Genomic DNA, 144179 nt, shown 5'->3' with positions numbered 1-144179 from the left:
GTAAGCAGTTTAAAATAGACATTATTATTAGCTTCTAGACCAAACCTTGTTCAGCTTCATGCTTTAATGCCATGAATGGCATTTCAGACTGCCAGATCCTTCACAGCAGGGTGGAGTGCTCTGTAGGCGTGCAGAATGTAACTGTACATATAACTACCAATTATATCCAACAATTAACAGCTGCAAAACAACTCATTTCATGTTCAACAGATCCTAATATTATAATACATTTTATTTTCACAAACCAGGGAAATTTGATGGCTGCTAGTTAAGATGGCTCTGCTCTGCTTCCACAGTTGAAGGCAGTAATGCTTCTGAATATGACTTTCAAGGAACCATAGGAGAATGCTCTTCCACTTGGGTCCTGCTTGAGGTTTTCCCATAGACATCTGGGCAGCCAGTGGTAGAACAAGATGTTGGATGAGATGGGCCATTGGTCTGATTCACCAGGATCTTCTGATGTTCAGTCATCAAAACCTGCCAGCTTAAGATCAAAGTTAAGATAACTCTTTTTGGCTCACTCGCCACAAATCAGGGAAATTGTATGCTGTGAAAAGGTCATGGATTGTGCTTGCTAATAAATTATGAGCATAATTATGAGCCCAGACATTTCCTTGGTCTGTCAGATCCAAATCAAGATAGTAAAGCTGGAGTGCCTGGGAACTGTAAAGATGCTCCACCATGTCCTGGTTCTGCATGATAGGACAAGGATGGGGAACCTGAGACTCTCCAGATGTAGTTGGACTTTCATCAGCCCCAGGCAGAGTACTCAATGGTCAAGAATGCTCAGAACTGGAGCCCAACAACATCTAAAGGACCACAGGCTCTTAACTTCTGCAGTAGATTAAGATGCACTTCAAGTTCTCCAAAAAGGTTCTCTGAGGGTTAAAAATGGGGCCTGCAATAAAGGTAGAAGGTCAGAGAACAGAAATCACTGGGAGGTGGTTACCCCTAATGCAACTCTTTGGTCATGCTAGCACCTGGGGCATGCTAACAATGGCATTATGACAGCCATAATAAGAACATACAAGGTTATTGCTGGACCAGGCCAATAGGCTAGTCTGGAATCTTGTTCTCACAGTGGCCAACCAGATGCATGTGGGGAACCAGCAAGCAGGGCCCAAGCACAAGAGCCCTCTCCCCCCCCCCCCCTGTGGCTTCCAGCAGCTGGTATTCAGAAGCATTACTGCCTTCCATCATAGAGGTAGAACATAGCCTTCACTAGCTAGTAGCCATTGATAGCCTTTAAGCCCCAGGAATTTGTCCAATCCTTTCATAAGGGCATAAAAAGAGCCAATTCTCATTATGCATTTGAAACTACTCCAAAATGAAATGCAATTGTCAAGGGAGTTTAAATCAAAGCACATGGAAGAATCTGATGGAGAAAATAATTTCACAGAACTGTATCATTTTGACAATTACATTTTCTTTTGAGTCTATCACCCAGCTAAACTGAAAAGGCCAGTGTCTACCTTCTACAGTACAGAACTAGCTGTTTTGAGGTTATATAGCAAATGTTCATTCCGGAACACTGAAAAGAATAGACTGTTAAAATCTATGGTGGCCATTGTATGCTTGAAGAGAAAATTGAGTAGGCATGGCAATTGTGATTAACCCTGAGTTGTTTTGTAGATAGATGAAAGAAGATATTGGGAGACCTTTGGTGAATAAGAAAATTAGTCAAAGTCTTAAGAAAGAAAGATCACACAATATTATGGTGAGGAGCTGGTCTGAAGAGCTAAATGATTTTGATTGGTTCAAGATGGTGACATTGGGTTGCAACTGTTAAGAATGTTGTGATCCTTTGGTGAAATGAAATCACATGTGTAATCTGGAAGTGTATAGGAGACATTGCTTTGGAAGTGGTTCTTTGCAGCCTCTTCCTTATTTTGGAGGCTATTGCTGTGCACATTTGCCAGTGTGGTGTAGTGGTTAGGAGCGGTAGTCTCATAATCTGGGGAACCGGGTTCGCGTCTCCGCTCCTCCACATGCAGCTGCTGGGTGACCTTGGGCCAGTCACACTTCTCTGAAGTCTCTCAGCCTCACTCACCTCACAGAGTGTTTGTTGTGGGGAAGGAAGGGAAAGGAGAATGTTAGCCGCTTTGAGACTCCTTAAAGGGAGTGAAAGGCGGGATATCAAATCCAAACTCTTCTTTCAATAAAAGCCTATATTTTCACTTGGTGCATCTTCTACTTTTGGGTTTCTTGTAAGGACACATCCAGTCTAGGCAGCCCTTATATGTTTCAACAAATTAGCCTTCTGTAGCTCAGTTAATAATACAATATGTAGGCATAGCTTTTGTAAACCTCAGTAACCGTTACGAAAAGAAAAGAAAGTTCCCCAGTTCGCAGAGCCTTTGCAACAAGAAGCAGAGGTAACATTTTTATTCCAAAGAGAAGAAAAGGTCACAGAAAAAACAAGAGCTGTGGTACCTCACACCTCTAACCAGGGAGGGCAAAACATGAATGATGTATTAGCCAGTGCAGATAATTTCCAGCAGGGTATGGTCATCTGAGAAAAAGAAGGCAGAATTAATCATAGTCAAGCATCTATAGTCAACAACAGCAGAGTCCATGATCATCAAACATCAGCCATGAGCTGTTGGAATTAGCAACCCTGCCCCCATTTTACATAGTTCCATGAATGCAGGCTCTGTTTTTCCTCCTACTTCTACAGTGGCAGGAAGAATTTACTGGAGTTTTTCACAAGGGGAAAGAGTTTATTTATCTTGCTCTTATATTGAAAACACTGTTGCAAGGTTGCTCTTTACGGTGTCTTCCCACTGGCACTTTAGGAACTGAGGCTGGCTGAGGAGCTGCCGGATGCTGAAGAGGAGGATGGGTTTTTTAAAAAAACTAAAAGGTTTTATTTATTAATTTATAGAATCGTAGAATTGTAGAGTTGGAAGGAAACTTGAGGGTCATCTAGTTTAACCTCCTGCAGTGCAAGAATCTCAACTAAAGCATCTAACCTGTGCTTAAAAACGGCTCTTACTGCCAGAAAGTTCTTCCAGAGCAGAAGACCAGCTTGCTCCATATTCCATGTGACACCCCTCCAGATATTTGAAGATGGTGATTGTATCTCTTCTCAGTCTCCTCTATCCCAGGCTAAACATACACAACTCCACCAACAGTTCCTCATAAGACCCATCTTGGTTGCCCTCCTCTGCACACATTCCAGCTTATCAAGATCATTCTTAAACTGTGGTGCCCAGAACTGGACACAGGATTCCAGGTGTGGTCTGATCAAGGCAGAATATGACTTCCCTTAATCTGTTGATGAAACTTAGAATAGCATCAGCTTTTCTTTTTTTGCTGCTGCATCACACTATGGAATCATGTTAAGTTTGTGGTCTACTAAGATCCCTAGATCCTTTTCACATGTACTACCGGCAAGCCAAGTGTCCCCCATCTTAATTTGTGCAGCTGGTTCTTCCTACATAGGTGTAGAACCTGACATCTGTCCCTATTGAAATTATTTTTGTTAATTTGGGTGCAGTTCTTATTTTATTTATAAATACATTTTCTTGTTAAACCTTTAAGAAACCAACAAACAAGTTTAACAAAATACAACTTGATAGTTGTTCCATCACTATAGAAAACAGTCCCAGTGAGATCCAAAGGAGCCTTGAGATATATAGCATAACAAAACAACTATATCACACCTGAAGGAGCATCTCCACCCCCATCATTCAACCTGGACACTGAGGTCTAGCACTGAGGGCCTTCTGGCGGTTCCCTCACTGCAAAAAGTGTAGTTACAGGGAACCAGGCAGAGGGCCTTCTCGACAGTGGCGCCCGCCCTCCCATCAGATGTCAAAGAAATAAACAACTATATGACATTTAGAAGACATCTGAAGGCAGCCCTGTTTAGGGAAGCTTTTAACATTTGATGCATCATTGTATTTTAATATTCTGCTGGAAGCCGCCCAGAGTGGCTGGGGAAACCCAGTCAGATGGGCTGGGTAGAAATAAATTATTATTATTATTATTATTATTATTATTATTATTATTATTATTCTCTCCAAAGATCTCCATGTGATTGCAGTGGTCTTTGAGTTTGGTCATTCCTATGTACCGTATTTATGAAATGAAATGCTGCATTGAACAATAATGCAGTTCAAAAGGTAAAGGTAAAGGGACCCCTGACCATTAGGTCCAGTCGTGGCCGACTCTGGGGTTGCGGCGCTCATCTCCCTTTCTTGGCCAAGGGAGACGGTGTACAGCCATGTGGCCAGCATGACTAAGCTGCTTCTGGCGAACCAGAGCAGCACACGAAAACACCGTTTACCTTCCCACTGGAGTGGTACCTATTTATCTACTTGCACTTTGACGTGCTTTTGAACTGTTAGGTTGGCAGGAGCAGGGACTGAGCAACGGGAGCTCACCCCATCGCAGGGATTCAAACCGCCAACCTTCTGATTGGCAAGTCCTAGGCTCTGTGATTTAACCCAGAGTGCCACCCACGTTCCCCCAATGCAATTTACGTGTCCATTTTTCTATTAAGCTAAGAGTCCATTTATGTATATACCATGAGTCAAGTGTCAGATCCTCACATAATTCCCAACATTTAGCTATTTCCATTTGTGCTGCTACCGGTAGAAATGTCAGTAGTTCTTTGTAACACCCACATTGGTTAGCATCATCTACTATAACCGACAGTTAAAAACTTTCTTTCTGATGGTTTTCTTCAAAGGGAGGCGAGACATGTTTAATTTGCCACCTTGTAATTTACCAAACTCTGTTCCTGGAAAAGAAAAAAGAAAACTGACACACACACACACCCCTGACTGCTTTGACTGATGCTCATAGAGAAATGTCAGGCAATCTGGCCACTAAGGTTTTCTCTCACTGTCCTCTACTGATTATGAAGGTTGTAAACAAAATATAATTACCTACCTGGAATTTAGACATGGTTGTTAATAGATACACTTTAAAACTCCGCAATGTTAAGTTTGCTTACTGGCGAAGACCACACATATTTTCATATCAAATAACTAAATTCAGTGACAGTTGAAAAGTATTTTATTCATTATAGATTTATTATTATCCCCTGTCAGGATGCTGTCAGCAGCTCCTGGCTGGTTGCCCAGGAAAGTATAATGACAAGGAAAAGATTACTATAGTCCTTTTTTATTTCAGACTTTACAGAGAGAGGCTATAGAACCCAGCCTCTTGGATAATGGCATTGTCCTGAGTGACACCCCCCATCTCTCCCACTTCCTCATTCATCACCATCATCATCACCTCCTCTACAGGTGCTGCTAAGTGCCCCCTGTCTTGTAGGTCTTTGCTCTCCTACCTTTCAGATTCACCAGGTTCTGAGACATGGTGGGTCTGGAATGCTTTCTAATGATGTGTCAACCAGCTGTTGCTCTGGCTCTCCCATGATTTCCCATCTATTCCCCTCATGTACCTCTGATCTGTAACCTTCTGCAACCCCCTGTTGTAAATCTATGCTGTCTTCCTCTTCCTCCTCCCTGGAAGGGTCAGGATGGGGAGGCAGTCTCTGTTAGATTTCCTGCTCCATGATTGCAGTCATGGGATTTTTGTCTATCACATGATGGTGTATGTTTTGACTCCACAGAGTGGGAAGTGATGGAGACAGGATGTTTGTGTTACTGTGTTCCATGAAGTGGGACTATTTACCTTTGTTTTTCTCTTTGCTGTCTGATGCTAGAGAGAGAGGGAGCCATGTTGCAGTGCTCCATGGGTGTTTATATGTAAATAAAGTATATGTACTCTATTTACATATTTATATGTAAATAAAGTAGATTAGGCAAATGCTGAGTTACTGAGTTCGGTTACGCAAGCTGTGAAGACTCTGCAGATCCCTAAGCGTGCCAATGTCTGTTGGCATTGGTTGCTGTGATGTTTAACAGAAAGCTAATGAAACTCCTGAATGATCGACCAGGAGGGAGAGAACATGCCAGTCGGGCATGTGTCTCTGCCAAAGTCCTACTCGAGTGTAGGACGAGCTCCTGACAGTCTCCACCATTCCCCCCCTCCTCTGCCCAGTCCCTGACAAACTCACCCCTGCTTTTTAGGCTTTGTGTTCACTTTACCGTATTAAGAAACCAGACTTCTTTCTTTGCATTTCAGTTACATGCGGTGAGTTGTAAACCTTTGTATAAGATTTCTAAAATAAATGAAATTTGAGAAGTCTAACACCAACAACATGAGAGCAAGACAGATCTCACACATACAATGGGGGAGAAATCACTGTAGACTTTCCCCCTCAGGAAATATTTTTGCCCTTCCCCTCCATATATGGTTGATGTGGTGAGAGAAAGGGTTGAAAAGATCAGCACAGCTTGTCTGGAATCTATGTGTGACTGCCTCATGCAGTGAACCAGTTCTCAATGAAGAAACTGAATCTTCCCATCTAGACTAGTTGGTGTCAAGGAATGTGAAAAAAGGGTTAATTGACCATGAGCTGGCATAAATTATTCCATTCCAGTATAGCTGCAGGCATCTTGTGATTGACTTATCTTAGTCCCTGGCAAGTTTAGCATGTAGCACTGAGTAGATAAAGGCTCAAGTTACAACATTCAGTGTTGGGGAGTACAGAAGAATCTGTTGGAGACTGTTGGAATGATCCTGTGAAAATGTGGGAGACTTTGTGAAGCATTCATTTGAGGGAAGTTGGACAATTTGCAAGACTTCTGGACTCAGAGAGCTCTGGCAGTTGCAGGACTTCATTAGCAACTGGATGTTGCATGTGCTGTGTGGGCTCTGTCTCAGCAAGGACTCTGTAAGCAAAGAACCCTCTCTGGGTTCAGAGATTGAAGACTTTTTGTAGCAACTGTTAATAGTGTGTGTGTACATGTGTTTGTATTTGCCATCTCTGCTACACAGGTATTTCCTGTGGTGAGCTTAACAACTTGAACTTCCATGGACACTCAACAGTTGAATCCTCCTGTGCAGGAAGGATTATAAAGGGCTTCCTGCTTCAGTTTAGCCTAGGTCTTTCCTAAATCTGTTGAGTTTATGTATCCTTGATTAGGCTTTGGTGCTGACCTCTGACTTGCCCCTCAACCTTGCTCCCTGGTGTGTCCTTTGGTCCTTGAGGTGTTTGCGCAATAGAAACTCCTTTCCACCCTCTGGGTGTGGTTCGGCCCATGGCTGAGTGGGAGCCTGTTGTAACTAGTCTTGCTAAAGTACCAAGTCCTAGCTGCTGTTCATAAACAAAGAAAACTATTGATGTTCTCCTGACTCCTCCTTCCTGGTCTTTGTTGTTGTTGTTGTTTAGTCGTTTAGTCATGTCTGACTCTTGGTGACCCCATGGACCAGAGCACGCCAGGCACTCCTGTCTTCTACTGCCTCCCGCAGTTTGGTCAAACTCATGCTGGTAGCTTCAACAACACTGTCCAACCTTCTCGTCCTCTATTGTCCCCTTCTCCTTGTGCCCTCCATCTTTCCCAGCATCAGGGTCTTTTTCAGGGAGTCTTCTCTTCTCATGAGGTGGCCAAACTATTGGAGCCTCAGCTTCACGATTTGTCCTTCCAGTGAGCACTCAGGGCTGATTTTCTTGAGAATGGATAGGTTTGATCGTCTTGCAGTCCATGGGACTCTCAAGAGTCTCCTCCAGCACCATAATTCAAAAGCATCAATTCTTTGGCGATCAGCCTTCGTTATGGTCCAGCTCTCACTTCCATACATCACTACTGGGAAAACCATAGCTTTAACTATATGAACCTTTGTTTCATGGTTTCCTCACACAGTGAGGACCCTTCACAAACCCTATGGGCTTGTTCTTCAATTCCCTATCTCTGGCTCCTGGTTCACCTAGGGCTGCTGCCCAGGTTCCGAACCCTGCTGGTCTGAACTAAAAGTAGAACTCTATAGGGTGCAGGTGAATGCAAAGCCTAGTGCATGTAGCCCGTATTCCTATCCTTTTAAGACATTTTTTTGGATGGGAGGGGGAGTTGGAAATTTGGGTGACTACACCAAGAAGATTTTTGAGCTTGTGCACTTCTCAGACTGCTTGCATATAATCAATCAATCAATGCAGGAACAGAAGAGAGAAAGTTTGTGTCCTGGAGCATATTGACATGTTTTCTTTTGCTAATGTGTTTGAAGGTATGTGTTGAGTTCCAAAGGAATGCATCTAGACAGGATGTCCCTGGGGAGAGCTGTTATTTCATAAAACAAAATTATATGTGTTTCAGAGCTGAAATGCATCATTCTATTGATACCTACAAGCATTTGACTTTTATTGAAGAGAATTGTTTACAGCATAACAAAAAAAAAATTCCTTCCAGTAGCACCTTAAAGACCAACTATGTTAGTTCTTGGTATGAGCTTTTGTGCGCATGCACACGAAAGCTCATACCAAGAACTAACTTAGTTGGTCTTTAAGGTGCTACTGGAAGGAATTTTTTTTGTTTTGACTATGGCAGACCAACACGGCTACCTATCTGTAACTGTTTACAGCATGTTAAAGCTGTGTCTGGATGTTTCCTTTTATTGTGTCTAAAGGGATTCTGATGCATCAGTGCAACCATCAAAAGAACTGCACAGAAAGGATGAGTGAGTGATGCCTTACCAATGGGTTGCCATACTAAAGGATCAATTCCTGCATTGTACAGAATGGACCTCCTGATAAGATGACATCTGCAGGATGTCCTCTCCTGAAGGGTACAAAAACTGGTTGGGTATCTTTGGTGATCACTCATAGCCGAGTAGGATTATCTTCCACGAACACAGTCTTAACAGGGAGTCTGTAAGTGACTATGGAGGCCAATTCTGGATCCACACGTCCTTCCACAGAGGGGACATAGGTTTCCGGGTGGGAGTTGATCATGGTGAGGGTTTGCCAAATGTGCCTTCCTCTTAGCACATTTCTCCCTTTCATCCTGAGTTCAAGCGTCTTCAAAGTCCATGACACCTTTAGTAAAGGCTATTCTCTAATTGGAGTGCTTGCAGGCCAGTGTTTCCCAGTATTTGGTGTTTATACTACATTTTGTATAGATTTGCCTTGAGAGAGTATTTAAACCTCTTTTGTTGACCACCAGCATTACTCTTTCCATTTTTAAGTTGCTTTGGGAAAGAGTAGTTGCTTTGGAAGACAATAATCAGGCATCCGAAGAACAGGACCAGTCCAGTGAAGTTGATGTTGATGGTTGAGTATATAAGCGGCAAGGCAATATCAAACTGAGCCATATTGCTTAGGACTTTGCAATTCTGGTGACTGAAGCCATCACTATTTCTCTATCTGGTTGAGCTGGATCATGGTGGGACTTATGTAGCCAAGGTTTTGAAATGTTACACCCAATCACCACACCTCTTCTACATACAATGGGTTTCAACCCAAATCCCTTTGGGCTTCTCTCAAAGGGTGGTTTAGCTTACATAAGGCTGTGGGGATATTTTTACATTTCCTTGGTTGTCAAGACAAACCCTTTGCTTTTGTTATTTGCTAGATCATGGCTTTTGTGTTTTTAAAATGCAACCTTCCAGAAATCAAGGTATTTTCTCATATGGCATTTCTATATTGAAAATAACCCCACCCAGATGGATTGTTTCCTGTTTGTGAGAAGATTTGTCTCTGCATTGCTTCTGATGAAGTTAACAAGACAATTGCTTTTTTGAAATTTGACATATTATTCAGGACTGAATTAGATGAATTAAAAAATAAGCTCTGTTTCCTCCCCATTCACTACACAAGGGAATTTAAAAATGGATAGAACAACAAATGTTATTGTTTATAGCCAATGGCCATCACAGTACAGTATGGGCACAAATCACACACCAACAAAATGATTACAGGGATGCTGACTAAAAGTAACTTTCCTAAATTTTGGACATTGTAGATTTGGTCTGGGGCTGGAATAGCAGCTCCACCAGAGTGCATTAAGCCTCCCAAAGTCTAGGCAGATACATCCTGAAAGTTTCATGCAGGGCCCCTTTAAACTTCAATTTAAAAATGAATAATGGAAAAGTCTATAACTGTTTCATTTTCGACTCAAACTGGATTGAATTTGCAGGTATGCTCACCCCTTCTGTGAGGATGAAGTCTGCTAAATTTGAAAATGATAGCTAGAGTGGTTCTTCTTCAAGGGCAGACTTTTTCACTGTGAGGTGGGTACAATACAATGGAAATATTATATTATCACAGACTCCATAAACTGCAATAGGGAGGCAGGGTGGTAGTGAAGGAAACACAGATCATCTTCATAGTTTGCTAGATTCAACTCATCCATCCACGTTTTCTTCATTTCCCCTCTCCCCTATTTACTATTGAGAAACAATGATAATTATAACTTTTTTATTATTATTCCTTTGACAGAAGTGCAGTGAATGAAACTGGCAATCATGGTAGCCCACCCAGAGTGAATAAAGTGAATAAAGTCTGCCAGATTAAAAGCAGATAGTGGGTGTAACGTCTATGCTAAACAACTTAAACAATAATTTATTTTTAAAGCAGCATCCCTAATATGTTTATCTCTGCCAGATTCGGATGAAATTTGCAGGCACAGTTATCACTCCTAAGGTACTGAGCCTCTGCAAATTTCAGGTGGATAGGCACAGTGGTTTTCCTGTACATTATAGTTTTGAGGATCTGGGCAATTCCTCTCTTTGAGTTGTGTGTGTGTTTATATATATATATAATCTTTTTCACAGAAGTAGATGAAATTGACAGGTAGGGAAGTCCCTGCTGCAGGATTGGATAAATCCTGCTAAATAGGTCCAGGGACTTTGTGTTGAACAGCTTAAAATGTGAGTTTGCCCCCTGGAAAGGTTGGTTCAAGGCATTTTTCTGTCTTGAGTCATAACAACACACCCTCATCCAGGTCAAGGAGCATAGTGTCTGAGGAATCCCAATTATTATTATTATTTGGCACCTGGAGCAGGAAACCCCCTAAGTATCTCTCTTGCTCCCTGGCAGTAAAAATGCAGTTCTGAATTAAGCAACAATTTGCTGCTTTTCCATAATATCCAAAGCCATTCTATCTAACAGTAGGAATGGCTTGATCCCCATTTCATACTGAACCATAGAAATACACTCTCAGAGCTGGTATGTCAGCATTTACCAGAGGATGGAAGAATGCTGTCAAACTGTCCCCAGTGCTCTTAACACCTTACACCAGTGTTCACTCTCTTTAAAGTTATTTCAGGCTAGGGACAGTAATAAGAGTTAGCTTCATAGAATTTCATGAGAAACTCTGCTTATCAGCTGCTTTGGCCCATGCTGTGTGAAAATACAAAGGAACACAATGCACACTTCTAGTTATTTCCTGGTTCCCCTTTTCCCAAATAAAGCTAACCATTTATTGTAATAACAGACATTTGTTGTAATAATAATGGACTACCTCTTCCAGATAGCCCTCAGAAAACTGTATAATGAGACTCCCTGGTAGGATTGTCCTGAGATAATTTAAAGTTTGCCTTTAGCTGGCAGCTGTCTCCACACTTCCTAGTTCCCAATCCCTTCACTCAGCAAGTTAGAGAAAAGGATGTCCTTGAACACCAGTCATTATTGACGAAGATACCGCCCTATGCACTTAATCACCTGGACGGTTAAGTCCAGTCAAAGGTGACTATGGGGTGTGGCACTCATCTCGCTTTTCTGGCCAAGGGAGCTGGCATTTGTCCACAGACAGCTTTCCAGGTCATGTGGCCAGCATGTCAAGACTTCAGGGAATTGCAATCCCTCCCCTGGTGGCAGTCGAAAAGCAGATAACAAAAAAGAGTTATGACCACATAATTTATTCAGTTTTCACACATAGAGAGAAAGCAATGTTGTCTCTATTAAATAATGGCGTTGCTCCAAGTAAATCCCAAACCCCTCTGTCTCCTTTATTCTGCGTCATCCCTGCACCAGCTGAACTGAGCTTTCTGTCTCTGAGTTTTCTGTTCTATCACTCTCAGTGCCCGTCTACATCTAGGAGAGGGGGGCTCAGGAATGCTCTCCAAAGACACTGAGTCTGCCATCTTACTCTCCCCAGGTTCTTCTTCCTGCTGCTCCCCCACTATTTCCAGCTTTCCCGCTCTGCAGCCTTTGAACTATGCCCGTCTGCAAACCACTGTTCTAAATCTATACTGTCCTCCTCTTCTCTGGAAGGTGCAGAGAGAGCGAGGAGTGGCTCCCTCCATTCCTCCTCAGTCCAGCTCCAGACATAACATGACTAAACCGCTACTGGTGCACAAAGGACTGTGACAATTGCCAGAGCACTTAAGAATTACTTCTATTAACTGGAAATGTCTGAGCTGTTGAGCTTTTGTCTCTCACCTCTTTTTTCTCAGCAAAGGGAAGGTCTCATTTTCCTTTCCTGCAGTAATGAGGGTGATTCATACAAAAAAGATGTACACAATCGACAGTCTAATCAGCTGGTGATTTGCCTTTTAACACTTCTGTCCTCCAACTAGAGATAAGGCAGAAAGGCTGTTCAGTTTGCATTTTAATGTGAACCTAATTAGCACTTCCTGGGGGGGGGGGGGATGTGTGAGCTGAAACACAGCTGTGCTTTGAAATTTGTACTTTTGTCAATTTTTTGAAGTGGGTGTCCAAATAAATTATGCGTATGCAAATGTACATACTGTAGCATGAAACAACATATATTTGTGGAAGGAATGCAAAAATGCATTATATTGCGTGGCAAGTACCCTCCCCCAAGTGAAATGAAGACACTGAACACATTATTTAAGGTTAATGGGCATAAAAGGCCACAACTTTATTGATTACAGAATTGAAAGGTATTGGCTTTAGGCATTGGCTCCTATCGACTACCCGGCATGGGAACTGGGAAGGGTTGTCCACAAGCCGTGGGAGTCCTGTTGAAGTACGCCAACTAGGATCCCACGGGTGTCACCGCTCGGGGGCGTGCCGGAGGCCCTTACCTCCCTAGGTTTTGGACAAGGCAATGCCCCCCAGAGTCCTCTACCGGACTACCCCTTTCATTGGGGGGAAGGTGATGGCGCTTCCTCCCCCCCCATTCATTTGCATAACAATGAACCCCTGCCAAAGCCTAACCGCCAATACCGGGAAGTTGTGACATTTGCTACGAGGTAGGTGAAAAAACCAAAAGGCTCAAAATGCGCCAAGTTGGAAAAATTCCTACCAGGCCCCTTGCGGCGACCAATCGAAGTCCATAGCAAGGTCATACCTACCCTAAGCCTAAGGGTGGGTGGGATGGGAAAACCTCTCAGCTGGAAAGGGTGAAAGAGGGTGGTCCCCGGGCGTGCCTGGCCTTAAATAGGCTAGGCCCCGCCTCCCCGACCCGCTGATTGGCGGGCCGGGTTGAAGACACGCCCGGGGATTCCCTGTTCACACGGGCGCAAAGGCCGCGTGCGTGTGGGAGGGATTAGCCCGCAACCCCCTCTCCTCCCAGGTCGGAAATGGCTTTAGGGAAATTGCCTGCAAAAATGTGCATGTTATGCAAAACTGCATACAAAAATGTTTCCATTTGTATAAATGCACACTAAGATGCTAATTTGTGTGTGTTAGATTGATTGATTGATTGATTTTGTGTGTGTGTGTGAGAGAGAGAGAGAGAGAGAGAGAGAGAGATTTGTTGGCGGGGAGATCAGGGAAGGGAGGCCCTGCTGGCTTTTTTGACATTTTGACATTTCAGTGGTTTTTGATACCATTGACCATGGTATCTTTCTGAAGTGGTTCAAGGAGGTTGGGGTTGAGAGCACTATATACCCGTTCCCAGAAGATAGTTATGGGAGATAGTTATGGTTAGGCACCATAAGATCTTTCCTGTGGTGACCTGCAGGAATCCAACTTGTTCCCCATGCTGTTTAAGATCTATATGAAGCCACAGCAAGGTGTAATCAGGAGTTTTAGACTGAAGTGTCACCAATATGTGGATGACATCCAGCCCTATCTCTAAGTTCCATCTGAATCAGGAGAGGTTGCTGAGGTTCTAGACATGTGTTCGGAGAAAGTGATGAGCAGGACATGTAACTCAGAGCTCTGCTTTGAAATTTTGAACCGTGTGGCCTGTAATTTGCTTTGTGTTTAAACCACATGATGACTTGTGGAATAAAGCCTATGACAACAATCAAGACAAGAGGAAATGGAGGTACTTTTAATCTGTTTTAGTATTTTAACTTTTGCATGTATAAAGGTACAGTTGTGATACCCCTCCCTTGATTTTACTGTTTTAACTTTTTAAAAAACCACTTCGAGGTTCTTCACAATTCAGTCTTGTATAATTCTTATGAAATAAATAAAGAAAAGAGTCATAAGAACAGCCTGCTGAATAAGGCCAATGGTGTATCTAGCATCCTTTCCTCAAAGGGACCGCTCAGATTCCAGTGGAAAATCTGCAAGCATGATTCAAACACAGGAGTATTCTTCCCTCCTGTGGTTTCCAGCAACAGGTACCGTACAGTGGTGCTCCGCAAGACGAATGCCTCGCAAGACCGAAAACCCGCTAGATGAAAGGGTTTTCCGTTTTGGAGGTGCTTCGCAAAACGAATTTCCTATGGGCTTGCTTTGCAAGACGAAAATGTCTTGCGAGTTTCTGCGGGGGTTTTTTCCCTTCCCACCCCCTTTTTCCCAAGCCGCTAAGCCGCTTAACAGCTGATCCGCTGATCCGCTAAGCCGCTTAACAGCTGATCCACTAAGCCGCTTATCAGCTGATCCGCTAAGCCGCTTAACAGCTGATCCGCTAAGCCACCTATCAGCTGATCCGCTAAGCCGCTTATCAGCTGATCCGCTACGCCCGCTAAGCCGCTAATAGCGCTAAGCTGCTAAGCCGCTAATGGGCTTGCTTCGCAAGATGAAAAAACCGCAAGACGAAGAGACTCGCGGAACGGATTATTTTCGTCTTGCGAGGCACCACTGTATTTTTCTCTTTATAGGATGCACTTTTTCCCCTCCAAAAATTAAGGGGAAATGTGTGTGCGTCCTATGGAGCGAATGCAGGCTCCTTGGCTTCAGCGATAGCAACGCAAAGCCTCCAAAGCGCAGAGTGAGCGCTCCCTCCTCACTCCCTCGGCTCCGTGGTGCTTTCGCTGAAGCCTGGAGAGTGAGAGGGGTCGGTGCACCTGAAGCGTTTGGAGTGCAGTGGGAACTTGCGCTGCGCTTTGCAGGCTTCGGGTTCCTTTTGCTGAAGCCCGGAGAGCAAGACTCTCCTGGCTTCAGCAGAGAGGGAAAGCTGCGCAGCGCCCTTTCAGCGAAGCAGGAGGAGAAATGGAAGGGGCTCTGTTTCTCCTGCCGCTTCGCTGAAGGGGCACTGCGCAGAGAGGGGGAGATTTTTTTTCTTCTTGTTCTCCCCCTCTAAAACAAGGTGCGTCCTATGGTCGGGTGCGTCCTATAGAGCGAAAAATACGGTATTCAGAAGCATTACTGTCTCCGACCATGGAAGCAGAGCAGAACCATCATGGCTTGTAGCTGTGATGGCCTAGGACTCGGGCTCGGACTCGGAGCCGGAGGAGTCTCAGTCCACACCAGATCCTCTGCCTCAGGCAGCATGTGAATAGAGTCTGGAGGCTGATTCTGTAGAGCCCCAGTCTGCACAGGTTCCCCTGCAACAAGCACCAGCTGGGCCAAGCCAGGGGCCTGAGCCTGCCCTGGCTCCAGATGTGGGGATTACCTTGTTGCCTTCAGCTGGGCAATCACTTACAGCTGCTCCACTACCAGTTGAGTCAGGAGAGGCTGAGGTGGCCTCTGGGTCTAGTAACCCACCGACATCTCCCGAGCTGCAGAGACTGAGGTCTGAGAGGATAGACCTGAGTACTCACAGGAGGAGTGCTCGCCTTCAGGCGAGACAGGGAGGTGAGTCACCGGAGGATCAGGACTGGTCATTACCCCATCAGAGATAAAAGGCTGCCGGACCCCACCCCAGGTTGTGGGAGTAACATTGCTGCTTGCTGGAACCTGCTGAGACCTTGTGCCTGACCTAGCCCAGTTTCCTGCCTTGGCCCTGTTGGACTGACTCCTTGTCGAATCCTTGGATTCGGGACCAGACCTGGACCGCGTGGCTCGGGTTAAAACTGGGCCCAGCACAGTATCCATGAAGAAGAAGAAGAAGAAGAAGAAGAAGAAGAAGAAGAAGAAGAAGAAGAAGAAGAAGAAGAAGAATAGAATAGTAGTTTGGATTTGATATCCCGCTTTATCACTACCCAAAGGAGTCTCAAAGCGGCTAACATTCTCCTTTCCCTTCCTCCCCCACAACAAACACTCTGTGAGGTGAGTGGGGCTGAGAGACTTCAGAGAAGTGTGACTGGCCCAAGGTCACCCAGCAGCTGCATGTGGAGGAGTAGAGACGCGAACCCGGTTCCCCAGATTACGAGACTACCGCTCTTAACCACTACACCACACTGGCTCTCATAAAGCCTTGTTCTTTATGAATTGGTCCAATTCTCTTTTAATGTTATTCAAGTACTGTTTCTGAAGCTGGCAGCCAGGACAGAAGGACATTTTCAGCCCCTGGGGCTGAGGTTCTTCACTCTTGTTCTCAGCCATACATCTTTCACAGTGCTTCTGAGGGGAACTTTTTGTTCTTTCCCCTCCGTCAGCAGAAAATCAATCCCAGAAAGCCACATGCTAGCTTCCGTTGAGGAAGTTATGGGAGGTCATAATCGAAGAAAGTACACTTTGTCTTCTTTCACTATAATTGCTTTGATTCAGCTCCGAAAGTGGTTCCTGCAGTGATGTTCTTGTCAATGCTCTAGATCTTCTTCCCCTAGTACCTTTCAACGCAAGAATTCACTGCCCTGTTATCTGATTTTCCATACTCTTGCCGAAACAATAAATAAATAAATAAATAGGTTTTCACAGCAGTTTGAAAGAGGAGGGCAAAAGCTGGGGGGGGGGTGTCACCTCTTGCCTACTGCTGCTGAGTTTCCTTTTAGGACAGTTATACAAAATCAGAACTCTCTTTTCTTAAAAACAACAACAACAAAGCTTTTATATCACCAGAGAATAGCATTTTCACTGCCAATTATGTTATTCGCCTTCCCAAATTGATGTATTTTCTTGCTTGAGATTTTAAGTTTTTAGCCATCCCCCCCTCTTTTAGGTTCACGCCGGTGGTCCAGCAGTCAAACGCCACAGGCAAGATGGATACCTCTGCTCTAAGGAGACCCCATGGAGGGGCTGGTCAGATCAGGACAAGGGGAGTGTCAGGAATGAGCCAGTTCCCAGGGAAGGATTGCAGCCAACTGCAGAAAGCAGCCAGGAACAGAGAGGGTTAACTGTCATGCAGGACGAGCATTGGCTAGTGCCAACTCCCTTGCCCCTTGGAATGTCAGTTGATAAGGGAATGGCTGAGACTAGGCTAGAACACAGTCAAAGCTCACCGGAAGCACAAACAGGGGGGAAAGAGTAAAGAGACAGCCTCTCAGAGAATGGGGAAGAGGCAGGAGCTGACCCACTCAGTCTGAGGTCTCGGTGAATGAGAGGGCTGCAAGATAGGAAGCAAAACAAAAGACGCATGAAGCGAAAGTTCAGTTGCTTCTGGTCATGCCGGAAGCAGTCTTCAGAAGGGTCATCTTGACTGATGATGGTGGAGGCTGTGTTAAGCCATCCGGAGCTATCTGTTTGTTTTGACAATAAAGCATCCTTTTTAATTAACTACACTCACTGTGTTATCAAGCTGTGGGCTGGACTCCTGACAGGGTGAGAGTGAGAGGAGCTCAAGAAGTTTTCATCTGGTGATTCCAGAGAGGGACCCAGCAGGTTGGGTTCTGCTGCACCAGTGGTCTGAGAATCGTGAAAAGCACTCAGGCAATGAAACTGTGGATGAGGAGTCCAGGCATGCAGAGGGTCCCAGCTGGCTGCCATATCCACAGTCTTGATTCTGAACCTTCTTTACACACCATCTCTGCTGCCTCCTGGGCCACTAAAGCCTTCACCTTTACTCATCAAGGAGGTGTCTCATTCTCAGCCTGGCTCCAAGTCAGCACTCTTGCCTCCCCTAGAGACACCTAGAGACACCAGAGCTGGTGTGAACAGAAAGCTCATGTCCTGCCCATCTGAAGTACTTCCCATTTGCTTGTTCAGTTCCAAGATACATACTGCATACTGTGCTGAAGCAGTGCCTGGTTTTCTTTCCTGGACCCTAAGGCACATATCAACTGTTGGATCAACACCTTAGCCTGCTTAGTTCTTCTGCGGAATGGTTGCAGTCGTGATCCTTGCCTTGCTAATGTACTGTACTGATTTGAATAATAAAGTTTGTACCAGAAAACGAAGTTGGAATCCTTCATCCAGTGGGAGCCAGGAAAGGGTCTCCAAACTCCAAAAAGAAGTGGTATTAGAGTTTTCCTGCAGAACTTCGCCTCAGCCATGCATGAACATAAACTGTGATAGATTCTAAATTTCAGTGAACGTCACCAGAGTGATTTAGTCATTGCAATGTGTCATGAAATTGCAGAACTTTCCTGGAGTCAAAAACCTCCTTGGCAGATAACAAAGATGACCATCCTGTTTTTCAGCACCAATAAACATTGCCCTTTTAAAAGAACAAGCCACCCACATGCGTTCAGTCCTTTCTCTGACAATAAATAGATAAACGGTTGATGAATCTGATGCGCACACAAAGAGAACAAAAGGGCAAATGCAGCACATAATTGCTGAACATATGAACAGAGGTGGAGGGGTGGAGAAAAATCTGAATTATTATATATGAGGTATATCAGGGAGATTAAAAGCAAACAAAAACAAAGCAGTGTCTAGGAAATGTTAGGCACAGTCTCTTGAGTGCAAAACCAGCAGTCAGCTGGAATCAAGCCATGGTTTGGTCAGGTACCCATGTGGGGTACCACAAATAATGGGGGATAGCAATTCCATAGCTACCCTATGGCTTAGAATAAGGATAATGCCTGCTTCCTGTGTTACATGCATGAAGTAGGAAACACACAATTTAAGTGACAGCAGGACTGCACCACTGGCTCCATTCCTGATGAAGCACAATTCCCCCCTCGTCAGCTGTACCCTTGACGTCCAGGAATTAGGCATGGATAAAGGTTCACCCCATTCGTAAGGAAATCAGCCCTGAGTGCTCACTGGAAAGACAGATCCTGAAGCTGAGACTCCAATACTTTGGCCACCTCATGAGAAGAGAAGACTCCCTGGAAAAGACCAGGAAAGATTGAGGACACAAGGAGAAGGGGACGACAGAGGACGAGATGGTTGGACAGTGTTCTCGAAGCTACAAACATGAGTCTGACCAAACTGCGGGAGGCAGTGGAAGACAGTTGTGCCTGGCGTGCTGTGGTCCATGGGGTCATGAAGAGTCGGACACGACTAAACGACTGAACAACAACAACAACAAAGGTTCACCCCATTGCCCTCTCTAGCAAAAGGCACATGTTTTATCTATAGGCCCCTATTGTTAGACAGAGTGAGACAGATGCCCCAGGCAGCAAAGAATGGGCAACAGGGATCAGCAGTGAGAAGACAGAACGTGTTCTCCCTAAATGAGAGCATGTGTTGCGGTTGGGGAATACAGGCCACCCTGGTATGACTGGGCAGGTTGGATAACCCAGGCCTTTAAGGGGTTAATTGGGTTACTGGGGAGTTTTGTATGTTGCCAATTTCGGAGGTGGGGTTAGAGCCTTTAAATACAGGTCGCCATTGCTGGGCGTCCTCTTGGCTTTTGCACCGGATCAAGGAGCGGTTCACTTCTGGAAACGGTTGTATAGCCTTGCTGAATTAAGCCTTAATTTCGGGTGTTGGCCCTCTTCCCCTCATCCTTCGTTCCCTTCTTTTCCTCTAATTTCTCCTCTGCCCCTAATTCTTCTTCTAAATACCCATCCTTCATTTTCGTATTTTCCTTTTTCCACCCCTGCTTAATTTCTTGGCGGCAAAGGTGTGGGCTGAGGGTGGGGCCCCCACCCCTGCCCCGGGAGGCTTTGCCTCCCCGGCCTCCTGGCTCGGAGAGAGATCCGCTCAGCCGGAGATTCCCCGCAGGAGCGCCAGGTATTTAATTTGATTTGACTTCGCGGCTGCAGCCGCGAGACGCCGCCGCGTTCCCCCCTCCCCCCACCACTTACCTCGTGGGCGCTTCCCAGGCCGGGGATTCGGCGGAGGGGCCTTTTCTGCCTTCCCGCACCTTCCCGGTGCGCTGGGTTGATTGTTGGGCGCAGCGGGTGCTTCCCTTTTGCGGGCCTTAGCAAGCCCCAGAGGGAGTTGCCGCACGCCTCTCCAGTGGCGCGCAGCGTCGGCGGCTCCCAGGCCGCGGCTTCGGCGGAGGGGCCTTTTCCGCCTTCCCACCTCTTCCCGGTGCGTCGGGTTGACTTTGGGCGCAGCGGGCGCCTTCTTTTGGCGGACCCTCGCAGGCCCCAGAGGGAGTTGCCGCGTGCCTCTCCAGCGGCACGCAGCGGCCTCCGCGTACCTCCGGCGCGGCCTGCGCCTTCCCGCGGTGGGAAATTTTGCTGCGCAATAGGTGGAGGCGCTCCATTTTGTCTGCACTGGGGTGTGCCGGTACTTGCGTTGCCTTGCCCCCTCTTGTGGCTATTCCTGCTATCGCGCCTGGGCTGCGCTTGGGTTTCCCCTCTGTTTAAGTGGCTATTGGGCCTCCTCTCTCCTTCGTTGGCCTGACGCAGCCATTGGGGCCTGCTCGGTTGGGGGCCTTTTGCTGGCTGCCTAAGCAGGCACAAGATTGCTTGGCATAATTACTAGCTGGACATACAGTCGCATCAGACACGTGCTGCGCCTGTCCTTCCTGGTTCGTTTATTATTTTAGCTTATTTTATTTTATTTTGTAATTAATTGTATCTTCAGTTAATTTCTTACATTATTTTATTTTATTTTATTTTAATTATTTTAATCTTATTTGTTTTAATTTAATTTAATTTATTTTATGTAATTTAGTTTATTGTTTTAAACCCTATTATTCTGCCACTTTAGTAATTCATTTCACTATTCCTTATTGAACAAACAGGACAAGGGGCTGTCTGCTTTTGAGTTCCTTTAATTGGAGCGGGTGGTATTAATTTATTTGATTTCTCTCCACCTAGCAGGTATGGCTCCTAAGAAAGCCGCTGCCCGCCCGGGCCCAGCTACCGCCCCGAAGCGGCCTATTAGAGGCCCATCCCAGGCGCTCCGGTCACCCACTCCGGTTCAGCCGCTGGCACGGGTTCAATCCTTGGTGGAGAGCATGGCCGGTGACCCAGCTGCCTTATCCTGATTTGCAACTCAAATGGACGGTTTCCTTCGACATTGCTCCACCCAGTCGTCTGCGTCTGGAAGGCGCCCTTCAACCGCAATGGCGTCGTCGCCGGCCTCTCCGTCTTCTAGCGAAAATGGAAGAGAGGGGTCACCATCGGGGGGCTTGTTTCTGGACCACCAGTCAGCCCAGCCCCCCGACTTACCTGCAGTACGGGGCCGGTCTCGGAGGTCCGTTTGTGCCACCAGGAGGGCCTCAGGGAGACGCGGCCCCTCAGCAGCTTCGGTTCACCGACGCGCTACCCCTCAGCTTTCTCCTGAGGTACCATCGGGTTCAGACCCCTCACGTGTTGTCTCTTCGCAGTCTCTTTCAGTTACACCCCTGTTGAACCCTGATTCTGAGTCTTCTATTGAGGACAGTCTTCCAGTTCCTGCCAGGAAGTCCTCGGGGGGTAAGCGTTGCCGCAAGAGATCGTCACGGAGGCGTTCAAAGAGGAGGAAGGACGACTCATCTTCCTCTTATTCTGGTACGTCATCCTCTGATTCCGATGGTGAGGGCACCGCTTTGCGGCTTTACTGGGGTTTTGGTGAGTCGGCTTCGGGACTGCCCGGTGGGCTTGGGAGCGAAGGGCCAATACACATCGGGCGAAATATGGGGCGGTCCTGGAATGTAGGGATGGCGCTTTGGTTCCCGACGTTAAGGTCTCGACCAACTCTGCCAGGGATATTATACCAGGTTCACATTTGTCTGCTAAACTGCGGTCCAGAATTTTAGATGGACGCTACGTTGACATATTCAAGTTGCTCCCACCTTCGGAAGAGCAAGAGAAATCGGGTTCTTCATCTAAAAAACTCCCTGGGGCCTCCAGCGCGGATAGGACATTCGAACATTGGCTCGACTGTTTCCAGGTCTTCGCTGGCGTGGTTTCTGCTGCTTACCCAAGGAGATCTCTTCATCTGATAGTCTACTTATCTATTGTTCGCTCCGCTTTCACCAAAGCTGGTGGAAGAGCAGTGATCAAATATGATGAGAATTTCAGGCGCCGCGCCGCCAAGATTCCTACGGCTCGCTGGGATCGTAAGGATCTCGATGTGTGGACTACTCATGTGGCTCCACTCATAGACAAAAAAGCGTCGGAGCAGCAGAAGCCAAGGTTTCCTGCCTTTGGTGCGGGCCGACGTTTTGTATGCTGGGATTTTAACAGGGGCTCCTGCCAGCGTGCAACGTGCAGATTTGCCCACTTGTGTGAAAAATGCAACGGAACTCATACGGCTGCCGCATGTTTTGGTGGTAGACGGCCCTTTCGTGGGGCGAGAGGGGGTGCTCAGCAACCCCCCAAGGCAGTGCCCCTTCCCTCAACCTCAGGTACAGGAAAATAGCGTACTGTCATCCCTGGCTCACACTCCTGTGCATTTGTCGGCCCTCCAAGCTTGGCTGCAATCTTACCCTGATAAGGTTGCAGCACGTTATCTAGTTGATGGTTTTTCTGTTGGTTTTAGGATTCCGGTAGCCATGCCTCCCGTGGCACGGAATCCTGTTAATCAGAAGTCAGTTTTTAAGCTCCCTGAAGTAGCTCGGAAGAAGATTGCAAAAGAGGTAGCCATGCATCGTATGGCTGGTCCTTTTGATATTCCCCCATTTCCTAATTTGCACGTATCTCCGCTTGGTATAGTACCAAAGAAGGCCCCGGGTGAATATCGCTTGATACATAACTTGTCACATCCCGTGGGCACTTCAGTCAATGATGTTATTCCTCAGGAGCTGTGCTCCGTGAAGTACGCCTCCCTTGATCAAGCGATCAAGATGATTAGGAAATTTGGCCATGCCGCATTATTGGCGAAATGCGACATTGAATCGGCATTTCATTTGTTGCCAATCCATCCAGAGGATTTTTGGCTGCTTGGTTTTCAGTTTGAGGGAAAATACTATTTTGACAAAGCCATGCCTATGGGTTGTTCCATAGCGTGTGCTGCTTTTGAATCTTTTAGCACGTTTATGGAGTGGGCCCTCAAACGGAAGACTGGAATGGGTGGAGTCACGCATTATTTGGATGACTTTTTACTGGCCTCGGCTCACGATACCGGCAATTGCTCGGTGTTGCTGCATGCCTTTGCTGAGCTTACGCAGGAACTGGGCGTTCCGCTCGCAGCCGAAAAAACTGAGGGTCCTTTGACCCAACTCACTTACTTAGGCATCCTGTTGGATACTGTGGCTCAAACGTCCCGCTTGCCGAAGGATAAGCTGGTCGCGTTGAAAAAAGTTATAGAGGAATTGCTTCCTTTGAAAAAAGTGTCCCTTAGGCAACTCCAGTCGTTATTGGGCCACCTGAATTTTGCCTGCAGGGTGGTGGCACCTGGGCGCCCCTTTTGTTCACGCCTGGCTCGTCTCACCGCGGGGCTGAAGGCCCCGTATCATCGGGTTCGCCTCTCCAGTGAGGTCAAGGCTGATCTCCTGATTTGGCTTCAGTTCCTGGAAGATTTCAATGGTGTATCCCTGTGGCAAGACACCTTGAATCTGCATGATGATTTTCAGGTCCATTCGGACGCTGCAGGTTCCCTGGGCTTTGGTATATATTGGAAAGGCAGATGGTGCGCCGAGCGTTGGCCACCCGCCTGGCAAGGTGAAGCCATTATGCGGGATCTAACTTTTCTTGAGTTTTTTCCCATTGCAGTGGCTGTACACTTGTGGGTCGATGATTTCAGAGATCGTCGTGTTTGCTTCTGGACTGACAACCAGGCGGTGGTGAACGTGTTGGCTAAACTGTCGTCACGCTCTCCCAGGGTGTCGGCCCTTTTGCGGGCTTTCGTATTACACTGTTTGCGTTGTAATATAGTGTTTTCTGCACGTTTCATTCCTGGGGTATCTAACGAAATTGCTGATGCTCTGTCCCGTTTTCAGATGGAGCGGTTCAGACTTCTAGTTCCAGAGGCTCAGGAACGTCTGGAATATTTCCCGGATCATCTCTGGAACCTTGGCAGCAATTAGTTTTTCAGGGAGTAGCAGCATCTATTTCCCCTTCTACTCTCCGGTCATACTCTAAAGCTTGGGATGATTTTCGTATCTTTTCTCATCTGCCGGCCAATGATGAAAGGAGGGGCCCACCTTCCTCCTCTCAGGTGTTAAAATATTTGGCACACTTGTTTCAGTTGGGGCGTGCGGCCAAGACAATTAGAATGCAAGCGGCTGCCATTGCCTTTTTCTGTAAATCTTACTTTGATGAGGATCCTTGCGCAAAGTTTGTGGTTCGCAAGGCCCTGGAAGGTTGGAGTAGAATGTGTCCTCCCTGCCCAGCTTCTCGGTGCCCTATTTCATTCAACTTGTTGAGCAGGATGCGTAAAGCGCTACGGATTGTATGCTGGTCCAAATATGAGGCCCACCTGTTTTCGGCGGCTTTCTCTATCACCTTTTTTGGTGCCTTACGGGTGGGTGAGCTTGTGCTCGAAGTTCACAGGGACGGTAGTTCTAGGGGTCTGCTCTTACAGGATGTGCAGCTGTTACCTGAGGAGCTGAGAATTACAATCAGGAACTCAAAAACGGATCAGAGGGGTAGGGGAGCCCTCATTCGTCTCCCTGCTACGAAGGAAGCAGGCCCTTGCCCTGTGAAGGATGTTAGGAAGTTCCTGGCGGTTCGCTCCTCAGGGGATGGCCCGTTGCTGAAACATGATAATGGATTACCCTTATCTAGGCGCCAGTTTGTGATGGTGATGCGGAAAGCAATCATGGCCTGTGGGGAGTCGGCTACTGGTTTTGCCCCTCATTCCTTTAGGATTGGGGCAGCCACGACTGCAGCACATTGGGGTCTGTCAGCCGACAGAATCATGGACCTGGGTCGCTGGAAATCAAATGCGTTTAGAGGCTATGTCCGCTAGCATTGTAGTATGCTTTCATTTTGTTTGCTTGTTTATCTCAGGTTTAGCGGCTGTCCGCGTCTGGATGGTGGGACACAGTATCGTGTACTGGGCTGGCATTGGAGTTCGACGGTCTGGATTAGGAGCAGGTCTCGGCCTTCCTCCACATGTCCACTTGTCTTGGCTGTCCAGGCGAGGGATGCGCTGGTCTGAGTTCCTGCCGCTGATTCGGAGGCAGGTGCTTTTGGAAGGGCCGCCCGCGGCTATTGTGGTGCAACTGGGCGAGAACGACCTGGTTTCCATGGACTGTCTTTCGTTACGTGTGGCAATTTTGAGCGACCTGGAGGTGCTACGGGCAATGTTACCTACAGCAAAAAAATTTTGGTCAAGGCTGTTGCAACGACGTGTTTGGAGGGGCAGTCGTTGCCCAGCCGCCACCGAAAAGGCCAGAAAACGTATCAATGCTGCGGTGTCGAGAAAGATCTTGGAGCTGGGTGGTGAGGTGATTTCCCACCCCGAGATTCTTTTTCGGGTTGAATCCCTCTTTAGGGATGATGGAGTGCATCTTTCAGCCTCTGGGAATGAGGTTTGGCTGGGTGCGGTGGTGGCTAAGCTGAGGTCTTGGCTGGGTTTGTGAGTGGTTTGGCGGTGAGCTTGGGGCTCTATGGCGGTTAGGCATTGGTTAAAAATTGGTTGGTGGAGGGGTAAGTGCCTACCCCTCCAATGGTGGTGCGGAAAAGGGAATTCTGTTAAAGGAATCCAGGGGCTTGCCATTCTTTTGTCCTTGTCCCTGGAATCGGACCTGGGCCGTGCAAGCCCCACCAGAACATGAGGGTGAGAAATGATGGTTTGAAGCCCAGCCTCATTTTCTCACCCAATACTTGTTTCCCACGCTGGCTTCCGCTGGTATCCGGAAGTCAGCTCTGTCCCTGGGCATGGACAGATAGTCATAACCAATGCCTAAACAACCACTCACAATTCTGTATTTAAATAAAGTTGTGGCCAAAATTGATGCCAAAAACCTTAAACAAAAATCAATGTGTGAAGTGTGCATTCTTTTTGGTGGGGGTGGCATTGTGGGACTCAACACGCAGTAAGAGCTGCTCAACAGAGGAACGGTCTCCCTCGGGTGGTTATGGACTCTCCTTCTTTGGAGGTTTTTAAGCATCTGCCATGGATGCTTTAGCTGAGATTCCTGCATTGCAAGGGGGTTGGAATAGATCCCTTCCAGCTCTACAGTTCTATGATTCCATTGTGGTGCTTTGTGTACCACACAGCCTGCCCCGTGTCTGCTAAGCTCGGCTGCTGTCCTCAGGTTTGGCAGAGTTCCACGGCGAGTGCTGAAATAAGGTTTAGCACTCAGGCTGTTCACTTCCTGGACTTGGGGTGGGGTCATCTTGTCCTTCAAATAGCAGATTAGTTTGTGTTGCCTTTGCTAATAATAATAATAATAATAATAATAATAATAATAATAATAATAATAATTTTTTAATTGTATCCCACCCTCCCCAGCCAAAGCGGCTAACAATGGAGAAAAATAGCACAGTGTACATAAAAATCGCACAGTCAATTACAGTGGTACCTCGGGTTATAGACACTTCAGGTTACAGACTCTGCTAACCCGGAAGTAATACCTCAGGTTAAGAACTTTACTTCAGGATGAGTACAGAAATCGTGTGGCGGCGGCGGGAGGCCCCATTAGCTAAAGTGGTACCTTGGGTTAAGAACAGTTTCAGTTTAAGAACATACCTCCGGAATGAATTAAGTTCTTAACCAGAGGTACCACTGTAATTAACATACATTCTAGAATCAATTTAGAATCAAATTAATGGCAACCATTGGGTTAGAGTTCTGTGAAGATTACAGAAGGAGAGAGAGTGTCAGACTGTGCCTTGGCCAAAGGCATGGCGGAACAGCTGCATCTTGCTGGCCCTGCGGAAAGATGTCAAGTCCCGCAGGGCCCTAGTCTCTTGTGACAGAGCATTCCAACAGATTGGGGCCATGGCTGAAAAAGCCCTGGCTCTGGTTGAGGCCAGTCTATCCTCCCTGTGGCCCGGGATCTCCAAGATGTTTTTATTTGAAGACCGTAAGGTCCTCCGTGGGACATACCAGGAGAGGTGGTCTGTAGGCACAAGGATGGCTACTTGAGCAGGGAAAGGCTATCGTCACTCATGTGTGTGGTCTTGGCCTCTGACAAAGTCAGATGTGACTGCTGAGTATAAGAGAACAGCCTCTGAACATCTTGCCTCCTATCCCCAAGGGGGGAAGGGAGAAAAAGATGCTGATCTCTCATGGTTCCAGGCTTTGCAGCTTTCAAGGTGGTGGGTCTTGAAATGCCGACTGGGAAGTTTTTGTGGGGTAATGATCACGAGCAGCTTGCTGGTGAGAAAAAGTTGAGGGAGACCAGAAGTAGGAGGATGCAGCAGCACTGCTAGAAACTGCTATGGAGGAGGAAGATGCATGAGATGGGAAGAAGCGACAGAAGTTACATTAATGGTTGTGGTGGAAAAGAGACTCCTGGGAAGAGAAGAGAACCAGAGAGAAATCATTCATTTGCTGAATGTTTAAAATGTTTTAATCGTTGCAGCTTAGGACCACCTCTCATTCCAATGTGTTATTCAGCACAGCATCTGCTTCAACATAATGAGCCGTTTGCATGTGGAAGCTCATTGTGCAACTAGGGTGGTTTTCACAAGGCCAACACAAACATGTAAAAAGAAAGGTGCTTCAGGCAGTATGGAAATATTGCCTGAAATGCATAATGTGCTGCTGCAGACCGGTGTTTCTGGTAGCAATTTAAAGTGGCCTCAGTCTGGTAGCTGCAAAACATAAATAAATAGTGAAAACAACAAGAAGAAGCAGGAAGAAGATATTAGAGATATTCTTCAGAGGTCCAGACTATGGGGAGCCCGGAAAAGTTAATAATTAACAATTCGGACTGTAATTTGGTCAGTTTTTTATTTTAGTTTATTGTTTTTAGTTTATTGTTTTTGGATTGTGATGTGGATATGTTGGCTGTTTTTATTGGAAAATCAATAAAAATGATTTTTAAAAAACAAAACAAAAACATAAATAAATGGGCCCTTAGAATCTTAGAATTGTAGAACTGGAGCCATCTACTCACATTCCTCACAGAATTCCTCACAGAATTTCCTCACAGAAACAGAACAAAATGGATTTGAAGCAGTGGATGGACACAAAAGGGACACGAACTAGATTAAGGCTCTTCTTACCTTCCTTGTTGTACACATGAATGCATCAAGGTTTGTTTTGTGTGTGATGCTTTACCAATGTAAATGCACACCGAGGTATATTTAGAAAATGGAAATACAGTCACAATGCGATTGTGCTTACAGCCCAGGAGTGGTTAACATTGTGGGTGCAGAGACCACATTCACCCTTGGCCAGCCAACTGGAGACCACATGCCAATGGTGGGTGTGGATATCCCACGCTCTTACACACTCACACACATGATGCATGATGGTACATAGACCCCCTTCTTAGTTGATTCATACAGGGAAATTGCAAGTGATGAGAGAGGGACGTTGCACTCAGATCCTGGATCAAATGGAGCTTTGACAAAATCTAGCAGGGCTCCTCTACCTAAGTTCATAATTAATATTAGAAAGCATTCTGGTTTAGCAGGATTTCAAAAGGAGTAGAATGTGAGATGGACAAAATCCATGAAACAATCAAGAGATGGGGAGGATATTAATAGACAGGATTGTAAATTGTTTTTATATGCAATAAGAGCAGCTAGAATATTATTGGAACAAAAATGGAAACAAGAAGAATTACCGACGAAAGAAGAGTGGCAAATGAAATTAATGGACAATGCAGAATTAGGCAAACTGACAGGAAGGATTCGAAACCTGCGGGACCAGAGATTCTTAGAAGACTGGAGTAAATATTTGAACTATTTGAAAAGCAATTGTAATACACAGATTATGCTAGTAGGACTGCAAGACGTTTTGTAAAGAGGATTAGGTGAAATATTGCAAGGAAGATTATGAAGAGAATTATTAGTTAAGGACAATTAAAAGTAATTAAGAAATGCAGATAAAGTGATAAAGAACAGAAAATCTTCCGAGGTAGTTGACGGAACTCTAAAATATTGTATAAGATAAGAATGTATGTTAAATGACTGTTGGAAATGATATGTTAAAAATTAATAAAAATGTATAAAAGAAAAGAAAGAAACAATCAAGAGATGGAACAGGGGAAATTGGGTCACTCTTAATGAATGAATCTTCTTTGGATAAGGTCTATTGTTCTTAATCTACATAGACATGTTTTCTACTTCTTCCTTTGGGGCACACTTCCTAGATTAACATTTCAAATGTGTTGAGCACCCCTGAGATGTAGAACATGAAATGTAAGCAACAAACCCTCACACGCCATGGAGTGGATGAGAATTCCAGCCATACCTCAAGGGGAACCAATGTTCTTGACAATTGTTTCCATCAGTCCTTGGGAACATGAAGCAAATAAGGTGGGGGGGACAGGGAAGGGGGAGGAACGTTGTTTGTTTCAGAGTAAAGAGTTGTGGAGGTGGTTTTGAGAAATAGCTTAATTGGAACAAAGGGAGAGAAGGGAATAAAGACGACAGCTAGCTATCAGATGGGGAAATGTTGTTTTAAAAGACCTGAAGGAGGAACCCAAGGCAGATCTCATGCAGCACAATTGTTTTGCATCCTCTTTTCATGCTACAAAATACATTCAAAATAATGGGTGGAGAAGCAATCGGAATGGAAATGGGGAGACAAGAGCAAAGGTTGCTTCAGCTCAACTGTACTTGGGGTTGTTGGGTTTTTTCAACAGGATTTATATACTGATTAAACATGTGGGGGGCTGCCCTTGAAGACTGCCCAGAGGCTACAACTGGTCCTAGTTTGGAAAGTGGGGCAGCTGATGGGACCATGAGTCACTGGTGCTGAAAGTGCTTGCTGCCAATGAGTTACTTGGCCCAATTCAAGGTCTCGGCAATGGCCTATAAAACCCCAAAGGTTGGAGGCCTCAACATGGCACCTATAGATATGCACACACACACCCTTGGCATCTGCTAAGACCCCATCTGCTAACTACCTGTCATTAAGAAAAGAGCTTTTTGTTGGGGGGGGGTTCTTTTTTGAAGGGAAATTTTGTGTCTCAGTTTTCTTGGGGGAGGTGTCTGAGCTGGGCCTATTTTTCTTCTGTGAAATGGGAATGTAATGGTACCCATGACAGTTTCTCAAATCCCCAAAGTGCTTCTGGGGTTGGGAGTCGCCTGGATTATGGCTTGTCCCTGAATACCTTGAACTGGAGAATGGCAATTTGACAGGTCTGTTGCCCTCACGCTTGTGGACTTCCCAGAGACATCTGATTGATCACTGTGGAGGAACAGATTTCTGGACTCCTTAGGCATTTGGTCTGATTCACCAGTGCCCTTCTGATATTCCTATTCATCAAAGTACATGTAAATTTCTGGCATTGCCTTAAAACATCCTTGCTTAGGGTAGCACTGTGGGTGACTTATCGTCTATTTTTAAAACAATGTTGTATATTTTAATAAAGTGAGCTTTATTGTATTCTGTTCTGAGCCCCAGGTGTAAGCCAGGATGGGAACTAGCATGACTGAAAACCTGATAAGAACTGACAGCGAGCTCTCCTGAAACATATTTTTTTCAAGAGATCGGGAGGTAGCATAACAATGTTTTAACTCTCTTCTCTGCCAAACCAGGCCTGTTGGACCCAGCATTGACAAGGACATGCCATGTTCATTTAGGAGTCCCAGACTCAGATGATAAATATAATTGGCAAGGTGTTCAATTTTGTAATCTTAGCTGACTGCAAGATGTGATTCCATCCCAGGTGGAGTCACTATGCTCATTTTAAGGCTTATCTGCTTCCGGTCCTTGCCAGTTGGGTGTCTGAGCCAATTAAAGAGAACTGCAATGTGCAACAGCCAAATTTAGCACATCTGATGCATTATTCTTTCTTGGATTGAAAATGGCAATGCATGCTGTCGTGCTGGAGTGAGGCGATGTTTTGTGTACAGAGCCCCTTCCCCCTGCCCCCCCAAAAATCCTCACTTTGCATATTCACTTTGGGATCAGAACTGCCAAAGTTACTGAAATGGTCTGTCTTTGCAGTGGTGATGTTGTTGTTGTTGTTATTGTTGTTGGAGTTTCTTCTTCTTCTTCTCCTCCTCCTCCTCCTCCTTCTCCTCCTCCTCCTCCTCCTCCTCCTCCTCCTCCTCCTCCCCCCTTCTCCTTCTCCTCTCTGACAACCCCCTGAGAATGAAGACATTTCATCTCCTTCATGGGTGCTGAAAATAGTGGCAAAATAATCATTAGCACATACTCCCAAACTTTGCTATTATATGGGAGGATGGCTATATTCCTTTGTAATGATTCCTTTGTGTTCAGGCATGAAGTGTGCATTTGTAGGTGTGTACATGCAGGCGAGTCACATCTGGCTCGATCCATGGGCACAGAAGTGAAAATCTCTGAGCGCGTGGAGACAAGTGGCATCTATCCACCCACACAGAGATTGGAAGTTCTCTGCACAGCTGATGCCCTTCTCATGGATCCAGCCAGAAATATGGGTTGCTAAACCCAAGACTTCAATATTGCAAGAGGCTAAGCCTGCCTTATTGACAGTAATTTAAAAAAGGGAAGGCAAACAGATGGAGGATTCATCTTCTTCATATGAAAATGTGCCAGCATTCTCTCCGAAGACAACGAGGCATCACCTGCTGAAGAACCATGAAACCAATTGCCACTGAACTAAGAATTGAATTTACAGCGCTCAACAGAATGTAGCCATTGAGATATGTTGTTGTTTGTCTATGTGAGGGTGGAGTGCTTGTGAGACAGCAAAATCAATAATTGAGTGCTGCCTTCGCTATGATTACTCAGATGTGATTTCATAAGTAGGATCAAAGCTCATTTTTTCCACATGTGCTAGCAGCCTGTCTTCGCAGTTAAACTGAAACAAGCATAAAAGCAAATTGGTCTCTTGTTCACACATCACCAGCCATCCACTCCTTCCATCTGTCTATCCAGCCTCTTCCTGTTCCATCTCAGGATAATAAGGCACCAAGCAGACCAGCGTCAGAGGGCCCATTTTAAGTATCTACCAGCATATTCAAAAAATATAAATAGGTGCCAATTGTGTATTCCTTCTTTGTGCATTGTTACTTTGTGCATTAAGATCTTTTGATAAAGGGCTGTATATAAATTGAATTACGGTAATAATAATAACAATCATAAATTTGAAGGATTGCAATAGGACAGTTCACTATTTAAAGCCATCCTCAATTCGAAAGGCTGTTCAGCCCAAGGCTGGTTTGAAGATTAAGACCCATAAGAAGGGAGAGCAGGTAGCCACCTGGTCACTGTATTTGGTAGGTAAAAGGTAGGTAAAGGACCCCTGGATGGTTAAGCCCAGTCAAAGGCGACTATGGGGTTGTGGTGCTCATCTCATTTTCATGCCAAGGGACCCAGCGTTTGTCCACAGACAGCTTTCCGGGTCATGCGGCCAGCATCCCTAAACCGCTTCTGGTGTAATGGGACACCATGACATAGACCAGAGTGCACAGAAACGCTGCTTACCTTCCAACCACAGTGGTACCTATTTATTCATTCATTTCACTTTTTCATTTTTTCATTTGTATACCATCTTTCTATCTTACAATACTCAAGGCTGTTTACAAGCTGAAGAAACAAAAAAAAGTACATCTTATAACAATCTAATGCAATACAAAAATGTGATAATAAAACTTTAAAATAGGCAACCTACATCAAAAAAGTAACATTCAACAATCATTAGAATAGTATTAAATAATAATAACATATAAAAGTTAAACAGAAATCTATTCAACAGTAACAATAAATAATTTCTTAACTATAATCAATAAAACAATGGCAAGCCACCGTACATAAAATAATACAATGCACATTGAGAAGCAGAGACTAGAGGGTGGAGCAAGGCAGGTGGAAAGAGGCCTTGCCTGATGGAGTCTCTCCCCTCACCTATCTACTTGCACTCGCGTGCTTTCGAACTGCTAGGTTGGTAGGATCTGGGACAGAGCAACAGGAGCTCACCACGTCACAGGGATCTGAACCGCTGACCTTCCAATCGGCAAGCCAAATAGGCTCAGTGATTTAGACCACAGCGCAACCCGCGTCCCTGTATTTGGCACTATGGCGAGATATATTGCACTTCTATTCAAATGCTAGCTGTTATTTCTCACTTTGCATCCACACACATAACTTAGCATATGCTCATTTTATGAAATGCTGCATCATCTTTTTCTGCTGATGTAATTCCTCTTTTTTGACAGTGTATAAATGACCACGTAACTTATGGTGGCCTCAGAGAAAACTCCTTCCCCAGGAACTGCTTGTTTCTGCAGCAGAAATTTCCTAAATCGAAACCTACTCCTGAATTTGCAGTGAAGCGTGGGTGAGAAATGTTTCAAATAAATAAATCATCTCCAAAGCAATACATCCTCCATGTTAAAGGCTTTAATTTAGATTAAAATCCTGGGGTCGTTAAGAAAAACAACAGCATAAAATATGCATTGTTGATAGCCCAGCATGTTCTAGCAGCTTGGAATAAAAAGAGCATCATTAGCAAAACCTGATTTGATATACATTGCACGACTTGATAATCTACTGTTTTCACCCAACAGTGATCCTTGGGCTCCCAAGCACCATTTAATATTCACCATGTCAGTTCTCTTCCACTGTTGCTCTGCTCTTTGCATTACGATGTTTGTTTTGCTTCGTTTTGCAAGCTGGCTTCCACTTTCCCAGCTGCTTCAAGTGCAGCAAAGAAAACCCCACAATTTTTTTTAAAGCATATATAAATAATTCAGTTCTAAGCAAGTGTACAACTCCTCTCTCCCTAATCATTTATGTTTATGTTAGAGTTTTGACAGTTTTATAAAATGTCCTGTAAATGAGGCATTATAATTTTCCTCAATCGTTCCCCCTGCATATGTCCCTGTGAGTTGTGCTGGTTTTAAAAACTGCACAATGATCTGATTTGCTCTTTTGGAACTACTCAGGCAACCATCATGCCTCCTTCTTAAAAATAATCCAATTGCCTCAGCTGGCAACATATTGCCAAGTCCAGCATTATTGCAAGAGAGCCCCAAGGCACAAACCAGCATGGTGGCTTTTATGTTTTTATGTATTCAGATTTCTTCTCCATCCCATCCTGAGAGTTTCTGAATGTAAAGTTACTAAACCACTTTGCGAGCCACAAAGAGGGCCTAATTCTGCCTCAGAGCCTGAGTCATTATATCATAATCACCGTGGAGCTTCTTGAAAATGAGATCAGATCAAAAGCCTTAACAGGTTGGAGAACTGGGCCCAAGCTATCAAAATAAATTTTGATAGGGACAAATGTAAGGTTCTGTACTTAGGCATGAAGAACCGGGTGCACAAATATAAGATGGGGGACACCTGGCTTCTAGCAGTACATGTGAAAAGGATCTAGGGGTCTTGGTGGACCACAAGCTTAACATGAGCGTGGTGCAGCAGCAAATGAAGAAGAGGAAGAGGAAGAGGAAGAGGAAGAGGAAGAGGAAGAAGAAGAAGAAGAAGAAGAAGAAGAAGAAGAAGAAGAAGAAGAAAATGCTATTCTAGGCTGCACCAACAGAAGTATAATGTCCTGATCAATGGAAGTAATAGGCCCACTCTATTCTGCTTTGGTCAGACCACACCTGGAATACTGTGTCCAGTTCTGGGCATGACAATGTAAGAAGGATATTGATAAGCTGCAATGTGTGCAGATGAGGCCAACCAAGATGATCAAGGGTCTGCAAACCAAGCCCTATGATGAACAGTTGAAGGAACTGGGCATGGTTATCATACAAAAGAGGAGAGTGAGAGGAGATAATATAGCTATCTTCAGATAGGGCTGTCACATGGAAAATGGAGTAAGTTTTCTTTCTCCTGCTCTGGGGGATAGGACTCAAACCAATGGCTTCAAGTTACAAGAAAGGAGATTCTGACTAAACATCAAAAATAACTTTCTGGCAGAAAGAGCTATTTGACAGTGGAACAAACTCCCACGAGGGGTGGTGGACTCTCCTTCCTTGAAGGTCTTCAGAGCTTGGATGGCCATTTGTCATGGATGCTTTAGCTGAGATTCCTGCATTGCAAGAATTGAACGAGATGACTCTTGGGGGCACTGTCCAACTATGATTCTATGAAAGGTCAGTTGAGGCCTTCTAAGATGGAATATGTCCGGACTATCCTGGAGCTGTGGGTGACAATACCTGGAAACCAGTCAGGTATCTTTTCTAGGCAACACAATGACCATGTACATACGCAATAGACAATCTTTATAGAATTCCTTCAAACCATAACAAACACAAAATCATCTGTAAAATTTTATTTTCAGTTTATGAAGCAATTCTATATCCTCCCACCACGCTAATGAGGAATTCTACCAAACAGTAGTCAATAACCGGAATCACTGTTCAGTGTTGGACATCATATTTGCTGAATACACAAAGCTTCACAGCTTATCTTTCATCGTTAAAGTCTGGTACCTGACTTCATTTAAAGATTTTCAGAGATTTTGAGACTAAAGATTTCATTTTGTACTTGTTATGGTTTGAAGGAATTCTATAAAGATTGTCTGTTGCGTATTTGGATAGAAACTGTTTCTCAGGCGGCTTGCCTTGTCTTTATAACCCTGTACCTTCTTCAAGAAGGCAGAAGCTGAAAGAGATCATTTCCGGGGTGCGCTTTGTCCCGCACTATCTCTGCAGCTTTGTTATGGCACCTGGAAGCATAGATTTGATCCAAGGTGGGAAGAGTGCACCCAATTATTCTCTCCACAGTCTTTACAACCCTGGAGAGCATTGTTTTTTCCCTGACCGTGCAGCTCCCAAACCACATGCATAGACCATAAGTTAATACACTCTCAACAGTACAATGGTAAAATGCCATCAACAGGTCCTCTGAGAGATTATTTTTCCGGCATATTCTCAGAAAATATAACCTCTGCTGTGCTCTCTTTATTAGGTCTTTGCTGTTTTCTCCCCAGGTTAGGTCATCTCTCAATTCCATTCCCAGAAATCAAAACACCAAGACCTGTTCCACACACTTCCCCTCAATAATAAGTGGCTGAATTTACATTTCCTAAAGTCCACAATAATCTCTTTCCCTTATCGCAAGAATAATTGTGGAGGTGGGAAGCAATTGTGTTGTGCAAGAGACCCAAATCTCCTTTAATTGTGCAACCTGAATTGGGCAGTATGTGATTGAATACCACCAAAAATAGCAAGAATCTGGAAGCACCATTGATATGAGTATGTGTTTATGTTCTCTAGCAAATTCTGCATCCTTGTTGAAATGTTCCAGCCATTTGTTTTGCATAAATCCTGTACAGGCACCAGGTTTTTGCATGCATGCCTCTCCATCGTCACTGTCTTGCTTTGCTTTTCCCTTCCTCTCTTAGCTCCTTCTTCGATCCTTCCCCCTGTGTGCCTATGTTGATACATGTAAACCTCCTGCAGGGCCAGATGGCTTTGTTAACACACTTAGGAAATGTAAACGATGGAAATGTCACCCTGACTTAATGAACTGCCGCTGTCTCGCTGCCACGTGTCATTTATTACATTGCGTATTGTGACAACCTCGAAGATTTGCATTTGTCTCTCAGGCCCCTAGCGAAGGCTGGTCTTCCAACTTGGATCAGCGATCCGAGACAACTCACAAACCCTTTTGCAGGCTCTAAACCCCAAGAAGGAGTCAAGGAAGGGGGCATAGGTCAGTGGTAGCGGGCCTGATCTGCCTGCAGAAGCTGCCAGGTTAATAATAATAATTTTAATAATGCTATTGTAATGGTTCTAGGGGTTGCTCGTGCGTAAGTCGTCGCCAGACCTGGCTGAGTTACCTGGGTGAACCCTATTCTATCTGGACAGCCACTCACCCGTGGCTGTCTCAGTCGCTGGCAGAATCCATCAGTGGGCGTTTCTTGAACTTCTTCCAGCAAAGAAGCTCCTTGATGCCTAGTCTCCGCCTACTCTCCCTGCGCGGAAGCCTTCTGCGCAGGGAGGGTGTGGGCAGCGGAGGACCCATGCTCTCCCCGCTGGTCTCCGGCGAGGAGTCATGGAGCCACCTCACCGATTCCCCCATCTGCCCCCCTTCTCCAGTAGTGTTACGCTGATTTCCTTCCCCAGAAGATGGGCTGCTTCTCTCCCTCCTGGGACGCTCTCCGTAATCCCTCTGGAGCCCTCCCTCTCCCTCTGGCTCCGATGGCAGTTCCCTGACAGCTATAATTTAGACCCTGCCCATCTTGCCTGGGGTCAATCCCTTACATCTCCAGCTAGGAAAGCTGGGAAGGCTTCCTGTTTGGAACTTTGGAACTCAGTGTGGCTTCTGCTTATTTATTTATTTCATACCTGTCCTTCACCTCTTTTCCTTTCACCTCTCTTACACACCTGTCACCTTGACAACCTCTGTCTACCCAGGCTCAATATTCCTCTTAGATGGGTACCATTTTTTTTGGTCATGTTAAGGCCTCTATCCAAGGTGAGGACTCTGGCTTGGAAGGAAGCTTAGCCTCTATTTTTCCACTGGCCTGTAATCTTCAGTACTCCAAATAATCAAAATCCTCCCATTTATTCATTTCTAGGGTTCTATTTTTTAAAATAAATTTTATTTCTCAGCTTTTTAAAAAACTAGAAACATACAAATCTGATATTTCCCCAATAAACACATATATTTTGACTTTCCCCACCCCTTTTGTGGTTTCTTGTAATATTTTAATCCCTAACACTGCATTTCCCTCATTATTCCAGTTGTTAATTACTCCCTAGTTTTCCTTTAATATTAATTTTAACTGCTTGGTTTTGAGTTAACCCTGCTAAGGAACTTATATGTGTAAAAGAACTTCTCAAATATTCCACAAATTTTCCCCATTCTTTAATAAAGTCTTTTCTCTCTTGCTTTCTTATTACTCCTGTAAGTTTTCCCATTTCACATAGTCCATTAATTTAGTCTGCCACTCTTAATTTCTAGGGTTCTAGGGCAGTACCCCCGCCAAACCTATAACAATAACTATATCAACAACAAACCTATAACTGTAACTATATCTAGGGAAGGTAAAGGTAAAGGACCCCTGGACGATTAAGTTCAGTCAAAGGCAACTATGGGGTGCAGCACTCATCTTGCTTTTCAGGCCAAGGGAGCTCCCATTTGTCCATCGATAGCCTTCCAGGTCATGTGGCCAGCAGGATTAAACCACTTCTGGCACAACAGAACACCATGACGGAAACCAGAGCGCACAAAAATGTCGTTTCCCTTCCCGCCACAGTGGTACCTATTTATCTACTTGCACCGGTGTGTTTTCAAACTACAGTGGTACCTCGGGTTACATACGCTTCAGGTTACAGACTATGCTAACTCAGAAATAGTGCTTCAGGTTAAGAACTTTGCTTCAGGATAAGAACAGAAATCGTGCAGCGGCGGCGCGGTGGCAGCAGGAGGCCCCATTAGCTAAAGTGGTGCTTCAGGTTAAGAACAGTTTCAGGTTAAGTACAGGCCTCTGGAACGAATTAAGTACTTAACCCGAGGTATCACTGTACTAGGTTGGCAGGAGCTGGGACAGAGCAACAGGAGCTCACCACCATTGCGTGGATTCGAACCGCCGACCATCCGATCAGCAAGCCCAAGAGACTCAGTGGTTTAGACCACAGCGCCACCTGTGCCCTGCACATAACTATATCTATATCCTCATGAAACCTGTCAGAGTTTTAGTGTGAATGTCTCATAATAAACACATGCTTGTATGCAGTTTCGACTAATATGCATAGTTTTCCAAGCAATGATCCCTAAAATAATGGATTCGTAGGTGTTATCTTCACCAGTGTTACTTTCTCCATATTTATGTGGTCTTTGTATTCGTTAGGTTGGAGAACTGCATTGCAAATTTTGGAGGATGACTGTGTTGCAGTTTGCGTGTTCCTTTGAGAAGTGCAAATCACATTGCTTCTCATCAAAATGCAAACAGAGCTGAATTTCTCTCCCACCGTCAGTTGTAAATGAAGAGTGTGTTTAAATGCTTGTGAGGAAAAGAAGAGGGAGGAATACAACAGATAATAATAAAATTGCCTTTGTTCTCAAATGAACTAGAATACAGCAAAGATGAAAGAACCTTCTGAGTAGTTCTTTCTTCGTAAAAGTAGAGTTGCTTTGAGAAGGGCAAGACATAAAATAATGGCAAAATAGCAATGTTCGAGATTTTTATACCTAATGTGAGATTTTTTTTCAAGGACAAATTGCCAAGTCCATATTACTGAGCTCAAAAAATCTCCCAAAATCTGGTAATTGTGGCTCAGGCTGCTTGTGGGATGAAATCCATTGGTACAGTCAAGTGCAACATGCCTTATTTTCCTAGAGTTGGCACATGCAGGGGGACATCCAGTCAGTGTAACTTCCTGTTCCACTGGTCTGGAGCTTCCTCACCCTGCATGTGAGCTGGGGGCACTGTTATACAGTGGTTCCGCTCCTTCCTCCTGGGCCGTGTCTAGAAAGTGGGGGGGGGGATGAGTGTTCAGACCCCTGGGCTCTCACTTGTGGGGGTGCCTCAGGGTTCTGTCCTCTCCCCCATGCTTTTCAACACCTACATGCAGCCACTGGGAGAGATCATCAGGGGTTTGGGGCTGAGTGCTCATTTGTAGGCAGATGATACCCAGCTCTACCTCTCTTTCAAATTGGAACCAGTGAAGGCGGTGAAGGTCCTGTGTGAGTGTCTGGAGGCGGTTGGAGGATGGATGGCAGCTAACAGATTGAGGTTGAATCCTGACAAGACAGAAGTACTGTTTTTGGGGGACAGGAGGCAGGCAGGTGTGGAAGACTCCCTGGTCCTGAATGGGGTAACTGTGCCCCTGAAGGACTAGGTGTGCAGCCTGGGAGTCATTCTGGACTCACAGCTGTCCATGGAGGCACAGGTCAATTCTGTGTCCAGGGCAGCTGTTTATCAGCTCCATCTGGTACGCAGGCTGAGACCCTACCTGCCCGCGGACTGTCTGGCCAGAGTGGTGCATGCTCTGGTTATCTCTCGCTTGGACAATTGCAATGCGCGCTATGTGGGGCTACCTGTGAAGGTGACCCAGAAACTACAATAAATCCAGAATGTGGCAGCTACACTGGTGACTGGGAGTGGCCACCAAGATCACCGGTCTTGAAAGACCTACACTGGCTCCCAGTACGTTTCCGAGCACAATTCAAAGTGTTGGTGCTGACCTTTAAAGTCCTAAACAGCCTCGGTCCAGTGTACCTGAAGGAGCGTCTCCATCTCCATCGTTCTGCCCAGACACTGAGGTCCAGCGCCGAGGGCCTTCTGGCAGTTCCCTCACTGTGAGAAGCCAAGTTACAGGGAACCAGGCAGAGGGCCAGCAGCACGTGAGTTCAGTCTCCATATGAGATGAACTCACAGTTTATTGTGTAGCTACCAAGTAAAATCTGCCTTTCAGGGATCAAATCGTGAACTGAAATGTGAGTAAACTTGTTGTTACTTTACTCAGAAAGATTCTGGTGTCTTTATTCTTTTAAGAGGGATCAAAGGGGACATAAGGAAATAATCTTAAGTAAGAGATTCAAAGGGATCTGCAAAGTAGCTTCCAGCTATATTGAGGGGAATCTGCTCTGCTACATTACTTACTAGCAAGAGTGAAGAAAGGATAACACTAACATGGGGAGAAAACAGCAAAGACCTGGTGAAGAGAGCACAGCAGAGGTTATGTTTTCTGAGAATCCTCCAGAAAAACAATCTCTCAAAGGACCTGTTGATGGCATTTTACCATTGCACTGTGAAGAGTGTATTAACTTATGGTCTGTGTGTGTGGTTTGGGAGCTGCACGGTCAGGAAAAAAAACCAATACTGTCCAGGGTTGTAAAGACTGTGGAGAGAATAATTGGGTGCACTCTTCCCACCTTGGATCAAATCTATACTGTCAGGTGCCATAAGAAAGCTGCAAAGATAGTGCAGGATAGTACGCACCCCGGAAATGATCTCTTTCAGCTTCTGCCTTCTGGTTATAAAGGCCAGGACTAGCCGCCTGAGAAACAGTTTCTACGCAAATGCAATTATGGTTCTAAACGCAGCATAAGGAGTCTCTATAGTATATTGTATTTTAAAATGGGGTTTCAGAGTTTTTAGGGGATTTTGAATGTTTTATGTAGTTTTTCAATTTCATTGTTCTGTATGGGACAATGACAATAAAGATATTGTATTGTATTGTATCGTATCGTATCCAATATATCCTTTCCTACTATCGTCAACCTTCCCACACTGCTGTCAAAAGATGAGAAATCAGTTCCTTGTTATTCACGTTTCAGTACTATCGATACGATACAATATCTTTATTGTCATTGTCCCTTGCGGAACAATGAAATTGAAAAACTACATAAAACTACATAAAAACTACATAAAACATTCAAAAACCCCTAAAAACTCTAAAACCCCATTTTAAAATACACTATACTACAGAGACCCCTTATGCTGAGTTTAGAACCAGAATTGCATTAGCGTAGAAACTGTTTTTCAGACGGCTAGTCCTGGCCTTTATAACCCTATACCTTCTTCCAGAAGGCAGAAGCTGAAAGAGATCATTTCTGGGGTGCGTACTATCATGTGCTATCTCTGCCGCTTTCTTATGGCACCTGGCAGCATAGATTTGTGCACCTGGCAGCATAGATATCATCAGTGATATCAGAAAATATGTTTGTTCACAGCCCTTTTGGCAGCTGGTGTTTTTGTGATAGGCTTTTGACCATGCATGCTGGGGTTGATGAGAGTTGTAGCACAAAACATCTGGGGTGCACCAAGTTGCTTCAGGTCCCCGCCAACTGAAAGACAGAAGCACGTGTACAATCTGAATCAAGGCTAGGTAGCCCTGCCCTGCCCTTCAGCTTTGCTTTTCAGTTGTCTGCCTTCCTGTGTGAGGAATGAAAAATGCAATACTAAGCATGTGGAATCTCAGCCATTGAGCATCATCGGTGGCATTGAGGGTCATGCAAGAATTCTTGCCTCTGAAGAGCGTCAGCAAAATCTTCCATATACTGTGACCTGAGAGTTGATTTCTGAGCAGTGCTGGAGAGAGGCTGTTGCTTTCATACCCTGCTGATCCAACAAGATATTTGTCAATCGCCATGGCAATGTTAAACACACAAACCATCTGTAACGGTTGAGCCTCTCAAGACGGTTGGATTTCTGTGCCTGGCTCACTTAATATGCAGAGCTGTTTGCAGCCATTCTTCATTCCATGGAAACTGGCCCATTTCCCTGCAGCAAAACAATTCTCTTCCCTATGGTTTAGAATAAGAATAAGACAACTTTCCTGTATTGCATGCATAAATGAGTGTCCACACAATTCAAGGGAAAGTGGCTGCACCACTGATCCCATCCCTGATGACGTACAATTCCCTGACCCTTGACACCTAAGCATCAGGCATGGCCACAGGTTTGACCCACTGGTCCTCTCTAACAAAAGACACAGGCTTTATATATGTACAGTCAGGACCGGCCCTACTATTAGGAAGAGTGAGGTTGCCACCTCTGGCAGCAAAGAATGGGAGCCAGGGAACAGCAGTGAGGGGTTGGAGTTTGGGCACCCTACAGACTGCCTTGCATCCCTTAAGCTAGGCTGCTAGCCTCAGGTTTGCTAGGGGATGCTGTCCCATGGCCAGGGTTGAAGTAAGATTCAACAGCCCATCCGATCAGCTTCTGGACTTGGAATTGGGTGTGTCCTTCACTTTGGACAGGGGAAACACCACCCTTGGGTCAGCCCCATCTATAGAGCGAATCACTCTCTCACTTGCTCTCTTTCTCTGGCTGTCCGTGCCCAGGCCTCAGGACTTTCTTTGAAAGGAATAGAGGGTGTGCAGCTTTAGCCCCTGTGATTTGTGAACATCATAACCCCTCTGAATTGGCCAGGCCTTCTATAAACACGAGGAATCTGGCCAACGAGGGCACTACACCAGCATTTCAGTGTTAATAATAATAATAAAAAAATTTATTTATACCCCGCCTTCCCCGACCAGAGCTGGGCTCAGGGCAGCTAACACCAGTAAAATTACAATAAAAACATAATAGGGAAAAAAACAATTTAAAATACAGGTTAAAATGCAATTTAAAATGCAGCCTCATTTTAAAAGTAGCCTATAGATGAAAACTGTAAGGGGAGTCAAAAAATAAAATAAAAAAATCCCGGGTTTTGGCACCAAAAAACAAAACAAAAAAAAACATAAGGGGAGGGAAACATAAGGGTCAGTCTGAGTCTTTGCTGACTTCCAGCTCCAGTCCACCATTTTGCTTCAGAGACCTTAGTGTGTGGCACACATTATTCTGACCTAGGACAGAGCAGTAAATTAGAAGTATTAGTGTTAGCATTAGTATTGCTTTTCTGCTGAGAAAGGTGCCCAAAACAATGAACAATGAGGTTGAAGAATCTCAGAAATGAGGGCCAAATGTGGCCCTCCACGCTGTTTTATTCAGCCCTCAAGACTCACCCTCAGCCACACCCTCTCCCCAAGGACACATCTTTTCTCCTATGGCCAGGCCATATCTCCCTATCCCTGCTCCTCACTCTCCTTGAATGTTTTGTCTCCGGGCTGGCAGACCCACCAACTGTCCCTACTTACGGAAGCCGTCCCAGTTCCTGATTTAATCCCAGAATGCCCCACTTTTCCTTAAGATGTCCCCATTTTCATCAGATAAATGTTGGAGGGTATGGGCTGGAATGTTCCCTGGAACTGCAGATAATGTCTCTTGTCCACTCAGATGACAAGTTGTGGAATATGGGGTATGTGAAGAAACCACTGACTTTTCCGTAGCTTGAATACAGCCTACCATACAAAAGTAACATTCAAAAACTTTCCTCCACCCACTTTTGCCTCTGGCCCCACCCACCTCTGGCACGTGGCCCCCAGAAGGTCACACAGAAGAGAATGTGGCCCTTGCACTGAGAAAGTTTCCATTCTCATGCCTTAAGGGTTTCTGGACCTAGGGTAAAGTAACTACTGTACTCCTCAGCGTAGTCTCATATTCAATATCCTATCAGTCAGATTTTAGCTGAAATACAAAAAGCTTTGGTTGCTTCCAAAAGATCATTTTGAAATTGCAGGTAAGAGCCAATTACTTCTCTAGTATATAGAGCTTACTAATGGGGGAATCTAAATTACCAGTGTGGAGGAATAAGACAACCTCATTCCCTTGTCTCCTGTACAGAAACATAGTTATTTGAAAGTACAATAGATGCCTTTTTAACGGAGTTGATCATTTTCTAAATGTTAACAGTCGTATATTTGCATCTCTTTCTGAGCCAAGTTGCCTTCTAGGGCTTCAATAATGGAATAATATTTTCTTGCTCTAATATCACTTCCCTCTTGCTTTTAGTGCCTTTTTCTATTATCATTTACATGAAACAAATCAGACAGATGTGGTTGATTTTCTTTCATCTCCATGGCTTTCATGCTGAAACTATTTCTTTGTGAGGTTTGGCAGGGGGGGGGGGGAGGATAGTATCACAATTTTTAAAAATTGTATGACTAGGTCCTTCTAGGTCCATTTTCTGCTCACCCCACCCCTGAATCCCACAGGTGTCTGTCGCATTGTACAAGTCTTATACTGGTACGCTAATAATGGTTTCACTAATACCAGTGTACTGGAAGAAGCAAAGATCATCACTGTTGAAGCAATGATTCTTCAACATCAACTTCATTGGACTGGTCATGTTGTGTGGATGCCTGATTATCATCTTCCAAAGCATCTACTCTATTCTGAACTTAAAAATGGAAAGTGTGACGCTGGTGGAAAACAAAAGAGGTTTAAAGGCTGTTTCAAGGCAAATATATATAAAATGTAGTACAAGCACCAACAATTGGGAAACACTGGCCTGCGAGCACTCCAGTTGGAGAACAGCCTTTACCAAAGGTGTCAAGGACTTTGAAGACACTTAAACTCAGGACGCAAGGGAGAAACGTGCTAAGAGAAAGGCACGCTTGGCAAACCCTCACCATGATCAACTTCTGCCCAGAAACCTATGTCCCCACTGTGGAAGGACGTGTGGATCCAAAATTGGCCTCCACAGTCACTTATGGACTCATTGTTAAAACTGTGTTTATGGAAGACAATCTTACTCAGCTATGAGTGATCACCAAAGAGAGAAGAAGAGAAGTCTTAGATGTGTTTTTAAATTTATATAATAGTAGATACACACATCTCAGCCATCAACTGATATTGACAAAGCCATTACCTTCCCCGTATGTTATTCCAAAGTTACCGGTAACTCTGTTGTCTTTTGCTGCAGAGCAAAAAAAGGTTCTCGTGGCACCTTCAAAAAACAGTGAATGAAGTGGTCAGCAGCCCATCACAAAGCCATCTATGGCTGCAGTTCTAACCTTGTCTAGTCTTTCTTTTTCTTTCAGTTTTTCAAATTTTATTTATACTTTTCAAGTTTATACATTTCACTAATTTTATACATTTCACTAAATTCACAATCATTTTAACATTTCAAAACTTGACTTCCTTCCCCCTCTTTCTGCAGTTCCATAAATTTATTTTTAATATCCTCTGCATATCCAAATTATCTTAATTTGCTCATTTATTTGTCATATATATACACTCTTATAAAACTGCAGGTTATTACAATAATCCTGCGAATGATCTTATCTGTTTACAATTTATCTGTAAATATTCAATAAACTATTTCCATTTTTTTTACAAAAAGTTTGTTATCTTGATTTCTTTTTCTTCTGGTAAGTTTTGCCATTTCTGCGTATTCCATAAGTTTTTGTATCCATTCTTCCTTTGCTGGGACTTCTGCTTCTTCAGTGGCGTAGCGTGGGTTGTCAGCACCCGGGGCAAGGCAAGTAATTTGTGCCCCCTAACCCGTGGATTTGCGCCTCCTAACCCGTGGATTTGCACCCCCTAACCCTAACCCCCAGATGTTGCGCCCGGTGCGGCCGGCCCCCCCTGCACCCTCCACGCTACGCCACTGTGCTTCTTTCCATTTTGAGGATAGTAACATTCTAGACGCTGTAGTAGTGCACATGAGCAAGTTTCTATACATTTTAGGTAGTTCTGTCCCTATAATTCCCCAAAGAAAAGCTTCTGGGTTTGTTTGTTTTTTTACAAAGGTTTTTTAAAACATCCTTTTCATTTCATTATATATCATTTCCCAGTAAGCTTTAACCTTACTACAAACTACCACATATGACAAAAAGAACCTTCTTTCTATTTACATTTCCAACACTTATTTGACTTAGATTTATACATTTTTGCCAATTTACTTGGTGTTAGATACCATCAATATATCCTTTTCATATGATTTTCTCTTAAACCATAACATGCTGCAAATTTTATATCCATATTCCACAATCATTCCCAAGCTTCCATGTCTATATTATGACCAATATCTAATGCCCAATGGATCATTGAGGATTTTCCTTGCTCATCCTTTGTCTCCCATAACCTTGTCTCATCAGAGTTAAGTCCCATGGAATTCAGTGTGGCTTATACCCAGGTAAGTGTCAGGAATGAGCCAGCTCCAAGCGAAGATTTGCAGCCAACTGCAGAAAGCAGCCAGGAACAGAGAGGCTTAGATGTTAGTCAGGCAGGGGAGAGCTGGCAGCTGCAGATTTCGACTCTTCCTGAGGTTGATGGGCAGGCTGATAAGGCAGTAGCTTGAGAGCAGGCTAGAACACAGCCAAAGCTCGCAGGAAGCACAAATAGGCATGAATAGACTCAGCCTCTCAGAACAGGAAGAGGTTGGAGCTGATCTACTAAGTCTGAAGAGTCGGCAAATGGGAGGGCTGCTAGATAGGAAGCAAAACAAGAGACGTAAGAGTCGTAAGTTCAATATCTTATGTCGTTGCCGAAAGGAGTCTCCAGAAGGGTCATCTTGAGTAATGATGCCAGAGGGTTTGCCAGAGCTGTCTGAAGCTATCTGTTTGTTTTTGCAATAAATCCCCCTTTTAATTACCAACGCTTACTGTGTTATCAAGCTGGGAACCTGGACTTCTGAGAGTAAGTGGGCTAGGATTACAGTCTGTCCTGCTATCTTGATTTCACAGTTCACTCGACGCTTATATTCCAGCTACTTGCTAACAGACTTGTAAGGAGATGGCTCTCAGGGATCACCAATTGATGGGCACTAAGATCTATCACCTTTAAGATGTTCATTGAGCATGCAGAAGATTTCAGGTTTGATTCCTGGCATCTCCCAGTAGGGCTGAGAATGTTCCTTACCTAAAAGCCAGGAAAGATGCTTCCAATCAGTGTTGACAATATAGAGGTAGATGAACCATTCTTTTGATTCAGTAAAAGGCAGCTGCCTATGTTTCTTCACACAAGCAAATGGCATTGTTTGAATCACATTCTGCTGTGAGTTTTAAAAATATTAAACAGCTTTATCCGTGTGTACCTTTTATAATTCTTTTTTATTGATTTTCCAATATCATTCCAATAACAGCCTCATTATAAAAATACCAATTTTATCCAGTTAGTATGATTATTAATGCCAGTTCTTCAAATGTCAAATTATACAATTTAATTAAACTGGCCCCCTTGCATGCTAGAGCTGAAAAGTTCATTCTTCTACATTTTACTTCTTCTTCTACATTCTTCTACATTCCAAAATTTTAATAATTTCCATTCTATTCCATTCAAATATTTTAATCCCTTATATAACAGCTGAAATCTTGTGATTTCAATTCGTGTTGCTATAATAGGTAATTTATAAAGTTTCAAGTCAGGAACTTTAGCTGTAATCTTTACTCTTTGTGTGACAATTTTCCCCATGATGTTTTCCCGTCCATATATAGCATTGTATCCTATCTTCCTGCAACTGTTGATGGTTCCTGTTATGTCTCGGGAGAAGCTGTTATCTCACAGTTTCCAAAAGTCACTGCATAGCTTTGTCCCGTGAATCGGCTTCCAGTAAACAAGCTGTCTTCGCCATTTTTCCAGCATAAGAAGAATGGTCTGAATCCAGACTGCAGATAACTAATCCAAAAACTTCTATTCTCACAGCTGGTAGACTCCTTTCCTCCCTGCCACTGATTTATGGTCATTTATCCTTATCTCAAACACATCCCTTTGTGGATAATGGAGGTTAGGGAGAATTTTGCTCTATATTTTCAAAACATAGCATTTCTCCCCCACCCTTCCCTCTCAGTTCCTTTCTCTCTCACACACAGTTCCAATTTTGTTAAATTCCATATTATATTCCAATTTCCTCCATCCTTACTTGTGCAGATATTATTTAATAAAACTTGCATTCCAGGTGTGTATGTTGCCGTATCATAAATATAGAGGAAAACCTTAAGTAAGCAAACTGTGGGCTCCTGAATGAAATCTTCTCTCAATCCAAACCTTTCACATCCTTGTAGCTGAGTTGTTGTTGCAGTTTCTTATCTCATCGTCTCTGGCACATGCCTGTAGTTTACCCCAATTAAAGTCCAATTAACAGTATAACCTGTTAATGGGATCAGAGGGTCATGGCAGCCAGAGTGCTCTGTACACCCTGTGCCTTTGTCTGCCCTCCCCATGGGGAAGCGAGTGCCAGACCACCAGGAAAACTGTGGATGAGAGCCTGGTTCCTCTTCCAGACAAAGAGGAATACTGATAATGAAATCCCCCCCATCATTATCTGGTTATCTCCATCTGTCTCTCTTCCGCAGTGTTACCTTCTATAATTCTGTTCTGTTCCTGAATTATTGTCACCATGGGGAAAAGATGGGGAAGAAATATCTAGGTATCGACAGCTACTAGCTACACTGGCTATGTTCTGCCTTCATGGCTGGAGGCAGCAAAGCTTCTTAATACCAGTTGCTGGAAACCACTGGAGGGGAGAGGGGTCTTGTGTTCAGATCCTGCTTGCTTGCTTTCCATGGGCATTTGGTTGGTCCTTGTGAGAACAGGATGCTGGACTAGATGAGCCATTGGCCTGATCCACCCAGATCTTTTTATGCTCTTAAATACCTAAATAAAATAAACTGGGCCTACAGTCTGACCCCATAAAATATGGCTGTCCCATTCATTCATAAGCACACATGTGCCCTGGCATCAGAGTGGCCAGTGAACTTTTGGCAGAGAGGATGACAAATTAAATTGTGTTTTTTTTTTCTTTCTTTTTTTTCTTATGTTTTTACTGAAATTTTATTGATGTTATGGGCGGGGTATAAAAAAAATATTATTATTTATTATTACAGATTTGATGTCACAGATCTTCTCCAAAACACCTCATGAGCTTCACTTTTGTACCGCAGAAGAAAAAGGCTGAAAAAGCAACCTTCGCTTCTCTTTTATCTTAAGCAGTTGAGGAGGGAAAGAACTGTCCTCATAAATACACAGGGCTGTAGCAAAACGAAAGATCTGAAATATGTCCAGAGGGTTATATAAATAGCAGGAAATAAATAGTGTCGCATCCACTACAGAAAACCATTAACGGTAAGATGTAAAAGATAAAACCGCTGTTGCAAGACATAGCCTTGAGCTGAGACTATCTTGACTGTGTGTGCTTCATTGCTGATGGCCCTGAAGAGGGGACGGCAATTGTTTCCATAAATGTGTATAGGCAAAAGACAAAGCATGGCTGCTTAAAGATCATTGCAATGTGCCCTTCATCGGTCTTTATGCAACTTATTAGAAGCTCCCCAGAAGCTGTCTTAGACCAGGACCAGATTCATACCAACCATTGAAAGCACTATGATGATGCTTTAAACAGTCATGGCTTCCCCAAGGCATTCGGAGAGCTGTAGTTTGTTAATACAGTTCCCAGAGCTACAATTCCCAGAGTTCTCTGTGAAGAGGGATTGACCTCTTCAGCAGAGGTTGGATGGCCATCTGTCATGGATGCTTTAGCTGAGATTCCTGCATTGCTGGGGGTTGGACTAGATGACCCTTCCAGCTCTAAGCTTCTATGACTGACTTCTCTAATTCACACTTTCTGAAACAATACGTGAACCAAAGCACAGCAATCCTTTGAAATTTACACTTCTACGCATCTTGAAATGCAGTTCTCCAGTCAACAACTGGGAGCAAGAGTAAAGTGTGCACAAAAATGCATCTATTTGTGAAAAGAGAATACCAATGAAAAATATTGGGGTGGATGACTTTGCAAAAATGTGTTGAGCAGGCAAAATTGCACAGAAAAATGTAAAAATTGTTGGAGGATCTGCAGCCCAAACCACAAATGCATGCTTGCTAGATAGTCAAAGACAGGGGACTGTATGATGTCATATTATTATTATTATTATTATATCCTCTAAACCTTTGTGGAGGGAACATGAACAAAAAAAACCTTCATCTCACTTCTTCCTGCCACTACACACTCTTTTTCCTACCTGCGATGGGGGAAGACATTTCTTTGCTCTCCTCCAGAGAGCAATCACCATTTTGAACTGGGCTACAGGTTTTTGCTACATTTAAGTATTATTATATGCCTGATTTTCTTCGCTGTAACTGTTGAATCCTGACAAGGATTTTGATAAGTGAGTATACCTTGCATTTTTCTTGTTTTCTTGTTTACTTGAGATCTGAGAGTGATTTATTTGTTAAGAGGGAAACATAAAAAGGGAGAAGATAATCTAAGCCTGCAGAAAGCATCCTTGGATATCACAATTGTTCTAGAAGGTTATGCAATCTTGTCGTAATAGCTTCTAAAGATAAGCTGTGCACAGATTATAATTTTTGACTCAGACAAAATCGATATTTGCATCCTCACACAAGTGAGAAAGAGGAAGGATAATTACTAAATAAAATACCCTCTCCTACTCATCTAAATCCATCCAACATAGATTTGGGGGGGAGGGGAATCACAGTGAAATGTAAATTTCCACTGAAATGCAGAAGAACTGTGGAGAACTGAAGTGAAGATTGGAAAAATGAGAAACAGAGGAACCAAAAGTGAATGATTGATTGATTGATTGATTGATTGATTGATTGATTGATTCATCCATCCCTACTGAGGACCCCTTTAACCAGCCAGTGTGGTGTAGTGGTTAAGAGCAGTGGACTCGTAATCTGGGGAACCGGGTTCTCTTCCCTGCTCCTCCACATGCAGCTGCTGGGTGACCTTGGGCCAGTCACACTTCTTTGAAGTCTCTCAGCCCCACTCACCTCACAGAGTGTTTGTTGTGGGGGGAGGAAGGGAAAGGAGATTGTTAGCCGCTTTGAGACTCTTTAGGATAGTGATAAAGCGGGATATCAAATTCAAACCCAGGAACAAGCACTGTGAAGCCGCAAATGGTGGATGCTCATAGACGAACGACCCCATCCCCAAATACTTGCCAACAATGTTTGTAAATAGTGAACCATTCAAAACTGAGCCAGTACAAATTCACCCATCACTAATGATCAGCTCGAGTTGTGTTCAGAAAGCTATAGAGGGATGTGCTGCACATCTCTAAGCTCTGCTGCCGAAATGTGGTTTCAACAGCCTGCCTCTCCCCCTTGAGCGCTATTGTAACCTGCTGCTTCCAGAAACCACAGGCGGCTGCTGCTTTGGTTTCTCTCATTAGCCTTGCCTTGAGGTCATACGAGGTAGGAAAAACAGAGGAGGCATTCCAAGTAATGAGTGTACATTGTGCTGAATCTTAGCGTAATTTTGCCTGGCTGTTTCAAAAGGAAGAGGAAAGAGAGAGGCAGAATGGAAACTGGCAGGACTGTACAGGAAAGATCCCACAGCAACCTCCAGTTGTTCCCAAAGGTTTGCATCAATTCTTTGCCGTCAGGGGGTGCAATAATTATAACAATTTAGCCAGACACTTCAACTGGTTATAAACTGTTTTTAATTATTGCAGAAGATTGGCTAACGCATACATCTAAATGCATGTCTTGAAGAAGAAAATAAAAATTTATTTGCATTAGCCAATGGCCATAGCAACAGTAAAACATTACAGTATACACAGAAAAAGGAAATTTGATATAAGAGCACAATTTAAAGTCCTGAATCAGCAGTCAGTTAGTGGCCCTTATTCTGATTGCCCCTGCCATGAACCTAGCAACCTTTGCTGTTATCTGCGCATTTTGATCTGATAGAAGAAAGGACATTGTGACAGTGGTTGAGCGCCCTGGGATGGTTAGTATGAGTGGGGTGATGATCTCGTTCCTCAGGTCTTTGTAGGGAGTACAAGACAGGAGGACATGTGCCGCTGTTTCGGTGCTACCGTCTCCACAGGGGCAAAAACGTTTCTCAGGCAGGATCTTTTGGAATCAACCCTCAAGTACCACAGATGGCAAAACATCCAGTCTTGCAAGTGTAAAAGCACGTCTGTATTTTGGGATAATAAGTCTGTGCAGATATGGGGCCAGAGAATCAAAATGAAGAGGTGGAAAATGAACATACCAAGGGCAGAATTTCCTTATAGTGGCCAGGTTGTTCTGATGCTCGATATCTTTTAGACGTTGACCAATTAGACTGTTTGCTTTAGTAGGGCCCATTGTGAGTAGGTGTTCTGGGGATAGGCCACAAGAGTGAAGTTTTTGATAGACAGTTTTAAGCCAGGCACTTTTACAGGAGTCTTGAAATACTAGGGATAGTAAACCGGGGTGATTTGAGTTTAGGCGCAGCCAGAAGTTCTTTGCTAAGGCTGTACTTCTACTGAAGGGAGACTTGCCTCCAGTCTCAATGTACATGCATGTTTATTTGGCATGTAGTTTTGTCTCGGTGTTTTTCAAATCACCAGTGTTTGGTACTTCATTGCCCTCTGTAACGTTTGCCTTTTGCTGCTGTCAGCCTCCTGCAGAGGATCCAGCTGTATGTCATCTAGCCTGTATGCCAGCTGTAGCAGTGTTAGAAACTCAGATCTTTAGGCTAGGCACCAAATGGCTCCTTAAAACCAAGGTTACAGTCGCCAAAATGGAATGTCTAGTTGCCATTTGGGGGCAAATCTTAGGGCCTTCTTGGTAGTGGCGCCTGCCCTGTGGAACACCCTCCCATCAGATGTCAAGGCAATAAGCAACTATCTTACTTTTAAAAGACATCTGAAGGCAGCCCTCTTTAGGGAAGTTTTTAATGTTTAGTGCTGTATTGTGTTTTTAATATTCAGCTGGCAGCCGCCCAGAGTGGCTGGGGTATAATTATAATTCTTCTTCTTCTTCTTCTTCTTCTTCTTCTTCTTCTTCTTCTTCTTCTTCTTCTTCTTCTTTTACAAATAATGGGCAGACTGTGATTGATTCTCAGATATACATCTGGCTAGTTCAGATGACAACCAGATGAAGAACTTTGAGAACTGGAAGAAGATAAGTCACTTGATGTGTTCCACTGTTGAACAGCTCTTGCTATTGAAAAGTTATTCCTTTCTTGTACTTTGAATCCATTGGTTTGGGTCCTGCCCTCTTCGATACCTTTGTAGGAATCCATACGTGGAGGACACAATGTACAAAATACTGCTTTTCTATCACTGATTTCAGTCTGTTGCATATTGTTACATGTAGACACAATGTACTGTTACTTGTAGACAGGCTCTGCATACAGTTAACATATTTGATCACCGACAACAATTATAGTGAAAGCTGTATGAATTTTTTAAAAACCTAATTGGGGTAGGACAGGTCAAAGACCAACAAAACTGTATTTCACCGATATTTTCTTGCAGACCAACATTAAACAGATTTCTCACCTTGCTCCTTCCACATCCATTTTTCCACCGATATATTTACTCCAGTGTCAATTTCCCATTTAAATCTATAAAGAAGCCTCATCCTCTCTTGCTTTCATAAAGCGTTACATTACCCCCAGAGACCTTTTCACATAACATAATCTTTTAAGTGATTTACGGGCTGCTGTCCTTGAAGAACATTCCACTCACAACACATTAAGAGCTGGGAACAGTCACAATACAGTATTGTGAGATAACCAAGGAGAAACGCTCAAACCAAAAGACAAGTGACAAACATATATATCTAAAACCTGTAATTATAAAAGATCTATAACCACAAAAGTACAAAATCCAGTCAAGCTATGTTTACAAAGATAGAGCCATAACTGTCAAAATATTAAATATAATCAGCAGTGCTGCCAATATCACCACCCACAGAAAACTGAGAGCTATAGTGTTTGTTGAGAGTCCAATATGGTGCAGCAAATAAGAAGAGTCCTTCTGGATCAGATCAGTGCTCTATTTTCACCGTGGCCCACCAGATGCCTATGGAAAGCCCACAAGCAGGACATGGGTGCAACGGCACTCTCCTCCTTGTGATACCCTGTGCCTAGTATTCTGGGGCATGTTACCTCTGATCCTAGAGATAACATGCATAGCCAGTCCTCAATGGACTTGTCAAGTTGATGGCCAACCTACATCCTGTCGGAACCATGGGATGGAAAGCCAGCTGGCTTGGCCCCAGTCAGAGTGTCTCCCTTCTCTGCCTTGCCACTGCGGAGATCCATCAGTCATCCTCCTCCGACATGCTTCTGCAACTCATTCTGCTGTGCATGCAAGCGCACACATTACCCAGCAGAGTAAACACACAACAGATCAGGCTTGAGGCATGGATACTATACTAAACTACACATTTATTATACATAAATCAGGACAAAGAAAAACATGACCTCTCTCCTTGTCGTTCGGTAATACAGGGCAGATCTTCCACTCACGGGACTCCAGCAATCTGTGCTGGAATGTAAACAGACATGTAACATGTAGCAATCCCACATATCTGCAGCAAGGGTGGAATGGAATTACCAACACATCCTGTGGCATCAAATTCTCTGTTGAATGATGCATTGAGTCCTGGCTTCAAATGCCTGCTCAGCCATGAAGTTTACTTGGCAGCCTTGCCTGAGCCATACCTGCTTATCAAGGGAGCTGGGTTGATAAATGGTAGGTGGAGAGTGGAAAACAATATACACTGGTTGGCATCTGCCTATCTCAGGAGACAATGAAGGAGTGTGCCTTTGGGGGCGCTGTCAAGCTGTTGCAGATCCTGCTGTGGCTGTAGAGAAGGTCCCTGTCTCTGCTGGAGCATCTGTGACCTCATTTTGAATTTCTGTTGCAGCAATTCAGCTTTCCCCCTGCTCGAAGTGGCCATTACCCATGAAACAGACAAGGACATGTTTTTAAAGGCAGCCCCTCGTGGATCAAGTTGCTTGCCCTACATAATATTTCTGTGTGGGTTATTCTTAGTCTTATTATTATTATTTAATGCACATCAATGTGGTAATGAGATGGAACAGACTTCCTAATGAATACATACAAAAGTGACAAGAACCAAAGCTGGATTAATTTGTCCATTCCTGATGGTAGTTGAACAGTGGAGCAGCATGCAGAGCCCGTTGCTTCCTCATAAGAAGAGTCTCCTGGATCAGGCCAGGGGCCCATCTAGTCCAGAATCCTGTTCTCACAGTGGCCAACCAATGCCCAAGTGGGAAGTCTGCAAGCAGCATCTGAGTGCAAAAGCGCTCTCCCAGCTTGCCATTCCAGCAGTTGGTATTCAGAGGCATTGTGGAGATAGAACATAGCCATCATGTCTTAATTACATGTCTACATGGGAACCCCTATATGTGTCCACACTGTATATATGTATAAATTTTCTGTTTTACAATTTAAAGTACTCATTTTTACATCCTTAAGATATCAGTGACTCCCCTTCTCTATCCTTAAGATATCAGTGACTCCCCTTCTCTTTCCATGGTTCACTTTACATATCATAAATCCCTGCATATTTTACAGAAACTATACCATTTGGTATTCTATTATTACACCCAGTGCGCATATATATATATATATATATATATATATATATATATATATATTATATGTTATGTATGTTTAGGGGTACACTCATTTTGACTCAAGAAGATCACTATTTTATGGTTCAAATCAGGAAAAATAAATACAGTAAATGGACAAAAGTACAAAGATTCACAAAATGTTTAGGGGTATGCGTACCCCTGCATAACCCCCAGAAAGACGTACTGGTTACATCCATAAAAACTTATTTACATTGTAGAATTTATCTTAATGCTGCCAGCGTTTTCAGCTGTACACAGTTATTTCCCAAATAGTCAATAAACGTTTTCCAATCTTCTCTAAACGTATGTTCTTCTTGTTTTCTTATTTTATATGTTAAGTCTGCAAGTTGCACATATCATGTCAGCTTAAGTTGCCACTCTTCTTTGGTTGGGACCTCTCTCATTTTCCATTTTTGGGCTAACAAAACAAGGGCCGCAGTAGTGGCATACATAAATAACCTTTTTTGACACCTGGGAATTTCCGTCTGAATTATCCCCAACAGAAAGGACTCTGGTTTTGGGGGGGAAGTACTTTTAAATATTTTTAAAAATTCATTATGGATCATTTCCCAATACTCTTTTACCCTTTTACAACTCCACCACATATGAAACAGACTATTATTAATAATAATATTTATTGAATTTATATCCCAGACTTCCTCCCCAAGGATCCCAGGGCGGCAAACAATTGGTTGGCTGGTTGGCATCCATCTGTCTTGGGGGACAATGGAGGAGTGTGACTTTGGGGGTAAAGTCAAACCATTGGAGAATTACAGCAACTGCTGTGGCTGTAGAGACTGGTATGGGTTTTGATGTGTTTTGTTGCAGCTAGGGCAGATGAAGGTGTCTGGTTGTGCTGCTGCAGATGCACCATGGTGTTTATTCTCCAGCACTTCTCTCAATGGTCATTCTTCCTCTGATCACTGCTGTGGATGTTGTTGTTGTTTAGTCGTTTAGTCATGTCTGACTCTTCATGACCCCATGGACCAGAGCACCCCAGGCACTCCAGTCTTCCACCGCCGCCCACAGTTTGGTCAGACTCATGCTGGTAGCTTCGAGAACACTGTCCAACCATCTCATCCTCTGTCGTCCCCTTCTCCTTCTGCCCTCCATCTTTCCCAACATCAGGGGCTTTTCCAGGGAGTCTTCTCTTCACATGAGGTGGCCAAAGTATTGGAGCCTCAGCTTCAGGATCTGTCCTTCCAGTGAGCACTCAGGGCTGATTTCCTTCAGAATGGATAGGTTTGATCTTCTTGCAGTCCATGGGACTCTCAAGAGTCTCCTCCAGCACCATAATTCAAAAGCATCAATTCTTTGGCGATCAGCCTTCTTTATGGTCCAGCTTTCACTTCCATACATCACTACTGGGAAAATCATAGCTTTTACTATACGGAGCTTTGTTGGCAAGGTGATGTCTCTACTTTTTAAGATGATGTCTAGGTTTGTCATTGCTTTTCTCCCAAGAAGCAGGCGTCTTTTAATTTTGTGGCTGCTGTCACCATCTGCAGTGATCACTGCTGTGGATACACAACCTTATTGATTCTCTCCAAACACTGCTGTTGTCTGCAAGGGATTCCCACACCATTTAAAAGACATGGGCAGACTTGCTTGGGAAACGGCAGTTGATGATACCAGGTCTAAGTGTAATGGTTGCAAAAGCAATACTTTAAAATCTACAGTCGTGTCCATTTTGTACAACATTCATTTGTTTTAAAGTGCATCGTGATGTGAAGTGACAGCAATCAAGTCCTTCCAAGGGCATGCCTGCATGCCAGACTTCCATTCCCATGGCAGCTGCAGTTCATTGATCCGATAATCTGAACACACACACAAAATGGCCACCATCATCAGTTGTATGAATTGCTGCTCAGCAAGTCAATCGCTTACCCAGCTGCAGGTGAAGGAACTAAGAAAGCCATCTTCTGAAATGTAACCTGTCAAAGTAGAATGGACTCTCAAGTGCCATAATTAAATCCCTGGATGAGTCAATAACCGAAGCACCCTAAACAAGTATCCAGCTTGCTTTTTTCATGGTCAGCCACTGAGACAACAGCTGGTATGTCTGTGCATTTGAACAAGGTCACTGAGTCTACAAAACAGAAATATCTAACTGCTTCTCCCTCTCCCATACTTATTCCCTGTATGCAATTAATTCATAACTGGGACATGAATCATGAAGTCTCCACTGTTCTGCCCTCCCTGCAAAAAATGTTCTGCAGAACATTGTGCATGTAGAGCAGCTGTAAAGAATATTATTCCTCTGGAGACCCTTGAAAATGTCAGCTGGGGGCTGTAGCCAACAGCAGGTGGTGGCAGAACCGGAAGTGGGTGGCGTTGGAAGCACTGCAAGATTGCATAGTTCTCTCTTCCTCTGAGCCACCACATTACCTACCCCCTTCTCTGTTTTCCACCTCATTTTGTGGGCTGCATGAAAATACAGCTACAGTCTCCTTTTCCTCCTTTACCGAGTATTTGACTCCCTTGTCACCCACAGATCCAGCTGCCCTTCTAGGTAGTCTCCTGTTAGTGATGCATTTAAATCATTGTCACTGGTCTTTCTTTTTCTTTTTCTTTTAGTAAGGTGAATTCTCGGGGCAGCTGACAGCAAGAAATTGAAATAATTAATAAAGGTAAAAGCAGCAGTAAAAGTATATAAACGGGAGCTGGCAAAACACTTGGCAGAAAGTGAATCATTATCTCGCTAACATGTGGAAGGACTATTGCCTTCATGATCTGTTTGTGGAGCTCCCAGGTGTATCTGGCTGAGCACTGGGGAAATACAGGCAGCTGTCTTAGTCAGACTATTGGTTCAACTAGCTCAGTATTGGTCCAACAGGATTTCAGACATTACTTGTTGACAGCCCTGCTTGGGAAATGCCAATTACTGAAGCTGGAATCTTGTAAAACTGAGGCTCAGGATGCTAGACAATTTGTCTCATCCAGCAGTTGTTGTTGTTGTTGTTTTATTTGTATGTGGCCCATCTGACTGGGTTGCCCCAGCCACTCTGGGCAGCTCCCAACAGAATATTAAAAACACAACAGAACATCAAACATTAAAAACTTCCCTAAACAGGGCTGCCTTCAGATGTCTTCTAAACAGATAGTTGTCTATTTCCTTGACATCTGATGGGAGGGCATTCCACAAGGTGGGCACCACTGCTGAAAAAGCCGTTCGCCTGGTTCCTTGTAACTTCACTTCATGCAGTGAGGGAACTGCCAGAAGGCTCTCAGTGCTTGATCTCAGTATCTGGGCTGAATGATGGTGGTGGAGACACTACTTCAGGTATACAGGGCCAAGGCCATTTAGGGCTTTAAAGGTGAGCACCAACATTTTGAATTGTGCTCAGAAACATACTGTTAGCCAATGTAGATTCTTTAAGACCAGTGTTATATGGTCCCGGTGGCCGTTCCCAGTCACCAGTCTAGAAGCCGCATTCTGGAATAGTTGTAGTTCCCGAGTCATCTTCAAAGGTAGCCCCATGTAGAGTGAATTTCAGTAGTCCAAGAGGGAGATAACCAGAGCATGCACCACTCTAGGGTATCCTAGGATAAGGATATGGGTTTTCTTGAGATCTACTGCATCCTTACCCACTCCAGTATTTTGGTTTTCCACTTCTATTCCCATTAGTAAGGTGATACCTTAAGTCTTTGCACTGTCTTTCTGTTGTTTCTACTTCTGCTGCATCTGATTGCCTGTGACAGGACACAGCTGATTTCATTTAAATCATTCCATTGCCGCTGCAATTGTGCGAACCATAATGAAACATAGGAAGAATGTAGGGTGGTGCAGCCGAAAGCATTGTGACATTAGCTATCTTCCCTCCACAAATCTCCTGTGGAGATGAGGAAAGAAGTAATTGAACTCAGCTTGTGTGGCATGAAGATCAAGGCATTGAGACCAAGACATTAAATGCAAACCAATAGACCTGGAAGCAGGGGTGCTATAATTTTTCTGTTCCCAATGTTAACATTAAAAAGAAAATGAAAAATGGAAGAAAAGAGAAAAGAGAAGAAGCAGCAGACACAGCCAGCCAAGCCATTAGCCGGGGTAAGGCCACAGGTGAAATCTTGCCAGAAATCAGTGAAATCTTGCCCAAAATCTGTGCCCGGCAGCAGGATGGGCAGCTCAGGTGGCAGTGGCGTGAAACAGGACGTACCAGCTTCTAAACTTCTAAACTTGCAGTGCTAATCTAAAACTAAACTTGTAGTGCTAATCCATTGCATTCTAGTATTCTCTGTAGGGGTCCCGCCCCCTCCAGAATCCATTTCTGGAAATTAAGAATGAAATATATAATTGAACCATCTCACAATAAGTAACTTGGGAGGGGTACAAAGAATAAAGTTATTGTTGTTGTTATTATAATTTTGATAATATTCTTTATTGATTAAAAAATTGTCTTTTTTATTATTTCTTTGTTTCTTATCTTTGTTACTTCTTTAGTTTTTATTTTTTTCCTTATAAGTTTTCTATTTTATATAATTTTCCTTTTGCTACCTGTTAAGAGATAGTACATAATGTTTGTTGTTATTATAGTTTTGAACACTATTTTGTTGGCGAAGCTGACTTATTTTTTTAGCCATTACTTTAGATACCAGGAAAACAGATTTATTGACAGGTGCTTTCTTTCCATTTGCATAATTATTCCAGTAATTTATAGGATACATTCAGGCATCGTTTCCTTTTTATACTAGCAATTTAGAACTCACAAGAAGCGGATACATTTTTGAGCACTTCAGAGAGTCCTTGAGAGAACAGTGAAAAGGAATTTTTTGCAAGATGGACAATAAAACTTGCACAATCTACAGGGTGAGAGGCTACATACTGACAATAGCTTCCATGCCAGATGAATTTATGGCTGTGCACATAAATGGCTTTTAGAATAAAAATAAGTATTCTTTCTCCCTATCTGAGTGTTTCCCAGGGTTTCTGAAGCTCCAAATAGCTTGGTCTCGGTTCTGAAGCATCAAAACTGACACATCAGGAATTATGTAACTGAGCGAAAAAATGATCTGGGAGAGACAATGAGCTGGATCCAAAAGGTTATCTTGCTCTATCACAAGAAGATTCATTCCATTGGAACAAGGGAATCTTTGGATCCAACCCAATATATATAGCTACATGGAGCCAAACTAAAATGGTATCGCCCCTGAGCAAGTTGGCCCAAATTCAGTGGTTGGACTCCTCCTTGGTTTCAATATTTTCAGGAGAAACAGAGTTACATCATGGGAGATCCATGGGAGATCGTCTTCTTTGTTCAACAGAGTCATGTCAAATTTTTATATCCAGGTAACTTAGTGTCAGGAGGCAGTATCATTGAGGGATAGCTGGGATGGAACTAAGAGCTCTTAGGTGTCAGGTGATCACGGTTACACATTGCAACATCATCATAGGCCTAGGACAAGAAAAATGTGCCCTGAAGGTCACATGGGGCCCTTTGCCTAACCATGCAGCTGAGGGTAGCCCAGATAGAGAGAAGGAGGATATGAGAATTGGAGGGAGCCAAAATGGAAGGTACAGTGGAAGAAAGTGATCAGTTCAGGCCACCAGTGCGGGCAATATGTTTGACCCCTGATAACCTGCTGAGCAGGGAGAAGAACAGAACTAATAATTTTGTTGCTGCTGTCCAGTTTTGTGTATTTTCTCAACTTTTGCACCTTTGCAATCTCATGCCGTCCAACATTTCTCCAATGAAAATAGGGATGTCCTGTTCAATAATAATAATAATAATAATACCCCACCCATCTGACTGGGTTGCCCCAGCCACTTTGGGTGGCTTCCCACATATATAAAAACATAATAAAAAGTTCAACATTAAAAACTGCCTACAGGGCTACCTGTCTTCTAAAGGTTGTATAGTTATTTATCTCCTTGGCTCAGGGGTCATAACACTCCATACCTTCCAATGTGTCTCCGATGAAAATAGGGATGTCCTAAGGAAAAGCGGGACATTCTGGGATCAAATCAGAAACTGAGGGTGGCTTTTGTAAATCCAGGACTATCCCTGTGTGGTGATATCACCTCTTTAAAACTGGTTTATGGGATTTGGTTAGAACCTCAGAAATAATGAGCTTGCATACAGCTGCCTCCAGTTAAGGATTCAAGGCCGGTGTCACAAGGTAATTGGGTGGAAGAGGTGAATGCCGATGATCTAAGTTCCCATAAAACCTGGATTGCTGGAAGCTCCAGCCAGCCAAGGTTAGGTCAGTGTTTACTTGGGCTTTTGACAGCATCTAGTTCCTTTGCTCAGCCAACTGAGATGGAAGTGTAAGCGTTTATGTTGATTAGCTGTATCAGTTAGCGTTTGTTGTTTTCTTACCTTCTGAGCTATTTTAATCTGTGTAATTATTTGGAGTTTTTCTCTCTTGTAGAGTTTTGTTTTTTTAGTAAACCCTGTGTATGATTTTATGAAATTTGGTCTGGTCTGAGTTCCTGAACCCTTTAATTTTGACCATGCTTTTCAGAGCAAGGGTCATCCACCACACCCTGGAGAACAGGGGCACTTGGAGGGTCAACGATCTGCTGGTTTGATCCATACACTCATGAACTGGTGCAGTCTCCGTTCTTCTTTGCCATATCTTTAGTCAGCTCGGGTACCCTCAACAATCATCATCTCAAACTAAGCTCTGATGACATTTCCAAACTGGAGATATTTACTTCCCCAAAGCTGTGCATATTGAACCAAGGGGGGTGGTGGTAAAGAATGAAGACACAGTACCTTTCCTTCACCATATGGCAGAGTCGTTCTTTTCACAAATTCACCCAGATGGCTTAATCTCTCCACCAAGTGTTAACTTATTACTTTCTGAGCAAACAGAAGAACAGGAGAGATAAATCAAGCTGCAAACCTTCGCCAAGAAGGGGTGTTTGTAGCATGCAATCAAGTATGTGCAAACTTTGTGGAAGAGAACTATGAAGAGTTTGGGGCTTCGCATGCTTTGCTGTCCATTGCACCAAGCTGTGGCTCTTTTTGTAAAAAGAGTCCAGGGCTCAGAAATACAAGCTCTTCAGTCATCCAGGGAGCCAGTTTATGTATTTAAAAAGGAAGAGGATAGAGGATTGACACGCCCTGAAAATAAGACCAGAACTAGGGCCTTGCTTACAGAAACAATACGATGTATGTTTTTATTTTACTGTTCATGGCTGAAGCCTGCAGAGAAGCAGGGTGATTGGGAAGGGATAAGAGTGAATTTCTGGAGTCTGTGTAGCCCTGGCTATAAATGAGTTGCAGTGCCATGCAAGCAATCACAAGTACTGTACTAGCAGGGGAGCCATCAGCAAAAGATAGATCAGTGAGTAGATAACGTTGGGCATTCTTGCAGATGGTTAGAATTATCAATATTAGAGAAGAGGCCCTATTCTGAGGTCCAGCGCCAAGGGCCTTCTGGCTTTTCCCTTACTGCGAGAAGCAAAGCTACAGGGAACCAGGCAGAGGGCCTTCTCGGTAGTGGCACCCACCCTGTGGAACGCCCTCCCACCAGATGTCAAAGAGAACAACAACTACCAGACTTTTAGAAGACATCTGAAGGCAGCCCTGTTCAGGGAAGTTTTTAATGTGTGACATTTTAATGTATTTTTTAATCTTTGTTGGAAGCCACCCAGAGTGGCTGGGGAAACTCAGCCAGATGGGCGGGGTACAATTATTATTATTATTATTATTATTATTATTATTATTGCCTCCTACTGGAAATGGTATTATTCCTCTGGAAACAATGATATCTAAGACCGCATGCAACAAAAACAAGGGCACATCACCCAGTCATCATGCCCCATTTTCCTTCCTGGGAAGAAATTATCTATTTTCTTTCTTACAAAGGTGTCATCAATTTCCTCAGACAACAATGGATTTGTAGCCTTGCCAAGGCAGGGGATGATCCCTCTCTTCACTTTCTCCAACTGCTTGGTGCCTTCAGGCTCAACCGACTTATAAGGACTCTCGTGCTCATCACTTCACCCTTGAAAGCTAAGCATATCCCAGCACCATCTGAGATTTGCACATTATCTTCCCTGGGCCTCAAGGGAGCTCAGAGTTTCCCAGCAGCACTTCCATCTCTTGAAAGTTTCCCATTTGCCTGCAGCTTGCTTTGCCCGGCTGTCAAGTGCAGCAGCTTTTCCGCTGATGCCATTTTAGATTGCGGGGGAAATGGATGGCAACTCTGCTGCTATTGTTATCTTACAGAACAGATCTCCATTTTGCAGCAAACATCTGGATGCAAGTCAGAAGCATAAAGGACTAACACTTGAGCTGTCACTTATATCTTCCAGGCCTAGCAGAAGCGTTTGAAGAAATGAGCACTCAGACTTTACTCTGTGGGTGCCCTTTGTGGGATCGTGTGCTGTGCTCTGGACCCAGAGAACTTTCCAGTTTGTATGGGCTGGCCTGCCTCTCAGTGTTATTCATGCCCAGCTTCAGTAGACAGGTTACACTGCTGGGGGCCAGTCGTATAAATAGGGGCTGGAGCTGGCAGCAGCCAGGAAGTCGGCTCAAGAGTTTCACCTACCCAGTGGCGGAGATTCATGCTCTGGCACCGGGGGACGAAGAGCAGATGGGCGGGGCTGGTCACATCCCGGGGGCATGGCGCACTGCCCACAGGGGTGTGGCACCCAGCGCAGGTGGGGAGCATAGCTGTCAACTTACAGATTTGAAAATAAGGGACCAGCAACCTCGAAAATAAGGGATCAGCAGCCAAAATAAGGGATTTTGCAAGCACAGTTATGTTCAACCTCTGAGCCCTTCCAAGCCAAAGGCAGAAAGCCCAGCCACCAGCCAAACGAAGCCTCAAGTGGTGGTTCCCTCAGCGCAGCAACCTGGCAAAGGGGATGCAGCAAGGAAAAGCACCGTCACCTCTCCGCTGGGAAGTGCTGAGCAAAGGCGAGTCCCCAGGCAACCCAGCCGATTTAATCGGCACAAGGCATGCAAGCTCCACCCTTCAGTCGTTCTTAGACTCCTTTTTTTTTAAAAAAAAATCTTTTTATTAAATTATTTCTCATACAGAAAAAAAAGCCAAACACAAAAAAAAGAAACATACAAAAAGCAACAAAAAGCAACACACCCACCCATCACCCACAGTGATTGACTTCCCTTCAGAACGGTCTGAGTTGTGGTCCCACGTCATCTTCCTGCGGGGTGGTTCTTATCTCCTTTGTTTACACCTCTCAAACATTATACATCACCTACTGTAATTTTGATATTTCCTAAGTTTGATTCCATATATGTGAGAAATTTACTCCAGTCATTAATAAATTTTGCATTTTTCTGCTGCCTGATCCTCTGTGTCATCCTTGCTAACTCTATATAATCAAATAACTTGGATTGCCAGTCTCTAATAGATGGAATATTAGGAGTTTTCCAGTTCTGTGCCAGCAGTATCCTGGCCGCTACCGTTGCATATTGGAACATAGTATGATCCTCCTGCCTAATCTCCTTCCCGATCATCCCTAATAGAAAGGCTTCAGGTTTTTTGGGGAAGGTGTATCTCATAATTTTTTTTAGTTCGTCATAAATAAGTCCCCAGAACCCTTTTACTTTTTCACAGGTCCACCACATGTGATGGAAGTCTCCTTCTTTTACCTTGCACTTCCAGCAGGTTTTATCTCCCGTCCTGTACATCTTTCCTAGCTTCACAGGGGTAAGGTACCACCTGTACACCATTTTTTGTAAGTTCTCTCGGAGGTCAACACATGCTGTGAATTTTATGTCCTTATTCCAGAGTTTCTCCCACCTATCAAAGTCCAGATTATATCCAAGATCTATAGCCCATTTGGTCATAACCTCCTTAACCTCCTCATCTTTCATGTCCCAATCCAATAATTGACTATACATTTTAGATAGGAGTTTGGAGTTTCCTTCTATTATTTCCACCTGAAATCTGGATTTTTTCTCGCTCATCCCTGTTTTTTTATGCTCGTTCCATAGGGAGTTGATTTGGTAGAATTGCAGCCAAGTTGTTAATTTATCCTTCAGTTCTTCATAGGATTTAAGCTTCCACCCTTTTTCTGATTTTACTAATAGGTCCTCATAGGTCCATCTTTGTCCTTCCATATTAGGCTTTTTAGTTGCTAAAATGTCAACTGGGGATAACCACCATGGGGTGCCTTTCTCTAGGAGTTTCTTATTTCTGTTCCATACCTCAAGTAGCGCACCTCTAATTATGTGATTGGAGAAACCTTTATGGGTCCTCTCCTTATCTTGCCATAGGTACGCGTGCCAGCCGAATCTAGCATTGAACCCCTCCAGGTCCAATAAATCTGCATTTTTCAAAGCAATCCAGTCCTTGATCCAACACAAAGACGCGGCTTCATAATATAATTTCAGATTGGGAACAGCAAACCCTCCCCTATCACTGCGATCCGTAAGTAATCTAAACTTAATCCTTGCTCTCTTACCCTGCCAAATGAATCTGGACAGGGTTCTCTGCCAGTCTTTGAACGATGTCATGCCCCTTATCACGGGAATGTTCTGAAATAGGAACAGCAGTCTTGGGAGAATACTCATTTTGACTGCGGCCATTCTGCCCGACCAGGACAATCTAAGCCTCCCCCAGGTGTCCATATCTTTTTTGATCTCTTTCCAAATCCTTGTGTAATTGTCCTCTACTAAGTTTATATTTTTTGTGGAGATCCAAATACCCAAATATTTCGCCTTTTTCACCACCTTAATTCCCGTTTTCAACTCTAATAGATTTCTTTGCTCTTCAGTTAAGTTCTTTGTCAACATTTTGGTTTTAACTTTGTTTATTCTGAAGCCGGACAGACTTCCAAACTCCTCCAGCACCTCCATAACTTTACCGATGCTAACTACTGGGTCACCTAGCGATATCATCAAATCATCGGCGTAGGCTTTTAGTTTGTATTCTTTATCCCCTAATCTAATTCCCTTTATTTCGGAGGTTTCTCTGATCTTGTTTGTAATCACTTCCAATACCATAATAAATAGGAGGGGGGATAGAGGGCACCCCTGTCTTGTGCCTTTCGATATCTCAAATGACCTAGTTAAATTATTATTGATGATCAGTTTGGCCTTTTGTTCTGCGTATATCGCTTTTATACCTTCCAAGAAGGGGCCCTCTATACCAACTCTCTCCAAACCTTTTAGTAGAAACCTCCATTACACATTGTCAAATGCTTTTTCGGCATCAAGAAAAATTAGAGCTGCTGGGATATCGATCTTAAGTTCTAGGTATTCGATAATATTTATTATATGTCTTATGTTGTCCTTTAAATACCTGTTAGGAAGAAATCCAGCTTGGTCTTTGTGAATGGATTTCGATAGATAATTCTTAAGCCTATTTGCCATTATTCCTGCAAATACTTTATAGTCATTATTGAGTAGTGATATCGGCCTATAATTGCTTATGTCCAGCTTATCAAGTTCTGATTTGGGGATTAAGGTGATGTGCGCCTCCCTCCAAGAGTCCGGCACCGGACCTCCTTGCAAAATATTATTCATTACTTTACAAAGGATCGGTGTCAGAAGTTCTTCTAACACTTTGTAGTACTTTTGGGATAATCCATCAGGGCCTGGTGCTTTCCCTGGTTTCATCCTCTTAATTGTCTCCTTAATTTCATCAACCGTTATGGGTTTGTTTAAATAAATTTTCTCCTCATCCATCAGCTGTTCTCTTCTATTCCTTTCCAAGTACTTATCTATTTCTTCCATATCTTCCTTTTCTTTTTTATACAAATTTTCATAAAATTGAAGGAACCTCTCCTCTATTTCACCAGGGTCCTCAAGTATTTGTTCTTCTAATTTAATTTTATTGATCACACTCTGTTTTTTCCTTTTTCTAAGTTGCCACGCCAGTAACCGTCCTGTCTTATTCGCCGATTCAAAATACTTTTGCTTCATTGATCTAATTCTCCATTCTACCTCTTGGCTTATTAATATCGAATATTGCGTCTGCAGCGTTTTGGAAATTTGTTTGGTCCTTTCCTCTCTAGGGTTCGCTATTAGATTTTTCTCACATTCCCTCAGTTGTTTAACTATTTCTTCCTTCTTTAAATCTCTTAATTTCTTTCTATATGTATTTTGTTGAATAAAAAATCCTCTTAGGACCGCCTTACTGGCGTCCCATACAACATCAATTTTTGTTTCTTTATTCAGATTCATATCGAAATATTCTTTAAGGGTAGTCTTAGCCTTTTCAATTATCTCCTCATTTTCGAGTAAATATTCGTTCAATCTCCATCTATACGGGCCTGCTGACTTACATTTTATTTCCAAAACTATTGGGTTGTGGTCGGAGAGGGTTCTGGGTTGTATTTCACACTTTACTGATCTTGTTGATAACTCTCTTGAGACCCATATCTGATCAATCCTGCCCCAACTCTGATGTGGTTCTGAGAAATACGTGAATTGTTTCATTACTGGGTTTTTGTGCCTCCAAATGTCAATTAAATCCAGATTTTCTTGGAGATTACTGAATGATTTAGGGAGTTTCCCTTGGTTCGGTTTCCTCTTTTTCACATTTCTGTCTAGTTCTGGACACGGTACTCCATTCAGATCTCCAAGCAGAATTAATTTATGATTTTCTAATTCTAATAACATTTGTTCCAATTTTTTAAAGAATTCTGCTTTCTTTGTGTTGGGCGCATAAACAGTTACCACATTAAATTTTTCTCCACGGTGGTTAATTTGTACTCCCAAAATTCTCCGCTGGGAAGTGCTGAGCAAAGGCGAGTCCCCAGGCAACCCAGCCGATTTGATCGGCACAAGGCATGCAAGCTCCACCCTTCAGTCGTTCTTAGACTCCTTATTGGATGAGCAACGCAGCCGAGCAACACAGTTGGAGCCTTCCTCCTCCCTGGCTGGCAGAGAGGGAGGGAGAGGAGCAGCTTCCTTTGAAACCCACGAAATTTAAGGGACATCATCAGTGAGGGGCAGCAGCGGGACACGGTGCTGGGATTAGGGACTTTCCCGCCAAATAAAGGACGGTTGACATCTATGGTGGGGGCCAGCTGCCATGGCACCCCACCAGGATTGCACTGCCAGGGGCGGTGCGCTCCCCCTGAACTCCTCTTCCTCCTCCAGTGCGCCCACCCAAACCTCCCTTTGTTTAATGTTTCTTGTTTACAGGTTAACCTTTTTCTTCTTGTTTAGAGGGCGCTGCTACAGTCTTTGACTGGTTGCTGTTGAAGGGCCGGGAAGAAATTCTCCTGCATTGACAGGTTTTGTCTTCTCTGTAGCAATTCATCACAACATTGGCAGTTTAAGGCTTTGAGCGGAATCCTTTAGTCTTTTCTTCCCTACAATGGGGGGGGTTTGAAGTGGTGACTCACTCCCCCCCCCACGGCAGCGATTTGAGGGTCCCTTCTTAAAGGGGTTGTCACCCACTGGCCATACACTGAAAGGTTGTCAGTGAACTACTCTGCATGTGGGGATATGGGGTGGGCTGCCTGCGTACACTTCTTGGTGAGGGCTTCATTTAATCTTCTCTCTTACTTCTGTTTTGTATTACTTCTGAATCTCATTCTAAAAGAATGGGTCTCGGCAGATGCCATTTGGATGTATGGGTCTCAACAGATGCCCAGTGATGCTGACATGTGATACCAGCTGCTGGAAACCACAGGTGGGGAGAACACTGTTGCGCTCAGGTCCTGCTTGTGTGTTTCCCATAGGCTTCTGGTGTCAGGGACTTGAATGAAGAGGCAGAGGCATGGTGGGGGTCTCTCCCCCCCCCGTTTCTCCTGTAGCTGACAGGGCGGAGAGAGACAGTTTTGAATTGCAGCCAAACAATGAGGAAGATAGTAAGGTAGGGATGGGTGAGCAGCCAAGGTGAATCGGGAGAATTAAGGGAGGGAAAAGCCAGCAAACTCTTCAATAGACAGTGTGGAAGATCCTCCGTCCCCTAGGACACGGCGGTCGTTGAGGGTACAAGAGCAATGCATGCAGTGGTGTTTGGCAACAGGAGGTTTCCGTAGGGGCCGGGAAAGGGGAAGGGAGGAGGAGCCAAAGTGAACAACTCCATCATGGAGTAAAGACTGGAATTCTTTGTTAAGGGCAGTGACTGAATAAATCATACTGAAAAGCCTTCTTGTTTTCTCCTGTCTCCTTGAAACCCTCGGGAGGGCAGGGAGAGATTCCTCAAGCCTGATATCTGGCCGGTCATTGTGCGAAAAGGACGCTGGACTTCATGGGCCACTGGCCTGATCCATAAGGTTCTTCGTCTTCTGTTCTTACTTTGCTAATAGTTACAACAGCACCGTTGGTGAAATCCTCTCAACACCGAAAGCCTTATAAAAATGTTCAGCCTCTTACGTCAACATACATTCCAGAGCGAGCGCTTGAAGTACAGAAAAGAGTTACAGAAAGCATTAGCTTGACTTGGGGATATTTGCCAATTTCGAAGCAGTGTTGTTTATCAGCCTAATGCATCATACTGTACATTAATGCCCCCAAAATGCAATCTTATGGTAATCATGAACTTCGTATTACGCAAAATGGCTTCCGTTCTTTTCCTTTTTTTAAGCCATAATCCATCTTAAAGTTGATTTGCCTTTTCTTCAAATGCTCAGTCTTTGTCCCCATAGGCGGTGTTATATCTTCAATTTGAATATTCAAGCCTAAATGTAAAAATATGTGAATGCCACAAGAGTTCGGCAATACCCATCACACCCACAGAATAAAAAAATAAAAAGGAGCCATGAGGATTTGCACCAAAGGCATTTTTTCATGCACGAGTCCTAAACCATCTTTCATCCTCTCTAGTACTATTATGCCAATGTACAATCTCCGATTAAGATAGAATAGTGAATCAGAATGCATATCTAATCTGAGAGAGCATTCAGGGCAATGTAGCATTTTATGGTGCCCACTGCGAAGTGATTTAGGCTTAAGAAATGCTTTAAATCTCATGTGCTGAAATGCCTCAAATCTGCAATAAGTTAAAGGTGTGGTTTCTTGCCTCTGGATGCAAAGCAACGTTCACCTGCCCAAAATGGAACTTTGCAAAATCCATTTCTTTGTACGCATCCTTCTGAGCATTATTTACCTCTTCAGTTAGGGGGCGGGGGTTGGGGAGAGAAAGATCTTTCTTTGATAGTATTAATTCTGCCTGTGTGGAAGAAAACCAGTCTTCAGGGTTATTTTAAGGTGCAAAGTTATGTGAAAGATCACATTATTGGAAAGCAATAGTACTTGAGATGGAAAAGACAGAAAACCCAACCGAGTGCACCCCTGCTAGGCTGATTCCTCTGAAGAAGCAGGCATTTAATCACATATTAATTCATATGTTCTTCTGCTATACAAAAAGAATTAAGGCAGGTCATTTCAAAGAATAAAGTTGTACTGAGCTCATCAGTTACAGCCAGTGCTTTTTTTTGGGGGGGGGTACGCAGGGGTACACATACCCCTAAACATTTTGTGAATCTAAAGGGAGAAGAAACTTTTTTTTAAAAAAAAAAAAAGTTTCTACTCTAGCATGTTGAATCATCACTTCTGTTGCTACCTCTGATGGCAGCCTCATTTCCTGTCATGGTGTTTCCTGAGTCTCATATGGAAGTGAGCGTTTAATGTGTGAAGTAGGAGTTGGAATCTAGCATGGTGATTGGTCAGTTTCATTGTATTTACTGTATATATTTTTCCCAATTTGAACTATAAAATAGTGATTTACTTGAGTCAAAAAAAGCACTGACTACGCCCCTTAAGGAACAGCAGCTGTCCTGCACCATTTACCTGTGAGTTTAGCTCGTTTTGACACCCCCTCCTTCACACCTGGAACAGTAGCTCTATTTATGAAGTCGTGTTTTGTTAATCTGCTGTTTGTGTGTTGTTTTATTTTGTTGTGATGTTTTGTGTTGTGAGTTTATGGAAAATCAGGGTTCAAAGTTTGATCCCGGTCAGATTTCCCCATCAAAAATGAGTGTCATGACCAGTAAGGAAAATTCTCTAGAGAAATTGAAGAAGCAATGAGAAGAGTATGAAATCTGCCCAGTTATTGCTGTTTTATTCCGTATCTATACCCTACCTCCTGAATTTCCCTCTCAGTCTCCTTCTCAATTTTCTTTTTCTCCGTGTTTCAATCCCTAACACTCAAAACCATTCCCCAAGCCAGAGATCCGAGCAAGATCGGAACATTATTTACTGTTAATTATCTCAAATTATGCAATGCATTTTTTTGGCTCTAGTTTGTCTATTTTTAAAGGGGGAGTAGAGAGTTCAGGCTGTGTGTCTATTTTCAAAGGGGGGGTAGAGAGTTCAGGTTGTGTGTTCAATCTGGCACACACGAAGCAAAGTTGTTCAATTATTTGATTCCATTCCAAGTTGCATACAGAAGCATAGAATCATCAAATTGGAAGGGACCCTGAAGATCATCTAGTCCAACCCCCTGCAATGCAGGAATATTCACCTGTCCTTTTCATGGATCAAACCTGAAACCTTGGCATTATCAGCACCACACTCCACACACCAACTGAGCTATCAGTTTTTTAAAGAAAATATTTACCATAAACTGGTTTGCTGTTGTTGTTTGCTTGTTTAGTCGTGTCCGACTCTTCGTGACCCCATGGACCAGAGCACGCCAGGCACTCCTGTCTTCCACTGCCTCCCGCAGTTTGGTCAAACTCATGCTGGTAGCTTCGAGAACACTGTCCAACCATCTCGTCCTCTGTTGTCCAATTCTCCTTGTGCCTTCCATCTTTCCCACCATCAGGGTCTTTTCCAGGGAGTCTTCTCTTCTCATGAGGTGGCCAAAGTATTGGAGCCTCAGCTTCAGGATCTGTCCTTCCAGTGAGCACTCAGGGCTGATTTCCTTCAGAATGGAGAGGTTTGATCTTCTTGTAGTCCATGGGACTCTCAAGAGTCTCCTCCAGCACCATAATTCAAAAGCATCAATTCTTCAGCGATCAGCCTTCTTTATGGTCCAGCTCTCACTTCCATACATTACTACTGGGAAAACCATGGCTTTAACTGTACGGACCTTTGTCAGCAAGGTAAACTGGTTAGATTGGTTTAAAGGATTTGAGAAATTTGTAAACATGTTAAGACTGTAAGCAAGTTGAAAAAGTTTAGCTTCCTACTGGAAAAGGACCAAGGTTTAAATAAGGTTTAAGATCATTGTGACCTTATAAAAGCTGGAAAATGTTTCCCTCCCCAGGTGTTTGCTAAGTGCATGTATGTTCTCTCAAAAATCATTTGTAACCTGTTAAGCTTGAAAGCTCGAGAGAATATAAAAGGTGGAGAGTATCCAGAATATTTGTTTTCCTCATTCTCTGTCTGGGATTGTTTTTGGCCATTAATTTGTAGGAAACAAATGCTGTTGGAAGGCTGACAAGAAAACTTCTGCTGTTCATTAACTCTATGCTGGCTAGGATTAACATTCGACATCTGGCAGTGACTAAGTTCCAGAAATAAGAACAGGAGCACCTGCAATTATTATAAGTGATTCAAGGGGGACAGTAAATTGATAGCTGCCAAATTATTTTATCCTGCCATTCTTCAGTGAAAATGGGTGCCAGCACAAAATAATCCTTAAAAAGGCTATAATGAGCCCTTATTGAGGTACCTATTGACTATGTTTAAAGAGGAAATGAACGGTCTATGTCTCAATTCGTCCTTCACCTGCCAATTTGTTTTGGATCCTTCAATTTAAGGAAATGGGTTCTATTATAGTAAGATGCTTTTGTAAACCAGATCAGACTGTCTTCTAAGTCTTCTTCTGGGAAGCTTGGGATCTCAGCTGTTTCGCTTGCCTGGGCAAGCAGGATCAGCTTAATATGTTCTTGCAAAGGGAGACCTGCACCAAAACCTTCATTCAATATCCCAAAGATCTGTTTCCTTATTTCCTTACTCTCTCATCAAGTTTATCATCTTTGGGCAAAGGGTCCATTTCCTACAGAAGCAGCTCTGCCATCAAAACCTCCTGTTTGATGGGTTTTGCCTTCAAGTGCATGTAGCCTGTGTGGTACCAGGAGGATCTTTCATTTGCCTGAAATGTGGTGTTGGTTCTGGAAGGTTTCTTTTCATTTTAGCTCTTTTTTCTCAGGCTGGTTGGAAGGACCAATAGCTACCACGCAATGCACAATAATTTCTTGGTTTTGTTAATTACACCAGTCAAAGAAAGGTAAACTCTGACCGATGCGCAAGTTGCACCCCTGGGTTAAACCCAAATATTATCTTTAAATTGTAATTTTAATAAAATCACTGTAAATACCACCCAGAAATCAAGCACATGACCAGGGCTGTCGTAAGCATGTGTGGTGCCGGGGTGCAAAAATCCACCCAGCGCCTCCCCCTGCCTTCTGGACGGAGCTTCTGGACGGAGGGGGGCTACAAATCAAATCAAATGGCCAGGGACTCCGCTGAGCCAATTTCTTTGTCGCCCTCCCTGCTCACGTGTTGCCCTCTGTATTCAGCAAGGTGTCTAAAATTTGGGAGGCAGAGAAAGGCAAGGAGGAAAGTTAAGGCTGGCAGCCGCCGGGCACCCAAGTGGCAAGCCTTCTTCCACGGGCAGCTTGACTTAGAGCACCCACTCGCTTTGGTCCCACAGCAACGCGGCACCTTAAGACTTTGATGATGACTCTGCCATCAGGTGCCGGGCAGGAGGGTGGGGAGTTGGGGTGGAGAGCCACCTGCAGCAGAGCTCACAGGTGGGCTCTTCCCCGGACTCAACTCTCGGGCCTGGGCTCTTGGCCTGGCACTCCTGAAAGCCTGGAGCCTGGGTACCCCGCACTCCTAACACCTATGGGTAAGACGGCCCTGCATATGACTCTTTATATCCTTTTCAGGATGGCAATTCCATGTTGTCCAGCTCTGATACAATTGCTACAAGCTGGACAGTGTTAACAGGTTAATATGCAACCAGTGAGTCTGATTACTGTCCCCATATTTGAATGGTACTTGCTATGTAGAGTAGGGACTTCCTCCTTGGGTAAGCCTTTGTTTGGATGGAGGGATCTTACACATTACTTCCTCTATTGCCCCAATTACTCGGGCTTTAGAGACGCATTGCTGCAAATTATACCCAATTCTATAACCAGTCCTGAAGATAGAGTAAAATTTTTGTTAGTTGATGCAAACCCACGCATTACCCATGTGGTAGCGGTCTTTGTGATGAAGGCCATGAAAGCCAGGGAAAGATTTATAGACGACAATGTAAAGACCCCTTCATCGTCTGTTTAACTCGCTGCTTGTCTTCCCTCCTTTTCTATCTTGTGGGAAGAAGGTTGTTCTTGGTACCTCAGTTTTCAAATGTCTTGGAAGTTGGACGTTTTGGTTTTCAAATGCCGAAAACCCAGAAGTAAATGCTTCCATTTCTGAACGCACCTCGGAAGTCAAACTGCTTCTGCTGAGTGTTTCTCAATTTTCTCAATTAAATTTGCAGACTGCCCTTTGTGCCTCGGTTTCTGAACGTTTCAGAAGTCAAGCGGTCTTCCAGAAGAGATGACATTTGAAAACCGAGGTACCATTGTACTTCCTCCTGTATGAGTAACAAATATTATTCTGCCTAAAAGAAGGTAACATGTTAAAATGAATCTGGAAACTTAATTTCAAAAGGGAGGAAAAAAAGGGAATGCTGGAGAAAACAATAATTTTACAAAACTGTGTCATTTGGATGATTCCATTATCATTCGAGCCTATATGCTTCTTTGCAGCCTCCTTATTTTTTGAGGCTGTCCCAATGCACATTTGTATTTCAATAAAGGTCTATCTTTTCACTTACTTTAAACTGTCCATGTCAGGAAGATGCTCTGATCCATCAATTATTGTGGCACTGCTTTTCTGTAACCTTTAAAGCCGTATGAATACCCCTTTAGAAATGGCATTGCCAGCACTGTATACCACATTTTAAATGGAAACTATGACCTGACACTGTCAATCATGTTGTGAAAGCTAATGCTTGTGCTTATGTGGGTGGAAGGTAACGGCTTTGTACATTCAAACAAAAGTGGCACAAAAGTTCTTTTCTTTTCTTTTTTATTTCTCAGATCCTCAATTTCCCCCCCTTTTTTAAAAAAAATAAAGTCCTTAAACGGAGGGACGGATTTACTGGGAAGCGAGACAGCACAGCACAAAAGTAACAAAAGGATGCTCAAGAGGGGAGAATCAATACAAAGAAAAGGGAAGTCTTGAAAATCTTTACCATATGCTGGTTCAAAGAAAGCCAAGCCTGAAGGAAAGATAATGCAATGTTACCTAAGAAGGAGCCACCCAAGTCCCAAATTGCCTATTTGGCTGGTGACTGGCCAAAAACGACACCAGCTTTTATCAGGCAAGTCTATCTCTAGGGCTACTGGCAATGGAAGCTTGTTCAATTAAAGACATCCAGAGATAGACAGGGTGGTCTGGAGCCAATATTCAAAGCATAATTTTCAAGAGCAGTTGGTGGTTAATGGTGAAAAATTGTAACGTAAGACTGAAAAGAAGGCCAATTAGAGAGAATGTCTCTGCCCCCTCCCCTTTTTAAATCACATTGAAACCAGTTTGGAAAAAAGTTCTGATTCCCACAAAGCACTGTGAGGACTGCAGTTTTGCAGCAGCACTGAAAATTCTTCGGCCGGGATATGAATGTAAGAACACTGTTTGATCAGACCAGGAAGGCCACAAGCAGGGCGTGAAGACACCAGTCCTCTCCCACTGTTGTCCTCTGATGTCATAACTAAGTTGTTCCGTTGAGATCCATGGGACTTAGTAACCGATAACTTCAACAGGATCAGGGTTAGAGCATGCCCACATTTCTACAAGCACAAGTGCCCCATGGGGACAAGGTAGTTTGGGCCAAGAAGTGTTAATGTGCCCAGTGGCTGAGTGTGCATGTGTGAGAGAGGAGCTGCCTCGCATAAGAAGCCCTCTGGCGTATGGAACATCAAAGGTTCTGCACCCCTGTTTCAGAGTATATGATTTGGATGTAAATCCACAGACTTTCATGTTGAAGGATCTGTGGAAACAGGATAGGGGGGAAACCCTGGACAGCTGCATGCTGAAGGCAGCTCTGAACAAAATATCACAGACCTGGCATCAAGTGCTGGGGCTTGAGGGAAATATGGGCATCTAAGAAGGCTGCCTGCAAAATGCCAGCTTACCAGGGAGATAATTTGTAGAATGAAGGAAAGCAATAAAAAGCCAAAACAAGAATTTCCCTGATTTCTTCTCTCCCCTTTGCTAATTGTTGAACGAAGTTGCTTTTCTGACATACACCAGAAATTGGCAACATGGTGCCCTCTAGGTGGTGTCAGTCTCTAACACTCAACCAGGGTGGTCAAAGGCCAGGGATGATGGGAACTTCCAGAGGGCACCATATTGGTGGTACTTGATATGCATGTTAACTCAGAAACATGTCACACTAGAAGAAGAAGAAGAGTTTGGATTTGATATCCCGCCTTTCACTCCCTTGAAGGAGTCTCAAAGTGGCTAACATTCTCCTTTCCCTTCCTCCCCCACAACAAACACTCTGTGAGGTGAGTGGGGCTGAGAGACTTCACAGAAGTGTGACTGGCCCAAGGTCACCCAGCAGCTGCATGTGGAGGAGCGGAGACGCGAACCCGGTTCCCCAGATTACGGGACTGCCGCTCTTAACCACTACACCACGCTGGCTCTCTAGGCAATAGCCTATTGATGTCCTTGCAGCAAAGCAAGGGCTTTTCATCCAGTGGGAGGGCTTTCTTCATGGAAAAGGGGATTTTTTGTTGGCCAATTTCTCCTGCTTCTGAGAGCCCCCAGCAGCTCCAGGAAATTTGTTTTGTAGGGTTCTCAATGATCAAGTCAGTGTCCGGCACCAGGCAAGTTGGCAGACCAACTCTGTGTTACAAAGATTTCTGCACCTGTGACATGAAGGCTGGCAACATCAATGCTCCCATATGTGGGAAGCCCTTGCAGATGATCGCAGCACCTGGGAACAGGCAGATGAGTTGTGTATCCATAGCAGTGACCAGAGGAGGAATGACCGCTGGGAGGAGCGAACAGAGAAGAAATGCCTTGGTGCATCTGCATTTGCAGCAGCACAACTGGACACCTTCATCTGCCCCAGCTGCAACAAAACATGTCTCTCCAGCATCAGTCTCTACAGCCACAGCAGGCACTGCAAACTTCCAACAGCTTGACCTCACTCCCAAAAGTACACTCCTCCTTTGTCTCCCAAGACAGACAGATGCCAGCACAGGGTTCCCAATGGTCCAGAAATTGTATATCACCCATTCTGTTAAGTGGGGCATACTCCCAGGTAAGTTTGCAAAGAAAGCAGCTGTAGTCACAACTGGCTTTAGCTAGTTTGAGGCTTCCACAGATTCATTGCCAGGGAACTCTGAGAAATCATAATACAACTGTGGAAAATATATATGTATGCAAATTAAAATCCTTCAAATATACTCAATTGAAAGCAGTATAGTCATTATTATTTTCAAATTTTGTGATTTTATAAACCCTTAACATTTAAAACTGTTCTGTTTTTTCCAGTCACGGCTTAGGGAAAACCTTTCCCAAATATCAGAAAGGAATAGGAAGGACGTGCACCACCTATAGTTTGGAATACATCACCTTTACAAAAGGGGATAGGTAGATATTAATTGCATGCAAGCAAGGTAAACATCAGAGGCACAGGATGCTTTCAGTATTTATTGAACTGCTGCCTCAAATACCTATAAAGGATGCTCAAGATATGGGGCACCACGGAGGTGAGAACTGCAATTCCAAAGCATCAAAGCTTGTGTACCAAATTTAGAGAAGTAGTAAAACGCACTGGTACTTGTCTCAAAGACTTAAGCCAGCTTTCCCCAGTCTGGTGCCCTTCCATCCTTCCTGACCATAAGCTATGCTGATTCAGGGAGGTGAAGAATAAAACACCTGACACCAGGGTAGGGAAGGCTGCCTTAAGCAATTGAGACACCGCACACCCAAGGGACCTGCCTTTTTCCTGTACATGATGTTCTTAACATGGTCTGAGGCTGCACACCTATACCCAGAGATACTGAAGCTTTGGCCCTCAAGGTTGTTGGATCCAAACTCCCAGCATCCCTGACCATTACCCATGCTGGCTGGGACTGATAGGAGTTGGAGTCTAGCAGCATCAGGAGGGCACCACATCCCATATCCCTACTATATGGCCACTTACCAGAGAACTTAAAGGTAAAGGGACCCCTGATCATTAGGTCCAGTCGTGGCTGACTCTGGGGTTGCGGCGCTCATCTCGCTTTATTGGCCGAGGGAGCCACCATAGAGCTTCCGAGTCATGTGGCCAGCATGACTAAGCCGCTTCTGGCGAACCGGAGCAGCGCATGGAAATGCTGTTTACCTTCCCACTGGAGCGATACCTATTTATCTACTTGCACTTTGACGTGCTTTCGAACTGCTAGGTTGGCAGGAGCTGGGACCGAGCAATGGGAGCTTACCCTGTCACGGGGATTCAAACCGCTGACCTTCTGATGGGCAAGTCCTAGGCTTTGTGGTTTAACCCACAGCGCCACCCACGTCCCACGACCAGAGAACTTAGTGGGGGTTATTTGTAAGTAGACACATACAGGATTGCACTGTTAGTGCCTTCTCAATCAGACCATAATGAGCTTAGAACAGAGATCTATCTCAATCTTCCTTTCTGGAGGTTTAGATCACTCATATGGAAGAGAGGGAACATAAATACCTAGAACTGTGTTGGATCTTCTCAAATGCCAAGGTGGGTTTTAATTCCCCCCCCCCTTTGTTCTGAAACCGGCATATTTGATGTACTGCAACAAGTTACTGTGATAGCTACACAGAGGTAAGCTGGTAGCCACAGTTAAGCAAATGACAGATTGCTTAATTTCAATGACCCAGTTGTTCACATTAACAGGTGCTAACCAGTGGCACAGCGTGGGGGGGGCACAAGTGCACTTGTCCTGGGTGCAAAATTTCAACACCCGGTACTGCCTCAGTACAGTTGTGTGCTTCCATCGCTGAGCTCCATTGAAAACAGCTTCTCCATGCAAACCAAGAAGTGTCTACTCCAGACAACGTAACGACTCCTCTTTTCTTATCTCTACAGCTGCGATCTCCTGGGTGAGGCGGACGCCACTGGGCAGTTGAATGTGCATGTGTACTCCGCTTGTTTCCCTCCCACCCACCCAGCCTTCCGCATGGCCCTGGGCACTGGCAACCCACACTAGGCCACTGGTGCTCCCCAACCTGAACATTCAGGATAGCAACTCAAATAGGAATACAAGCATCCACATGTGCAAGCACGTATGTGTGTGTGTGTGTGTGTGAGAGAGAGAGAGAGAGAGAGAGAGAGAGAGAGAGAGAGAGAGAGATTTAATGTTATTCAGTAATAAGTGTCCTCGCTTCCATCTTTGTCAGCAGCAAGATCCCAGTCCCAGCTAAGGCAAGACTGGGGAGCCTGTCCCCCTCCAGATGTTGTTCAACTCCCATCAGTCCCAGCCAGCACAATGGTCAGGAATGCTGGGATTTGTAGTCTTCACAACATTCAGAGGGCCATGGACTAAGGGACATCCCTGAGCTAAGGGAATTCTCAGGGTGATGATACCTTCCATGTAAGTGACCTAAAATATATATTCTAAAATAATTAATAAAAGAGGCAAATGTTTATGTTAAGGCCATGGAGTCTTAGGGCATATCCAGGAATTTTGATTGTTTTGAGTGACCCAGGATTGTCTTTTCAACAGGAAATATTTCCCAGTCTGAAGGGTGTTGGCCTTCTAACTGACAGTATGTCTTAGATAAAAGCTGGTCAAGCTTACACTGATAGGTTTTGCAACAGGCTGCATCCTGCTAAGATCCAGAGCTCCCTTAGAGTCAGGACTTTGAGACTACTCCAGTGAGATGGTCCAAATATCATTTCTAGCTTATGATATAAACATTCCTGGCTTGTACTGGCATAGGAAACCACTTCACCCCCTGACCCCCTAACCATCAGATGCAATTACAAAAACGTATATACACTGTACAAGCAAGAAAGTCCTAAAACAGCTGCAGATGTTTTTGCCAGATAGGGCTTGAATATCATGGCTCTTTTGGCAAAACCAAACGGCTGAGGTAGTTTATAGCAGGTCCTGCTTAACACCATTGTTGTTGGAAACCTGTTCGAGGTTCTCCATCATCAAAACCTGCGTCTTGTCCATCCAGTTCCCTTTCTGAGTTGACTTCCCCATCATCGCTGATGTAAGGCTATGCTCCGGCTCCTGTGGATCAGCTGCTGGCAAAATGGCATTGCTCTGTCCCCGCTGGGAGTAGGTTTCCCTGGGCATCCCATCCCCAGAGCAGAGCTGAAGCCGGAAAGCTGCCTGGAAGCCTCGCCGGAAGTTCTCGTTGAAAAAGCCATAGATGATGGGGTTGATGCTACTGTTGAAGAAGGCCAGCCAGTGAGCGAATGGGTAGATGTAGATGTTGATGACCTGCAGCTGTTCCTCATTCAGGTCAGCGTAGTCAGAGAGCATCGCCAAGGTCCACAAGGGCAGCCAGGAGAGGATGAAAAGCAACGCCACGATGATGAGCATCTTGATGACCTTCAGCTTCTTCCTGCAGACAGAGTGGCGCTCCTGGCCCTGCTTCCCAGAGGCAGGCAACGAGGTGTTGAAGAGCGTGATCCCAATCCGGGCATACATGATGACAATGAGGGACAGAGGGGCCAGGTAGATGTTGGCAAAGAGCACGGTTGTATAGATCTTCCTCATGTCCTGGTTCGGCCAGTCCTCCCGGCACCAGTATATGGGGCTGGTTCTGTTGCCATAACCGAGCAACACTCGGAAATGCCGGGATTCTTCCACCTTCAACATCACGGCAGACGGGCACATGATGGCAATGGCCAGGACCCAGATGACAACTATGATGACAACCGCTGTCCAAATGGTGAGCTTCTGCTTGAAAGGGTAAACAATGGAGCGGAACCTGCGAGGAAGAGATAAAAACACCTCTAAGTTCATAAACAGACAGTGTTTCCGTTCTGCATGTCTCATATTCTCAACCTGTCTCCTCGGTGGAAAATAGGAAGTTGACATATATTGATGCACCTAGTTCGGTACTGTCTACACCCACAGTGTCTCTCTGGGATTTCGGACAAATAGGGGACATTCTCAGCCTTAGCAGGAGATGCCAGGAATTGAATCTAGGACCTTCTGTATGCAAAACAGATGCTTTAGCAGTGAATTAGAGTCCTTCCCTTATTCTGGCAGCAAAAAGGAGGAGCGGGACAGTGATCAGTACAGGTCCTCTCCACCTACCAGAGTGTTCCATGATGTTGAAGGCTCTGTACTGTACCCAGCCTGTAAGAACAGTATTATCTCATCCACTGGGTACTTTGTAGGCTGCAGAAAGAAGAATTCACTGAAGCATTCTAGCTATTTTCCAAAGGAACATCTTTCAGTTGAAAGTGAGGTTCAGGCCGCATGTGTTTGTGTGGAATCCCAAACATCAAGGAAGGAATTCAATGCCACCCTGTTACAAAAGTTCTGACAGTGCACAATTGCTCCTCTCCTCTTTCCGCCATCCACTGTTCTGTGAGTTCTGCTGACCACCACCAGTTGAAGGGAATGGGGTACCGGGGAAGGAGAGAAGGGAAAGCAGGAAGTGAGCTTCCACTAGCAGGACCAATTAGTTGAATCCAGTCCCAGGAATCTGCCCTTGAGCAGGTGGTTGATCATATGGGTTATTCCCACTTAGTTATTTTGGGGCATTTGTATTCTGCCTATTAGCATTTCCAGGGCCATTGGCCTATGATCATAAACAATGATCACTAAAATGGCAGATTTTTATTTGGGGGTGTGGGGAGAGAATAAAAGAAGATGCTATGAAGTTAACAGAACCTGGAAAATATTAATAATATCTGTTATTGTGGCCAGTACTGAAAATTATTCAGTCAGGTTGATGTGAGGGAAATTGGAGTGGGCTCTGCTTTCAACAAATACAAAAACCAGAGGAAGAGAGGGGTGTGAAAAAGCCAGACTTCTTCTTAACACAGTGCTAAACTATGGTTTTGTGCATGGGTGGCCAATATGGTACTTTTCAGAGGTTGTTGGACTATAGCACCCACCCATCTCAGCCAACATGGCCAATTGCCAGAAACTATGTGGGAGTCGTCTCCTTAATGGATCGCTGCCTTTTCGTGTCTTAATGAAGGTGAAAAAGGAGAGCGCAAAATATGGTCAGAAGCTCAGCATCAAAAAAACTAAGATCACGACCACTGGTCCCATCACCTCCTGGCAAATAGAAGGGGAAGAAATGGAGGCAGTGAGAGATTTTACTTTCTTGGCTGAGTTGCAGATGGCGACAGCAGTCACAAAATTAAAATACGTCTGCTTCGTGGGAGAAAAGCAATGATAAACCTAGACAGCATCTTAAAAAGCAAAGACATCACCTTGCCAACAAAGGTCCGTATAGGTAAAGCTATGGTTTTCCCTGTAGTGATGTATGGAAGTGAGAGCTGGACCATAAAGGCTGATCGCAGAAGAATGGATGCTTTTGAATTATGATGCTGGAGAAGACTCTTGAGAGTCCCATAGACTGCAAGAAGATCAAACCTATCCATTCTTAAGGAAATCAGCCCAAAGTGCTCACCGGAAGGACAGATCCTGAAGCTGAGGCTCCAATACTTTGGCCACCTCATGAGAAGAGAAGACTCCCTGGAAAAGACCCTGATGTTGGGAAAGATGGAGGGCACAAGGAGAAGGGGACGACAGAGGACGAGATGGTTGGACAGTGTTCTCGAAGCTACTAACATGAGTTTGACCAAACTGTGGGAGGCAGTGGAAGACAGGAGTGCCTGGCGTGCTCTGGTCCATGGGGTCACGAAGAGTCGGACATGACTAAACAACTAAACAACAATGTGGGAGTTGAAGTCTCACAACTTCTGAAGGACATCGCATTGGCTGGCCTGGGTTTAGCACTACATCAAAGATGAGAAACAGACTCAGACCATTGGACCATCTAGCCCAGAACTTTCTGCTCTGACTGGACAAGCTACCATGGCTGGTTTATTTATTTATCAAATTTCTTTCTCAACCCTCCTCTCAGCCTTGCTCTTGGATACATGTCTTTCCAAGCTGGTATGTGATTAGAGGAAGAGCTGTGATGGCACATCAGGCTCGCATACAGAAGGTCCCAGTTTAATCCCCAGCATCTCCAGTTAGGCCTGGGAATGTCCTCTGCCTGAAACCTTGAGGAGCCAAAGCCAACCAGCATGGAACAATGGTCCGATTCAGTATAAGGCAACTTCCTATGTTCCAATGTAGAAATGTCGCAGGTGGAGCCTAAGACCTCATGAGCTCCATCATGATGCTAAGGCTCCTTAGTCATAAACTCTGCGTCCTGCTAAACTGTGCATTTACCCTGACACACCTGGAATCCCCACCTCTTCTCTCTCTCTGCCTCTTTTCCCGTAAAGCTTGAATCACAATAGGTTTGCGGAGGAAGTCTCTCACATCAGTCAAAAGAAGGCCACAAACCCCACGTGTTCTGAAAAGCTCCTTCACAGAGCAATAAGCTCACCACTGCATAATTGTGCTGTCTTGTCCCACCGGATTTCTTCCTGACGCTACTGCACAAGCGCATAATTGCACAATAACTGAAGAGGCTTACAAAGACAGCAACCTTGGACAATTGGTAGGACTGACATTTTATGTGTTCTATATCCATTTCCAGGCTGTTACAGAGACATACCTGTCGACTGCAATTGCCACTAAAGTGAAGACAGAAGCCGAGACAGATATTCCCTGGACCATTCCGTTCATTTTGCAGGCAATATTCCCAAAGGGCCATCCTGGAGTTTGAAAAGAAAATGGTTTTCAGATATTGAAACTGATTTCATAGCATATCAAAAGGAAAGGACACATTGGGGCTAAACTGGGTGCTTGCCAGGTATGTTTAAACATACACAGTATGAAGTGGAGCGTGAGAGGGTCTTTTAGTTCCCACTAAAATCAATGGGCGGTATTCAACAAAACTTTATTATGAACCACAGAAATTAATGAACCCAACTTGTGGATTATTGCATTAGTTCTCCTAGTTGAAGTCCTAGTGCTTCTATCCTGGATTCTAACATTCTTTTTACACTGCAAGACCTGATGGATTACAAAAGCATGGCTTTTTGATTAATATACTATCATGCTGCATTAGGTTTTAAATAGTGGGAAAGAACTCTATGCTGGAATACTACTGGAATTTTTTTTTTCATCATGTGAAATTACACTGCAGAACTCACATGATTTTCCAGGCTAATGGGGCTGCAAATGGGTTTTTTCATGGAAATAAATAATACAAAAATGAATGCTAGATTTCCACTAGTTTTCCAGAGGTGCCTTTTATGCTGTGTGAAAGAGCACATAAAAATGGAAATTACCAGGTAAGGAAATGCCAGGAAAATGAAATAAAGTGCTGTCTAAATGCAGGATCTGTGTCAGATCCATTACTTTCAATGGATCTACTATGCATTAAGTCATGACTAGTTTGTGGGACTGTTTTCAAGAGTCTGTTTTAAGTATGACTTAGTTCAGGGATGGGGAATCTGTGGCCCTCCAGATGTTGTTGGACTCCAATTCCCAACAGCCCTAGCTGGCATGGCCAGTGGTCAGTGATGATGGGAATGGGAATCCAGCAAAACCTGGAGGGCAACACAATCCTCACCCTGACCTAGGTTTGGAATGCTGGTCGTGGTCTGCTATGAGTATGACGTTGTTCATGGTGGGAAAGTTATGGACCTCCAGATGTTGCTGGACTCCAACTCCCATCATTCCCGGCCAGAATGGCTAATGGTCAGGGATGGATCTGAGTATGATGTTGTCCATGGATGGGAATCTATGGTCCTACAGATATTGCTGGAGTCCCAACCCCCATCAGCCCTAGCCAGCATATCTGTGGTGGTTCCTCTCCCATGACTTCATTGGACTCAAGCTAGAGACAAGATTTACCTGATATGATGTTGTCCACTAAGGTAGTGGGCATGCAAAATATCCCCACTAGCAGGTCACTGACAGCAAGGTTCAGGATGAAGAGGTTGGTGACAGTGCGCATATGTTTGCTTCTCAGCACGATAAAACACACCACTCCATTGCCAATCATGCACAGGAGGAAGATGAGAAGGTAGGAGATGATGAAGACTGCAGCCACGAGCGGCTGATGGAGGTAGAAACCCACATAGGAAATGTTGGTCTCCATGTTGCAGCTGCTTATATGTCCACTGCAATTTCTCACGGGAGGTCCACTGACAGATGGACTGGAGTCCAGGTTCTTGCCCATGTTAAAAGTGCGCTTAACTGCAGAAAAATGAAAAATGGCGTCAGTGAGGAAAGGGAATGCATCTTGGAACTCTAAAATGTGTCTTGTACCTAGTATGATAAGATAGTATAACCTATAAAATATCAGAACACTAGAAGATAAGATGAACCCTGCTGGGTCAAGCCAATAGCCCATCTAGTCCAGATTTCTGTTCTCACAGCGGCCAACAAGATGTCTATGGGAAACTCATGGAGGTTCTTGGAGGTGCAGCATAGCCTCCATTTTGGCCAATAGCCATTGATAGTGGTAGCCTCTTTGAATCTGCCTAATCCTCTTTTTTAAAAATTGGTTTTTATTGAAGATTTACTTGTGTTACAAAACAAACAAACAAGAAAAAGTACATATAGTATAACATGGGAAACATACTCCAATACACTGTCTGATCTTCGAGATTTGGGGTTCAATATTAAGGACTATCAAAAAGACCGGCAGAGAGGAATTAAGAGAGAATTAAGAGCCTCGGATGTGAGATCTCCAGGCTAATAGTATATTGAGACTGATGGACACTTGCTGGGGACTGAAACCGGGAAAGGGGAGGGTGGAGTCTGGGAATCCAAAGGGTATATAATTATAATTTGTTCTGTTTTTATTTTGTTTTGTTATTTGTATGATAATTGGGGAAGCTGTGGAAGGGAATTTTGGTCGATTTTAGGAAAAATGTTTAAGAATGAGTATTGATGTATAAGTATTGGTGTTTAAGTTTGGATATGCTAAAATTGGTCTTTAAAATGATCTAAATTAAATGAAAATAAGGTCAGCAAAATTAAATTGAGGAAATGGATGAAAGAGGAAAAGTAAAATAATAACATGTTAAAATAAATTATTAAGTTAAAGTTGAGAAATAAGTAATAAGGATTTGCTGAGCTAATAATTTGAATTGGAATACAAGAAGGGGAGGTGTGAGGAGGTCTGAGAAACAAGTTAAAAGAAAATAAGCAATTGAAATTTTATGTGTTTTAATTGTTTTTAAGTTTTGCATTTTTGTATTTTTGTATTTTTGTCATTTTTTGTTTATTTTTGTTTTGTTATTGAAAATGCTAATAAATATTCATTAAAAAAAAATACACTGGCTGATCCACCACCAACTACTGTACAGCCATACCTTGGGTTAAATATGCTTCAGCTTGAGCATTTTCAGGTTACGCTCCGCAGCAACCTGGAAGTAATGGAACGTGTTACTTCTGGGTTTCGCCGCTCCCAGAGGGGAAGACACTCAAAATGATGTCTCGTGTATGCGCGGAAGCGGCAAAACGCGACCTGCAGACACACAGTTGCGTGTTACGTTCTACTCAGGATGCGAGCGGGGCTCCAGATCCCGTTTGCATCCAGAGGTACCACTGTACAAGCCTTCTTTGACAACCCAGCAACATCAGGCCATTGACTAACTTTGAAAAACTCCTCCTAACAACAGAGGAACAGAGCAAAGGAGTGGTATCTACATTATACAAAATACTGCTTCAAGACAGTACAACCCCCCCCCCCCAAACCATGATTAAAGATCAATGGGAGCATGACATAGGATACAAAATAAATTCTGTCCAATGGTCAAAAATGTGTTTCAAACTACCATTTAAATCTATCTCAGCCAAAAGAAGAGAATTCTCTCTGTAACTTATCTATAAAGGTAAAGGGTAAAGGGACCCCTGACCATCGGGTCCAGTCATGACCGACTCTGGGGTTGCGGCACTCATCTCGCTTTTTTGGCTGAGGGAGCCGGCAGACAGCTTCCAGGTCATGTGGCCAGCATGACTAAGCCACTTCTGGCGAACCAGAGCAGCGCACAGAAACGCCATTTACCTTCCTGCCAGAGCGGTATCTATTTATCTACTTGCACTTTGACGTGTTTTCGAACTGCTAGGCTGGCAGGAGCAGGGACCGAGCAACGGGAGCTCACCCCGTTGTGGGGATTCAAACTGCCAACCTTCTGATCAGCAAGTCCTAGGCTCTGTGGTTCAACCCACAATGTCCCTTTCTATATATCTATATCTATAGATATCTACTTATCTATAGATGGTACCTAACACCATAGAAGCTGGCACTGATACATCCAGCAACCTCAGCTAAATGCTGAAGAGGCAGCACCTCCATAGGTACATACCTCCAAATGTGGTGGGTATGCCCCAAAGTTCATTCCTGTTGGGTATCAGTGTTGCAAGAAATCTCCAGAATAACAAAACAGGTAATAGAAGCAATTGCAGAACTAGCCCTATTAAATATGCTCCAGGACAACAACACACATGCACATGACAAGACCTATCAGGAGCAAACATAGACCACTGGTACCAAAATGTATGGAAAACCTGTTGATATTTTCACCCCTCCCATTGCAAGAATCTCCTGATCTGATGTTTTGAGAAAGGAGGGGGTGGAAACTGCTCTTCTACTCTTCCACTCCTGCCTGACTCTGTGTGTGGAGAGAGTCTTATCTATGCAGTGACTAGATGGCTGAGTGGGAGCTGTAACACTCATGCAAGCCAGTAGTTCTTTAGTTTGTAGTAGCAATTAGAAATAAAAGGAGTTATGCTTCACAGCTAGCTTCCACATTATTTATACTCTGCATGAGTCTGGTGCTCACAATGCACAGTTGTGAGTCCAGTGCACTGGACCTGTTTTCCAGGATTGGAAGGTCTCCGAAAGTGTTCCAGTCACCTAGCCCAGTCAGGGCAGAACCAGTTATTGAGCCCAGTCGCTGCACATCAGTTGAAAGGCGTACTGACAAAACCACCCTACTAGAAAAGTTAATCAACAAACTTAAACTAGCACGGAGACAAGCAAAGAAGGACTCCTTCACCCTGGTATGGCTCTCCTTTATCATATATATAGCACAACAAGACAATGATCTATCCCCCCAAAAGTATATGAATCAATATGGCTAACATGACCCAACAATTCCCTCCACCCACCTGTCACACATACAAACAAACCCCACTGCAATCGACTGAATGCCTAATCCTTTTTTAAAGCCATCTGAGGCAGTGGCCATCAGCTAATCATCATTGAAGTGTCTAGTTAATTAAGAATTAAACAGATGCAAAGGCTTGTCTGCACAATCAGTGTAATATCAGGCAGACATCCATGATGACTTTGCCCAATATGCTGTATTTTGTCAGAAGAGTTTGGATTTGATATCCCACTTTATCACTACCCGAAGGAGTCTCAAAGCAGCTAACATTCTCCTTTCCCTTCCTCCCCCACAACAAATACTCTGTGAGGTGAGTGGGGCTGAGAGACTTCAAAGAAGTGTGAGCCCAAGGTCACCCAGCAGCTGCATGTGGAGGAGCGGAGACGCGAACCCGGTTCCTCAGATTACAAGTCTATCGCTCTTAACCACTACATCACACTGGCTCTCAGTTCAAAAATCATGGATATGTTTGTGTGTATGTGGGGAGCCGTTAGTGTGATTAGTATAGTGATTCAATGCTATGCTTACAGTGATTAATGAACCCATTCAGCATCTTGAAACAGTCTAAAAATGGAAAACTGCCAGCTGAAACCTTGCTGTACAAATTATGCAAAGGTTGAGGCTAGATAATTTGTGTGACTTTGCCCATCTGCCAATTCTCTCCATAATAATCCCTAATACCACTTGCCTGCCTGCCTGCCCGCCTGCCCGCCTGCCCGCCTGCCCGCCCGCCCGCCCTGGCAAAAAGTATATTTTTTGTCTCATGGGGGTGTTTCCATTCTCATGTGAATGGGCTCACATACAGAGAACAGGGATGAGCATTCTAGCAATGGAACACCTGAACAGACATCTTGGACAAGGTTCTCTGACCAGATCCAGGTGCTGTTGGAGGAAACTGATTTTCTAGATCCATTTCAATCAGGGTTTAGGCCCAGTTTTGTCACAGAAACTGTTTTGGGCGCCTTGTAGGAACACTTCTGTCAGGAGAAGAATTAACTGTCCTTGTTAGTTCTCCTCAACCTCTCAGCAACTTTTGATATGGACTATGGTATCCTTCTAGAGTGGCTGCCCAAGTTAGGGGAGGGTGGCACTGCTTTGAAGTGGTTCTGGCCCAAATTAGGTGGTTGTTTCTGTTAGGATATTTCCGTTCCACCTTAAAAAGGGGACAGGCTGTTGTGAGTCACAGCCTACGTATTTCCTGCTCACAGGAAGTTTCTGTTTTTGTATATAGCTGTTGTATCTCTGTGCCTCGACACACAGGCAGGCAGTCATGTTTTTTTCTTTGTTCTGACCAATGCTGAATAAAAGTTGTAAATATGCTCTCCTGAGTTCATCTTTCGTTGTGCGAACTCTGCTGAAAGAGCGTGCACGAGTCTGGAATGTGGACAGCTGTTTCTGAGGCTTGTGTCGCTAATTGACTGATACTGCGTTTCTACGGGAGATTGATGGATCGTCCGGAGACGACGTGCAGGCGTGATGGCCTTTGTCTCCCTGGCAGTATCCCAACAGTTTCCAGAGGTGGATGCTTGGGAAGTTCTCTTTGGCCCCCTCAGGGTTTGATTTTATATCCACATGAAACTGCTGAGCAGAGTCATCCAGAGTTTTGGAATGTGTTGTCAGCAATATGCTGATGACACACAACACTACTTCTCCTTTACATCTGCAGGTGAGGCAGTGGATGTGCTGGACTGATGTTTTGCCTCAGCAATGGACTGGAAGAGAGCCAACGAACTGCAGATCAATACAGATAAGACTGAGGCACTGTTAGTGGGTGGTTCCCTAGATCAGATGGCTAAGAGATTGCCTGCTCTTAATGGGGTTGTTGTTGTTGTTTAGTCGTTTAGTCGTGTCCGACTCTTCGTGACCCCATGGACCAGAGCACGCCAGGCACTCCTGTCTTCCACTGCCTATGGCACTTTGGTCAAACTCATGTTAGTAGCTTCGAGAACACTGTCCAACCATCTCATCCTCTGTCGTCCCCTTCTCCTTGTGCCCTCCATCTTTCCCAACATCAGGGTCTTTTCCAGGGAGTCTTCTCTTCTCATGAGGTGGCCAAAGTATTGGAGCCTCAGCTTCAGGATCTGTCCTTCCAGTGAGCACTCAGGGCTGATTTCCTTCAGAATGGAGAGGTTTGATCTTCTTGCAGTCCATGGGACTCTCAAGAGTCTCCTCCAGCACCATAATTCAAAAGCATCAATTCTTCGGTGATCAGCCTTCTTTATATTCCCCATAAAGGAGCAAGTATTTGGGGGCGCTCCTGGATCCTTGAGTTTCTGGTGGCCTCAGTGGCACCCAGTCAGCTTTGACTAGTGGCCCAAGTTTGTTCCTACCTGAACAGGGACTTTTGTTGTCTATGCTCTGGTAACCTCTCGGTTAGATTACAACATGTTATTTGTAGGGCTGCCTCTGCAGACGGTTTGGTTTCTCACTGGGGCAAAACGGTTTGAGCATATTACACTGATCTTGGCCTGACTTGCCAGTTTCTGAGCCCAATTCAAAGTGCTGTTTTTAACTTATAAATCCCTAAATGGCTCAGGACTGTAATACCTCAAGAACTGCTTCTCCTCATATGAACAAACCCAGATCCTGCAATCCATCTTCAGAGGCCCTTCTTCGTGTTCCTCCTCCACAAGAGGTCCAGAGGGTGGCAACATGAGACTGTGCCTTTTCTGCAGTGGCTTCATATTTGTCGAATGCTCTCCCCAGGGAGGCTCATCTGGTGCTTTCATTATGCACCTTTAGATGCCAGAAGAAAATGTTCGTCTTCAAATAGGCCTTTGGCTGATTGACATCTGATGCCCTTTTAAATGTGCTGTGGGAGGCAAGCATTGTTTCCTTGTGTTTATTATGGTTTTTGTGTTTTTATCTCATATTTTTATGCTGTGAAGCACCCTGAGATCTTCGGATGAAGTGTGGTATACAAATTTAATAAAGAAAGGTTATCATAATAAACATTTTAATGAGCGATTTAAAAAAAACAAGCAAGCAAAGGAACAAACTGAGGCAATGAATGGAACTTAAGTTTGGAAATATGAAAAATGGAGAGAACTGAAGTCGATCGATTTGTCCGTCCCTAGTTGCTAAATGCTTTGTTCCAAAGCGCAGTTATTGTGCTGTTTGTGTTTTCTACCCTGAAAGAGAGAATCAGAAAGATAAATATGCATTCTTGCTTTCGTCAGCAGAGGTCAAAAAGGGAGTTGAAAAGAAAAGAGGGAGAAATATTAAAAGCATAGTATTGGGATAATCTGAAGAGGATGTCTTGGTGTGCATCTGTGCTGATTGATTATATGGTGTCAAAAGCACATAGCGGAACCATTTTGTAACCTAAGTAGAGGTTAGAAAGGAAAAGGAAAGAAAGAAGCACAATTCTTTTCAGAGCCAAATTGCTGTGTTTTTTTCCTGAGAATGCCATTTCCTCACTATGTGGCAAGATTTAAAAAACAGTAAAGCAGAGAGAGCACCTGGACCATAAAACTATGTAGCATTATTAAAATAGATTAATAGTTCAGGAGAACATCAGGAACCCAGGTTCTTCAAAGTGCTGCTAGATCAGTACAGGCAGCGACCGTTTTAGGCGCATCTGATACATGTGAGTTTGTGTGCACATGCATTGCTCTGAACCCAGAAATGACCCCAAAACATCACAAAAAAAGGGGTGGAGCAAGGGCAGAATGTGGTGTTTGCAGGTGTTATCAATGGGTTTTTTTCAGTTATACATGATTTCGCTTAAATGTATGGTGCCTTGGAACGTAACCCCCATACAAATTGGGAGTTTCCTGCACAGAAATGAATATTGCTAAATTGCTAAATGTTACTGGACAGCAACTCTCACCATCCCTAACCATTGACCATGCTTGCTGGGGTTAATAGGATAGATAGATAGATAGATAGATAGATAGATAGATAGATAGATAGATAATAGATATAGATAGACATTGGCTGAAAACAAGACTCATAACTGGCAGGGTTGCAGAGCGGAAAAGCACATGTTGCGAAGGAGATGGAAAATGGAACCATGCCATAAATATCTATAACCTTGTTGATGTGGATAAAAATGCATATTGTAATGTGCATTTTTGATGAGGACGTCTGTTGAATTTCATCATTCACTGCCAAGGGCAGAGGAGAAGAGGGAAAAGGAAAGTTGCAACACTGCTTTGTGTGGATGCAAATCAACACAGTTCCACACCAACAACGTGCAAGGGCTCAGGGGTTGGCTCATTTGAATTGAGGTAATTTGAATCACATTAAATAAAGACCCATTTCGCTAAGCGAATGTAAATCAGGTTTCCTGTTTTGCAGGCCATTTATATCCTGAAGAAGTGTTCCTGCATATCAAACGGTGTTTACAATCATGAAAGTATAGCGGGTTGCAACTAAACAGTACCTCTTTCTTGTACTTAATGACTGGGAATGTAATATAAACCATGAAGCTCTCGTGTCTTTTTCCTTGTGGAACTACATAGCCTCCACATTTGTTTCAATGGATGAAAATAAGGGTCCGTACTCCTACAGTCAGTGATCTCCCATTTTTGGCTGGGATTTCTAGGCTAAGCCAGCAATTGTGATTCACAAGGTTGAGCAACCACAAGGCAAGGCATTGTAGGTGTCTTGTGTCCAGATTGCTATTATTATTATTATTATTATTATTATTATTATTATTATTTAGATTTTTTAGATTTATATACCGCCCCTGTGGTATACAAGGAAGCTATCTTAGATGGGCTTTGCATTTTATAACATTAAGAACCATAGTGTGAGAATTCATCAGTTGCCACTAGCCTTTTCAGAGAACAGGAAATATCAGAAGATATCATTTAAAACCTACTCTCACAAGAAAATCCCTTGGGACCAGCTCTAATTTGGTATTCAGCAGCTCCATGCTGACTTTGAAAACCGTTCCCATGACACACATGAAAACATTTTGCTCAAAGGGGATGTAAATACAGCACTCTGTGAAGACAATGCTGTGAACTAGATATTGAAGACATTAAGAAGCTCAAGAACCCAGCTGGCCACCCTTATGAGAAAGGCTGGTGAGGTTTTGACAGCTTCCAGGTTCTGATGACTACTTGCTGTCCCACCTCTGAGCACCCAAACAACTCCCAAGCTCAGAATTATGGAAGGGGGTGAGGATCATGGTGCAACTAACAACACAATTCCCCACCTCACCTCTGCAACTCCAACATAGCAAGGGAGGCTCATCACTCATCACACTTGCCAAAACAGGTTGGCAGAATCACCATGGCGATTGCAGCAACCAGAACTTTTGAAGCCTTCTTGTAGCAAGGAGAGCCACTTGAGCCCTCTGCCCCACAAGTAGACACACTTCTGACAGTTCTTCCTGCTGTGTTTTTACTTATCAAAGGTGCGTCAGATAGTTACTGGGAAGAACAGTGTTTCCTCATGATAGAAAAAGTTAATATCCAGGGCACTCATAACTATTCATAACCAACAGTTGGCACACACTAAAGGCCTCAGGTAATTAGACGTTCCAGCTGGTGCAGATTGTGACAGATGGGGCAGATAGCCAATAACCCATGCCAACATTGTTGAAACATCTGCACTGACTGCTCACCTGCTCTTGAGCCAGATTTAAGATTTTTGCATTCATTTACAAAGCCCCAAGCAATTTGTTTGTAGTGCCAGGGCTACCACTGCATTCATGGTCCTACCACTCATGGCCACGTAGGAAGGTGGGAGGCAGAATATCACTACTCCAGTCTGGAGCTGGTGCAGCAATTTGGCTTGAGGCTGTTGCATGACAGCAGTGAAACCAGCCTAGGGTCCGATTAACCCTGGACCAGCTCAGCTCCTCCCACCGATAGAAAGCCCAATTTAGGAGCCTTCTGGTGGATAGCAACAGTACAGATTCTGCTGATAGCATCCTGCTCACCTGCACAGTAGCTGGCAAAAGGCCACCTTCACCCTCAGCTGAACAGAGGGATGCTTCTGCCTGATCCAATACACTCCCAGCCCAATGTACACAGAGTGTGGATTGTTCTTTACCAACTTCATAGGGTTGTTGTGAGGATAAGATAGGGAAAAGAACTAAGTTATGGTTACCAGATGTCCCCGTTTTCCAAGGACAGTCCCCGGATTTACAAATCTGTCCCCGGACAAAATCCGTCCCCGGAATGTCCCCAGATTTCATTTAATGTCCCTGGATTTATATTTTAAGTGTTGTAGATTTATTAGCGAGGGACGTGGGTGGCGCTGTGGGTAAAACCTCAGCGCCTAGGACTTGCCGATCATATGGTCGGCGGTTCAAATCCCCGTGGCGGGGTGCGCTCCCGTCGTTCGGTCCCAGCGCCTGCCAACCTAGCAGTTCGAAAGCACCCCCAGGTGCAAGTAGATAAATAGGGACCGCTTACCAGCAGGAAGGTAAACAGCGTTCCGTGTGCTGTGCTGGCTCGCCAGATGCAGCTTGTCACGCTGGCTATGTGACCCGGAAGTGTCTGCGGACAGCGCTGGCTACCGGCCTCTAGAGTGAGATGAGCGCACAACCCTAGAGTCTGTCAAGACTGGCCCGAACGGGCAGGGGTACCTTTACCTTTACCTAGATTTATTAGTAGGGAATGAATGTTGCGTGATTGGTTCAATGACACAAGACACATCATACGGGGGCTTCCGGCAAGGCAAAATGGCGGGCGCCATGGCAGCGAGCAGCTCCTGAAGCCAGACAGAGCCAACTGGGCTACCAGGCTGGCTTTGGGCTGCTGAAATTGCCACCACCACCACAGGGGAACAGGGGACGCCTGGTGCGTCAACTGGGGAAACCACTGACACCCACCCCCCACCCTGCGACCCAAATCGAGCTGGGAGCGAGAGTGCCTGGCCATCCAGCCGACTGCCCAGCAGCACTCCAGGGCCAGGAAAAACCCCAGAGCCAATGCAGGGAGAAGGAGGAGAGGAGAGGGAGAAGGAAGAGAGAGAAAGAGGAAGGAGAAAAAAGAGGGGTGCCCCGACCTTACCGCGCCACTGCCGCTGAGGAGGAGAGGTAGGAGAGCACTGGGAGGGCAAGGACACGTGGCCGAATCCAGGCTTGACCCGAGCCTTCTCCACGGCAGCTAGCACTCCAAGAGAGCGATGCCGGGGCCCAGAGGAAGGCTGTGCGACAGAGGAGACCACAATGGTTGGCCATTGTGAAAATGCAATGCTGGACTAGTTCTTCTGATGTTTAAAGATTTCTTATTTTTGTCTTCAGAAGATGGGACAGTAGAGTGCAAGTGCCAACCAGTGACCAAGCCCTGTGAGCATTACTCTGAGAGCGTTACCTATCAGACCACAGTGAGGGTCTGCAAGCAGGGCAAAGCTGGTTTACATGCCAAGCTCTTTTGCATCTCATTAGACTCTGTGCGGAAGCTGCTGGAGCATGAGGTCAGTAGCAAGCAAAAGAGAAAAGGTGCTGTATTGTGCAAAACAACTACCACCACATCAAAGAACCATGTGCTTGGCAAGTGCTTGATTCGGACTAAACACTTGAAGATGCTGCATGTTAAGCAGAAGAAGAGCTTGCTGGATCAGGCCCATCTAGTCTGACATCCTGTTCTCACAGTGGCCACCCAGATGCCTTTGGGAAAAGTTTCGGCATAATCCTGAAGCCATCCACAAAGCCAGGGGTAACAGCTTCCCCTAAAGTCATGCCCCTTTGCAACCTGGGCTGAAGCATTTCGTAGATTGCTGGAGTGCTTGCATACTAAGGCAGATGAAGTAACCATGCTATCATGACTATTAGTGCCTTTGAATCTAGGAGCCTTCCAGCCACGATAACTGGCTATAATAATACAGTTTTAAAGCACTGCTATAAGAAATATTTCATTTGCCACTCTAAAAGAAACACAGCGTATGAGAGGAGAGGTTAAATCTTCCCTCAGATTGTTTCTGCTGCTTTTTTCCATGAGGAAATTGCATATGTGAGTGGAAGGGGGTGTTTTTAAATTAATAAAGAATAACTAGGAAAACAAAACAAAAAAAATTCCTTCCAGTAGCACCTTAAAGACCAACTAAGTCAGTTCTTGGTATGAGCTTTCGTGTGCATGCACACTTCTTCAGATACACACTGAAGAATGCACATATCTGAAGAAGTGTGCATGCACACGAAAGCTCATACCAAGAACTGACTTAGTTGGTCTTTAAGGTGCTACTGGAAGGAATTTTTTTTGTTTTGACTATGGCAGACCAACACGGCTACCTATCTGTAATAGGAAAACAAAATATGTGATTCACCCCCTATTATTCCTGCACACCAAAGACTTTCACATTTGTACGCAGCAGTTTACATGTATTAACATGCACGAAGGCTGCCTTTGTGCAATTTGTTTCATTTGCTGGTACGTCATGTTGTTGAGCAGCTTGGCTCAAAGAGCATAAGATTGGTCAATACAGGTGCTATAATGAGGCAAGGTGAGGCTTGCGGTCAATCCCAGGGAGTGCTTCCTTCCTGCCACCAACACTGGCTGTCCAACTGTCCAGCTCTCAGCCAGCCCTTCTCCTAGTCTCCCTTCTCTTTCATGAGGAATACTGCATGAGGCTGCAACAAGAGCAGAGGCTAGAAAGGCTGTTGAAACTTAGCAAAGTAACTTTAAAATTTTTGCTATGTTTTAAACAAGCTCTCTAGCTACTACAGCAGCAGCAGTGCAGGCACTGTCTCAGCCATGTCACCCAGAATGCCTTGCTCTAAGGAAGGATCCCCTGAATCGTCCCTCAGAGTGAGGCAGATGTGAGTGGCAGAAACTGCTAACGGTGCCACCAAGGGAAGTCACAGCTCTGCTCTATTCTGCCCTGGTCAGACCACACCTGGAATACTGTGTTCAGTTCTGGGCACCACGATTTAAGGATATTGACAAGTTGGAATGTGTGCAGAGGGGGGTGACCAAGATGATCAAGGGTCTGGAAACCAAGCCTTATGAGGAACGGTTGAAGGAGCTGAGTATGTTTGGCCTGGGAAAGAGGAGACTAAGAGGAGATATGATAGCCATCTTCAAATATCTCCAAGACTCGATCTGGCAACCTTGCCGGATCTAAAGCTTTATTATGAGGCCTCATGTCTGTGTTGGCTAAAAGAATGGATGACTCTGAAAATTACGGATATAATGGACACAGACGGATGGGACAACAGATATGGGTGGCATGCATACCTAGGCTACAATAACATGAAAGTACATGGGGGGGGGGTTAAATCATAATTCGAAAATCTCTATATACAGTTTGGGACAGATATAAAAACTTGCTGGAGCCAATCTCTACAATTCTCTTATTCTCTGATGGTTAAACCATTCTGGGATTTACAGCTCTGTGAGGAAAATAAGGACCTCCTAACAATTCTAGGCACCATTAATAAATTATATAATAAAAGAATATGAACACTGTTAACAAGTTCTACAATTCCCAGGATATTTTAAATATATAGTACAAATGCGTGTCACAGATATTTCTATGAGAAGTGTGAACTGAGTTGTTTTCTCATGGCAAAGGTCCTGTAGTCTATCGTTTCTTCCAATGACCTTACCAATTGCCTTAGTACAACTGCAGAGGGAAATGAATTTACAGAAAAAGGAAAGCAATAAGGCCAGGGTGTCAGAGGTTTCTGCAGAAGCCTGAAGTGGGGAAATGGGACATCAAATTTCCATCTTTAATGTCAGAAAGATTTGATAAATCCTGCAGTGCTTGGGATGCCCTCCCTATGGCCATGAGAATGCAGTCCAAAAAATCACAATATACTACTAAAATTTCATTTAAAATGTATTATCAATTGAATACAATTTTGCCGGTTGATAGCTCAGTTGGTTAGAGCATGGAGCTGATAACTCCAAGGTTGCGGGTTTGACATTCTTATGGGATAGCTGCATAGAATCACAGACGCATAGAACTGTAGAGTTAGAAGGGACCCCGAGGGTCATCTAGTCCAACCCCCCGCAATACAGAAATTTTAGCTGAAGCATCCATGACAGATGGCCATCCAACCTCCAAGGAAGGAGAACCCACCTTCTCCCTGCATTGCAGAAAGTTGGTCTACTTCCAGTATAAAATAACTGGCAGTGATCTACCCATGGACATTCAAGGGGGTAGCTTTTTTTAGGGGGGGAGTTCAAAGAAACAGAAAAACAATGTCCATTAGACACGAGGGAGGGACAGAGCGGGGGCAGCCGGGGGCAGAGTCTTTCAGCCCAATGTTTTTTTCATCCACCGATTGGGAGGGATCACGAAATCGACCGCAATCGACAGGGAGCATCCAGGGATCTACCTGTGAATCCTGATAGACCAGTTGAACATCCCTGGTCTAGATGATCCTCAGCGTCCCTAAGAACTCTACAGTTCTATGATTCTATTGCTTTATACCTGAAATATCATCTTGCCCCTTATATATCCAGTCAGCTGATGTGTTCTGCAGCTGAGGGCCTCCTAAACATGGCATCTTATCAGGAGGTCACTTCTGCACTGCATTAGATCTTTAACACTGTGGCACCAACCTACCCTTTCAAATTCTCTCCCCATGAATATTAGACAGGCACTGTCTCCGTTCTCTTCTTGTTGCCAACTGAAAAAGAAGAAGAAGAAGAAGAAGAAGAAGAAGAAGAAGAAGAAGAAGAAGAAGAAGAAGAAGAAGAAGAAGAAGAAAAGTAGTAGTAGTAGTAGTAGTAGTAGTAGTAGTAGTAGTAGTAGTTTGGATTTGATATCCCGCCTTTCACTCCCTTTAAGGAGTCTCAAAGCGGCTCACAATCTCCTTTCTCTTCCTCCCCCACAACAAACACTCTGTGAGGTGAGTGGGGCTGAGAGACTTCAAAGAAGTGTGACTTGCAGTTTTTTGCAGATAAAATCGCTCAGATTCGGGAAGAAGTAGACTCCACCGTGGGAGCAGGGCCAGGGCGGGAGAGTGCTAGAGTTCTGCCTAGTCAAGTTGAGTGGGATCAATTCCAATCTGTTACCTCCGAGGATGTGGACAGGCTGCTTGGACGAGTGAAACCAACCACCTGTCTCCTGGATCCTTGCCCATCCTGGCTTATAAAAGCTAGCCGGGAAGGACTGGGCGATGGGCTTCGTGGGGTGGTGAATGCTTCCCTCCATGAGGGAGCCTTCCCAGACCCACTGAAAGAGGCGGTTATTAAACCGCTTCTTAAAAAACCATCTTTAGATGCGGCCACGATGGCCAACTATCGCCCAGTCTCAAATCTTCCATTCTTGGGCAAGGTGATAGAGCGAGCGGTTCCCGAACAACTCCAGGCACGCCTGGAAGAAGCGGACCATTTGGATCCCTTCCAGTCAGGATTCAGGCCTCATCATGGGACTGAAACTGCCTTGGTCGCACTGGTTGATGATCTCCGGCGGGCTAGGGACAAAGGTGAGAGCTGTTTCCTAGTTCTGCTGGATCTCTCAGCGGCGTTTGATACCATCGACCATAACATCCTTCTGGACCGTCTTGAGGGGCTGGGAGCTGGGGGCACTGTCCTACAGTGGTTCCGCTCCTTCCTCCTGGGCCGTGTTCAGAAAGTGGGGGGGGGGGAATGAGTGTTCAGACCCCTGGGCTCTCACTCTCACTCAGGGTTCTGTTCTCTCCCCCATGCTTTTCAACATCTACATGCAGCCGCTGGGAGAGATCATCAGGAGGTTTGGGCTGGGTGTTCATCAGTATGCAGATGATACCCAGCTCTACCTCTCTTTTAAATCAGAACCAGTGAGGGCAGTGAAGGTCCTGTGTGAGTGCCTGGAGGCGGTTGGAGGTTGGATGGCGGCTAACAGATTGAGGTTGAATCCTGACAAGACAGAAGTACTGTTTCTGGGGGACAGGAGGCGGGCAGGTGTGGAGGATTCCCTGGTCCTGAATGGGGTAACTGTGCCCCTGAAGGACCAGGTGCGCAGCCTGGGAGTCATTTTGGACTCACAGCTGTCCATGGAGGCACAGGTCAAATCTGTGTCCAGGGCAGCTGTTTACCAGCTCCATCTGGTACGTAGGCTGAGACCCTATCTGCCTGCGGACTGTCTCGCCAGAGTGGTGCATGCTCTGGTTATCTCCCGCTTGGACTACTGCAATGCACTCTACGTGGGGCTACCTTTGAAGGTGACTCGGAAACTACAACTAATCCAGAATGCGGCAGCTAGACTGGTGACTGGGAGCGGCCGCCGAGACCATATAACACTGGTCTTGAAAGACCTACATTGGCTCCCAGTATGTTTCCGAGCACAATTCAAAGTGTTGGTGCTGACCTTTAAAGCCCTAAACGGCCTCGGTCCAGTATACCTGAAGGAGCGTCTCCACCCCCATCATTCTGCCCGGATGCTGAGGTCCAGCGCCGAGGGCCTTCTGGCGGTTCCCTCATTGCGAGAAGCAAAGCTACAGGGAACCAGGCAGAGGGCCTTCTCGGTAGTGGCGCCCACCCTGTGGAACGCCCTTCCAGCAGATGTCAAAGCAATAAACAACTACCTGACATTCAGAAGACATCTTAAGGCAGCCCTGTTCAGGGAAGTTTTTAACGTGTGACATTTTAGTGTATTTTTGGTTTTTATGGAAGCCGCCCAGAGTGGCTGGGGAGGCCCAGCCAGATGGGCGGGGTATAAATAATAAATTATTATTATTATTATTATTGTCCAAGGTCACCCAGCAGCTGCATGTGGAGGAGCGGGGAATCGAACCCAGCTCCCCAGATTACATGACTACCGCTGTTAACCACTACACCACACTGGCTCTTCAGGAGAAGACCCTCCTCTTGCAACAAACTTTTTAAGTAGAGATATTTTCCTAATATGCATCTATGTTCAAACTGTTTTGAGATGCTCTTGTTGTTTATTGCTTGTGGGTTTGCCAACTTGGGCTCCTTTAATAAACTTTTTTTTTTTAAGAGGAAGGGTGGGATATAAATTTAATAAAGAAATAAAATGTCATTAAGATGAAAACAGCTTGAAAGTATTCAACCTGCATCTCTAGTGCTGCATTGCTACACTTTTATCATTTTACTAACAACATCCAAGTAAAACTGTACATGTAGAACTAATAGTTTGTAAACAAATGACAGCTTCAACAACCAGACTTTCTTTTTTTTTGGCTGCCAATTTCTTTTCAAGCTGGCTGGTTTTCCTCAGCAGCACAGAAATTAGAGGTATATGTGTGATGAATCCAAGGTGAGTCAAACCATCTGTCTTCCAAGCTCAAGAGCCAGGCATAAATTCACTAGATACTCAAATACATCAAAATTGTTGCTCCTTCCACGGGTCTCCAGTTTTCTTAATTAATCCACATTTTCTAGTCCTCTGGAAAGTCATTATTTGGTGTCATTCCCAGAATTTTGAAGGCTACAGTCTTCTTCTCCCAGGAGCCAAAGCAGCAACAAGGAGGAAATCACTTGTACAGGAACTGCAACAGCAGAGATCATTCAGTTTGTGCTGCTGCTTAGCAACCAAGCTGGTTGGCGTGATGTTTGGTGGGGTAGTGAGTGCATTGGCTCTGTAGCTCTGTGGTAGTTTTTCCTTGTCTTTCCTCTATTTGGCTGAATGTTTCTCTGATATGTACATGACCTGAAGTAAGAAAAACAAAATCTGTGTATTTCTCCTTTTTTGTTCTGTTTCCTCAGTTCCATTTCCTGTGTGCCTCACTGCCCTCTTCACACTCTGACTTGGAACCAGTAGTGTAGTGGCAAATTCAGAAGTGCAGAGTTCCTTCATGATAAGTCACAGCCACACTCTCACAACCTTCTAATACAATAATCTTATAATTATATAGTAGTAATAATAATTAGGTATAAGGTAAAGGTAAAGTGACCCCTGACCATTAGGTCCAGTCGTGACCGACTCTGAGGCTGTGGCACTCATCTCGCTTTATTGGCCGAGGGAGCCGGCATACAGATTCCGGGTCATGTGGCCAGCTTGACTAAGCTGCTTCTGGTGAAACCAGAGCAGTGCACGGAAACATCGTTTACTTTCCCGCTTTTGAACTGCTAGGTTGGCAGGAGCAGGGACTGAGCAACAGGAGCTCACCCCGTCGCAGGGATTCGAACTGCCGACCTTCTGATTGGCAAGTCCTAGGCTCTGTGGTTTAACCCACAGCGCCACTCACGTCCAATAATTAGGTATACCTTGCAGCAATCAATGCACATCTCCCTGTGTTCCTTTTTTATCCATATCCACTGTTTTCTGTGCATTTACACAGGTAGATGATTCGGAGTGCTCCAATATCTTATTTTGGAGTGACTTACAGTATGCTGTGTTTTCCTCAGAGTCCCATTGAATATAACAGTACCTTAGCACCATTCTCTTGAAACAGAATCAGCTTGTTTTTACATTGTTCCCAGATGGTCAGCTTTTGAGCGTACAGAACAGCTCTCCCTCGGCATTCTTCCTGGACACCTTTTCCAGAATGACCCCAGGAGTCACTATAGGCCTATATCACTGTTGAATGTGGATTATAAAATTTTTGCAGACATTCTGGCAAAAAGATTTAAAAGAGTGCTAGTAGGGGAGATTCATAAGGACCAAACAGGCTTTCTCCCAGGGAGATATATGTCAAGTAATGTGAGAAATATTTTAGACATTCTGGAACTGTTGGAAATGGACATTAACAAAAAGGCAGTTTTGATCTTTGTGGATGCGGAGAAAGCCTTTGACAATATCAATTGGAATTTTATGATGAAGAATCTCCAGGGAATGGGGGTAGGCCAAAGATTTCAAAATGGTATAGGTGCGATATATGCAGAACAAAAAGCAAAATTAATCGTGAATGGTATGGTGATGGATGATATATCAATAGAAAAGGGTACACGACAGGGATGCCCTATGTCTCCCCTCCTGTTTATATCTGTCCTGGAGGTTTTGTTAAACATGATTAGAATGGACCCGCTGGTTAAAGGTATTCAGGTCGGAGCGAAACATTATAAATTAAGGGCATTTGCAGACGACTTAGTTCTAACATTACAACAGCCAGAGGAGAGTACGAAAAGAGTGTTGGACCTAATTGAGATATTTGGTCAAGTGGCAGGATTCAAATTGAACAGACAAAAAACAAAAGTGTTGGGGAAAAATTTGACATCGGAAGAAAAAGATAGATTTCAAAATGTAACGGGTTTGGAAATTGTTAAAAAAGTTAAATATCTGGGGGTAAACTTAACATCAAAAAATGCTAATTTATTTAAGGACAATTATGAGAAATGTTGGACAGAAATCAAAAGGGATCTAGATATATGGTCTAGACTGAAACTTTCCTTGTTAGGCCGTATAGCTGTTATCAAAATGAATGTATTGCCGAGAGTGTTATTTTTGTTTCAGACTTTACAAATTTTGGACAAGATGGAGTGTTTCAAGAGGTGGCAAAAAGATATATCTAAATTTGTCTGGCAGGGCAAAAAGCCCAGAATTAAGTTTAAGATCTTAACAGACGCAAAAGATAGAGGGGGGTTTGCCCTGCCGGACTTGAGGCTCTACTATGAGGCAGCAGCTTTCTGCTGGTTAAAACAATGGCTACTTCTTGAGGACACAGACATCTTAGATTTAGAAGGTTATGATAATAACCTCGGCTGGCATGCGTATCTGTGGTATGACAAGGTGAAAGTGCATAAGAGTTTTAAAAACCATATGGTACGGAAGGCATTGTATAATGTCTGGATCAGGTACAAAGATTTAATGGAAAATAAAACCCCCAGATGGTTATCACCAATGGAAGCAAAAGCAGTTAAAAAACTTAACATGGACTCAAATTGGTTAAAATATGATGAAATGTTAGAAAAGGATGGAGAAAAGTTTAAATTAAAGAGCTATGAAAAATTAAAACATAGAGTTAGAGATTGGCTACATTACCACCAAATAAATGAAGTGTTTAAGCTGGACAGGAAAGTAGGATTCCAGAGTGAAAAGTCAAAGCTAGAAACGGAACTGTTAGAACCCAATACAAAAAACTTATCTAGAATGTATAACCTGCTGCTGAAATGGAATGTACAGGATGAAACGGTAAAATCAGCTATGATTAAATGGGCACAAGATGTTGGTCATGACATTATGTTTGCTGACTGGGAACAGTTATGGACCACCGGTTTGAAATTCACAGCATGTACTGCTTTGAAAGAAAATATTATGAAAATGATTTACAGGTGGTACATGACTCCAGTCAAGCTTGCTAAGATCTATCACTTGCCCAATAACAAATGTTGGAAATGTAAGGAAGCTGAAGGAACCTTCTATCACCTTTGGTGGACCTGCCCAAAAATTAAGGCCTACTGGGAAATGATCTATAATGAAATTAAGAAAGTCCTTAAATGGACGTTTTCAAAGAAACCAGAGGCTTTTCTTCTGGGCATGGTGGGCCAATTGGTACCGAAGAAGGATAAGACTTTCTTTATGTATGCAACCACGGCAGCAAGAATTCTTTTAGCAAAGTATTGGAAGATGCAAGAACTACCCACTCTGGAGGAATGGCAGACGAAGGTGATCGAATATATGGGATTGGCAGAGATGACCGGCAGAATCCGTGACCAGAGGAAGGAGGCGGTGGAGGAAGATTGGAGAAAATTTAAAGTATATCTTAAGAACTATTGTAAAATATCGGACGGTTAAGATGTCGAGAGGCTAGAAACAAAGAACTACAGCTGTAAATCGTAAATTAAAGGGGGAAACTTAATGAGAATATATAGAGAAATTGACTGAAGGGTTGCTGACACATTATAAAATAATGATGCAGAGAAGGGGAGGTATGGGGAAGTCATGTTTTATGTATCTGTTTGTGATTTGTTTGTTTTTCCTATACCCTTGTTCCCTGCTTTTTTTTTTTGTTTTGTAAAAACAATAAAAAATTATTATAAAAAAAAAATAAAAAATAAAAAACAGAATGACCCCAGGAGTCTATCCTCAGTGGTTGACTAATCTCCTTTCACTCTGATTGGGTCAAACAGTGAGAAGACTTATTCTCAGTGGCTTAAAATCTCCCCTTTCATGCTGATTGCGCATATCTAGGATGCTGAAGACCCTACTAGGACCCTGCCACAAAAACAGTAACAATTCCTCAACTCCTCATGAGCCCTACCCCCCTGTTTTGTCTCCTGCGAAGACAGAGGTCCTTTGGCTGGGTCGGGATGATATGGGGTTGGGGGGGCAACTCGCATCCCTTGCAGGGGCACAATTAGTGCCAGCACCTTCCATCAAGAGTTTCGGTGTAATCTTCGACGCCTCCCTTTCTATGGAGGTGCAGGTTACAGCTACAACAAAGGCGGGATTTTTTTCATCTCCGCCAAGCTAAGCAGTTGGTCCCTTATCTCTCTTGCCCTGACCTCACCACTGTGATCCATGTGACAGTCACCTCCAGGCTTGATTATTGTAACTCACTCAACATGGGGCTGCCCTTGAAACTGACCCAGAAAGGTACAGAATGCCGCAGCGAGACTCCTCATGGGGTCCTCGCTGCGGGAGCACATTCATCTGTTGCTATACCAGCTGCACTGGCTCCCAGTGGAGTACAGGATCAGGTTTAAGGTGCTGGTTTTAACCTTGAAAGCTCTATACGGCCTAGGACCCTTGTACCTACGGGACCGCCTCTCCTGCTATGCCCCATGGAGGACCTTAAGGTCTGCAGATAATAACACCTTGAAGATCCCAGGCCCCAGGGAGATTAGACTGGCCGTGACCAGAGCCAGGGCCTTTTCGGCCATGGCCCCGTCCTGGTGGAACGCTCTCTCACAAGAGACCAGGGCCCTGCAGGATTTGACATCTTTCCGCAGGGCCTGCAAGATGGAGCTGCTCCGCCAGACCTTTGGTCGGGGTTCAGTCTGATTCTTTTCTTTCTTTATAAGAACAAGCATTAAAGAGGCCTCCTAGCCTGCTCACAGATCCTTTATAAGACAGCTGGTCCTGGAGAATATGAACCTTTCTCAATTTTACCTGTAGACTGCCATCTGTCCAAATTATAATTTGCTCTGAACTAATTTTAAGATGTATTTTAATTAATTGATTGCCTGTTTTTATGTTCTTATGTTCTTTGTACACTATGTTAGTTTTACGATGTTAGCTGCCCTGAGTCCGGCTCTGGCTGGAGTGGGTGGGGTACAAATAAAAATTTATTATTATTATTATTATTATTATTATTATTATTATTATTATTATTATTATTTTGAACACCTGAATGAGAGGGCTGCCATCAACCTGTGCCCTGTATTTTCCCCTAGACAACTCAACCTAACCAAAGCTGCTGGTGGATTTCACCTGGGTTTTTGTTCTTCTATAACAGAAGCTTGTCTTATGTTTTTAGGGGTTGATAGAAAAGAGGCAGAGAAATGTTCAGAGAAAGAGACAGGCCGGCACGTAGGATGCTCTGAGATCCAAGCAGAGCCACCAATTTGTGTTTCATGGCAACAGCCACCCATCAGCAGATTCCATGCTGAGAACAGCGAAATTTGTAGCTTGTATATATTAGTGGCAAACTGCTTGTCCCCCCCCCCCCCCCAGTTTAGGATAAGCTTATTGAGCTGCTGTGAGCTACATACAGTACCAAGCCTGCAACCAGTCATTAGCCACACCGTCCAGAGCCTATTTTTACAAGAACTGAGCTAAAATGTTCACCGGCTTCTCTACAGGAGTTGAGCACATTTCAGGGATATGTTGCTCTCTTTTCAGGGTAGGGGTACAAGTAGGGGATAGACCCACAAACAGGATAGAAGCACAAGAACCCTCTTCCCTCCTGTGGTTTGAAGCAACTGGTGTTCAGAAGCATTTATTATTTCCCATTGTGAAGCATAGCCACACGCCTCACGAATTTGTCTAGCCTTCTTTTAAAACTACAGTGGTACCTCGGATTACATACGCTTCAGGTTACAGACGCTTCAGGTTACAGACTCCGCTAACCCAGAAATAATACCTCAGGTTAAGAATTTTGCTTCAGGATGAGAACAGAAATTGCACGGCGGCAGCACGAGGCCCCATTAGCTAAAGTGGTGCTTCAGGTTAAGAACAGTTTCAGGCTAAGAACGGATTTCCAGAACGAATTAAGTACTAAACCCGAGGTACCACTGTATCTGGCTTGGTAGCTATCACCAGCAATCTACAGATTATTTCTTTTTCGAGATTCTACAAATAAGATCCAAGACCCTCCTAATTTATAGAGCACAGATCATCATGAGCCTTGCTAAGCTACATGAGGAGTTAGCTGACTGAGTCTACCTTATCTTCTTCTTTGGCGATCACTCGTAGCCGAGTAACATTGTCTTCTATAAACGCGGTATTAGCAATGAGTCCATAAGTGACTGTGGAGGCCAATTCTGGATCCACACGTCCTTCCACAGTGGGGGCATTGGTTCCCGGGCGGGAGTTGATCACAGTGTGGATTTGCCAGGCGTGCCTTCCTCTTAGCACATTTCTCCCTTGCGTTCTGAGTTCGAGTGTTTTCAAAGTGCGTGACACCTTTGATAATGGCTGTTCTCCAACTGGAACGCTTGCAGGCCAGTGTTTCCCAGTTGCCAGTGTTTATACTACATTTTTTTAGATTTGCCTTGAGAGAGTCTTTAAACCTCTTTTGTTGACCACCAGCATTACGCTTTCCATTTTAAAGTTCGGAATAGAAGAAGAAGAAGAAGAGTTTGGATTTGATATCCTGCCTTTCACTCCCCTTCAGGAGTCTCAAAGCGGCTAACAACCTCCTTTTCGTTCCTCCCCCACAACAAACACTCTGTGAGGTGAGTGGGGCTGAGAGACTTCACGGAAGTGTGACTGGCCCAAGGTCACCCAGCAGCTGCATGTGGAGGAGCGGAGACGCGAACCTGGTTCCCCAGATTACGTGTCTACCGCTCTTAACCACTACACCACACTGGCTTGCTAAGACAAAAATATTTTCAGTGGTTTCAGAAAATTAGAAATTGTGGGTGCCTGTCATGTCTTAAGAGAGAAGCTGTTTCACAAAACAGAGGCAGACATACGGAAACATGTGTCCCCACTGTGGAAGGACGTGTGGATCCAGAATTGGCCTCCACAGTCACTTATGGACTCACTGTTAAAACTGTGCTTATGGAAGAAGAGGAGGAGTTTGGATTTGATATCCCGCTTTATCACTACCCGAAGGAGTCTTAAAGCGGCTGACAATCTCCTTTCCCTTCCTCCCCCACAACAAACACTCTGTGAGGTGAGTGGGGCTGAGAGACTTCACAGAAGTGTGACTAGCCCAAGGTCACCCAGCAGCTGCATGTGGAGGAGCGGAGACACGAACCCGGTTCCCCAGATTATGTGACTGCCGCTCTTAACCACTACACCACACTGGCTCTCCAGTCGTTGCTTCGGAAAACAATCATCAGGCATCCACACAACACGACCAGTCCAACGAAGTTGATGTTGAAAATCCATTGCTTCAACACTGGGGATCTTTGCTTTATCCAGTACACTGATATTAATTCACCTGTCTTACCAAGTGATGTGTAAGATTTCTACCTTATACCATAAAATACTGTTTTCTGCTGCAGAGGATATAGCTAGGCAGGCAACTTTAAAATTAAACATTCATTTTTAAGCACATTCTGTAGAAACCTACCTTAGGCAGCAGAGCTTTCTCCTTTCCCTTTCTGCACTGCCATTCTCCCCCAACTAGCTTGATATGACATCTACTAATTATAACACAGACATACATCCCCAACAGAGAGAACTGAAGCTTCCTTCGGGGTTGGTGTGGCACTAAGGGCTTCAAGAAGACAAACAGTGATGTGTCTTGTGCTGATTCTTCTAATTAAAAAAGGCTTTGTGCATCGTATCTTCCCACGTTTCAATAGTGATTCAACTCATTTTATGGCAAAATTCAAAGCCACTGTTCCTTCTTTGCTTATCATTGAAAACATTTGTCAATGTTATTTGTAGTTAGTCTCCATACAAGTTTAGCTAATTAACAGGGCTGAAGCAGCCAACAGATAATTCGCTTTGATTTTTTTTTTAAGGCATCCAAGTAGTGTCAGTAGCCTGACAGAGAAGCCAACAGGTAATTCGTTCTAAACAATTTGAAAGGGAATATATTATTTTAAAAAATAAAAAAGCAGTGCAGTTCCTTTCACTGAATGGGTAACCAAGAAATATTCATTTTGGGGATGGCTGGCTGGCTAATTAGATAGAGAAAATAAGTAAGAGGCAACTGAAGTATGCTATGGGCAGTATCCATTAGCACAAGGATGTCCCATTAGAGCAAGGATTTAGATTTGTGCAATGTAACTTCCTCCCCTCCCCTTTTCCCTCCCATACATAATTCACACCTTCCCCAAGTCTGTTTCAGAGTTGGGAGAACCCCCCAGAACAGATTTAGGGGATAAATAAATAAATAAATAAATAAATAAATAAATAAATTATACTCCTCCCATCTGGGCTGCTCCCAACAGATAACCTCACTTCTCGCAACAGATAGGTAGCCGTGTTGGTCTGCCATAGTCAAAACAAAAAATTCCTTCCAGTAGCACCTTAAAGACCAACTAAGTTAGTTCTAGGTATGAGCTTTTGTGTGCATGCACACTTATTCAGATAACAGATCTGAAGAAGTGTGTATGCACACGAAAGCTCATACCTAGAACTAACCTAGTTGGTCTTTAAGGTGCTACTGGAAGGAATTTTTTGTTTTCACTTCTCGCAGGAAGGGAACCGCCAGAAGGTCCTCGGAGCTGGACCTCGGAGCTGAACAGTGGGGGTGGAGATGCTCCTGGGCTGAGGCCGTTTAGGGTTTTAAAGGTCAACACCAACACTTTGAATTGTGCTCGGAAATGTACTGGGAGGCAACGTAGGTCTTTCAGGACCAGCCACCCCCAATCACCAGTCTAGCTGCCGCATTCTGGATTAGCTGCAGTTTCCAGGTCCCCTTCAAAGATAGCCCCATGTAGAGCACATTGCAGTACTCCAAGCAGGAGATAACCAGAACATGCACCACTCTGGCGAGACAGTTTGTGGGCAAGTAGGATCTCAGCCTGCGTACCAGATGGAGTTCGTAGACAGCTGCCCTGGACACAGAATGTGTGAGAGGATGAGAGGGGCAGAAAGCTCCATTGCACAAGGGTAAATTCTTGCACATGCACATACATACACACACAAACACAAACTTAGCACTATTCTGGATACAAGCCTATGTTTTGTCTTATATTGTGAATCTGCTACCTCATTGATACTGGTCACCAATGTTAGAAACTTAGATATATAAGCTAGGCGTCAAATTGCTTCTTTGAACCAGGGTCCCAGGTGCCGAAACGGAATGTCTAGTTGCCATTTGGGGGCCAAACAGCTCAAAAGTCATATTTTTCAGTATGACTTTTTGGTTCCTGAAATTCATTCTGATTGTGCAGATAAAATAGCATGGCTGGAATTCTACAGGATGTGTTGCTAGTGTGTGAAAACAGTCACGATCCAAGGATCTCCAGGCTTGCACCTCCAGATGGTGGAGATATCAGGCACCATCCTGGGGCCTGGGCTTCTTCACTAGGTCACAAGTGGCCGATAGCCAGGTGCTTACATTGCATATGGGAGCATCTCGCCTCCCTCCAGGCAGAAGCTTCCTGGGCGTAGGGAGGGAATTGCAATGGTCTGATGGGTCCAAGAGCTCTCCCACCACCTTCCCAAAATGCACCCAGCTTAGGGAAGGAGGCAGGAGGGCCCCAACATCCTATCAGAGCCCTGACACCTCCTTCCCAAAGCCCAGGAATCCCATGAAAAGTTTCACCACATGCCACTGCAATCAGAGCTCTTATGTTCTTAGTGGCAAGCCATTGCCCAAAAGAATAGTAGCTCTGAAAGGGTTTTTTTTAAAAAAATACAATTTTTATTATCATTCATTCCCATCTGCTGCTCCACCTGTCTTGATTCCAGATGGCTTTATCTTCTGGTTGCCCTTTGATCTTTAAATATCTGCTGAGCCCTGGAGGCTGCAGGCCAGGTTAAAAAAGGTCTAGGATTTCCTGACCACTGAATGCATAATGGCTTTCCTAAGGGCCTGGGACGGAAGAACAAATGAGCACTTAAATTGCAACGGACTAAACCGTTTGCCTCCCTGGCTGGGCCCTCGTGTCTTCTTGGTCGCTGAAAGTCAGTGGGAAAAAAATGTGCCAGAGGCTTTGAATCTGTTTCCCACCTTCGTAGAATCATAGAGTTGGAAGAGACCACAAGGGCCATCGAGTCCAACCCTCTGCCAAGCAGGAAACACCATCAGAGCACTCCTGACATATGGTTGTACACCAACAACCTTGCATTTTTCATTTAGTGAGAACACAAAGGACATTGACTTTGGTGATTTTACAGGAACAAAGGATTTCTATTTTGTGATTGCCACTCACTTGACTAAAGGATCCAATGATCTAAGCCAGCCCTTGTTTCTGCTCCGTGCATGGCTTGTCATTTTTCATAGAGGCTAATAATAATAATAAATTCTATGCCACCCATCTCACTGGGTTGCCCCAGCCACTCTGCATGGCTTCCAAACACATTAAAACAGTAAGACATCAAACATTTAAAACTTCCCTATACAGGGTTCACTTCAGATGTCTTCTAAATGTTCTTATCTCCTTGACATCTAATGAGAGAGTGTTCCACCGGGTGGGCTGGACTACCGAGAAGGCCCTCTGCCAGGTCCCTGCAAGCTCACTTCTCACAGAGAGGGAACTGCTAGGAGGCCCTCGGAGCTGGATCTCAGTGTCTGGGCTGGACAATAGGGGTGGCAATGCTCCTTCAGGTCTACAGAGCCAAAGCTGTTTAGGGCTTTAAAAGTTAGCACCAACACTTTGAATTGTGCTCAGAAACATACTGAGAGCCAATGTAGGTTCTTTAGGACCAGTGTTACATGGTCCTGGCACTGCCTTGTATGAGTAACTCATTACCAGATCTGTCACCTGGCAATTTCCCTCCATCTGTTCTGCTCAACCACTCGGACATTTAAGCTGGGCACATTTGGCTGATATCGCTTCATCAAATCCATACCAGAGAGCCTATAAATTGCATGGCTGATTAGGGCCAAAACCCACACATGGAATACAAGGGGAATGCAGATGGCGCATCTGCAGACAAGGCAAGTCTTGGCAGAGGACACAGGGACCACAAAGTGGGAACATAACAGCACCAGACAAGCAATTTGTGACAACTCAGGTCCAAATGCAACATGATCCAAAGCCTCTTGACTATTGCATTGCATTTATTGGCTGCCAAGGCATCCATGCCATTTGCAATTTCAAAATGCTAACACAAATGGTCCTGCCAGGCCAACCCATGGTCTCTTCAGTGGCTCCCACCTTTCCTCAGAACGGAGGGGTCTCAAGAAGCCCTAGCTGGAGGTGGGAGAGAGGCAGGGATGTAGTGTAGGGGGGCTGTCGGGGCAATTGTCCCAGGCACATTTTTCTGGGGTGGCATGGTATTCACACCACCTTCCCTGATCATCCCAGCCTTGCAAAGCGGCACAGGGCTGGCTCAGGGAGGACGGCATGAGGAGGACGCAACAGTTATGTGCCCTTTGATCCCAGCCCCTTGAGGGTGAGGCTGGGATTGAAGGATGCATGGTATACTTCTCACACAGCCCTCCCCAAGATGCAGGGCCCTGTGCTGCTTTGCGAGGCTGGGATCATTCAAACTTCATTTAATTGAATTGAAATACTTTATTGTCACTTGCACAACTTGTATACAGTGAGATTACACGAGCCCCCCCCCCCTCTGCTCTCTTAGTCTTAATTCCCCTTGTTTACTGATGCACACCCAGCAAACACGAAAGTCAGTTGCCCTGTTGTTATCTTTTCATTCAGCAGGCTAACAGCCCATGGATAGAAGCTGTTCTTTACCCTGTTGGTGCAACTAATCATGCTTCTCTATCTTCTGCCCGAGGGCAGGAGATCAAGGAAGTGTCGGCCAGGGTATAAATCATCCCTGAGAATTTTCCTCACTCTCCTGAGGCAACGTTCTTCTGCTATTTCATCCAGCAGATTCATGGGACAGCCCATAATATCTTGTGCTGTATTCCCCACCCTCTGTAGTCACTTCCTATCAGTTGATGTCAAACCAGTGTACCACACCATGATGCAGTATGAAAGGACACTTTCTATTGTTGACCGGCCCTCCATGCCATGTGCCCTGACTGCCAGCGTGCGTGCGCATCCCTGGGTGCCATGAAAACATGCTCCGCTGCTGGAGAGAGGATGCCCCAATACTTCTCTTGGGCAACTGATGGCTCTGTGGTCTCTGGCTGGGGCTTCTGTTTTCCCTCAGGGCACACAGATCTTTCTCAGTACAGTCATACCTCGGAAGTCGAACGCCTTGCGAGTCAAGCATTTTGCCTTCCAAACACCACAAACCCAGAAGTGTGCATTGCAGTTTGCGAACATTCTTTGGAAGCCAAATGGTTGATGCGACTTCCGGGGCTTCTGATTAGCTACAGGAGCTTGGTTTCTCAACGTTTTGGAAGTTGAATGGACTTCTGGAACGGATTCTGTTCGACTTCCGAAGTACGACCGTGGTGGCCAGTAAGATGGATGGGATGGGGCACCATCACTCTTCCAGCTTGCCAATCAGGGGCAGGGGAGGGTCATAGGGAGCTTGGTCCAGCCTGGTGCATCTGTAGTGGGAATCATTTGGCCATTGCTGATGGCAGCATCTCATAGCAGCCATCTCCAACTGACACTGTGTTGTGAGGTCACAGACTTCCAGAACTCTTGAACTGGGGAGCTCAAAGGAAATGCAACAGGAGGCTGTGTGGAGGGACACAGCAGAGTGGGATGCAGTGGGGGAAAGAGCAGTTGTAAACAGTTCTAGACCGCCAAAAGCAGAACAGAAAAGAAATTCAGTTTTTCACAGGAGTTGCCCACCGACATAATTTCTTTCACAGTGGAAAATCAAGCCTGAAGAAGATTTGGATCAAAACTAGCCAGCTTTTGTATTATTTTCTGTAAACAGGTTCCTGAAGCCAAAAGAAATATCCAACTTTTAGTATTTCAGCTATATGTGTTTATTTGTAAGCGGACAGGTTGTTCACAGAAAAGCAGCTAGACAGATTGATGCTGCGTTTTTTAAACCTAGCACAATTTCCAAAAGGCAAACAGCGTATGCTTGCAGCCTCACAGATAGACATCTCATTCACTGGCTACAACCCAAACGATTTCTCCCTGGCCTCACAAAATGGAAAGCGAGCAACTGTCTCAGCTCCTATCCTCTGCCCACTGGCTAGTCAACTACAGCCATCAACCCAAAACAAAACATCTTCTAGCTCTTAGAGATGACAGTGTGCTGAACATTTCTCCCACTTTTTTTAACCCTTCCCCTTCCACTGATGAGAAATAAATTGCATTAAAAATTGTGAAGAGGGAAAAATGTTAGTGATATTCTCATGAGTAGGCTACACAGCCTTCTGTCTCACTAACATTACTTTTGAGGTAGCTGAGATGTGTTTGCAAGTGTCCTTTCCTTGATTCTACAAACCATCTTGCAAAGTGACCTAAGCTCTGCAGCCTTCCTAGGTGCCTATGTTGCAATCAAAATCCAGGAGTTGCCGCTGGGCTTTTGCAGAGGTGCAGACAGCTAAGAAGGCTGCGAATTAAGGGAGGAAAGGTTTACTGTAAAGAAAAAAAGTACATGCCTTTTTAGAATAATTTAACCCTTGCAATGGCATAGTAAGCTCAAAGCCCCACATCCAACAAAATTCTCAAGTGCCATGAGAATGAGGCAGAAGAAAATGGAGAAATCTTTTGTAGGCGAAGAAAACTTTTGGGAAATTGGCACAGGACTAAGTGGTTCCCATGGAGGACAAATATTCAGCCATCAGTTAACAAAAGCCTAGAGAAAAGGGCACTTGGATTAATAGCAATATTAGCATCCTAGACCACATTCACACCGTACATTCAAAGCACTATGGTACTACTTTAAATAGTCATGGATTTCTCCCCCCAAAATTCCGAGAATTGTAGTTTGTTAATGGAACTGAGTGTTATTAGGAGACCCCTGTTCCCCTTACAGAAGCTCCCAGTGAAGAGGGACTGATAATTAAACACAGTGCTTTTCTTCTAGAAAAAGAGGTGCCATTACACACCGTGAAGTTGCTACAGTAAGTAGCAGTTTAAACCAGTGTTTCTCTTCTTCTAAAAAAAAAATGCCCGTACTGCATACCCTTTAGTACCCCCAGAAAAAAGGACTGATTAAACCACTCTGAGAACTATGGCTCTGCAGTGGGAATAGGGGGTCTCCTAACAACTCTCAGCACCCTTAACAAACTACAACTCCCAGAATTCTTTGGGGGAACCCATGACTGTTATGTATGGTATGACTATGGCCCTACCCAGCAATCCTTTCGTGCAGAGCTGTACTTGGTTCCTTTGGAGGAAGGTATGTGGTTTAAATCTAATAAATGGTACCTTTGGTGGACGTGCCCAAGGATTAAGGCTTTCTGGGAGATGATCTATAATGAAATGAAAAAGGTATTTAAATATACCTTTCTGAAGAAACCAGCGGCCTTCCTCCTGGGCATGGTCGGCCAACTGGTGCCAGAGAAGGATAGAACTTTATGTATGCAACAACAGCAGCAAGAATACTCATCGCAAAGTATTGGAAGACACAAGATCTACCCACCCGGGAAGAATGGCAGATGAAGGTGATGGAGTACATGGAACTGGCGGAAATGACTGGCAGAATCCAAGACCAGGGAGAAGAGTCGGTAGAAGAAGATTGGAAGAAATTTAAGGACTATTTACAGAAATACTGTAAAATTAAGGAATGTTAGAAGGATGTGGGAATGACGTTATGTGGTTTTAGCAGTAATGTTATAGAATTAGGTAAAATTGGATTATGAATAGATGAGAATGTAAAGTTATAATATTTTAAGATAAATTATTAAGATAAAAGCAAAAATGGAAAGGATTTGCTGAAACTGCTAATTGAATTAGAACACAAAAAAGGAGCTGTGAGGAGGTCAGGGAAACAAGTAAATGAAAGACAAGACATGGAAAGTTTGAAATGTTTTTAATTGTTTTTATTTTTCTGTATTTTCTGTATTTTGTATTTTTCTTTTTTTTTCTTTCTCATTTTTCTAACATTTTTGAAACTTTAATAAATATTATTTTTTAAAAAAACATAAATGATAAAAACCAGATGGAAGGTGTTGCCATTTTGTATTATTTAGCACTACTGACTGATGAAGCTTGCTGCGAAACCTGGATAATATCCGGAGAACAGGTCTCTATTTAGCTCCATTTGACTATTTGTACCAATAGTGGGGTGGGACACAGGTGGCGCTGTGGGTTAAAGCCTCAGCACCTAGGACTTGCCGATCGAAAGGTCGGCGGTTCGAATCCCTGCGGCGGGGTGCGCTCCCGCTGCTCGGTCCCAGCGCCTGCCAACCTAGCAGTTCGAAAGCACCTCCGGGTGCAAGTAGATAAATAGGGACCGCTTACCAGCGGGAAGGTAAACGGCGTTTCCGTGTGCGGCTCTGGCTCGCCAGAGCAGCGATGTCACGCTGGCCACGTGACCCGGAAGTGTCTCCGGACAGCGCTGGCCCCTGGCCTCTTGAGTGAGATGGGCGCACAACCCCAGAGTCTGTCAAGACTGGCCCGTACGGGCAGGGGTACCTTTACCTTTACCTTTACCTTTACCAATAGTGGGAGCCGTGAGGAGTTGTTTTCCCGCAACCGTGCATACATATATTGCTTAGGACTTCCAGCAAATGACTATTTGAAGAACGCTTTCTTGAAACCGCTCCTACATAAGTGGCTTTGTGCTTCCAGTGAACGACTATTTGAAGAACAATATGTTTGCTCCAGTCGTGTAATGTAATACAGTGGACGCTCAGGTTGCGAATGTGATCCATGCGGAAGGCACGTTCGCAACCCGCAGCATTCGCAACCTGTGACCTGCGCGTCTGCACATGCGCAGATCGCTATTCGGCGCTTCTGTTCATGTGCAAGTGCTGAAACCTGGAAGTCACCCATTCCGGTACTTCCGGGTTCAGTGCGGTGCGCAACACGAAATCACACAACCCAAAGCATCTGAAACCCAAGGTATGACTGTACTTACTACATACACAACCAGGATAAGTAAAGAGAGAGAGATTAGTTCATTCTATGTTTATTAGTCTCTCCAGGATTGGCTATGCACATTGCACTTTAGTTTGCTTACTGTTTAGTAGGTTTATGAGTTTATATATCTATTCTAGTAAAATTGTCCTTTATATTCATAAGCCAGTTTTTGGTGTTGCTGGTTTGTTATATAATAATTGTTATTACACCTGATACTTTTTGTGTATACTATGTTTCATTGAAATGGACATAATTTTCACGTGAAAATACCTGGAAACGGAAATAACTTTATAATGGGCATTTTTAAACAGGGACCAGCATTCTCTATTGGTGCCACTCTGGTGGAAGGTTTTTTCTTTCAGGGTTTTTATGCAGATATTTCAAAAAAAAACATCAGCCTCACAGAAAAGCGTGTGCCCAAACTAGGGGAAAGCTAAGAATGAGCTAGATATATGCGCTCATGGTATTGTGAGAAGATAGGCTAGCATTACAACTGGACAAGAAAATTATAAGATACAGCGTACCATTACATCCTTTCTATATTTCATAAAGTCATTTGCAAAAGGACTCATAAAAACTAATAATGCGGAAAATATTAGTCGGCCAACATTCATGACTTTTGCTTCTAAGTGGAAATTTACGGCTAAGAAAGTTATCAGCGCTACGTTACAAGTTGGAATTAATTAAGCCCATGTTAAGGTTTAATTAAAATTAAGAGAGACAAGGTAATCTAAATTTGTCAAAGAAAAACACATCTCTATTTATTTCATGTTGATTTAATGATATGAAACTAGGCCAAGCACTATATTCCAATCTGTTGATTTGCTTTCCACTTTGCTGTTTTCAGATAACAACCCTTTTAAAAAATGGCATTATCACAAATTGTTATCAGAATACTCTGACAGCTAAATTAAAATGTAATTATGGCATTGGTGTGGCAGCCAGAAATTATTATTATTATTATTATTATTATTATTATTATACAAACACACACACAAAGTGGTACCTTGGGTTAAGAACTTAATTCATTCTGGAGGTCCTTTCTTAACCTGAAACTGTTCTTAACCTGAAGCACCACTTTAGCTAATGGGGCCTCCTACTGCTGCCGCGCCACTGGAGCACAATTTCTGTTCTCACCCTGAAGCAAAGTTCTTAACCCGAGGTATTATTTCTGGGTTAGCAGAGTCTTGTAACCAGAAGTGTTTGCAACCTGAAGCATCAAAATTTGATATTCGTAAAGTTTCTTATAAAACTCAAAGCCATGAAGCACACGTGGGTAGAATGATCATTGCAGATTTTCAGATGAAAAACACAAAACAACATTTTTTTCTGGTGAGGGAGGGGTGGAAGTCAAAGTTTTTAATTTATTTACAAATCCCAGTGTATCTGGGTACCCCAGTGGTACCTCTCTGGGCTGGGGAAGGACAAATTAGTCTATTTATAGCCTGCACCACTTTTGCATGTTTTTGCCACAAGAAAGTAAAAACATAAGAGTAGGAGGCTGGATCAGGCCAATGGCCAATCTAGACCGGCATCCTTTTCTCATGGTGGCTGCCCAAAGGTCTGTGGGAATCAGCTTCAGTGGGGTGTCTCATCTAGTTGCCATGAGAGAAATCTTAGTGTCCCACACCAGCTGCACCTTTGTCCCGAAACCTGCCCCAGACTGCCCAAAGAACACCTGGGACAAAGATATCTCGGGGGGAAAGTTAAGATAGACACAGGAAGGTTCGTTGAATGATAAGCTGCCGCCTTAAACCATGTCTATGCTGGCTGGCTGGCAGGGTCTCTGTAAGGTTTCAGACATCTCCTGTAAGGTAAAAGGTAAAGGACCCTGGATGGTTAAGTCCAGTCAAAGGCAACTATGGGGTTGCAGCGCTCATCTTGCTTTCAGGCTGAGGGAGCCGGCGTTTGTCCACAGACAGCTTTCCAGGTCATGTGGCCGGCAGGACTAAACCGCTTCTGGCACAACAGGACACCGTGAAGGAAGCCAGAGTGCATGGAAACGCCGCTTACCTTCCTGCCGCAGTGGTACCTATTTATCTACTTGCACTGGTGTGCTTTCGAACTGCTAAGTTGGCAGCAGCTGGGACAGAGCAATGGAAGCGCACCCCGTCATGGGGATTTGAACCGCCGACCTGCTGATCGGCAAGCCCAAGAGGCTCAGTGGTTTAGACCACAGCACCACCCGCGTCACCTGTACCTGGAGATGCCAGTGGCTGAACCTAGAACCTTCTGCATGCAAGGAAGATGTTCTACTACTGAGCTATTTTTCTATTATTATTATTATTATACCTGCACATCTGAATGGGTTGCCTCAGCCACTCTAGGAGGCTTCCATAACATACAGAAACATAATAAAACATCAAACATTAAAAAGTTCCCTGACATCGTCTAAAAGTTGTGCAGCTCTTTATCTCCTTGACATCTGATGGGAGGAAATTCCACAGGGTGGGTGCCACCACTGAGAAGGCCCTCTGCCTGGTTCCCTATAACCTCACTTCTCGCAGTGAGGGAACCGCCAGAAGGCCCTTCTCCACTAAGATATGGAAAAGAGACAGCATGTTAGCCTAGGGCAGGGTTTCTCAAACTTGGGTCTCCAACCCCCATCATCCCTAGATACCAGGACCAGTGACTGGGAACGGCAGGAATCGTAGCCCCAAAACACCTGGTGACCAAAGTTTGGGAAACGGCGGCTAAGGGTGTGCAAAGCAGACTGTGGCACACATCTCTGTAAGCTCTCCGCCCCTTGGAATTTGCCGCCTGAGGCAGCTGGCTCACTCTGCTTCATGATAGGAGCAGTCCTGCCCTTCCTGAGCCATCACTTTCCTTACCCAAGAATCCAACAACTGCATCTAGAATGAGGAGGAGACAGCAGAGTCAGCCAACGTGTAGGGGAGGATGAAAGACCATTTAAGCATCCTTTGTTGGCTTCACATAAGGGAGAAGTTGGAGACCGCGGGGCAGCACAGCAGCAGCTTTTAGCACAAACACCTAAGCAAGGAAGGGAACAGAGAACCCCCAAAAGCCAGAGACTGAAAAGCCAGGAGCTTCCCTCCTTTGCCGTAAATAGGAGATTCATCCACTCACTCAAAGGTTAGCAGCAGCGCAGGAAATGAATTTAGTTGGTATCACAGCTGGTGAGGGAAGGGGAAAACCTCTCTTCTTCGCATGCTGCATTTCCAATTAAAATTCACCCCCTCCGTGCCTGTTATTAACATTTTTTAAAAAGAAAGAAAGAAAGATCGACACAGTTTCTACTAATGTCACATTTAATGGCATCTGAAGCATGGCCCTCGGTAAGGTAGAGAAATTTGGTGAGGTTTTCATTTTAATTCACACATCCCAAACACGAACCAAAATGTGCCCTCCAACTGGCAAGATAGGCTTTCACACTAGATCTCCAAATCGGACATAGTAGCAGCTAACAATCATATCCTTGTAAGCATGTGGCGAGAAGACTAATGCACTCTTATGTGGCGCTGCCATAGTGAGTACCATCAACAGACTGCGCTTATTGAAGAGTGGGATAGAGGTGAACCACTTAGCCCAAGGCTACATTTCCACAAGCTGCTGATTATTTTATAGGCTCCTGTCACTCTGATGGCACCGGCTATAGAGAGAGCCCTCCAAAACACATCATGGCAATTTATATCGGGCTTCTTCTGCCCCAAGTAGGGGCACCCGGAACAGCTTAAAAGCCGTATTTCAAACCAGAGAACAATATTAAAGCAATAGATATCTTGAAGAAAAACCACTTGATAGGTCAAGGCAGATCCAGCGGCAACTCTAGCTGCACACAAGCTCAGCAGCCGTAGGTCAAGAAACCAGAAACACGACCATAAAAGAGAGAGAAATTGCTTTAAGAAAGCCATCCTGAGATATCTCTTGCATGTGCAAGCTGATGGATCTCCTAGGGGGCAGTAAGTTCCTCAGTCTAGGCACTGCCAGGGTTTAAAATTAGGTAACCACCAAGCATGTTTTGTGACTCCAATTGTGACCATGTTGAGATCTCTGAATGACAGGTTGGTAATTGACAGCTCCATCTGACTGGCCCCTCCAGCTTTCTAAAACAGGTAAGGAAAAGAGCTTATTTATTGCATGTCACTCCTTTTTCTTCAAGGAGTGCGTTGTTCCCCACTTCCTCAGTTAATCCCTACTATGACTCTGGGGGGTAGCTTAAGAGGCTGTAATTGGCCCAAAGTCACCCAGTGAGCGTCATGACTGAGTGGGGACTTGAACCCTGATCTCCCAGGTCCTAGTCCAACACTCTAACCACTTACACCACCCTGACTTCCTCAAGTCCTTCTGCTACGGGGCAGCTCTATAAATTAAGTAGCTAAATAAATACGGGGAAAGCAAAATGTCACTTACAGAAGAATCTGAAGTATTTTCCTTGAAGACTAAATTCGTTTTATTCTGGATTGTTTTATTTTATGTATTAATGTGCTGTAAAACCGCTTGATTTATCAGCTACTTTAAAATGAGGCTGCATTTTAAATTGCATTTTAACCTGTATTTTATATTGGGGGTTTTCTCCCCCCCCCCCCACACACACACCTCTTTTCCCCCTATTATGTTTTTACTGTGATTTTATTGGTCTTAGCCGCCCTGAGCCCGGCTCTGGAAGCCGTGCCTTGGTTTTCAAATGTTCCGGAAGCCGAATGGGCTTCTGGAAGGTATTTCGTCCGAGAACATTTGAGTTTCTAACACTGGGCACTGCTACCAAGAAAGCCCAGACTCATTTCATTGTCTTCCTCACCTCACAGTCATGAAACAAGTCTCTCCTAAACACCAAGGTTCTCTGGGGGTTCAAGCAGGAGAAGACAATTTTTCAGTTGCTGGGGAGAATCATTAACCAAAGACATCTTCTAATGCAGGGGTAGAGAAACTCAGACCAAGGGCCTGAATGTGAATAGCCTCCAAGTGTCCTGGTTTTCCAGGGACACTCCTGGCATTACAAAAGCCACCCTGGCTTCTGCTTTGATCCCAGAATGTATCTGGTTCCCTTGCCAGTGCAGCCCTGGAGGAGGCTGAGCCGGCGCTTGTTCTGAGTGCCTGTAGTGGATGCTGCAAAGGAACTTCCCATTGCCTCTCCATGACTGCTGCTGCCAGCCTCCTCGCTTGCGCATTACAGTGGTACCTCGGGTTACATATGCTTCAGTTTACATACACTTCAGGTTACAGACTCCGCTAACCCAGAAATAGAACCTCGGGTTAAGAACTTTGCTTCAGGATGAGAACAGAAATCGTGCTCTGGCGGCAGCAGGAGGCCCCATTAGCTAAAGTGGTGCTTCAGGTTAAGAACAGTTTCAGGTTAAGAACGGACCTCCGGAACAAATTAAGTACTTAACCCGAGGTACTGTAAAGCCTTTTCTCAGGATGCGGAGGGTGTGTGTGGTGTGGTGTGATGTGTTGTGGTGGTGGTGGCACATGCCCTTCTTCTGGTAGGAAATGCTTTGCTGGACAGGGGGAAATAGGGGGGTTGAGGAGGGTCAGTTGTGGGAGGGGTGAGATATCCTGCATACCATCCAACATTCCTCAGATGAAAATGTCCCTATTTTCATCTGAGGAATGTTGGAAGGTATGGATGTGATCCCACGTTGTCCTGTTGCCATATTTCTAGAAGATTCAAGACACAAACTTTGTTGAGGAAATGAAACTCAATGTTGTTGAGCAATAAACCTTAATATCCCAGACATTTTGCAGATTTCCCGAAATCGGTGGTTAATTCCCAAACGTCTCTGGGAAATTCCATAGGGAAGACCTTTCCTACAAGCCCCCCTGAAGCAGCTCTTGACCCACTAGTGCTACCCTGAAACTGGTATTCAGGGACATACTGTCTTGAACAGATCTTAGCCTAGCTGGCTAGAGCATGGTGCTGATAATGCCAAGCTTGCAGGATTCGCCCCCATATGGGACAGCTGCATATTCCTGCACTGCAGGGGGTTGGACCAGATGATCCTCAAGGTTCGTTCCAACTCTACAATTCTATAATTCTATGCAGTGCTTTTTTCTTTTAAAAAAATGTTTAGGGGTACAGTGGTACCTTAGTTTGCAACCACTTTGGATTACAACCGTTTTGGATTACAACCATGTCAAACCCAGGAGTGCGTGTCCCTTTTTTTGGATTACAACCCATTTTTCTGGGATTACAACCCATTTTTTGGGGGGGAGGCCCCATTGGCAAAAGCATGCCTTGGGTTACAACCTGTTTTGGATTACAACCGGACCTCCGGAACAGATTATGGTTGTAAACCAAGGTATCACTGTACTCTCATTTTCCCCTCAATACTGGCCCTCAATGAAATCCAACTTAGATTCACAAAATGTTTAAGGAAATGCGTCGCCCTGCGTCCCCCCAGAAAATAGCACTGATTCTGTGCATAAAATGCATTACAATGGACGCTCGGGTTGCGAACGTGATCCGTGCGAGAGGCACATTCACAACTCGCAGCATTCGTAACCCGTGTCTGCGCAATTCGGCGCTTCTGTGCATGCACAAAGCATGATTTAGCACTTCTGTGCATGTGCAAAATGCAATTTAGTGCTTCTGCGCATGCACGACCTCCGAAACCCGGAAGTAACCCATTCCGGTACTTCTGGGTTTCGGTGGTCCGCAACCCGAAAAAACACAATCTGAAGCGTCTGTAACCCAAAGTATGACTGTAATAGCCTTATGCTCGATGGCTTTGCCTAATTCTCTTTTGAAGCCATCCCACTTCTGGTAGGAGCAAATTCCATGGATTTAACTATGTGCTGTGTCAAGGACGACTTTCTTTTGTCCGCATGGAAGCCTCCAGCATTCAACTTCATTGAATGCCCCCAAGTTCTAACATGATGAGAAAGGGAGAAAAACCTCTCCCCAGCTCTATGTCCACACTGCTGGCATTTGAGGGCAAAGCGCCCAAAGTGCCCATCCAGGCATGCCAAGATGATGGCGAACAAGCACACCGGCTTGCCCCTGCAATGGAGGGGGGTCAGTGCCGCATGATGTGTGCACCTGCTGCACAACGTGCTGGTGTCACTCACACATGCCGTGCGATGTGCTGGTGCATCGTGGGCATGTGCTGCAAAATTTTGAGGGGGCCCAGCCCACTCTTTGAAAATTGGGTGCCCTAGGTGGTGCCCTTGATGGCAATAAAATGTATTACCTGCCCTTCATGTGTCAGGTGAGGAAAAGAAAGTCAGAAGTGCCACCCAAGCAGAAAGACGTTTGTGTTTCCTTACAATCAAAGAAAAAGGAAAGCATTTTTCCCCTTATGTATAAAGTAACAAAACACAAAGGTGCAAAACAACAGCAACAGCAACAACAAAACAAATGCAGAAAGGAAAGAAGGGGGCAGGTTGTCTGGAATTACAAGCTCAAAGAATGAGGCTTAAAAGTTCTCACACAAAGGGTCCAAAAGAAGGCAAACTCCAAGCTGAAAGATGGAAGTGCCCAAATCAACCTGCTTTCTGGTGTGTGGATTTTCTACTTATAGGTAGGGAGCTTTTCCACAAAGGAGCCATACAGAATATAATACAATACTATTACATTCAGCATGAGGTTCCAGGCTCTTATGCAGGATGTGTGTTTCCTTTTAGAAAAATGAGGCACAGCAGAGACCGTGGTGTCTTTGCGATATCTAGTTTATTTACACATATATACAAACCAACCCATTGCTCTCAAATGTTGTTCTTGTTCTCTCTCTAGCTCACGGCTTACGAACTGCCATTCTAAAACACTCTCTCCGAAAACATACGCACTTTTCAGGCTAGACTGCTCAGACAAATGACAACCCAGCTAAATCTCTCAAGCACAGAGCAACTCTGATTATAAATGAAGGAAATGTCTTATTTGCATTGAAAACATTAACTCTGTCCTAATGGAAATGTGCACAAACTTGTTTTCTAAGAGACAGGCTTCGGAATCTGATTGCCTGACATTTTACATAGGAAGCTCTTCTACACCAAGTCAATTCAGTGGCCCATCTAGCTTAGTAGCACTGTCTAAAATGAGCAACTGATCTTTCAGACCACAGGTGGAGAATGTGACACAGGAACATTGAACTGGGGTTCAAAAGGACTTTAACAAATTGGAGAACTGGGTCCAACCTAACAAAAAAATAATTACAATAGGGGCAAATGTAAGGTTTTGCACTTAGGTTGGAAAAACTAGCTGCACAAATATAAGATGGGGGGAACACCTGGCTTGCCAGTAGTACATGTGATAAGGATCTCGGGATCTTAGCAGGTCACTAGTGTAACATGAGTCAACAGTGTGATGCAGCAGCAAAAAAAGCTAATGCTATTATAGGCTGCATCAACAGAAGTATAGTGTTCCAAGGAAAATAATAGTCCCGCTCTGTTTTACCTTGAGTAATGTGCCCAGCTTTGGGAGCCACAATTTAAGAAGGATATTGACAAAGTGGGATGTGTGCAGAGGAAGGCAACCAAGATGATCAAGGGGCTGGAAAACAAGCCTTATGAGGAACAATTGAAGGAATTGATGTGTTTAGCCTGGATAAGAGGAGACTGAGAAAATATATGACAGCCATCTTCAGACATCTAAAGGGCTGTCTCAAGGAAAATAGAGCAAAATTGTTTTCTCCTGCTCTAGAGGGTAGGACTCGAACCAATGGCTTCAAGTCACAAGAAAGGAGGTTCCAACGAAACATCAGGAAGAACGTTCTGAGAGTAAGAACTGTGCGACAGTGGAACGGACTCCCATGAGAGTGGTTGACTCTTCTTCCTGGAGGTTTTTAAGCAGAGGTTGGGTGGCCATCTATCATGGATGATCTAGTTGAGATTCCTTCATTGCAGGGGTTGAATGAGATGGCCCTCAGTGTCTTTGCCATCTCCACTGTTCTATGATTCTATGCCAAGTGAGACCATCAGTCCATCTATCTCAATATTGTCTACACTGGCTGGCAATTGAACTCCAGGATTTCAGACAAGGTTCTGTCCCAGTCCTACCTGGAGACACCAGGAATTGAACATGGGACCTTCTACAGATGCTCTACCAATGAGCTACAGCTCTGCCAGTTGCCCTTTACCCAATCAGACCATTGGTCTCTCCAGCTCAGTATTGTCAGTACTGACAGCACTGACAGGCAGCATCTCCCAAGGTTTCAGGAAGGAGACATTTCCAATCCTGCCTGGAGGTCCCAGAATTAAATGCGGGAATGAAGCTTCTCTACCACTGAGCTGCACCCCTTCTTCAATCTTAGGCATGTCTCCCTAGAACAACGCAGCACAAACTTGTGAACAGCACATCTCTTTACCCAAAACAATCGCTCAGAAGCTCACACAGCTAACCGAGGTTCACCCAGCAGAGGTTTTTTTGCTTCACCTAAAACAGAGTTTTCTCGATTTCCAACCACCTTCAGTGGACATGTTTTCAGTACAAAACAAAATCAAGCGAGATTTTTCGAACGGCAAATGTCCCCAGAAAAACAGGTCCCATTACTGAGAGAGAAGCATCTTTGAAAGGAAAAGCTATTTCACACCCTTATGGTGTGAGTTGCCTGTGTACATCGATTCTGATTCATTCTGTTTTTCAGGCTCACTTCTTCTCACCCCTGCCTTTCCCTTCCTCCTCAGCCTCTTTGTTTTCTCCACACCTGAAATTCAGTTTGTAGGCTCCTTGGGGCAGAGACCCACCTTCATTCTTACGTTGCTTTTTAAAGAACCTCATAAAATGATGGTGACATAATCATATGCAATGGTAACTGGCAATGGCTAGGGATATTTGGGGACAGAGTTATGGGGATTTTCAGATGCATCAGGAATATCAACAGCCTACGATCAATGAAAATGTGGTTATTCAATACCTCCTTCCCCAAGAAGGGCTCCTGCGCCTGCAACACAGAAGTGGGAAGGCTTTGGCCCTCCAGGTGTTGCTGAACTGCATCTCCCATCAGCCCTACCTGGCATGGCCAATGGGCAGGAATGATGGGAGTTGTAGTTCAGAATCCTCTGAAGGACCACATTTCCCCAAAGATGCACATAGGTCCCATCAAACACCTGTGGGACTTTCATCCAAGTAAAATGCGGTGGTTGGAGAAAAATGCTCATCCATGCAGAGTATGGAAATATCTTCTCCACCTCCTGGTCCTCATGCTACTTAAGCAGGAACCCTTTTTTGTCAAAAGCAGTTTTGTCCCATTGAACACAACAGGTTAAACCTGATGAACTTTGAGGTTTCACCAACTCATGGATCCTAGCCTTGCAAAGGGTCTCCTTCATCCTCTAGCCCAGCAGTTCCCAACTGGTGGTCCGCAGACCCCTAGGGTTCCGCAGCACCATTCACATAACAATAACTACCAGAATTTTCAACAGAGGGGTCCATGGCTTCGCTTTTGCAGAACATGGTGTCTGCAGTACTTAGCTAATTGGGAGCCACTGCTTGAGGCTGTATTGGAAGTGTTCAACACCTCAATCAGCATCTGACACCTTCTTGCCTCCTGTAAGACCTCTCTCCACAGAGTCAGGTTTATTTCCACTGCGTTCTTTTGAGCACACAGTTTTATTGACTGTTGGATTGCCATTGTACCCTCCCTGTACTTCAAAGAGGGATTCCATGTATGCCATCAAAACATAGGGGAATGATAATCTCATCCATCTTGATTTGAAAGTTTATAACTCCTAGAGTACTGGGTGTGGGATGAAATGGTGAAATCGGTTATGATCAAATGGGCACAAGATGTTGGGCATGATATTATGTTTGCTGACTGGGAACAGTTGTGGACCACTGGGGTTAAATTTACGGCATGTAATGCCTTAAGAGAGAATATTATGAAAATGATGTACAGGTGGTACATGACCCCAGTCAAGCTTGCAAAAATCTACCATTTGCCCGATAATAAATGCTGGAAATGTAAAGAGACCGAAGGTACATTCTTTCACCTTTGGTGGACGTGCCCAAGGATTAAGGCTTTCTGGGAAATGATATATAATGAAATGAAAAAGGTATTTAAATATACCTTCCTGAAGAAACCAGAGGCCTTTCTCCTGGGCATGGTCAGCCAACTGGTGTTAAAGAAGGACAGAACATTTTTCATGTATGCAACAACAGCAGCAAGAATACTCATTGCAAAGTACTGGAAGACACAAGATTTACCCCCTCTGGAAGAATGGCAGATGAAGGTGATAGATTATATGGGACTAGCAGAAATGACTGGCAGAATCCGAGACCAGGGAAAAGAGTCAGCGGAAGAAGACTGGAAGAAATTCAAAGACTATCTTCAGAAACATTGTAAAATTAATGAATGTTAGAATGATGTTGGATAGAAATTAAGTGGTTCCCAGCTGTAATGTAAAGGTTGAGAAAAAGATATAATAAGTTATAATAAATTATAATAAGGATTTGCTGAATTAATAATTTGAATTGGAATACAAAAAGGGGAGGTGTGAGGAGGTCTGGGAAATAAGTTAAAAGAAAATAAGCAATTGAAATTTTATGTTTTTAATTGTTTTTAGTTTTGTATTTTTGTATTTGTGTTCTTTTTTGTTCTTTTTTGTTTTTGTACTATTTTTGAAATACAAATAAATATTATATATACACATATATATATAGAGAGAGAGAGAGTACTGGGTGTGGCCTACTCCCAAGTAAACAGAAGGTAAGGCTTTCAAAGCAAGCCAGGGCTTATCTAGTATGTTAGGGGGAAAGGCTGTTATTTTATCTAATTCCATTGTTGCTTTATCATGTTTTGACTATCCCCATTGAGATTTTTTAATTTTTACTTTGTAAGCGTTTAAGAGTGTAGGGTGTTTGGGGAAGTGTGAATGCTTGAAACAGAACAACCCCATCCTCAAAGCCTGACCTCTCAGCACCAGAGTCTCTGGAAATAAATAAATAAATAAAAACAACAGTAATGCTTTGGTGCATGCACAGAATTCCCTTCCCGCTAGCCACAGCCATTCACAACAGGCGTCTGGGATAGCCCAGTCGGTACGGCACGAGCCCCAAGCTGGGCAAAAGATTTCTGCATTGCAGGGAGTTGGATGACACGACCCCCGTAGTCCCGTTCAACTCTGCAATTCTATGAAACGGGAGCCTGGACAAGAGGAAACGTTTAGATAAGCGATACAGGGAACCTTCAGCCCCGGAACCTCTCCGTTTTTAGAACTCAAGAACGGCGTGAGAAATTAAGATCTGCGTTGGTTCCTGATCTTCTCTATCCACCCAACCCAGAACCCCGAATTACAAATCCAAACCCGACGACAACTCCAAATGGTTTGTTCTCCCTGGACCACCCAGGAAAAGGGGAACCGCTCAACTTTCCCACCCTTCTTTAGATCCACTCACCGGGTTAAGGCAAAGCTCCCCACGGAAGCGGGACGCTGCGTAGGCAGAGGTCCTCCAAGTTCCCCCTGGCGGACGCGCAGTTCCGCCAAGATCCGCCGCCCTCCGGCGGTTCATGTTCCACGTGTCCCATGTCCGGACCTCGGAGCCTCTCGTGGCCTCCTTGCCCCTGGCGGTTTAGTCGAAGGCGCCTCTCTCTCTGTCTTCCCCGCGGCTCCTACTGCTGCAAGCGAGCAGGCGGCAGCGGCACGACGGAGTCAGCCACGCGACGGCTGTGCGCTCTGCCCACTCTCGGTGGCATTTTTTAGCATCTTGTGAGAGGGGCGGGTCTGGGTGGAGTCCGGAGCCTCCCCCAGCCGAAGAGGCACGCCAGGAGGAGGAGAGGAGAAGCCCTGCCCCGCCTTCCTATTATCCTGATCGTCGGGGCAAGGCGAAGGAGAGGCGGAGGTAGTTTGATCTGAGCGCCCGGGTCCGCTGTCGCCTCTCCAAATACGCGCCTGGCTTGCATCGGGTCGGAGGGGGATGGAGGCGCGCGCGTTCTTGATCCAAAAGCGAAAGACCGTCGAACCTACTTGAGAAGAGTAGCCAGCCGCCTTGGTTATGAGGAAAGAGAGAAAACGTTTGACACCTGTGTGATCAGGTGTGTGGATCGCGCAGGATTCGCGGTGCCGAGCGCAACCCAATCCTGTCTTCTTCTTTGGCGATCACTCGTAGCCGAGTAAGATTGCCTTCCAATCCTGTACATGCTTACTCGGACGTAAATCTCACTGGATTTAATTCAGTTGGATCAAAGGAAGGGTAAGCAGCCTGCCTGCCGGTGTTCCCTCAGTTGCCTCGGCTCTGTAGACTTAGGTTGCAATCCTGTACCCAGTTACCTAGGAGTAAGTCCCATCGATTATCATTTTTGGTAGGGATTTCTTATGAGTATGCATAGCTTTGTTAAAACCTGGTCCTATGCATAGCTAAGCATAACGGGTTAACATCACACAAGATTGGGTTGGTGCTTGCAACCCTGCCTGTGTTTACTCAGAAGTAGGCCCTACAAAATTCAATAGGATAGGTGGGTTGCTGGTTGTTGCAATTCTATATGCTGTGAATAAGGGATGAGCCCTATGGAACTGAGTGGGATTTGCTTCGGAGCAACCATGCATAACATCACACTATTACAGTCCCATCCTAACCATTTTACTCAGAAGTAAATCCCATGGAAAGGGAGACTCTTTTCAATGTGTGTTTATGGCTGCAGCCTTAAGAAACACAGAGGACTGTGTATTTTCTGGATCCAAGATTAATCTTGTGTCTCTGCAGACATAGAGAGGTTGCTTTACCAGATGTGGATTTTTCATACGGCACTCCAGTAATTAGAACCTTCACTTGTTGAATTCCTATATTTATCACCAACACCATCACTATATATCAGGGCTGGGCAACCTGTAACCTTGGATATATCCAATGCAGTCATTGACAAGGTTTCTAAAGCCTTCTCTGGAAGCAATCAGTTCAGACCTCTGGCAAGAGCAACTTGCCCCTCTGAGCCATAGTTTAAAACTTGAGCCTTATGACTCTCAGATTCTTCTCTGGGTTATATTTTAATGTGAGCCAGAGAAGAAATCCAACCCCCTCACTGAAGGTCTGCAAAGGCTGGACGGTAATTTGTTGGGAGATGCTGTAGCTTTGGCTATTCTGCACTGATCTGGATGTTGTTTGTTTCTTTGTTGCATTTAGATCCCACCTTTTACTCCAAGGTGTGCAAGATGGCATACGTGTGTCTTGCCCTCCTAATTTGAACCCCACAACAACCCTGTGAAGTAAGTTAGGCTAAAAGGCAGTGACTAAAACCAGAGTCTCCTAGCTCTACACCACACTGGTTCTCGTTGGAAGATTACACTAGAAGGCCTCCAGCAAGCCATATATTATTTCTTTTCCCCACCACTCGCTCTGCCCGGAGAACCTTTCAGTCTTGCTGCCTACTCCCCAACACCATCCCTCTATCTCAGGGGTCAGAAACCTTTTTCAGCCGTGGGCCAGTCCACCATCCCTCAGACCATGTGGTAGGCCAGACTATATTTTGAAGAGGAAAAAAATGAATGAATTCCTATGCCCCCAAAATAACCCAGAGATGCATTTTAAATAAAAGGACACATTCTACTCATGTCAAAACACCAGGCAGGCCCCACATATAACCCAAATATGCATTTAAAATAAAAGGACACATTCTACTCATGTAAAAACACACTGATTCCCGGACTGTCCGCAGACCAGATTTAGAAGGCGATTGGGCTGCATCCAGCCCATGGGCCTTAGGTTGCCTCTCTATCAAGGGTCTGGAAACCAAGCCTTATGAGGAATGGTTGAAGGAGCTGTGTATGTTTATCCTGGAAAAGAGGAGACTTAGAGGAGATATGATAGCCATCTTCAAATATCTAAAGGGCTGTCACATGAAAGAGGGAACAAGCTTGTTTTTGCTTCCTCTGGAGCATGGGTAGGCAAACTAAGGTCCAGGGCTGGATGCGGCCCAATCGCCTTCTAAATCCAGCCCGCAGATGGTCTGGGAATCAGTGTGTTTTTACATGAGTAGAATGTGTGCTTTTATTTAAAATGCATTTCTAGGTTATTTATGGGACCTGCCTGGAGTTTTTACATGAGTAGAATGTGTGCTTTTACTTAAAATGCATCTCTGGGCTATTGGTGGGGCATAGGAATTCATTCATTCCCCCCCCCAAAAAAAAAAAATATAATCCGGCTCCTCACAAGGCCAGAGGGACAGTGGACTGGCCTCCTGCTGAAAAGTTTGCTGACCCCTGCTCTATCTCAATGATACTCAAGCCCAACCTCTTACCTGTCTGGTGCTGCAGTGGCCTGAGAAATGTACTTCCCCCCAAGAAGGCTGTTTTCCAAGGCGGCAGCTGGTCGTATTCCCACTGGTTAAGTGGGTGGTAAAGAAGAGACAAGTAGATTTAGAGGATTGTTGCTGAGGGAGGGGCAATATGGATCTGGGGCAATAACATATTCCTCAGCTTAGCAAGCCTTCTAAAACCTTTATCCTGTTTGCTTTCCTTCCCTGATCTGAATTGCTTTTCTGTATGTGTCATTGTTTTAAACTGCTTTTCTTTATATATCTTTGCTGTCGTTATTTTATTTTTATTTTTAAAAAATATATATTTATTAACAATTTTTTAATTTAGTTACAATTCCAATAAACAATACCATATAACATATCTTTTAACATAATCTTCTTAACTTCTTTGGACTCCCTCATATTTCCCGCTCCTGCGTTCCTAGCCAAGAAGGTTTTTCCAGCAAATTTATCCCCATATTTCGATTCTTATTATCTAATTTTCCAATATTATATCTCTAATTTTTAATATCCTTTATTCAAATCTAAAAAAATTAAATATAACTTAAAATTTTTCCAAAGATTTGTCTTTTCTTAAATTTAACTTATCTTCATATATCACTTCCTCTATCTCAATGGTGCCCAATTGTTTACATTCTAGCATCCTCCTTAACATTCATATAATTTACAATATTTTTGTAGATAAATCTTAAATTTCTTCCAGTCTTCTTCCAACGTCTCTTCTCCCAGGTCTCGGATTCTGCCCGTCATTTCAACCAATTCCATATAGTCTGTCAATTGCATCTGCCATTCTTCCACCGTGGGTAAATCTTGGGTTTTCCAGTACTTAGCGATAAGTATCCTTGCTGCTGTTGTTGCGTACATAAAAAATGTTCGGTCCTTCTTTAACACCTTCTGGCTGACAATACCCAAAAGGAAGGCCTCCGCATCTATAAAGATTAGCACGGCTCTTGTATTAATGTTTGTTTGCAAGAGTTCCAAAATGTCTATAATATTCCTTGTGTTAGCAAACAACTGTCTACCTGGGAGAAAGCCTGCCTGGTCCTTGTGAATTACTTCATTTAAAACTTTTTTAAGTCTCCTTGCTAAAATGTCTGCAAATATTTTGTAATCCACATTTAAGAGGGAGATGGGACGGTAGTTCTTAAGTTGTGCTTTTTCCATTTGCGATTTGGGTATCAATGTGATAAAGGCCTCTTTCCACGATTCCGGCGCCTTCTTCCCCTCCAAAATTTCATTGCCTACCTCCATCAGTGGTTGTATCAAATAGTCTTTCAATGTCTTATAGTACTTGGAGGTAAGCCCATCTGGCCCTGGAGATTTGCCCAGTTGCATGTTCTGAATGGCTTGTTCCATCTCTTGTCGTGTAATTCTGCAGTTCAGGATTGATCTATTCTCTTGTGACAATTTTGGTAGCCCATTCTTTGTCAAAAATTGTTCTATCTCAGCCTCATCTTGTGGCCCTTGAGTATACAGTTGTTTGAAATACCTCTGGAAACACTTCCTAATCTCCATAGGGTTCTGTACATTTTCCCCTTCAATCTCTAAATTTGTAACTGTATTCATTTTTTGTCTCTTCTTCAACTGCCAAGCTAGCAGTTTCCCACATTTATTTGCCGATTCAAATGTTTTTTGTTTCATTAATTTAACTTTCCATTCAATTTCCTGGTTTATCAATCTAGAATATTGTGCCTGATAAAGTTTAATTTCTCTCAGAATCGGCTGTGACTTCGGTTTTGATCTTAATTTCTTCTCACATTCTTTAATTTTCTCCAAAATAATGTCTTTTTTCTCACTTTGTACCCTTTTCTTAACAGCATTCTGTTGTATCAAGAACCCCCTCATCACAGCCTTACTTGCGTCCCAGATAGTTCTTTTTTTCCACCATCGTTTTCAAATTTATCTCGAAATAATCTTTCAGAGTTTTTTGGGCTTTCTTGGTAATTTCCTGATCTCGAAACAAGTTGTCATTCATCTTCCATCTGAAAGAGCCAGCTGGTTGTAGTCTCATGTCCATCTTTAATGCATTATGGTCGGAGCAGGTCTTTGGGCAGATTTCCACCTTTCTGATCTTAGGTGCCAACCCTCTGGATGTCCATATTTGGTCAATTCTTGTCCATGTCAGTTGGGCTTCAGAAAAGAATGTTCCCTCTCTTCCCAAGGGGTTCTTTATCCTCCAAATATCAATCAAGTCCATATTGTCAGTCAGTTCGAAAAAAGTCTTAGGTAGTCTGCCATCCTTTGTTACACTTTGGCTTTGTGACTTATCCATGTTAGTTGATGCCACCCCATTCATATCGCCCATCATTATGATGTTGTCATAGTCCAGATAATCCAGCATACTCTCATGCAGCTTCTTAAAAAATTCCGATTTCCCCTCATTCGGTGCATAAATTCCTAATATTAAAAACTTCTTTCCTTGATATTGTACCTCAGTTGCCAAAATTCTTCCTTGTTCATCTTTAAAAATAAATTTTGGTGACAGGCTCTCCTTTGCATAGATCACCACTCCTCTTTTCTTCACTTTGTCCGAAGAAATAAATTCTTGGCCTAATCTTTTATTTATTAAAACTTTTTTATGGAGCCTAGTCACGTGTGTTTCTTGCAGACAAATAATGTCCAATTGTTCTTTTTTCAATATATGAAAAATCTTCCTCCTTTTTTCCGGGGAGTTGCATCCATTAATATTCCAGCTCAAAAGTTGCAGAGACATCCTGAATAAATCTGTTATTGCTCTGGTGGTGGTATCTTTTTCTCAGGATCTTCAGGTTCCAAAGGTGGGGGTACAACTAATGGTCCAGGCCCCAGCGGTGTTTCAATCCCTTTCTGAAGGTCCTCTCTGTAAGCAATCAAAAAATTATCTCTGTCTTCTGCTGTTTTAATTTTAACCTTCTTCCCTCTGAAGGTAAAGGATAAACCCTGAGGAAATTCCCACCTAAAGATGATTGAGTTGCTCCTCAACAATTTAATCAATTCAAGATGGGTGGATCTAAGGTCCAAAAGCTGTTTTGGGATATCCTTGTAAATTTCAGCTCTTCTGTCCGAGATATCCAGTGACTTTTCGTAATGAAGGCCTAGTATTTTATCTCTTTCCTCCTTTGATCTCAGGGTTATCAAGCAATCTCTGGGCTTGTCCTTCCTTGCAAACTTTCCAAGTCTAAAGGCCGACACAATTTTAAAATCCTTTTCCTCTTCTAAAGACCAGAATTTAGAAAATTCTTTAGTCAGGAACTCAATTAAGTTTCCTTGTTCAAGTTCTGGTATCGACCTCAATCTTAAGTTATTTTCCCGGTTCCGAAGTTCTATCATAGATAGATACATCTGTTGCTCGCCTACTTGTTTGTGCAGTGGCTTTACCTCTTGTTCTAAGTTTTCCACTTTTTGGCTAGTTGCCTCAGCCAATTTACGATTTTCAGCAGTGGCTTCAGATAACTGTCCAATTGCTTGTGCGTTCTGGGCCACTTGTCCAGTTATCTTATTTAGACAGGCTGCATTTTGGTCAATCTTGGCCGTTCGCTCGTGTACTTTCTTATCCAGAGTGTCCAATTTTTCCAAAATTTTATCTAAAGTCGAACCCAATGCTCCTGCAGCCATATCTTCCAACTGTGGTTGCTCAGGTTCTTCTTCTCCTGCCACCGGCAGAGTAGGAACGGAAGATCTACGTGCCTGTGAGGCTAAGGCTAAAGTTGTTTGTCTGGTTCTAATTCTGCCCTCTTTCTTTTTTGCGCCACTCATACCAATTTTGTCTAGCAGTCAAGGTCAAGCTGAGTTGTTCCCATGGGAATACAGCAGCCCAGAGAGTAAACAATTAAATAGGAGGAAAGGAAAGAGAAAGTAAAGCTAAGTCACTTCTAGAAGTCCAAAATCCTCTAGAGGGAGCTCCTAATGTTATGAGGGAAAAAGCCAAATCAGAAAAATTCAATAAAATCCAATTAAATTTCCAAGAGCCTTGAGTTAAATTGTCTTAGCAGAGTTGGTTTAGAATGTATTACTTTGTCTCTGACAAGTGGCAGAATGATGTTTCAAAGTATCTAGTCCAAGAGCACTCAGATTGTAGCAAGTCCCAATTACAAAGTAACAAAGTCTGCAGTCTGGCAGCTCTATTGTTCAGGCAGTCCCAATACCTGGGTTTCTCAATGTAAATGTAGTTCCAAAAATAAGAAGTTTAGCACAGTCCATATAAGAAGATAAATCACCAAATTAGGTTAAGTCTTCACTTTAAACAAAGGCAGTTTCAATGGATGCAAAGATCAATCTTTCTTTTAACGCCTCTTCAAAGGCTCCAAACGTCAGAGTCTTTTGCTTTGATGTTTAAGCAGCAGCGGAAGACGGACTTCCTGTTGACGTCTCTCCGCTTTCAGCCAAATTTATCTGTAATTTAAGCTCGAATTTTATAGTCCCCTCTTACTCACGGGTAGTTGTTTTTAGATCCGATCTCTCCAGAAAGAAAGGTCAGCGCTCACCGACAGCAGCTGTGCGGCTTCACTCCACGGGAATAGCGATCGACTTACAGTGCCGCGATACCCCCTCCACGTTCCGGAGCCCCTTCTTCGTTTCGGGGGCCGCTTCTGGCGCCCGCTGAGTCCCAGGACCACAGGCTGTTGCTGCCTGTGGGTTTTTGGTGCGGGTCTCCACTTCGCCGTAGCGGACGACCCGTTTTCCGCGGAGCTTCCCCTCACAGAAGGGAGAGGACCGCCATTGCCGTTCGCGCCGCCTCCGGTCTCACCAGCGGTCTGCACTCTGCAGCCTTCCTGGGTGCTCACACTTCAGCTCAAAGTCCCAGGGAAGGCATCATGAGGCAGTCCCTCCTTGTGGCCTTTCCAGATTGCAGAGAGCTGGAGAAAGGGTTGCAGGAAAGGAAAAAACGCACACACCACATTGCCTCACCTTGCAATGATAAGGGCAGCTCAATAACCCACCAACCTTGCAGGAATTCTAAAGCCCCCTGGGAATGATGCAAAAAATGGAAGCCCCTTCCACAGGTGAAGAAAACTTTCCACAGACTGAAGGGCAGAACTTGGCACAACGCTTTCCTAAATATCCAGAATACACAGCCTTTGAGGGCAGCAGGAGATGGGGGGGTGAGTAGGGGTCACAGCACAGGGGTTAAAAAACCTGCCTTACAGGGCTGCCACCAAAATGTTGCCCCCAGAGGGAGCTATCCCTTTTCCCAAAGATCAGATTCGGTCTTTGGAAAATATCAAAGCCATGTGCATCTCTGCACTACAGTCAAGGTTGTATGGACATGAATGTACAGTGGTACCTCAGGTTACATACGCTTCGGGTTACATTCACTTCAGGTTACATACGCTTCAGGTTACAGGCTCTGCTAGCCCAGAAATATTACCTAGGGTTAAGAACTTTGCTTCAGGATGTGAATAGAAATCGTGCTACGGTGGCGCAGCGGCAGCGGGAAGCCCCATTAGCTAAAGTGGTGCTTCAGGTTAAGACCATTTTCAGGTTAAGAACGGACCTCCAGAACGAATTAAGTTCTTAACCCGAGGTACCACTGTATATATACAGTGGTACCTTGGGTTACATATGCTTCAGGTTACATACGCTTCAGGTTACAGACTCCGCTAACCCAGAAATATTACCTCGGGTTAAGAATTTTGCTTCAGGATGAGAACAGAAATCGTGCTCCAGCGGCGTGGCAGCAGCAGGAGGCCCCATTAGCTAAATTGGTGCTTCAGGTTAAGAACAGTTTCAGGTTAAGAACGGACCTTCGGAACAAATTAAGTACTTAACCCGAGGTACCACTGTATCCTATCAGTGGCTTTATATAATCATTTGCTGTTTCACTGTACAGTAAGAAGAATGCGCTTTGTAGTCAAAAGATCTGCTTGAAATGGGAGTAATTTGCCAACCTTTGCAACAGGGCATCTGTTGGGCAGTTTTTAATTCCAGCATGAAAGAAGTTGAGGTTGTCAGTGGAACAGCTAGATTTTTTAAAAAACGCAAACCCTCAAAGAAATGGTTCACATTCCATTCCTCCGTTCAAATAATGATTTGGTATAATGATAGGCCTCTGTTGCATTCAGGGCTTAGGGAAGCAGCTGGAAAATGAGGGGGAAAACTCTGCGGTGAGATTAGTTGAATGGAACAACTGAATCCTGCAGCTTGCGACAGTTACTGACTGTACAGTTGACATGGCTATGTGTGCTTTGCTGATAATTACTTGTCTTTGAATGTCAACCATTACTCTGGACACAGAAGAAAGCAAAAGCCAACAGTGAATTACAAGTAGTAGCTCATAAAGATGCTTCCAAAATTCTTCCTTTATAAATAATTTCCCTCTCCTTCTGGATTCCAAATTCCCTCTTGTGAAATCAATGCTAGGGGATGTTGGCGATTTGCAGTATGGTAGCGCTGCAGAGAGCTTGCTGGGGAGACCGTGCATTAAAAAGGGACTCAAAAATAACTTAAACAAGGTTTTAATAAGAAAAACAAAAACTCCATTTACACTAAATACATCAACAAACCAGACCCAACCACCAACCCATCCCCCAGGGTAATGGGAGAGCTAGGTGCTGCTCCTTATATACTACACCCAAATGCTGACACACCTTAAACAATGCAACTCAGCAGCACCTGCTGTGTTTCACAGCTGCAAAGCTGGGTCTCGTTATTTTGCTCTGGCCCCTTAAAGACATACACATCAAGTGGAACAATGATGAACCTTTACATTTAAAGAAACCATTCAACAGGGGAGTGGCTGGGGAAACCCAGCCAGATGGGCAGGGTATAAATAATAAAATTAATAATAATAATAATAATAATAATAATAATAATAATAATAATGCTGTAGGAGTTTTCCATTTCCAAATTTTCCACAAGCACAAAGGAGAGCCCACTAAAATTCCAAAATTCAGTGGAACAGTTGAACAGTATAAGAAAGAGCGGGAGTGTTTAATGAAAAAGCAATGTGATAGTACCAATAGTACATAAAAGCACATGGGAAATGAATTACAACCACATTACATAAAATACACATGAGCCAGATTTATATAGTAACCAAGAAACCACTGATGAGAAAGGTAGCTATTGCTTTCTGCTTTACAGGTGCTCAAATGTATGATGTGCTTGTGACCGTGCTCTCATAACTGTCAGAAATCAAGCCTTTATGAGGAGAAACTGGCAACTCTCCCAGGCACCCGGCATGATTCCCTGTTGACCTCCCTGGCTGCATTCCCCAGCAAGTTCCAGGTGAGGTCTCGATAGGCGATTCTTCTCAAACGTGAGAAGAACACACACCCTCTTTCCTGCCCCCCCCCCCGGCAGGGGAAAGAGATAGACAGAAATGTATTTACATGCCTTTATTTCTGTCTTTGCAGCATTACAAAAAACATGACTGCTCTCTTCAAGCTCCAGCAGTGTAGTGACAAACACTTCCTGCACTTCCTGGACAGGAACAAACGGAAGAGCTCATATTACACTCTGAGCTAATTCCGGTGCTTCATACTGTGAATTGACTGTCCCTCTGTTTCCCACGGACAGTCCCAACATTCCCATCATGTTTACTTTTCAAGCTAGCACTTTACAGCTGCACTGCTTCAATATCGTAACAATAACATCCAGACAGCACTCCTTCAAGATACTTTGTGTGGGCTTTTCTTTAAAGATTACTGTACTGCTTTGGAAGACTTCCCCACCCAAACCCCAAAGGCAGCATATTAATTCCATATATTGCTTGAGACTCTGCTTACTTATATTGAGCAATATGATATTTTTTCACATATATAAATAAAATGATGAACGAATGAAATGTGAGTCAGAAGCCTTGCCAAAATTGACATTACAGAATTTCTGAACATCTTTGTCTGGGCAACTGTAAATAAAGAAATAGGTTGATAGATCTACAGATAGGTATTTTTTTTATTTTTCCCAGCTTACTGCAGACACGCTTTTGAGAGACCTTCTTAAAACATTGCTGTTGTGAGTTTTGTGAGCTGTCATGCTTCAGTGGCCATCTCCCTGAACAAAATCTATAGCACTAAGTGATGCTGGTGGGCTGTGTGTGTGGATTTCTCTTTATCTTTAACCTACACAAAAACGCTTCAATGCACATGCATAAAAACACAGGCACCAAGAAATGTGCAGCCTTTTCACACGCCAGAGAAGCTCACTTTGAACCCAGTCGATAAAAGACTGCAGGACAGCAATTACGTTTTCCGAACTTCTCTTCAATCCCAAGCGCCTGCCTGGTTCTTAAACAAGAGGAGGACAGAGGCTTACTTGGTGAATTTAATGAATGCAGCATAAGAAGGGGAGGTAATGGTGTGGGTAGGGGGAGGCTTGGACAGTCAGCCTGGTTATGGAGATGGGTATGTTAAGAGTGTGCCCTGATTTTTATATTTGAGATGTGGGATGGGGGTGTGGAGTATGGTAGAGTTTAGTTTTGGCTGCAGGTCGTAACAAAACTGCACCAGTTGGCAGGTGCCATCAAATAAAGTCAATGTGCTGGGCCCGGGCACAACCCGTGAAACGCGGTCCAGGACCAGACCAAAATTCAGAGGTTCTGCTAGGAGTCAGTCTGACAGGGTCAAGGCAGGACACGAGGCAGAAAACCAGGCAAGGACAGGTACAGGATCTAGCATGCAGCAATGTTGCTCCCGCAACCTGGGGCAGGGTCCAACAGCCTTTTATCTTTGTCGGAGTAGCAGCCGGTCCTGATTCCCTGGTGACTCACCTCCCTATTTTGCCCGAAGGCGAGCACTCCTCCTGCCAGTACTCAGGTCTCTCAGACCTTAGTCTATGCAACTTGGGAGACGTCAGTGGGTTACAAGACCCAGGGGCCGCCTCAGCCTCCTCTGACCCAACCGGTAGTGGAGCAGCTGTAAGTGATGGCCCAGCAGAAGGCAACAAAGTAATCCCCACATCTGGAGCCAGGGCAGGCTCAGGCCCTTGACTCGGCCCAGCTGGTGTTTGTTGCAGGGGACCCTGTGCAGACTGGGACTCTTCAGGACCAGGCCTCAGACTTGGTTCAGATGATGCCTGAGGCAAAGGATCCGGTGCAGACTGAGACTCCTCTCGTTCCAAGTCTGAGCCCGAGTCCCAGGCCATCATAGTCAAGTTAACAGGACAAACATGAAACATCATTATTAGCAGGTGTTGTAGACTGGCTGGATTCAGGGGAGGGATGGAAGGCACCAAGTGGGGAACCCTCAAGGGAAGAAGGTTCAGAGTTCAGGGAGTGGTGGAGGGATGGCAATGAGTGGTCAAAGGGAGAAGAGGGAGCTGACTGGGAAGAGGAGGTGTCAGCAGAAGAGGTCCATAGGCTCCATCTCCACATTGCCAACAAAGGCCCTGTGACAGAGGTGGAGGCTGAGGCACCGACCTTGTCATTGCCACAATGCCAGAGAGCAGTGGAGGGAAGGCAGCAGGAGTCATGATCTTTTTTTCTTCTTCCTTTCTTTGGCGATCACTTGTAGCTGAGTAAGATTGTCTTCCATAAACACGGTTTTAACAATGAGTCCATAAATGTCTGTGGAGACCACACGTCCTTCCACAGTGGGGACATAGGTTTCTGGGCAGAAGTTGATGATGGTGAGGGTTTGCCAGACATGCCTTCCTCTTAGCATGTTTCCTCCTTTCATCCTGAATCCGAGTGTCTTCAAAGCTCATGACACCTTTGGTAAAGGCTGTTCTCCAATTGGAGCGCTCACAGGCAAGTGTTTCCCAATTGTTGGTGTTTATACTACTATCCTAAATATCTCCGAAGAAGCTTACAAAAAGCTTGGCCTATCGCTCAACATCCAAAAAAAACAAAGTGCTCCACCAACAAGTACAAAATAGCCCCTCTGCAGCGCCCCAAATCCAACTCAGTGGTGTAACGTTGGAAAATGTTGATCAATTCTCCTACCTGGGCGTCATGATATCACATGCTGTGCACCCACAACCTGGGGCCCAAGTCAGTGCCTCTGGTCGCAGGTACATTTTGAGGAGCTATTTTGAGATGCTATATTTGCATATAAGACAAGTACACATATCTGCTGGAAGTGTAAAGGAAAAGGCGGCCTCTTCTGCCATATGTGGTGGGCGTGTAAGGTACCAAAGGCATTCTGGGAAATTAAATGGGGGGAAAATGTTTAAAGTAATTTTTGTTAAAAAAGCAGAAGCTTTTTAAATCAGGAATTGTAAGTACCAAGATCCCAAAGGAGCAGAAAAGACTTTTCATGTATGCAAGAACAGCTGCACGGATGTTACTAGCCCAGAGATGGAAAGAAGACAAAGTACCTATCAGAGAAGAATAGCAAACTAAGTTGTTGGACTATGCCGAAATGGCAAAACTGACCGGAAAGCTCAGGAACCAAAAGGACCAAAACTTCAATAAAGAATGGGGGAAATTATAATTTACTTGAGAGACCACTGTAAGCAAATAAAAACATTAGGAGGAATACAATAACACTTGTAATGTAGAAGATGCCATGGAAAAAATGAAGAGACATAAAATTTGGATGATGAAATAATATGCAGTTGAAAAGATTTTTAATAGGATCCATGGAGGGGAAGGTGGGAAGTCTAGAGATTTGGAGAAATCTCTAAATAGGGATATGTATTTTGTATTGTTATAATTGGCCACCTCATGAGAAGAGAAGACTCCCTGGAGAAGACCCTGATGTTGGGAAAGAGGGAGGGCACAAGGAGAAGGGGACGACAGAGGACGAGATGGCTGGACAGTGTTCTCGAAGCTACAAACATGAGTTTGACCAAACTGTGGGAGGCAGTGGAAGACAGGAGTGCCTGGCTTGCTCTGGTCCATGGGGTCATGAAGAGTTGGACACGACTAAACAACTAAACAATAACAACAACTTTACACTTGTAAAACCAAATAAAAATTATTATTGGGGGTGAGGTGGGGCGAAATGCTACATTCACCACTGGCAAATGTAACTGGAAGCAGAAGGATTTGTAGTGCTGTCCAGATGCTCTGAAAAACACCAGCCATTTTGATATTATGGAACTGCCACACCCTGCATCTTGCTGAATTGAAATGCAGGAAGCCTGGCAAGCTTCCTGTGTGTACTTGCTGATTTATATAAAAGGATGTCACATAGAGGAGGGAGAAAGGTTGTTTTCTGCTGCTCCAGAGAAGCGGACATGGAGCAATGGATCCAAACTACAAGAAAGGAGATTCCACCTAAACATTAGGAAGAACTTCCTGACAGTAAGAGCTGTTCGACAGTGGAATTTGCTGCCAAGGAGTGTGGTGGAGTCTCCTTCTTTGGAGGTCTTTAAGCAGAGGCTTGACAACCATATGTCAGGAGTGCTCTGATGGTGTTTCCTGCTTGGCAGGGGGTTGGACTCGATGGCCCTTGTGGTCTCTTCCAAC

The 144179-nt window shown here is 44.3% G+C and overlaps 1 protein-coding gene across 2 annotated transcripts; it reads right to left on the bottom strand.

Annotated features, from left to right (window-relative positions):
- Positions 1 to 79867: 79867 nt before the first annotated feature.
- NPFFR2 (neuropeptide FF receptor 2) lies at positions 79868 to 130493 on the bottom strand. Of its 2 annotated transcripts, none has more exons than XM_083756712.1 (4): positions 129990 to 130493; positions 85487 to 85826; positions 84240 to 84339; positions 79868 to 81473 (listed from the first exon to the last, which is right to left on the bottom strand). In XM_083756712.1, the coding sequence occupies exons 2-4, from the start codon at positions 85812 to 85814 to the stop codon at positions 80627 to 80629; spliced, it is 1275 nt and encodes a 424-aa protein (XP_083612838.1). In that variant the 5' UTR covers positions 85815 to 85826; positions 129990 to 130493; the 3' UTR covers positions 79868 to 80626. The 2 variants fall into 2 exon arrangements, with proteins under 2 accessions (XP_083612838.1, XP_083612837.1); XM_083756711.1 differs by having other exon boundaries at positions 85487 to 85831; positions 129994 to 130290.
- Positions 130494 to 144179: the final 13686 nt, after the last annotated feature.

The sequence above is a fragment of the Podarcis gaigeae genome (assembly GCF_964106915.1).
Source record: "Podarcis gaigeae genome assembly, chromosome: 9".
NCBI lineage: Eukaryota > Metazoa > Chordata > Lepidosauria > Squamata > Lacertidae > Podarcis > Podarcis gaigeae.
Note: the sequence above shows the minus strand (reverse complement) of the source record. Positions and strands in the feature narration are given on the sequence as shown.

What these genes read in the sequence shown, in the direction of transcription:
- NPFFR2 (XM_083756712.1), bottom strand. Translation starts at nt 85,814, where the DNA reads ATGGGCAAGAACCTGGACTCCAGTCCATCTGTCAGTGGACCTCCCGTG. An exon ending in AGTGGACAACATCATATCAG is followed by an intron (nt 84,340 to 85,486) that starts GTAAATCTTGTC and finishes TTCAAACTCCAG; the next exon opens with GATGGCCCTTTGGGAATATT. An exon ending in GTGGCAATTGCAGTCGACAG is followed by an intron (nt 81,474 to 84,239) that starts GTATGTCTCTGT and finishes TCTTCCTCGCAG; the next exon opens with GTTCCGCTCCATTGTTTACC.